A 144179-nucleotide genomic window follows, 5' to 3' on the forward strand; every position below is an offset into this window, starting at 1 on the left:
CTTCTGCCACAACTCAAGCGGGTGCCACCTGCAGAAGTTCTCTGATGACTCCTCCATCGTAAACTACATCACCGACGACGAAACCTCCCACCTCTTGCAGAGACAAGTCGCATTTCTTTCCTCTCTCCCTAGGCCTTCAAGGCCGTTCCTACCGCCGCCTCTACTGCTCCATGGAGCCCGACGCTGCTATGCTCTGCTTCGTGCCGGTGGCCGGACTATACTCAAATCAACTCTAAATGGATCTAATCAGTGGATTGCATATTTTCTTCAAGAAGCAGAATAAGGCTAACCCTCTCTGCCTATTGGGACATCATAATCGGGCTACCAACTTGAAGACGTGGTCATTTTTGGATTATCGAAGCTTTTGGACTGCAATAAGAAGATTTTGGATCTGTTTACCGCGCACAGGATCTACCAAAATGAACTGATAAGACACTTGGACACTTGGACTAATAATGCATTCAGTCATTTGGACGGAGTTGTTAAAACTCACTCCACTCGGGAGCTCCAGTAGCTCACCGCGTATCTCGGCGCTATTTCGGCGTCGGGGACAACCGTGCACGTCACGGATCTGGGGTACACGAGTTCGACTCCCGGACTCGCCGTATTTTCTCAGAGTGTCTTCCCCCGATCTATACCCCATTCAACCTGTTTCTGTCGGTCATGCTTGACCAGAAAAAGCGATAAACGCTAAAAGAACCAGCTGTCTGGTCAAAGTTTAAAAAAAAAAAAAAGAAAAAAAAATCAATCCACTCAAATCAATAGAGTTATATTTTACTCTATTCAAATCAAATTTAAAGTGACGTGGCTGGGATAAATTGTGCCAGTCAGCCAAAACAAATTCCTGGACCAAGGTCGAACCAGAGAGCTGTGGAGTCGAAGGCCCTCTGGGAGATAAGAGTGGCGAGCGGCTTCCCCTACCCCCAATCCCTACCTCCCCCACCCAGGACTTGGCTTGTGCACTCCCCCCCACCCCCCCCCCCCTCCAGTCCCCCCCCCCTTCCTCTGCATTGGCGCTGCACTGTCGGCTGCCTCGTGTGAGGGATCACTCCCCCCCCCCCCCTACAGCCCTGTAACAACCCCAACCCACTCCCCCCTCCTTCCGTACATGGCGCTGCCTATGACGGCTGCCAGTCTGTTTGCGGTGGTGAATATGCATATGTTTGTCTCAAGGCTCTGTACCATTATTACTATCTAAAATGTAATAATTGTGGAATATTACTGTAATGAGCTGTATGTGTATGATCCAAGCGTCCTATGATCCTCATAGGAGCATAACAGGAAAAAGCATTCCATGTGAAGGTATTCTGTATCTTTGCATGTCAACTAATAAAGAAACTTGAACTTGATGAGGAGGAGGAGGAGGAGGAGGAGGAGGAGTATAGAGCCCTGGTGGAGAGCTTTGTGGGGTAGAGCGACAGCAACCACCTCCAACTCAACACCAGTAAAACCAAGGAGCTGGTGGTGGAGTTCTGGAGGGGCAAGAAGAGGCCCCCCCTGATTCCCATCACCATCCGAGGGGATGAGGTGGAGTCATATAAGTTCCTTGGGGTACACCTGAACAATAAACTGGACTGGTCGGACAACACAGAGGCCCTCTACAGGAAGGGACAGAGCAGGCTGTTCTTCCTGAGACTCAGGTCCTTCAATGTTTGCAATAGACTGCTGCAGTCATTCTACCAGTCTGTAGTGGCCAGCGTCCTCTTCTATGCTGTGGCATGTTGGGGGGGCTACATCAACTCGAGGGACACCAACAAACTGAACAAGCTGGTCACTGGTGAGGAAGGCTAGCTCCGTGGTGGGAGTCGAGCTGGTCAGACTAGAGGTGGTGGCAGAGAGGCGTCTATACTTTCCGTAGCCGCATTTCTGGCAAGACGCTCTCTGATTGGCCGACGCCTGTTTCTACACTGGTTAAGCTTAGGCACTCTTTCGAAGTTGGTTAAGGTTAGAGTTTGTCTTAGAGAGTGACAGCAAGTTCTTTCGACGGTTAAGTTTAGGCACTCTTTCGAAGTTGGTTAAAGGGGAATTATCTTATAAATGGCCTTTTTGAGTGTTTAGCATTGTTTCCTAGCTATGTGAACTTATATTAATATGATCTATGTCTCAAAATTCTCATATTGGCGCATTCTTCCAATTCTCCTCTCACAATATTCACCCTCACTGAACTGAGTCGTTTGAAAATGTGCCTATATGTGATGTCATATAGTCACTGCTGCATGTTAATGTTCAGGCGAACACGACGGTGCACAGTGGTTTAGGTGGCACCTGGAGCCCAGGCTCAAAACGGCTCGAGATCTTGAGGTAGAAAAATGCTGTTTTTGAGGACTTGATTAGAAATACAAAACAATGAATAAAAAAAATATATATATTACAGAGGTGTTCCATAGACTCACAGGAATTGTGTAAAAGTGCCCAAATAGTGAAAGAAATAGTAAAATAGTTCCCCTTTAAGGTTAGAGTTTGTCTTAGAGCATGGCGATAGAACGCCAGGTAGTTTGCAGGCTGTTCGACGCGGAAATGGGCAAAGACACAGCTCGTCACGCGATTGGGCAACAGTGGCCAATCAGAGAGCGTCTGCCAGAAATGCGGCTACGGAAAGTATAGACGTGGCAGAGAGGGGGATGAGAAGGAAGCTGGCTGCTATCCTGGAGAATCCCTCCCATCCCCTCTACGATGAGCTAGTCAAGATGAGAAGTTCGTTCAGTCACAGACTCATACCCCCCCGACACTCAACTAACGGCCTCGGCCAGTCCTTCATATCAGCGGCCATCAGGCAACCTAAAAGGACAATATACTACCTTATGCATACCGCACCTTATGTGAATACTGTATACTTCATCAGATCATATATTTAGCATTTTTCTTTTTATATATTAGATTAGATTTAGATGAGTGGATTAGATTATATATTGTTTTTTTTTTTTTTTTTTTTTTTTTTCCATTTTCCTCCGATTTTCTCCCATCCCAATGTTAGTCGTATGCCAATTCCCAGTCCCTTCCTGGTCGCTGCGCTTTACCCCCCACAGTCAGATCATTTGGGAGAGTGGAGGCTACCACGTGCTTCCTCCGACACACGTCCAGCCAATCACCGCTTCTTTTCACCTGGCAGCGCGGATTCTCATTGAGAGGGCGTAGCGTGTGGGAGGACCACACTATCCCCCTCACGTCCAATCCGCGCTTAGCAGGCGCCCCGACCGAACTGTAGGAGTCGCTGTTTACAACGACCCGGACCCACCCCGCCAGCTTCTCCCACCCTCTGATACAGCCTATTGTATCAGTGCAGACGGCCAGCCAAGCTGGTGACAACCCCGGAGCTGTGAGCTGGATTCGAACAGGCGAACCAAGCTCACAGCTCCGGGGCTGGTGACGAACGCAATCTCCGCTCGACCACCTAACCGCCGTAGATTATATATTGTAACTATTATTGTAGGGCAAATATAAATGAGAGGGCATGCATACCCTCACCCCCACCTTCTTGAACATTATGCACATGTCCAGAGTTAATTATGTTATGCATATTGATTTGTTATATTGTTTACACTGCTTTTTACTACCTGTACCTCCCCTCCCCCATGCTGCTATGATGCCTGAATTTCCCCCAAGGGGATCAATAAAGGAATATCTTATCTTATAATCTTTGTGGGTTTCTTGCTTTCTTTTCTTCATCCATTTTTACTGTATACCATTATACCTTTGTGAGATGATACAGGTGAGGCTGATCACAAGCACAAGGAGCTGGGCGCACAGGAGCAGTCTCCATGGAAACTGTAGACTTCTTCCGCTGTAAAATCTCTTTCACTGCAGTAAATGCCTTAAAGTAACTAAGGACACCTTTTAAGGGATTCTGTGCAACACCCTTAAGTAAGAACCTCAGCTAAGGAGCAATTAAGCCTTAAGTGTGACACTTAGGCCCTGTCCACACGAGCGTTTGGATTTAATATGACCGAAGTTTGAAAAAATAAAACTCCGTCCACACGGTGAACACAGGTGAACAACCGTGTATAACTGCGTACTCACGGCAGAGCTGGGAACCCAGCAACCGATACATTTAGTACAATGCCAAAACAGTAGGCGACGATGTTGTTCAGACATGAAGGCCATTTCAACCAATCAGAAAAGGCTGAACGCTCACTAAACTTCCTGTTGGGTCGCGATCTGCCATTAATTCACTGAAGAAGAAGAAGTAAACTTCCTGTTTAGAAGCACAGCTGGACCCTATTGATCATTTTGCCAACGGAACATATATTTTCAGCAAAGAAAGAAACTGCAATAAACAAACGGATACATTCACTGTGTTCTGCCTCTCATTTTGTTGATGAAACAAAACCATCAGCAACACAATTTACCACCAAGAGCGGATAGTTTAGTCTCACAAAAGACCGCCGGTGTTGTTAGCTACATGCTAATGTGAATGGCTATATCCATGTATAGTATATAGCTTAAATGCTAACGTAATGTGGTAATGTTACCGATATGAAATGGATGTAAACGTTATTTAACACATTGCAGAATGGGTACAATACGGCTCAATACAAACAATTGTTAAGGGGATGCAGTCTGGACTGGGTTCCTTACAACAATAACTTGACAACACATGAGTTTAGTTTAGCTGCAGCTACATGTTTACTCTCAGCGTCAGGTCAGGAATGCGACAAGACATCAGTCGATCACAACACTCTTCAACACAGACGATATGTTTCGAACAAAAGTTTGTTACAATCATTTTCATATAACGCTACTTGGGACAGCTCTGCTGTAAACACTGGTGTAGTTGGCTCTGCTATAATCTCTCTACCCCGCGGTCTGCCGTGAACATGGGAAATAATTGCGACAGCTCTGCTGTAAACACTGGGAATAACCTCGGTTGCTATGCCCACACGCAACTGCAAAACCGCACAACTTCACCCTGGCCACCGGTTTCAAAGACCGCGGTTGCAGTGTAGCAAATCCCCGGTTGTGTGTGGCCGAACAGTGCAACTGCGCACATACAATCATGGTTATATTAAAACCAGCATTCGTGTGGACGGGGCCTTAAGGAGGAAACTTAATGTGTTTTGTGCAACCGGCCCTGGTTCTCAGCCTGGTTCCTCACACTCACCCTTTGTGTGGCCGGCCCTGCAGTGCATCTGGGCTCCTCGCCAGGCGTGTGACTCGTTGATTTTAATGAATCTGTCTGAGATAAGCTTTCGACCTGGGAAAGGGGGAGTTTACAGTATATGCTGATTCATTCATTCATTCAATCAATCTTTATTTAGTCTTGAAAGATCATCGAGTGAACTCTCATGCAGGGTGCGAACCATGGGGGAGCTAGGGGAGCTCCCCCAGATTAATCATGCATCAGTTGACACATTTTGTAGACTAGTTCAGAATGAAGTTATGCTTCTATGTGGGAAAAGTAATGAAACTAGATTATTCCCTAATCTGCTTGAGTCAGAGAGACTAGCACTTAAGGAATTGATGCAGTTAGATAATCTGGTGTACAGGAAGGCCGATAAAGGCTCTAGTCTTGAAAGATCATTGAGTGAACTCTCATGCAGGGTGCGAACCATGGGGGAGCTAGGGGAGCTCCCCCAGATTAATCATGCATCAGTTGACACATTTTGTAGACTAGTTGAGAATGAAGTTATGCTTCTATGTCGGAAAAGTAATGAAACTAGATTATTCCCTAATCTGCTTGAGTCAGAGAGACTAGCACTTAAGGAATTGATGCAGTTAGATAATCTGGTGTACAGGAAGGCAGATAAAGGCTTGGCCTTAGTGGTACAGAATAAGAGTTCCTAGTTGCTGAAATAAATAGACAATTAGCAGACACAGATGTGTATATTCCTTTAAGCACAGATCCAACTGTTCGGTTCTCTTTTGAGATCAAAGAGGTTCTAAAGCGCCTTAAGGAGGGTGAGATTTCTGAGAAGGAATTTAAGTTCATGGTGAATGATAACCCAGTAAGACCTATTATTTACACTTTGCCCAAAATTCACAAGGATCTTCATAACCCACCAGGTCGACCTATTGTGGCTGGTATCGGGTCACTTACAGAACCTCAAAATTTGTTGACTCACACCTTAAAGAATTGGCTGCAGCACAACCTGGTTATTTAAAGGACACTACCGACTTTCTAAGTAAGCTGTATGAGTGCAGTATAGAAGCTACTGATATTTTGTGTACTATGGATGTTTCTAGTTTATATCCTAGCATCCCACATATTGATGGTCTTTCTCTGGTCTGCATCCCCTTAACAATTGTATGTATTGAGCTGTACTGTACTGTACCCATTCTGCAATCTGTTAATAAAGTTTTCAATCAATCAATCAATCAATCAATGGGTTAAGTGCATGTAGATATTATTTGGATCAGAGAATAGAGCTACATCCCTCTGCTGAGGCATTAATATCATTGACTCAGGAAGTCCTTAATAAGAATTATTTTCGTTTTCAGGATCAATATTATTTACAGAAAAGAGGCCTAGCTATGGGCAGCCCGGTAGCGGTTAATATGGCCAACTGTTTTATGTCGAAGTTTGAGTCTGAATGTATTTTCAATAATAATCCATATGTTGGACACATTAAATCCTATTGGAGGTATATTGATGATTTATTTTTTGTATGGTCAGGCACTAAAGAGGCTCTGGAAGAGTTCCACTTGTTTCTCAACTCTCAGAGAGAGACTATTAAATTTACTATGAATTATGATTCACATTCCACAGCATTCCTCGATGTATTGGTGAAAAAGAGAGACAATATTGTCCATACCGAAGTTTTCAAAAAAGAGACTGATCGAAATTCGTTTCTCCATTATAGCAGTTATCACCCGCCAGAGCTCAAGAGGAGCCTTCCATTTAGTCAGATTTTGAGATATAAACGTATCTGTAATACAGATGACATTTTTGATACACAAGCCAAGGAGCTTTGTCAGAACTTTAGATCTAGAGGATATAGTGAGGCCCTTATTGAGAATTCTCTTAATAAAACTAAACAGATAAACAGACAATCCCTTTTACACATAAAGACAAAGTAAAAAGCAACTCAGTAGCATTGGTGTCCACCTTCAGCCCTATTTCTAGAGATATGCGTGATATTGTGAACAAATACTGGTACATTTTAAAGTCAGATCCTAATATCGGAGGTGTGTTCCAGGAACCACCCAAATACTTCTACAAACGGCAACCTAACTTAAGGGACCAGTTAGTTAAAACAGATTTTCCCAAAAAAATTACCCATTTTATGGCTAATATTCCAAATGGCAATTTTTCATGTTTGTCTTGTACCCAATGTCATGGCATGATTAAAGAGACATTTTATTTACAACCAAGTACAGGCATGGCCGCCTAGTTATAGTTGAAAGTGGGGGTGCAATTTTTTTTTTTTTTTTTTATTATTATTTTTTTTTTTTTTTTTTTTTTTTTTTTACATGCAAGGGGTGGTTTGGAGTGGGTCCGGCACGACCCCCTCCACGGCAGATATTTTTTTCATTTAATGAACCTGTACGTGCAATTTCCTGCAATATAGAGCCTTCAATCTTGACCAATAAAGCTGCTCTTTTCACTATAAAACTCAGTTTATATTGCAGTATGATAGCCAATTACTATAATAATAATAATAATATATTAATATATATATATTTATATACTGTATATATACTGTATATATTGTTTTGCTCTTTTATTTTTATTAAATCAATCTCCTTTCAAATAGGCCAAGTTTTTAATAAGAAAGAGAGAAAAAATACCAACAAGGAACAATAACAGGGTCTGCTGTAAATATAGCCTATTTTGTGTCTTAATTTGTTATGTTATCCTACACTTTAAGCTGTCTGATATTTCCATTACCTGTAACTCTTGGGTCTCTTTCTCTCCTTCTCTGCCTCCTCCCTGAGTCTGCACAGTCACCATATCATTCTACATTAAGGAGAGCAATACACTTATGAATACACTGAACCGGTTTGAATACACAATCTTTATGCTACTCTGTAAAGAAAGGGAGAGAGGGGGGATATATAATCCAAGTATTTGTGTCTTAATTTGTTATGTTATCCTACACTTTAAGCTGACTGTCTGATATTTCCACTACCTGTAACTCTTTGGTCTCTTTCTCTCCTTCCTGAGTCTGTACAGTCACCATATCATTCTACATTAAGGAGAGCAATACACTTATGAATACACTGAACATCATTATGAAACATTTCTATTGCACCCTTACTTACAATTCATTATGAATTGAAAATGGGGAACCCTGATGTAAACAAGACGAAAGTCTTTCTCTGGTCTGCATCCCCTTAACAATTGTGTGTATTGAGCCGTACTGTACTGTACCCATTCTGCAATCTGTTATTGATTGATTAAAAATGTTATTAACATATTGCAGAATGGGTACAATATAGTACGGCTCAATACACACAATTGTTAAGGGATTGCAGACCAGAGAAAGACTTTTGTTTTGTTTACATCAGGGTCCCCCATTTACAATTCACAATGAATTGTAAGTAAAGGTGCAATTAACACCGTGCAATCCATTATTTGTGGAGCCCGCCCTTTAAGTCTTTGAGCTATTAGGCTACTAGGGTTCTTACTTTGCGTTTTGGTGTACTGAAAAATGCTCCGATGTCTGTATTCTTTCTTTTTTCTGCCATGTTACCTGGTTGGCTGGACACACACACACATTTTCATTTCAGGTATTGTACCTTAAGATAATTTAACATCTTGATTTACCGTAAATCCTCAAATATAGGACGGGTCTTCTATTTACCTCAGCTGCAAAGAGCACCAGGCCTTTATTAGAGAGGCTTATATAAGAGGCAGGCCTTAATTTCTAAAAATGACACTCATGGACATAATCCCTTCATTTTCAGACTTTTATTGCATTATTATTATTATAAAAAAAAATAAAAAATTGGGGGGGGGGGGCCCTCGTCACTAAAGGCCCATGGGCCGCGGCCGTCGTTAATCCGGCCCTGCTCGCGAACGTTAAAATTTGCAAACGAAGTCAACGTTATCCAGCTGACGACACCACATATCTAGATATATGACAACGTTAGCTAGCGGCTAGCACTAAAGCTAATGCCAACCAGAGGGAAACTTTGTTATTATTATTATTATTATTATTGGTATGACCAGATGGCATTTCGGGATGTGAAACACTTTTATTGTATTGCGTGGTAGAACCTCTACCACTCAATAGTAAACGACATGTCTAACATAAATAATCTTAACAATCATAAACAACTTACTGGAAAATCCTGCCTGCCACCAAATGTCACACTTCTGTGGCCTTTGATATTTACACTCAGCCTACCTGCAGCACCAGCGCCGTGCGCCACCACTGTCTGCTCTGCTGGGGGTTGGACTTGGAGAGGCACTGGATCAAACCATATGGGGGAGCAGGGGGGGGGGGTCGCAATCTTTGGAAACTTAAAAACTTGCTATTAAGTGTCATTGCGTATTATTAATTTGATTGAAATTACGTAGTTATGGTTAGATTTATATATGGGAGGGGGAGGGGGTATATCATATTTTTCATATGATCAAAAAGTGGGGGAGCAAAATCAGACGTTTGCCCCCCCATGTTCAATAGTCGTAGAGCAGCTGCTTCCCGTGCTCTATTGCGCAGGCGTCTATGAGTACAGGTAGGAGTATCGCTGTTAGAGGCCGGATTACCTGTAATTCTGATTTTGTTGTTTACTTGCTTAAATGTCCTTGCAACCTTTACTATTTTGGAAAAACAAGAAGACGTTTTAAAAATCGAATTTCAGAGCACAAATGTTCTATAAGAAGAAATTACGAGAAGTCTTCAGTTGCAAGGCACTTTAATAAGGTAGGACATGATATTTCTGGCTTAAAATACATGGGTATAGAGCAGGTCTTGAGACCACCAAGAGGCGGCGACAGAGACAGGCTCTTGCTACAAAGGGAATGCTTTTATATTCATTTTCTGGATTGTCTAGAGCCTAGAGGCCTCAATGAGGAAAATGTTTTGACCCGTTTCATTTGATTATTTCATTTCATTCGATTTACTATTTTCATTTATCATTCTTTATATTTATAATTGAAAGATGGCTTATATGGGTCATGAGTGTTTTTGTTTTTGTTTAGAGTTTAAGATGTACTCTGTATAAAAAAGATATATATATATAACGTTAGGTTATGACTATAACCAAGTTCTGTTAGTTAGGGGCGATGCTTGGCATCACACTGCACTATCTCGCGTACGTGCACGCGTACTGAATAAACCACAAATGTACCTCTAATACCAGTATTAGTCTGACCACACCCCTCATCAGCTTACCTTCATAAGCAGGTGTGTGGTCACCTGCTCTCCTCCTTCCCAAGCTTTCACCACAAGGTGAGGTCAAGGGCTGCAGCGGCCGTCTGATGCCAAGCATCGCCCCTAACTAACAGAACTTGGTTATAGTCATAACCTAACGTTCTGTATCGTTAGTGGCTTAGCTTGGCATCACACTGCACAAGGGAGGCCAAGCGGAGCCACTGGCTGACAAATACACCCCGCTGACAGCCCCCCAAAACCATCAGAACAGGGAGGGCCGAGCCCCCCCGACCCCCCCTAATGGAGGGTATCCCCCCTATTAGAGGCTTCACGGGAAGGCGACGGACCCGACCGTGCGAAGAGGCACTCAAGCAACTTAACGCACAGGGTGAGCAGACCGTGGCTTGACCCCACGACTACACACACGCACAACCCGCATGCCACCCGGGAACGAACGGAGGAACAACCTCGTTACTGCCCCCAGAATCACGGGGTCAAGGGCAAACCCAACCCCGTGGCAAGGCCGTAGCAGCGGAGCGCGAAGGAAGACCCAGACCCACCAAAAGGACTGGACTCCCTGGAATGGGGGCCCGGAGAAGTCCATGATGCCAGCATCAAGACCCCACCAGGGGGGCACCTAGTGACCCCGCCCCTCACATCGCCAGCGTATTCGGACAAAGGCCCCTCAGCCGAGCGGGCCCTGTCCCCCCCAACAGCACACCGCCTGGAACACAAGCCCTGCAACAGGCAGACAGCATGGTCATAACATACAAGAGTTAACCAACGGAAACAGGCAGTGCACCGGGGAAGACCAGGCAACGCGGAAGGGGCGTATGCTGGCGTTGTCGCATAACCAAGCTTTCAACAGCACGTCAGAAGCGGGATCCGTAGACCACACGGCCCCTGACAGCTGCCCACAGAAAAGCCCATACGATCGGCAGACGTCATGAACGTGCAGGGGCACCCTCAACCGGAGAACCGGGAGTTGACACTGCAGCAACACACCAGAGAACCAACCACCCAGGCATTACCCCATGTAATGGTTGGTCCCATAACCCCTCAGGAAAAAACCCCGAAACGCACCTGCGGCACCGCCGCAGCCCGCGTTCCGGTTCCCAACAGGGCTATCCCGGGCCTACAGGTCAACGGGCATCACCCCGGACCGGGCCCGGCGATACGGGGAGCACAGGATCCCAAAGGAGGTTAACCCCACCCAACAGGCTCCTCAGCGCCAAAACGCAAGAGAAGAGCGTAATATGGAAGACCAGCCCCCAGCACCCCGCACTCGGTATTCCCAGGAGGTCACCCAACCAAGTACCAACCAAGACCAACCCGCACAGCAGCCGAGATCCGACGAGATCGGATGCGTACAGGTCGGCACGGCCATAAGCCACTATGACAGTGCAGAATACATCAAACAAGGGGTCCCATAACGCACAACCCTGTGACACCCGGATCGACCTAGCATTTTTCCCCCCGAAAAAACCCTAAGTCCCTCAGGGTACCAGAACAGCAGATCTGCATCCCCAGCGGACAACGGGTGCACTGATCTGGACCAGCGCGACCAGAACCAGTCCCGTGCCCTAATCACGCCGACCTGCCAACCCCAGGAGAAGGGGCAGATATGCGCGTCTGATCCCAACATAAAAAGAAGGCGCCACCCAGACGTGTCGGTATGAACCGCGTCCGGCGGCCCACCCCTAGGGCGTGAGACCCTTCCCATATGCCCAGACCCATTCCGTCATCATCCCCTGACATGAACGGGAACCCATCGACAACACACAGGATGTCGGAAGAGGAAAAACCCCCATCCCAATTGCTCCATAAAAACGCTGTTTTACCAAAGCAAACGAGGCGCGCCAGTCAGCAACGGCCAAAGCACATCCTGAGCTAGCACTATGTGTGCGTTTGGACATACCCACATCAACAATAGGCCGTTTAGACCACCATATTGAATCCCCAAGACGCCCAGGGAAACGACAAGAGGGGCGAGATGCAATCAACTCCATGAATGAATGAATGAAAAAATATACCCAACAGACTGCAGTACAGGAATACATACAAAAAGATAAGGGGAGGCAGACCTGAGAAGACGTTAGTCTTGTTCCATCAGGGACCCTCATTTCATATCCATCAAGACACATTCAACTCTTTATAAAATAAAGAAAAGGCATCACATGTATGACCTAACTGCACAGCTGGGAGTAAAAAACCCTGTTTTTCACATGATTTTAATCCAGTCACTCCTTTTAATCAGAGTGTAAGACCAGATTCCCCCAGAAACACCTTCCCACATGAGACCACGGTCAAGAAAAAGATATGTAAACTGTGAGACACGTGACCAACAGACTCAAGTTTGACACAAAAACGAGCGCAGCAGGTTAAGTCCTGCGCTCTAACCTCGACATCTTTACGACACCAGCTCATGGAAGGCGTCGCCATAGCAACAACGCTATAACGGGCGGGGAAAACCCACCGGATCCTGTCATAACAGGAGTCGGTAGAATACCCCTCCCCCCCCCCCCCTCCCCCGTCAAGCACTGGCTTGGCCCTGACTGGCTCAGCAGGAAGGTCAACAAACCCTCTAAACCAATCAAGTGGGAAAAAGGAGGGGTTTATCCGACACCCCCTCCCGAAAAACACACCTTCTATCCCTACACACAGAAAACAACCGTAGCCATTTTGAAAACCTCCGGTAGAACAAAATATATATAGCATAAGCTAATACAATGTTAGCTACCCACAAAGTGTAAAAGGGTTTACAACAAAACACAAGTCGCCTGTGCGTGAATCCCATACCCGCAGCCTATGCTACACATAGGAAGACGTTGAACGAGAGTAATGGCTAGGCCATGAAAAGTGTGTACGAGCATTACTGCAACTAACAACACAGCGTTGTGAACACATATACTTAGTTAAAGCAATGGAATACCACCAGTTCTAATTGCATGTGGAGCATCAAGCTAATAGAACCTATTACCGAGTGTAAGTTGCAGACCTTGCTTAAAAACTCGTAACACAACACAACTCATTCCCCCAACGTAACAGGGTAGATTCATAAAACACAACCCCACCACATGATTTGTATTGAAGAAACACACAGTTTGTTCGGCCAAACACAGTCCCCCTTATATCAGGGAACTTTTTATTAATAAATAAATATGTGTTCAAGGCACAAAATCATAGAGGGGCCGGGGAGGGTGTAGAGGAGGGGACACAGAGGGGGAAAAGTCACTCTCAACGGCGCCTGCCACCTCGCGCCGCTCGAGTCTTGCCACCCCGGGGAGCCCCGGAGGGACGGTAGGTTACAGTCTGCTGGACACGACGTTCCCTACCGTCTCCTCCGGTCTGGGATGGGCCGGCGGTGGCCGAAGCGTCGTTTCGTCCCCTGGCCCTCTTGGCAGGGCCAGCAGCGGCGGCGGAGGCAGTGGTAGCGGCGACGGAGACAGCTCGACGTCGCGGAAGCCTTCTGCCCCCACCGGCAAGGACGGGAGGCGGAAAATGGGGTTGGAGAATGGACCTCTCCTCTGCCATCTCTCTGCATGTTGAGGTCATCAATAGCAGGGCCTTCCCGAACAGGCCAGCGTCGGAGAGGGCGGCCGTCAGAAGAGGGGTTCTCTTCCGTTCCGGCACACGGGCCTGCTCCAGCCAAAGATGACGCTGGCCCAGGGTGGCCAGGGCGCGCACTTTACCCATGGCTATGGCTAGCACCTGGGAGAGGTGCAGCACAGCTCCCGCAGCCTGGGTGATTTGATCGCACCTCACCTCGTTCAGATCCGCGCCGCCCGTCATTATCCCCGATACAAATCTAGCCAGGTGGGCGATGTTAGAGGCCGCAGCCAGCGACTGTGTACCGGCGATAAATGACTGGTCACCCCAATAAGCCAATCGCCTAGCCGACCTCCCCTGGAGGACCGGCTTGCATAGGGGCTCCCACACCATATCCGGACAGAGGAGCGCGGCCATCGGATTGTCAAGCCGAGGTACGCCCTCCCCCATACCTTTGACCAACCCCGACACCCGCGTAACTGGTACGTAGGCGGGAGTTAGTCCCATGATGTTGGAGACCGCCTGACCCCGACGAACATAGGCCCCCATCGATGGGAAAAATGGGTAGACAACGTCCACCCCTCTCACCGGGGGACGCTGCCAGGGATGGCCTATGAGGTCATCAGGGACAGGTGCAGGCAATGGCTGCGGCAGCGGCACACCGTTTGCAGCGGCGGCTACCGCCATGAGCTCGGGAAACAAGGCCCGCAGTTCCCCCTGCGGACCCTCCTCCACCGACCCCGCATCCCTCGCATACAGCAGGCTGCGACTGGTCAAGGAGCCACAATCCGATGCGGCTGACAGTAGGGCATCCTGTTGATGAGGCCAAGGTGGTTCCCCGACATCCTCGAACAAGGCGCCCCGTGGAGCCATTTCTCCCCCCTCCGGGGTCTCCGGAGGAGGGATACTCCCCTCCACGGGACCATCATACAAGAACCCGTCCGCCTCCTCCATGAAGTCTTCAGTTTCCATCAGAAATCCAGAGTCGGACGCGGCCTCGCTGGTCTCCAGCAATTCCCCAAACCCAGGCCGTTCGCGTCTGCACGCCACCATGTTACGACGTGAGCGAGCAGACGCAAAAAGTTTTCGTCGCAAATCCTCTGGCTCTAAGACAATCCCCCGTTCATCAACGGGCGATTCCCCAGAAACAGAGGAACCAGAGTCGAGATCAGGCCATCGCCGGAGCGACGGCACCGAACCCTCGGCTCGTCGGTGAGAAAAACTATCCACCGGCAGTCTCCCGGGCTGGGTCGGCAACCACGAGAGTGGCAACAGCCCAGCACCGGAACGCACGACGGAGGCGGGAATGGAGAATCGGTGGTGAAGAGTAGGTCTAGCGGGTCTACTCTCCGCGGAATACATTATGACCCAAACCTTTTTCTTATATAAACAAGTGAGAGAAGAAAAAGGTTAGGCACAATGTAAACCTAGTCACAACTCTTTTCAACTATCAACGACACGTCAAGTGGGGTACTACCGAGGCACTTCCTTGTGGTGAAAGCGAGAAGGAGGAGAGCAGGTGACCACACACCTGCTTATGAAGGTAAGCTGATGAGGGGTGTGGTCAGACTAATACTGGTATTAGAGGTACATTTGTGGTTTATTCAGTACGCGTGCACGTACGCGAGATAGTGCAGTGTGATGCCAAGCTAAGCCACTAACGATACAGAACTATATATAGATATATCTCTTTGTGATTTACTGTTTCTTTTTGATTTACACGCTTCTTTTTGATTTACATAATTCTGAAAAGGTTGTGCTTGTAAGTGGTATTTTGTACTTTTTTGCAGATCTCTTGTGGGAATGTGTTGTCACTTCCTATGTTCACCTGTTTGACTTGTATATACTAGGGTCACTTACCCTTCATGCTTCATGCAAGCCATTCTGAAGAAGGTGTGTTCACACCGAAACGTCATGATTACAGGCTGCCAATAAATTTGGAAAAACCTGGAGTGCGTGCCTGGACATTGTTTCCCTATTTTAGTCAATTTTTAATTGACTGCTGGCGACGCTAACAACCTGCTGCGGGGACTACTTCTGTGACATGCAGATTTTGAGAATTGGGCAGATCTTCACCATCAGGTGGGTGGCGAGTAATTTTAATACTGTAAAAGCAGTCTGGAATAACTACCCTGCTTTAGCGCGCAACTTTAAAACAGCAAGTGAGGACGCATCTCGCAGGCAGCTGATCCCAGGCCTTTGTGGTCGCTTCTGTGTTAAGGTAAGACCTTCTTTTCCTAATTACAGTAACTATTATTATCATTATTGCTCATTTATAAAATGTCTATGGTATGATTATTGTGCGTTGGTGGTTACATGCGCAGCTGCGCTTGTCTCGTGTGTGGGTGTGTGCGGCTGTCTCACCCTGTCTTTTAGTACTGACCAGGGTGCTGACTGGTGTGATAATGTTGCATTTGCCTATAATAATGTTAGACTCGATGTGTTTGGTCGTTGACTTGTTGTTCGGTATTGGTTCATCCATGTGTTTATGTGTAAATAGGACTGTTGTGTGTGAATTTTAGTGTTGGATCAGAGGGGTTATTCTGAGCATGTGTATTTCAATCATAGCTGTCAACATTGGGATTTGAAAAAACTGGAGATTTCGCCCTGCCCCCTTCCCCCGCCCCCTCCCAATGTAGTCTCCTCCCCCTCGTATGTATATATTTTCTGTTAGGATGTTTGTTGACAGCTGCTCTCTGCTGAGCTGCCTCGTCGCTGCCATCTGCTGGTCAAAACCTGTATGTACCCAAGGACTGGGTGAACTACTAATTGCTACATTAAATTAATCAGATACCTGGTTGAAAGTGAAATGCTGTGTACGTCCCTGCATTAAATGAATGGAAGTGTCAGTGTTTCTGTAGAGGAGATGGAACGCCTGCTCTTGTCGGCACTGCGCAGCCGTGAAATCGCAAGGCCATAGATTTAGAATAGATAGAAAGGGCTAGTGATGCACGATATATCGGCCGCCGATATAATATCGGCCGATATGGCAGTTTTTTTACACATCGGTATCGGCCCGATATCAAGATAGGGCCGATATTAAAAAAAGAAAAAAAATTATATATTTTTTTTATTTTTACATGTTTTGGCCTTAAATAGTTTCAAAATACCAGTCATTTCTGAAAATAAGTTACAAAAGTAAAAAAATTATGCGTTTTGGAAAATAGCTCTTTATTTGATTATCATAAAAAAGTGTTTTCTATACAGAGATATCGACATCGGTAAATATCGGTATCGGCCAGAACAGCAATATTAATATCGGTTATCGGTATCGGCTAGGCCTGCCGCGATAAGCAATAAATCGATTAATTGCTGCGATAATTAAAATGAATGCAATGATTTTGACGGGCGCGATTAATTGCTATTTGCGCGTTTGTTTTAATGAGGCGGAACCAGTGCCGCTTGTCAGTCACTGTCCGTGTTGGGAGGCGGGTCGCTGACGTTACTAGAGTACAGCACGGGAGCCCCGTGGGGCAACGCCACAGCTTAACTACATTTCTCAATAGTGTGGCTCCTTTTAACCAAGTAGCATTATTTGTAGTGTAACGTTAGCTATTTTTAGACCCAAGTAGTTACTCGCTACTGCCCGGAGAAACTGGACTGCTAAATAAAGATGAAAGATAGAGCTTTGATTCTCATTCCATGCTAACAACATTAGCTAACAAACGAAATACAACGTATAGCATAGCTACAAGTACAACACAGAATAACGTTAATACAATTACATGCATCATTGTTTACAATGAACGGGTGGGGCTGGTCAAAGGACTGGACACGGGGACAAGTTAAACATGAATTAATTTATTATAACACTCCGGTAGTTTCGAGTCGTGCTGCAGTGCCTACGCACCACAGCTATTCTATTATATACTGCTTTGACGCTTCCTCCTCATCGTTGATTGCCTGTAGTAGCTGCATCTAACGTTAGTAGCTAACGTTAAAACTAACCTAAAGTTAGTTGTTCACCAACAATCTCAACATTTGTTATTAGCTCAAAAACAACCGGACGAGACATGTTGTCGGCTCATATGTTCTGCTTAGGATAATCGCAACAATACTTCCGGTCCGGTCGGTGGGCTTCAAAATAAAAGTCTAAAACCGGAAAAGACGGAGCGGTGGGCTTCAAAATAAAAGTTTTGGGAAATAAATTTCTCAAAAAAAATTCTCTAACCGGTCGCAATAATATCGCTTATCGCGATATTTTCGGGGGCAATTAATCGCCCAGCAAAATGTGTTATCGTGGCAGGCCTAGTATCGGCCACAATTTTCACATCGGTGCATCACTAGAAAGGGCACATTGTGGTGTTTATATTGTACATAGTCCTGTGTGTTGTATATTGTGTCCTATGTTACTTTTGTGTTTATTGTCTCTTTCTATATACACCATGGGAAGGGGGCCCCGTAAAGAACAGCAATGTTGATTCTATCAACTCCAAATCTGTGCTATGAGCTCAATTCTCCCGGTGCATGCAGAAGTAGAATTGCTGTCTTGTTTTGGATGAATGAGTAGAAATGAAAAACGGAAATCTTGTTTTATTAAAGTAGTTTTGACATGTGATATTTGATTTGATTTGATTTGATTAGAATTTTTTTTTTAAATACAAGATTCCAGAAAAACGTCAAGGATGTTAACGTTCTAATCTACACTGCTGCCACCTGTCGTCACGGAGGGAATTGCAGCCATTTTGTACAAGATTCCAGAAAAACGTCAAGGATGCTAACGTTCTAATCTACACTGCTGCCACCTGTCGTCACGGAGGGAATTGCAGCCATTTTGTATAAATAAAAAAAAAGGGCAAATTTCCAGGGAAATATTTTAACGGGAGGACGGCGGGAGAGAAGGTTGAAATACGGGAGAATCCCTGGAAAAACGGGAGGGTGGACAGGTATGAATGATGTTGTCTCACCCTACTTGCATGTTGAGGGACAGCACCATACATTATACACAGAGAAACCACGGCCGAGAGTGAGCTCAGGGAACAACCCCACTTTTCCCGACAGTTTTCTCGGCAACCGTCTTCCGGTCTGACTTCCTGTGCTAATGTTCTAATCTACACTCCTGCCACCTGTCGTCACGGAGGGGAATTGCAGTCATTTTGTATAAATAAAAAAAAACTGGAAAAATACGGGAAAATATTTTAACGGGAGGACGGCGGGAGAGAAGGTTGAAATACGGGAGAATCCCTGGAAAAACAGGAGGGTGGACAGGTATGATTTCAATATGTGCGTCTTCATCGTGCATGCATGTCCTGGGGCGACAGTGGCCCAGGAGGTAGAGCAGTCGTCTGGCAATCCGGAGGTTCCCGGTTCGATTCCCACTCCTCCCGGGCAGTGTGTCGATGTGTCCTTGAGCAAGACACTTAACCCCTAATTGCTCCCGATGAGCAGGTTGGCACCTTGCATGGTTGCCTCCGCCGTCGGTGTGTGAGTGAATGTGTGAGTGAATGGGTAAAAATGTGAGTAACAAATTGTAAAGCGCTTTGGATAAAAGCGCTATATAAAAAAGCAGCCATTTACCATTTACCATGCATGCAGACCTGTGTGGTGTGGACTATGTGTGGTTCTGTAACGTTACTCATACCTATAGCCTATGTCAGCATTGCAAGCGTCACAGTAAGGCAGTGTTTCTCAAAGTGGGGGGCGCGCCCCCCAGGGGGGGCGCAGAGGCATGACAGGGGGGGGCCTTGAGATTTATTTAAAAAAAAAAAAAAAAAAAAAATTGGATTACAGAAAATTATCACTAAAGTGCTATCTGTTGCAGCTGCACTGTTCTCCATGAAAATACCATTTCTCAAAATCTGAAAATCATTATTTAATAAAACACAGAAAAGGATCACCAAGTTACTCTGGATAAAAAAAACCTTTACAGACAACATTGAGACAAAGCTTCCTGACACATCTCCATCCAAACTCTTGGAAGAACTCTTTGAAATCTCATCTGATACCACCTGGAGAGCTAGTTTCAGAGTGTGGTGCTGAGTACCAAGTATCTCATAATGCAGCAGTTAAGGTGTTGATACCATTCAGCACCACATACAGTATCTGTGTGAAGCTGGCTTTTCATCCATGACAGCTCTGAAAACAAAATATAGGGCCAATTTGAAAGGTCACAATATTGGTGTTATTTCAATTAGGGCTGCAACTAATGACTAATTTGGTAGTCGACTAATCTGCCAAAAGGATTTTTTTTTTTTTTTTTTATTACTTATCTTTGTGAAAGTGGCTTCTCAGCTCTGGTCCAGCTGAAGACAGAGCAGAGGAACAGATTGGACATTGAGCATGACCTCAGAGTTGCTTGTCTACCATCACCCCAGACTTTGAGACTCTTGTCAGGACCAAACTACAACATCATAACATGATGATCCCATAGCAAATTAAAATAATGACTCATGAAACATTTGAATTTGGATCTTTAAGCCACTTTAAATGAAAATGTATTTGAAGAACAATACAGCAATCACTCATAACAAGATAAATAAATTAAATAATACAAATTAAAGTGGAAGTGTACTTTAAATAACTTTTGTTTGCTGTGTGTGAGAGGAGTCCGTGTGTGTGTGTATGTGTGTGTGTCTTACTCTGATCGCTGTGTGAGTGAGAGGAGTGTGTGTACTGTGTAATTTGTGTGCGTGTCTTACTCTGATCGCTGTGTGAGTGAGAGGAGTGTGTGTACTGTGTAATTTGTGTGTGTGTCTTACTCTGATCGCTGTGTGAGTGAGAGGTGTGTACTGTGTAATTTGTGTATGTGTGTGTGTCTTACTCTGATCGCTGTGTGTGAGTGAGAGGAGTGTGAATGTGTGTGTCTTACTCTGATCGCTGTGTGTGAGAGAGAGGAGTGTGAATGTGTGTGTGTCTTACTCTGATCGCTGTGTGTGAGTGAGAGGAGTGTGTATGTGTGTGTGTCTTACTCTGATCGCTGTGTGTGAGTGAGAGGAGTGTGTATGTGTGTGTCTTACTCTGATCGCTGTGTGTGAGTGAGAGGAGTGCGTGTGTAATGTATTGTGTGTCTAGTCTGATCATCATCTCCTACAGGGGAACAATGTTTTCAATGTCCAAAATTTGCTGAACGACCAGCTAAACTGAAAGCAATGTGGAGCGCTGGGCTCGAACAGGCAAGCCCAGCGTCTCCGCATTCGTGGCGAGCGCCTTGCCCACTATGCCACGTAGCCGCCCCAATCAATAAAATTGTTAACTGCAGACGGGTGAAATGGTTGGTCATTAAATATGTAAACTGTCCAATGGTATAAATGTTGCTGCTGGTATATCTAAATATATGTAGATATTTAGATTCTTTATTGTCCTTCAATTAAAGCAATAATGTGTCATTTGTGGCACCTGGTGGCCATAAACGGTACTGTGTACTGCATCTTTATTTTGTCGCATCTATGTGCTTTATTGTTTGCACGCAGACTTTCCGCAGAGCAAATTCTTTGTTTATTGGTTGTCATGGTGGCTGTGTAATTTTAGAAACTTTAAGCGACATCAATTAAACACATAGCCACAGGCAATAATACAGTCACACAAGAACACAAGTCCATTTTAGTGTTATTGCTACAGGTTGTTAAGGGTAGTGATGGCAGAGTGCACAAATCTCTTACTGTAGCATGCCTTTGTGCAGATCAGAGATGCATAATGCATAGCACATATGCCAATGACTCAGTGGCTCACACTTAAAGCACCTAGATTTTGTACTAAACTTGGGAGGTCTGCTTTTAGCTTCTGTGCTCGTGGAACATCATACAACAAACTCTAAGGCTCAATACTTTGGTCTCCTTTGGTCAGTTTAGATCATTGAACAGCAACCATTCCATAATCAGAAAGGTCTTTATTGCCAAGTAGTTTTCACATACAAGGAATTTGCTTTGGTAGTTTACAGTGCGACATTAGCAGACAGACAAATAAAATGAAATATGAACTAAGTTAAGCACAATAGAATATAATATAATTATGAAATAAAATATAGGCCAGGGCTGTACAACTGTAAATAAAGAGGTTGAATAGAATTATATGGGATATAAACTAAATTAAATATAGCACAATAGAATATAGTACAATTATAAGTAATAATAATAAAATAGGAATAGGCCAGGGCTGTAAAACTGGGCAAGATGTGGTAAAATATATACATTAATTAAATAATAATAACAATACAGTGGTATAAATTATAGTCCAGTAGGGGTGTGTTAATATAACACAGTGGGGGGGGTGTCAGTGATGGTCCTGAGCCTTGTTGATGAGGCTCACTGCAGAGGGAAAGAAACTGTTCTTCCACCATAATCTGTAATTGTTTTAACACTAGCACAGCCATGGAGAAAATGCCACTAATTCCCGCCAGGAACGGGTCAGATGACCCGACAGCTTATATGAGAAATATGAGAAAAATAAACAGTGTAAACTATATAATTACCTCTGAATATAAAAAGATGAGGTTTACCACAATGAAATGTAGGTTTGAGTGACATAACAATTATTATATATTTTTTTTTAATAGAAATATTATAATTATTATTTTTTTGGATGGAAGAGCCACCCCTGCGCTAGACGCTCGCAAAGTGCTGTGACTTTCGTCTGTTCCAACGGCCCATATGTGGAATAACGTTCTAATTACATTTTCCTGAAGTCATTTAGACATTTCCGTGAAACCGTGCCAGATAAAACGGGTACTTTTAGGAAAAGTCATTGAGTGACAGAGCTGGAGCTCGACCGAGTGACGAGGATACATTTATTGAAAATGCCTAGGGGTCATGTCATGTGACCCCTTGTCGGCTGTGCTAGTGTTAATTGATTGTAAATTTTTATTATGATTGCACTTATTATTATATAAAGACGGAAATGTATACATTTACATTTAGTCATTTAGCTGAACGCTTTTATCCAAAGCGACTTACAAGTTCTGTACGACAAGTCAGCAGCTGAGTTACAATGTTCATCAAAGTGTTAAAATGTGAGTGCTACAGTGTCGAGTTAGTATATGTTAGTATATTAGGAATAGTGCATGACAGTAAAGGACAGTAAGAAGGTTTGTTTATTAGTTGTATACTAGTATCCACGAAATAAATAGGCCGTATAAATTTAGAAAGTACCCCGTGAATGCCCCCCCCCCCTCCCCACCTAAGCCCTGCCCCCCAAATTGTCTGTGCACGACGCCCCTGACTCCCTCCCTGTAGAAGACTCTGCCAGGGCCCAGCGCTGCTAATGCACTCCATTTCTCTAGTGCCGGCCTGCATCTCCCTCCCTGTAGAAGAGGCTCAGTCTGCCAGGGCCCAGCGCCGCTAATGCACTCCATCTCTCTCTAGTGCCGGCCACCCACCAATGTCACATCTATTATGGGGCTAAACTCTGAAGCGCCGCGTGCATGTCCTCCGAGCTGCTGACGGAGGCCAGGTCAGTGAACTTCTCTCTGCAGGAGGTCTGGGCTTGAGACCATGTGTCACAAGACATTTACACAAAGTGGTGGTAAGTGAGAGGGAGGCTGGAGATGCAGCAGAGCCCTGTGAACAAAACCATTTCAGGCTCTGCTGAACATTAAAGGTGCTGTAAGTGGTGTTTCTTTGTTCAAATAAGTGTTGAATAGCTCTACATTCTGATAGCCATCGGCCCATTGCTGATATAGAGTGTTTGGTCAGTAACATGGGTCTCCCAGTCCCTCCATTCTGCAGTAAACAGAAATTCATTTTTCTGGTATCCCGTTCCCACTTTATCCAATCAGGAGAGAGAACCCTAGATATTTTTACTTATTTCAAGAAATGGAGTTCTCTCTCCTGATTGGATAAAGTGGGAACGGGATACCAGGAAATGTATTTTCTATTTAAAGGGAGACCCAGGGACTGAGAGACCCATGTTACTGACCAAACAATCAGCGATGGCTGTCAGAATGTAGAGCTATGATTTTTACATGTAGAAAGAATACCACTTACAGCACCTTTAACTACACACACACTAACCTACATTCGAATAATTTTTTAAATGCAGATCATTCTGTGAGGCCAGCTTTTCATTACAAGTTTTCACTGTGGGCGGCTAAGTGGCGCAGTGGGCAAGGCGCTCGCCAATAACGCAGGAGATGCTGGGTTCGAGCCCAGCTCTCGGCGTTGCTACCGGCTTGGCAGTGTTAGGGGTGGGAAAGCCGGTGTATGGGGATTCGACGTTGTGGACAGCGACTCCTACAGGTCGGTTGGTGCGCCTGTACGCATGTATGCCTTCTACAACATAACTGCGTTTCCGCGTTTGAGTTTTGCGCTCTGATTGGCCAGGTCATGTGACATGTGCGCCAATCGTGGGACAGCAAGTTCTGCGCCTATTTCCGGGTCTAACAGCCTGCAAACTACCTGGCGTTCTATCGCCATGCTCTAAGTCTAAGACAAACTCTAACCTTAACCAACTTCGAAAGAGTGCCTAAGCTTAACCGTCGGAATCAGGGCAGGCGTTCTATCGCCATGCTCTAAGACAAACTCTAACCTTAACCAACTTCGAAAGAGCGCCTAAGCTTAACCAGTGTAGAAACTTGCGGTCCCACGATTGGGCGTACATGTCACATGACCAGAAATGACCTGGCCAATCAGAGACGCGGAAACGCAGTTCTGTTGTAGAAGGCATTCAGGCCGCCTGTACAGCAGAGACAGGAAGTATCGGGGGCAGCGTGAGCCTCCCACGTGTTACTCCTCGCCACTGAGAGTCCGCGCTGTCTGGTGAAAAGATGCGGCAGGCTGCCTCCTCGTGTACCGGAGGGGACACGTGATGCAAGGCTTCTATCCTCACTACAGCCGACCAGTTGGAGGCATAGTCTAGCAACGTTCAAGACAGGGGAGGGGAGAATTGGCAATGCGAAAATTGGGATGGGAGAAAAATAGAAAAATAAGGAGAAAAAATGTATCAAAAAATAAATAAAGACAGACAGACAGACAGACACACACACACACGCACATATGTCCACGTAAATGTGCGTACCACACACTCATGCACGGCAGACATACAGGCTGACCAATACACAAGACACACGACATGCACGCAGGACAGAGACCACATACACACTGGACTATTGGGGCAGCTAATCAAAAACACCCTGACGGGGAAGGAGGGACTTCTCTGCCTTCTTCTCTGCTTTGACTGGCACTGGACACTGCTTCACTGACTGGATGGACTGACTGGACTCCACGGACGAAACGGCTGGACTGACGGGACACTGACTTGATACAAGACCGGCCGGTTGTACCAACTAGATTTCAATTGTACCTTGATCTAATAGAAGTAGAAGTCTTTATTTGTCATCAGATTAACACACACACACATGCGATTGGCGACCCACATGAACACACACACATGCACTGAGTCGCTATCTTTAGTGCTGCTTTCAAAACTGTTGACTATTCAATACTAGAAGACAGACTGGAAAACTGGGTTAAACTTTCCGGCATGGCCCTCCTTCATTGGTTATTAATGAAGAACAAATTGCACATTTATCTATTTATTCTTACAGATTTGTACCATCGCTCTACCTAATTTTCGCATTTAGTTTTTTGCATGTTGTACATTTTAGTTTTGTATGTTGTATATTTTATTTTGTATAGTGTTTTGCCTTTATTCTTTCACTTTTTTTTACTGTATGAAGCCCAATCTTAGGAGGGTCATACCAAGCATTTCACTATATGTGACAAATAAAACAAAACTTGAAACTTGAACTATCATAACTGTGGACGACACTCAACTATGGAAGAAAATATAATCTACGAATTCCAATCTGGCTTCAGAACATCCTACTCCAATGGGCGGCTAAGTGGTGCAGTGGGCGAGGCGCTCGCCACTAATGCAGGAGATGCTGGGTTCGAGCCCAGCTCTCGGCATTGCTACCAGCTTGGCTGGTCGTTCATACTAATACAATTGGCAGTATTAGGGGGTGGGAAGCTGGTGGGTGGGGATCGGACGTTGTGGACAGCGACTCCTACAGGTCGGTTGGTGTGCCTGTGGGAGGCATGGCCTAACAGCGTTCGAGACAGGGGAGGGTAGAATTGGACAAATACGAAATTGGGATGGGAGAAAAATAGAAAATGGGAGAAAAAGTAGATAAAAAAAAAGAACATCCCACTCCACTGACACATGCCTTCTCTATTTGAACGACCACATCAAACAAGAGGTGGACGCGGGCAAATACTGTGGCATGGTCATGCTGGACCTACAAAAGGCCTTTGACACTGTCAATCACACCATTCTGATTGACAAGCTAAAAGCAATTGGTTTTGATAGTCTATCAGTGAGCTGGATGCAATCCTACCTGGAGGGGAGAGAACAGATGGTACAGGTAAACGGTACCCTATCCCCCCCCCCCTCCCAGTGAGCTGTGGTGTTCCACAAGGAAGCATACTAGGACCGCTACTGTTCCTAATTTATGCAAATGACATGTCGTCAGCTTGTGACTGCAACTTGTTCCTGTTCGCGGACGACTCAACCCTGCTGGTCTCTGACAAGAACAAGTTACAGGTTGAAAAAAATACTCAGCTCTGAACTAGGCAGAATCTGCACCTGGCTCACTGATAACAAACTATCATTACACCTGGGTAAAACAGTCCATTCTCTTCGGTTCAAAAAACAAACTCAGCAAGACCGACGGCTTCTCAGTTACAGTGGGTGACAATATTGTCACAAGGAAAGATAAAATTACATACCTAGGTTCCATCCTAGAGGCAAATCTTTCCTGTGACAAAATGGCATCCAATGTAATCAAAAAAGTCAACCAACAAACTAGATTCTTGTACCGGATCTCCTCTCTGGTAAACAAGAATACCCTGAAGACTCTGGCAGGAGCACTCATTCAAGGGTACTACGACTATGCTTGCACCTCATGGTACCAAAGCACCTCAAAGGCGCTAAAAACAAAATTACAAACATCACAAACAAACTGGTCAGACTACTGCTTGACCTTACTCCTAGAACCCACCTCACCCCTGCCCACTTTGACAACCTAGGATGGCTTAGAGTAGACGACAGAGTACAGCAACTTGCAATGGGCCTGGTCTACAAGATACACTACACAACAATACTTCCCAAAGGTCAGTGAATACCACAACCACAACACCAGAGGGAGCTCCACAAATCATGTTAAACCCAGATTCGGCTCAAACAAGGGACTAAACACGTTTCGCAATTATGCCACATCAATGTGGAACGCCCTACCCAGTACCCACAGCTGTAAAGGAATGTGAATCACTACCCACTTTCAAAACCACTCTCAAAGAGCACCTACGGGAGACTGCAATTCGAAACTGGCCCCTGTAAATGTCCTAACCCAACCCCCTCCAATGTACAGTTACCCCCCCCCACCCCGCCTACCCAACCCCCCCACCTGCCCAACCTCCTCCAATGTAGTTTCTTTCCCCTCAAATGTATATACTCTCTTTTTTAGACTCTTTGTATCACAAACAGTACTGTATTTGTAGATCTGGTATGTGATAAATGTCTAGATGTAGCAGTACTGTCTATCTGTATGTCATAAAAATCTAATCTACGAATTCCAATCTGGCTTCAGGGTTCCTGTTTGCGGACGACTCAGCCCTGCTGGTCTCTGACAAGAACAAGTTACAGGTTGAAAAAACCCTCAGCTCGGAACTAGGCAAAATCTGCATATGGCTCGCCGACAACAAACTATCATTACACATGGGCAAAACAGAGTCCTCCATTCTCTTCGGTTCAAATAACAAACTCAGCAAAACAGACGGCTTCTCAGTTACAGTGGGTGACAATATTGTCACAAGGAAAGATGAAATTACCTACCTGGGTTCCATCCTAGATGCTAATCTTTCCTGTGACAAAATGGCATCCAATGTAATAAAAAAAGTCAATCAACGAACTCGATTCTTGTACCGGAGGTCCGGATCTCCTCCCTGGTAAACAAGAATACCCTGAAGACTCTGGCAGGAGCACTCATTCAAGGGTACTACGACTATGCTTGCACCTCATGGTACCAAAGCACCTCAAAGGCACTAAAAACCAAATTACAAACATCTCAAAACAAACTAGTCAGACTACTGCTTGACCTGACTCCTAGAACCCACCTCACCCCTGCACACTTTGCCAACCTAGGATGGCTTAGAGTAGACGACAGAGTACAGCAACTTGCAATGGGCCTGGTCTACAAGATACACTACACGACCAAGGTACCCATGTACATGTCAAAATACTTCCCAAAGGTCAGTGAATACCACGATCACAACACCAGAGGGAGCTCCACAAATCATGTAAAACCCAGATTCGGCTCAAACAAGGGACTAAACACGTTTCGCAATTATGCCACAACAATGTGGAACGCCCTACCCAAAGCTGTAAAGGAATGTAAATCACTACCCACCTTCAAAAACACTCTCAAAGAACACCTACGGGAGACTGCAATTCAAAACTGGCCCCTACAAATGTCCTAACCCAGTTGTACAATAAAGACCAAGCATGGCTATTCCAATGTACAGCCCCACCCAACCCCACCCCACCTACCCAACCTCCTCCAATGTACAGTTTCCATGTCAAATGTATGTCAGTATTCCAATGTACAGTGTCCCCCCCCCCCCCTACCCAACCCCCCCCCCCCCCCCCCCCCCCACCTCCAATGTACAGCCCCACCCCACCTACCCAACCTCCCCCAATGCACAGTTTCTATGTCAAATGTATATACTCTTCTTCTGGATTTTTTTAGTATCACAAACAGTACTGTATTTGAAAATCTGGTATGTCATAAATGTATAGATGTAGCAGTACTGTCTATCTGTATGTCATGTGTGTCATATGATGAATTGAAAATGGGGGACCCTGATGGAAACAAGACGAAAGTCTTTCTCAGGTCTGCATCCTCTTAACAATTGTATGTATTGAGCTGTACTGTACTGTACCCATTCTGCAATCTGTTAATAAACTTTTCAATCAATCAATCAATGTATGTCATATATGTTATGATGAATTGAAAATGGGGGACCCTGATGTAAACAAGACGAAAGTCTTTCTCTGGTCTGCATCCCCTTAACAATTGTGTGTATTGAGCTGTACTGTATTGTACCCATTCTGCAATCTGTTAATAAAATGTTCAATCAATCAATCAATCAATCAATCAATAACAGTAGTTCTCACTTGCTCAAGTGTCTCCCAACTAAACAAGACAAAACTGAGATAATTGTCTTTGGTGCTGAAGAGGAAAGGCTGAAAGTTGATGCTCATCTTGACTGACTCCCTTTGTTTAAAGTGTATATAAAATGTTGTGTATATATTCTACTACATCCTGCACAATTGTACAGCCCTGTCCTATATAATATCCTATTGAATTTCTATTCTAATTTAGTTTATATATTCCATTTTATTTTATTCTACTTTAATTGTCTGTTAATGTTGATGCACCAGCGGTCAGGTGGCGTAGCGGAGATTGTGCTTGTCACCAATGCAAGAGGCTGCGGTCTCGACTCCCGGAGAGTCAGCATTGCCTTGGCTCGGGCTGATCGCTATACTAACTCGTTTGGCTGAGTTAGGGGGAGGGTAGCCGTGGGTGGGTCCTGGGCGTTGTGGACAGCGACCCCTACAGTTCGGTTGGGGCGCCTGCTCAGCGAAGGTAGGATCTGTGGTGAGAGGTTAGTGCGGCCTCCCACACGTGACTCTCCAGTGGATCGCCAGGCTGGCTGCCGGCTGGCTGCACAGGCGTCGGAGGAAAGCATGTGACAGTCTCCGGCCTCTCGGACCAACAAGTAGGGGAAAGTACGCAACAACCAGGAAGGGGGTTGGGAATTGGAATAACGACTAACAGTGGATGGGTGGAGAAAAATCGGAAAAGAAGGAGGGGGAAAAAGATAATAGAATAAATAAAATAAAAAATGTTGATGCACCAAACGACCAAGACAAATTCAAGTGCAAACTTACTTGGCAATAAAGATCTTTCCTATTCTGATTGTATAGTATAGTTAGGATAGCATAGTGACATAGAGTATAACTGTATATTGTATAGTAGTGTACATAGGACTCATTACCCTTTGTATTTTATCTTAGTACTTTTATCATGTCTATTTTATTTCTATTCTATTTTATTCTATTATTATTTGTATTTTTTGCACAATCGAAGCGGGCATGGCCACCTTCATTTCACTGTCTTGTGTATGTATGTGATGAATAAACTCTTGAATCTTGATTCTGATTAAAGTTATTAAACAAATAATACGTTTAAAATCTTGGTGTTATTGTTAATTCAGATGTCAATTTTAATACCCACACCAAGCCAATAACAAAATATACTAAATTAAAAATATAGCAATAATTGGAGGATACAAAAACTAAAGTCAGCTTGTGACAGCAACTTGTTCCTGTTCGTGGACGACTCAGCCCTGCTGGTCTCGGACAGGAACAAGTTACAGGTTGAAAAAACCCTCAGCTCGAAACGCGGCAGAATCTGCACCTGGCTCGCTGATAACAAACTATCATTACATGGGTAACGAAGACGAGTCCATTCTCTTCGGTTCAAATAACAAACTCAGCAAGACCGACGGCTTCTCAGTTACAGTGGGTGACAATATTGTCACAAGGAAAGATGAAATTACATACCTGGGTTCCATCCTAGAGGCAAATCTTTCCTGTGACAGCTGTAAAGGAATGTGAATCACTACCCACCTTCAAAACCACTCTCAAAGAGCACCTACGGGACTGCAATTAGAAACTGGCCCCTGTAAATGTCCAAACCCAACCCCCTCCAATGTACAGTTTCCCCCCGCCTATACCCAACCCCCCCCCCCTCACCCCCAATGTACAGTTCCCCACCCCACCTACCCCCCCCCCCCCCCCCCCCCCACATACCCAACCTCCTCCAATGTACAGTTTCTTCCCCCTCACTCTCTTTTTAGACTATTTTTGTACTCATAAACAGTACTGTATATTTGTAGATCTGGTATGTCATAAATGTCTAGATGTAACAGTACTGTATCCGTCTACCTGTATGTCTATGATGTATGTCATTTATGTTATGATGAATTGAAAATGGGGGACCCTGATGTAAACAAGACGAATGTCTTTCTCTGGTCTGCATCCCATTAACAATTGTGTGTATTGATCTGTACTGTATTGTACCCAATCTGTTAATACAATTTTCAATCAATCAATTAATGCCTTCAATTCCAGTAGGTTAGACTACTTTATCAGTCTCTTTTCGGGTCTTCCCAAAAATCACTTAGCAGATGCTTTGCAGCTCAATCAGAATGCTGTTCTAACTAAGACTAAGAAATATTAACATAATATTATTACCATATTGTACCATATTGCCGTAGCTACCATAGATATATATTAATATATATCTAGCTACAACCAACGTCAAGGCTCTAGTCAACATTCTTTCCCCCGCTCTTCCATGAGCTCGAAATACCGGAAGTGTTGCGGTGGTCTGTGTCAGAGGCTCTGGTTCAACTGTAGTTCCTCTCACCTCCGCTAGGCGTAGCTCGCTAGCTAGTATGGCTAGCAGCGGAACAGAGCACCAGGATCGTCAACACCAGTTTATTCAACTCTGTAAAGGGGAGTGAACGGGGATGCGCTGCTCAAATGGCCTGTAACGATACATACCGTCATAACTAGCAAATATAATAAAACTGTCTGGCTATCTAGCGTTATATTGCGGATCAAAAGACAAGAGCAGCGGACATAACGAGTGGGACAACTCCTTGGATCCACTTTTAAATCGCCTGCAGGACGTGGTTCTCCGGCTATTTAGCTTTCAAGTTTGGTAACGTAACGTTAGCTAGCTAGCGTGGCGGCGTTAGCTTAGCAGGCTAACTTGGCTGTAGTAGATATTCTGACTAATGTTAACGTTCGCTGGCTACCTTGGGTGAGTTGAGTTTCTCGCTCTCATCAAACGTGTGTTTATCAGTTTTAAGTCTTAATCCGTCAAAGTTTGATACCAAGGTAAGCTGCGCTAACGTTAAAATGGGATGGATGGATTGTCGTCCCTCGACAATAGCTACGTAGTTAGCTTGCATGCTAGTTAGCTAGCTAACGTTAGCCACCCCGACCAGCAGCACCGGAGCCCCAGCGGGAGAGTCTGGACGTGTGAGCCGCGCCAACGTTAGTGCTTGAAAAACAATCACGGACGAGGCCACACTCCCGTTTGCAATCATGTTTGAAATGGAGACAAACATATCGTGTCTTTTCCCGGAGATCTTGGCCATTATTTTCAGCTATCTTGACGTTAAGGACAAAGGGAGAGTAGCCCAAGTGTGCGTGGCCTGGAGAGACTCGTCCTACCACAAGTCCGTGTGGAGGGGGGTGGAAGCCAAACTCCATCTCCGCAGGGCCAACCCGTCCCTGTTCCCTAGTCTCCAGACCAGGGGGATCAAGAAAGTGCAGATCCTCAGCCTGAGGAGAAGTCTGAGCTACGTGATACAGGGCATGCCACACATCGAAAGCCTTAACCTATGTGGATGCTTCAACCTCACAGACAACGGACTGGGGCATGCCTTCGTGCAGGACATCCCATCCTTACAGGTGCTGAACCTGAGCCTTTGCAAACAGATCACTGACTCGAGCCTGGGCAGGATCGCCCAGTACCTAAAGAACCTGGAGGTGCTTGAACTCGGAGGATGCAGCAATATCACCAACACGGGCCTGTTGCTCATCGCCTGGGGATTGCACAGACTTAAGAGCCTTAATTTGCGCAGCTGCAGGCATGTGTCTGATGTGGGCATCGGCCACTTGTCGGGGATGACCAGGAGTGCGGCGGAAGGCTGCTTATCCCTGGAGCAGTTGACCCTACAAGACTGCCAGAAACTGACTGACTTATCTCTCAAGCACGTCTCGAAGGGCCTGAACAAGCTCATGGTGCTCAACCTCAGCTTCTGCGGGGGGATTTCGGACGCAGGTATGATCCACCTCTCGCACATGACCCACCTGTGCAGTCTGAACCTGCGGTCGTGTGATAACATCAGTGACACGGGGATCATGCACCTGGCCATGGGGTCTCTCCAGCTCTCTGGACTAGACGTATCTTTCTGTGACAAGATCGGCGATCAGAGCCTGGCCTACATCGCCCAGGGGTTGTATCAGCTCAAGTCCCTCTCCCTCTGCTCTTGCCATATTAGCGACGACGGCATCAACAGGATGGTGCGCCAGATGCAGGAGCTGAAGACTCTCAACATAGGGCAGTGCGTGCGGATCACCGATAAGGGGCTGGAGCTGATCGCCGACCACCTGACGCAGTTGACGGGGATCGACCTCTACGGTTGTACGAAGATCACCAAGAGGGGCCTGGAGAGGATAACGCAGCTCCCGTGCCTTAAAGTGTTAAACCTGGGACTGTGGCAGATGACGGAGAGCGAGCGGGTTAGGTGAACCGAACGCCTCTCCCTGCGAGAGTGGTTTTCATCTGTCATAATAACCATTGTTTATATTCATATAGAGGGACTGCCTGGATCCAATACTGTGACTAAAAAAAATTGTTGAGGAAATCACCATTAATCACTGGAATGTTGTAGGTCTAAAGTTGTAAAGGCTTTACTGCAATATTCTACTTCTTAAATTTTGTGTTGTGCTTTCTCTTTGCTTTCTTTGTATAACTTAGGCCTATGTAAAGTTCTTAGCTTGCTACCTCACCCATCAAAGAAACAAGAGTGCCTGCCTTGGAAACTCAACGACATGACATTTTTCGGGGTAATTTTTGTCCCTCGTTTTAAACTTTCCTTTTTACCGTTCGCCAATCATGTTTTTTGATACTTTAGGAAATCTCATTGCAAAAATAATAGCTAATCATTTTAAGACTGCACAAAAAGGCTTGGAACGCCTTGGATTGAAGCTTTGATAGAAAATGATCTCTTCAACTGATGTATTTTTGCTTATGTAAAATATTTTTTGTAATGAATGGCTGTTGTCCACAACATTGTACTTCAAATTGAAGTGAGTTGTTTTGTTGTCATTTTTTCTCTCTTTAGTTGGCTGTCAGTATGTTATTCCTGAGGAAATGTCATTTATAAGATATTATAATATGCTACTCTTTCAATCGGTCAAAAGGCTACTGTAAACATGGCTATAGCCAGGCATAGTTACCAAGAACGGTTGTCCAGCCTGTATGCAATATCTTCTACAGTAAGCTAATATGTCATATTATGTTCTCCTGAGGAGCTTCCAAGGAAATAATATTGGAATATGTGTTGACAGGGGGGAAAAAGACGCAGTAATTTAAGATAGTTTTATATTCCTACAATAGTGATATTTATGAATAAAGATGACATATGTTTCAATATTTTGTGGTTTATTTACCATATTTATACATACAAAGTTCAACACAGCTGTTCCCTCAGCTGACCTATCAACTGTGATGTTATTCAACAGATCTCACACATCCGGGTACTATGAGCTGTCCTGTTCCACATTCACCTAGCTTTGAAAAACAGCTTGTCTCCTAACTTAGGAGAGTTATTTGGCATGATGTAGTTCTGGGTCCATATTCACAAAGCCTAAGTGGGAGTACTGATCTTGAGCCAGTTTGTCTATTAGTACGAGTATGATAATGGAAGAAAGTGTTCCTCGTCACTGACCCCAGATCAGCACTCCTAATCTGGGAGGCTTTATGAATATGGTCCTGATCTATAAACACTGAATCATGTTAAGAGGTTATTGATCTTCCATCTTCACATACTAGGTATATACACATATAGATGGTTTCACTGGAATTCTGTTGCTAGGGAACCGTGGACCCAATTGTATTTCCTGCCAGTTATTGCATTAGCAAACATTGCAACAGGAAATAAATGTGGGTCTTTTTTAGAATGTTATTGTCAGGTTGGGTTTTCCAAAACTACTACTCTTAGCCATAGGGCTGCTGTCTAAAGCCAGAACGCATGAAAGCTAGAGAAGAATACTGATGTATCTTCACATTTCTAGAGAGATTAGTTAATTCAGATCCTACAATTGAGGTCCTGGTAGCCAAACACCAATCAACAGTAGTTACACCTCACTTCGTGGCTGAAAACTAATACTATAATCAACTATAGACTAGAATATATGGTGAGAAAGGTTAGCTCCATGGTGGGAGTCAAGCTGGTCAAACTAGAGGTGATGGCAGAGAGAAGGACGAGAAGGAAGCTGGCCGCTATCCTGGAAAACCCCTCCCACCCCCTGTATGAGGAGCTAGCCAAGATGAGGAGCACGTTTAGCCACAGGCTCATACCGCCCAACACTACTAACGGCTGCAGAACTCGAGAACTATTGTCTGACCACTAAGTGCGTCTGACTCTTAACCACCAAAACCTGGACTACAACGTATGACGCTAGTTAGGGTACCTTGTGTATATGGTTTACTCTTACTCCTACTATACATTCAGATTCAAATTCTTTATTGCCTATATTTAATGTAACAAATAATATAACTGGGCATACAGACCCTCATCTGCACCTTTGTTTACACTGTTTATTTTTCAGAGGTAATTATATAATTTACACGGTTAATTTGTTATCAGATTTAGTGTGTCACATACTATTGTAATCTATATGATTTATTTGTCCTTTGCACTACATACACACAGGTATCAAAATGACTGGCTCGCTCCAACTAGAGTTGCTCATACTTTTTTGAAACTTTATATTTATCTCCTACTACCGTATATGGTATAAAGAAACTTGAACTACTGTTACCCTGCCCATACCTGTACCTCCCCTCCCACTATGATGACTACATTTAAGATATTGCTTTATTGATCCCTTTGGGGAAATTCAGGCATCATAGCAGCATGGGGGGGGGAGGGGGTACAGGTATGGGCAGGGTAATAGAAGACACAATACAGGCAATACAATTATAGTAGAGTAGAAAAGTAAAAATAGGCAGTGTAAACAATATAGTTAACTCTGAATATACACATATGAGCAAGTAGGCAGGTGCAGATGAGGGTCTGTATGCCCCATCAGTTATATTGTACATTACAATAAATATGGTTACTATAAACATATAATCTAAATATATACTATGCGTAAGTATACAGTATACACAGGTGCAGTATGCATAAGGTAAGGTACGTTATACTGTACATTGTAGTCTGCCGTTTAGGTGGGAGTCAGACACACTCAGTGATCACATTCCTAGTAGTTCACAAGTTCTGCTGCACTTAGTTCTCCGGCTGCTTTCCCCAAGGGGATCAATAAAGGAATATCTTAATATGTACATAATCATATTAACACTTTCATCTGTGTCGATCGAATGCCCATCCATCATTTAATGTCTCATCAAAGTACAACTCGGGAAGTGTGATAATTTCCCCTGCAGCTTAAAAGCTATTGAAGTTACTAACCTAACACCCGAAATGGCATCATGTAAATCTTGATTCCCATTAAAAGTTATAGCACTCAATCTTCAGGATGCAATGTCAATATAAGTATTTTCCTAACCTTATAACTTACTCAATGGTTGTAAAAGGTGTGATTGTCCTTAAATGAGTGTATACTCACTGTTTGAGCCTGGGTTACTAGTAGCAAAATTGGTGGCACACGAATCGCAAACAAAAATAATTAGACAATTCAAGACCGATAGGATATATTTATTTACATACATACAAAATGCAAATACTCACAAACATGTCTGTTTTGCTTTCTTTTTACAGTTTGTTTCTTATTAACACGAACAGACAGAAGGCAGTACATTTCTTTTACAAATGCAAAAGAAAGTAAACGAGAGAAATGATCACTGTGAACTTGATAGAAGCCCCTTTAAGTCAGCTCTGTGTTCCTGAATGAAGAGTTGAAGAGATGACCAGACATTAAGGCAAGGGCAGGGATACACAGGCCAAATGAAGGAAACCAAAACACTTTGAAAATGCATTCTTTCTCAGATCAGAGTAGTTAAAGATTAGTCTTCATCCCTCTTTCTCAGATGTGAGTAGTGAAAGATTAGTCTTCATCCCTCTTTCTCAGATCTGAGTAGTGAAAGATTTGTCTTCATCCCTCTTTCTCAGATCTGAGTAGTGAAAGATTAGTTTGCGTCCCTCTTTCTCAGATCTGAGTAGTGAAAGATTAGTGATTAAAAGACCAGAAGAGACATGAGCTCTACTCCAAACACAGTTGACAAAACAAGGGGCCAGACTTAAGTACTAAAAGACAGCATCCAACACAGGTCCTTCAGAGCCAGATATAGTTGTATATTCATAATGAAAAAAAAACACAAAACAAAGAAATGTTTTTATTCTGACCCATCCATATTATGCTAATCTTCATTTTTTATTACATTTAGCGAAGGTGTTTGTATATTTTCTTTGAGGTAATTCAATAATGAACACAGGTAGCCTACTTTACATCAAGGAATGGGTTTTTAAGTCCTCTCTCCTCAGCAGGAAATGTGTTCCACGTTAAAAGGATTCATCTGCTTTCAGAGAGATATATGGTTGTAATTTTCAGATGGAATGTTCTGTAAGATTTTACTTCCCGTCACGCTCAGGTTGGGATTCCTTTCCACCCGGGGGAGATGTGACATAAGAGCAAAATGGCCGCCGCGTGAATCTAACGGTTGGAGGCTTCTTATTCGTCGTTAGTCGAGAATCTGCATAAGAGAACAAAGAAACGTCCAGTGCCGCCGTCCCCACGAACACCCCAGACAAAAATAAACACACACTGGACTCTCAGGGTAATACAGTTACATCACCACGGGGTGAAAATATATAAAAATGACTCGGAAATAAATGCAAGGACTCTCCCGTCGCACAGTCACGGTTTGAAAACATCTGTAGTTCACATGTTATTTTTTGACACTTAGAAACGTTTTTTTGACACATTTTCTCCCTCAGGTTTTTCCCTCGTTCATTTGTTTTTTTTCTCTTTTTTTTCTTTCGCTGAGGACACCAACTTTGACGGCCATTTTGTTTGGAGCGACTTGCTCCTCAAGATTCTGTGCAAACATTCAATGCATATCCATATGGTAAACGTCATTTATATATATATATGTATAATATATATATCTATAGAACATGACTTTCCGCAAGTTTATGGCAGTACTGTCACACACATTTTGTCTCCAAGACAAAATTAGACGCACACAAAAGACAACTGCACTGCTTTTAACATTTTTTTTACAGAATACACAACATCTTCCACTAAATTACCTTTATTCAGTCACTGTACGCGTTTTATTATCGTTATTTACAAACTGATAGAAAAATTCTGAACCCGCTGAGAAGTGACTTTCGTTCTCTTTTTTAAATATGATGCACTATTATCATAATCAAAAGACATCGGCCCTGAAGATTTCGAGAAACACAAGAAAAGGGGCTTCACTTGCATTTTTCAGTGATTCCATAGAGGAAAAAAAACTTTTTAGTGTGGGCTTTAAAAACGGACCTATCTCGAAACCCTGCCCCTTTCGGTTGATCCTCCAATCGCGACGGTCACCTTCCGGGGGGAGGGGCGGGGGCTCGAGATGGGCCAATTACATCTATAGAAACTTTGGATGAGATATAATGGTCAGAGGACCAGATTTTGAAATTCCTACATCATACCTTAGCACCAATAGAACGGAGGGACAAACATCCCCCCGTGTTAGGTCCGGTACTGATCTCTGTGCATGCTCCCAAGGCCACAAGAACGCTCTCTGGAAAGAAACAACATTGCATACCTCATAAACAAGTGGACATAGTGTGCAAAAACCATCTAAAAAAAAACAAAAACAAAACAACACTTCCACCGAGAGTTAAGCTCTTCTCTCCGTGTCTCATCCTCTGTTTGAGAATGGTAGCTAGTGTGATAACTAAAAAGCGTCCCGTTTTAGATATTAAGATCCCAAACAGATGTATGTAAAAGTTCAGGTGGAGATCCCACGTTGGACCCCCTCCCCTCTTTTTTAATGCCTGTAGCCCGAGCCGCAGACTACGCAGTAAACTCACCTACAGCCGAACCCTGGCTAACGGGATAGATCCACCACTCGAAGAGCCGTGGAGGGAATTATTTGGAGAACATGCACCATTTTCCTTTTTGGTTTAAAGCAGTGGTTTACAAATGTCCAGCTACATCATAAGCTCGGTATTTTCTAGCCAGTCTCCAACTTCTTTAAAAGTCAAACCTGGTTATAAAAACAACAGCCACCAAGGGACCTGTCCCACTACTTGGGAGACACTGGAAAAAGTTAATAATACAAAACAAAATGACAAGCGTCTTCTCCGCGGTTCGCCCCCGCTGAGCGAGTCTCCTCAGGCTGCAGACGTTTCCCAGTTCCTCGGAGACGAGAATGTGCTTTCGTTACCCAAATACAAGATGAACTAACCCCCGCTCTGGCTCGAAACAAACCACTTATTGAGAGAAGAATCTAAAAAAGAACACTGACCCAGAGTGTAGATTCAAGTCTTTGTGCTCGACCTCAAGGCCAGTGAAGCTCAGAGAGAGAGAGGGCGTGTCTTCTAAGATTCACCCTGGGGAGAGGAGGAGGAGGTGATCAAGGGACGCTGGGTGACACCCCCCCCCCCCCTCTCTCTTCCTTCCGAGAGCCTGTTCGCGTGGAGGCTTGAAGGACATCTAGGCTCTGCTGAAGGCGATCTCAAGGATCCTGGGTTGGTTAGTTTTTTTTTTTTTGCTACAGGGTCAGAGGTCAGCAGGACTCCGGGGTCGGAGGTCAGCAGGACTCCTCCAGGGCATTGACCACCTGCTCCAGGATGTCAGGGCAGTAGTCAGCGATCTGCTGCAGGACCGAGTTGGCATACTCCTGCAGCTCCCCGCTCTCCCTCTCACACACCTCCAGCTCGTGCTCCAGCTAGAGGGGACAAGAGAAGAGGTCAGTCCCCACTGGGACGGAGGGATCGCACTGCGTCTGTACATCTACGAATGAACAGCTACATCCCTATAGCACTTTCAACTATTACTACAGTGGCTCAGGAGGTAGGGCGGTCGTCTGGTTCCCGGTTCGATTCCCGCTCCTCCCAGGCAGCGTGTCGAAGTGTCCTTGAGCAAGACACTTAACCTCCTAATTGCTCCCGATGAGCAGGTCGGCACCTTGCATGGTTGCCTCCACCGTCGGTGTGAGTGAATGGGTGAATGTGAGGAACACAAATTGTTTTTTTATCTACTTTTTTCTCCCATTTTCTATTTTTCTCCCATCCCAATTTCGTATCGTCCAATTCTGGATGAAGCCTTACATCACGTGTCCCCTCCGGTACTCGAGGAAGCAGCCGTCGCATCTTTTCACCTGCACAGTGCTATCTCAGCGGCGGGGGTCTGCGTGGGAGGGACACGCCGCCCCCGTCGCTTCCTGATTCTGCTGCGCAGGCGCACCAACCGACCTGTAGGAGTCGCTGTCCACAACGTCCGATCCCCACCCATCAGCTTTCCCACCCCTAACACTGCCAATTGTGTTAGTATGAACGACCAGCCAAGCTGATAGCAATGCGGAGAGCTGGGCTCGAACCCAGCGTCTCCTGCATTGGTGGCGAGCGCCTTGCCCACTACACCACCTAGCCACCCTGAGGAACACAAATTGTAAAGCGCTTTGGATAACAGCTGCTATATAAATGCACCATTTACCATTTACTAGGGATGGGCACAAGTAATGTCTTCCCAGATCGAGTACTCGCATGAATTGTGCTTGAGTAGTGCTCGAGTAATTGTTTAGGGAAATCTATTTCTGATCTATAGATCTCAGAACGCATCTTAAAAGATTGTTGCAGCAGCAATAACGAGTCTCACACTCACTTACACGCTACCGATTTTATTATGTCTCACTCTGTGGACATAACAATGCACAGCAATATACCCGATTCTTAACACTTTGAGTGCCAGCCACGACATAATTCGTTATTTCATGCCGATATGCAGTTTTTAATCGTTATTTTTTTTATTAACGATTTCCATTCATATTTCATCAATCTAGCCTCACGTTACCAGTGGGGATCTGTCTGAACTCGAATAGGGAAAATACCGCCCCCTATCGTCTCCCGGATGGTAATGCACGCATTGGAATGGACTCAATGAAAATGGATGAGAAAAGAAAAATCCGGAATCCACATTTTACTTCTCAGGCAAGTAACCCGAGCCGATCGGACTCATTGTGGACCATCAGAACAGCGTGGAATATATATTTCCAGTACGCAGCGTTGGATCAATAAACACGATCGATATTTGGAATGGCGATCAGGAATTGGAATAATCTTAGAGAACATCTGATCTTTACCAGTATTGGGATAATCAGAGCTATTTTCACCTATATATCAGCGTGTGCCATATGTGTGTATGTGTGTGTGTGTGTGTGTGTGTGTGTGTGTGTGTGTGTGTGTGATCAGGAAATAAGAGAATCGATTTTTCAGCCCGCTTCTATAGCGTTTATTTGAAAACTTCATAAATAGGCCAAAAAATGACAACGTGTTTTGTGTATTCCAGTAAAGGGCGATTATCACAGAATCTTCTGAAATCTTCTGGAAGTTTCAAGAAACAAGCATTTTTCAAAATGGTATAAAACGGAAATGAACCGATTAAAAAACAATCTGTTTCGACAATGTTGACTGCAAACAAGTCATTGATAAGCGACGGCCATATTAGATACATAGCCATCATTTAAGATATAGTTTATGCCGGGGGGCAGGTGGCGCACGGAGATTACGTTCGTCACCAACACCGGGAGACACTAGGATTCGCCTGTTCGAATCCAGCTCCCGGCGTTGCTATCAGCTTGGCTGGCCTCTCACACTGATACAATTGGCTGTATCAGGGGGTGGGAAAGCTGAAGGGTGGGTCCTGGGCGTTGTGGACAGCGACCCCCACAGTTCGGTCGGGGCGCCTGCTCAGCGAGGGTTGGAACTGAGGAGAGATAGTGTGGCCTCCCACACGCTACACTCTCCCCGGTGAGAACCTGCGCGGCCAGGTTGGCCTGCCCCAGGCTGCACATGCGTCGGAGGAAAGCATGTGACAGTCTCCGGTCTCCCGGACCAACAGTAGGGGAAAGTACGCAACAACCAGGAAGGGTGGGATGGGAGAAAAATCGGGAAAAAAGGAGGGGAAGAAAGATACAAAAAAAAAAATATATATATATAGTTTATGCGTTCGCAAATATGAGAGCTCTATCATTGAAGTGGGTGGTGGCATTCAACGGGGTAAATAGGAAACGGAGGCCGGCACTGAAAGTGTTAATGCATATTGTCAGTCAAAACAGTAAGTTACCATTTGTCATAATTACATTACATCCACTCTGTCTGCAGCAGGTCTCTCCGCTCATGGAACGACGTGTCCGTATCAATACTAGTCTATGAACGCTACGCAAAATGGGTGACATGTTGTTGGCACAATTTGGAAATGCACAAACAGGAGCCGCTGTTTTTATCTTTTAGATAACGCTAAGCTAGCTGTGCAACAAACTTTCCACGGTAACGATAGCAAAGAGGCTGGATATAGTATGTTAGCTCTCCGTGCTCCACAGCTTCCAGTTGTCTTCCTGCAACAACTCATCCTCACAGGATTTCAGAGCGAGATAAAAGAAAGAATAGGTGGTAACCAAAGAAAAAAAGAATAATCGAGCACCCCTAACCTCTTAACAGGCACCCAGAAAAGTGGAAATCTTTTAACTTGAACTTTAGGACTGCATACTTTTTTTGCAAGGCTTAGCTTTATACTTTATTCTTATAGCACATGCATGAGCCTGGTCTCTTTTGAAAGATAACATTCTGAAGTTACAAAAAAAAAGGAAAATCACTTTTAGTGCTAATGAAATAAGGTCTGAACTTGAGTTGAACTTGAACACTCACATTTTCTGCAAAAAATAAATAAATAAAAATAAAATAGGTATAAGCTGGAAGACAGATCCATAGCCTGAAGTCTTATGTAGTACAGGTCCAAATTTTATAAAGATCCGTTCAGAAATGAGTCTTTGAGAGAGATCCGGGTAAACCGTGCAAAAAAAAAGAAACTCCAAAATCCATTTCCTCATCCACGGCCGTTCATTCTGAAGTGTGATTCACTCCTGGTTTTCGCTCGTCAACTTTCACCTAGATCCCTTATTCGCACCCCCCCACGTGGGGTATCGTTGGAAAGCTACCCTCATTGGCTACAAAGCTGACCAATAATTTCGACCATCAGCGGATGATTGTCAGTTCTGGAGTGTCGGGAGTCCGGGATGGTCATCTGATGCACAGTGCGTAAAAAGACGCTCGCCTGACATATCGTCATGTAACTCGAGAACCGAGGCACGGATTTGGTCGAGTGAGGTGGCGTTTTAACGGCAACCAATAGATCTTTTGAACGGTTATTTATATATGCGGCGAAAAATGCAGCCCTGAGCCGTTAGACGCTCGCAAAGTGCCGTGACCTTTGTGCATTCCGTGCACGTCGGGACGTATACGTCCCGGTGCACGTTATGTGGTTAAAGTTGATCAGTTGAAACAGCGAGTACTTGAGTAATCAATTACCCATGCCCATCCCTAATTACTACTACTACACAAAGCACTTTACAATGGAACGACTGATACATCTTTCAGTAGCGGTGGCCCCAGAGGGAACCCAACCTCTAATCCTGTCAGTGTTAGTGCCATACTCAAGAGCACCAAGCACTCCACCCACTGAGCTACACAGGACCATTATGTATCCGTCTACGTGCAGACGGAGACGGGGAAGAGAGAGAGCGACCACATCCCGTTACCTGTTCGAGACCCATCTTCTGTAGCTCCTCCTCCCAGGCGGGAGGGTCGCTCTGGTGGTAGTGAGAGGGCGGAGTCAGCTGGCTGAGGATGCTGGGGTCGCGGTCGTGGCAGAGGTCAGTCAGGTGGGCGATGTAGAGCTTGAGCTTACTGCGGTTCTGAGACAGGGCTAGGAGAGGAGGGATCATCTGCAGGGAGAGAGAGAGACAGAGGATAGAGAGAGAGGGAGAGAGAGAGAAAGAGAGGATAGAGAGAGAAAGAGGAAGAGAGAGAAAGACAGAGCGAGAGACAGAAAGACAGAAAGAGCGAGAGACAGAGAGGGGGGAGAGGGAGAGAGAGACAGAGAGAGAGAGGATAGTGTGGAAGGAGAGATGAAAGGACGAGGCCAAGAGTGGAGGACGCATAAAAAAAATTAGAGAATCAGCTTCATAAACATTACATGATGTGCCTGTTGATCCGAGGAGGTGTTATGAATTATGAACCAGTGGCTGTATCCCCGGCCCAATGATTAAAAATGGAGGGGAAAGAGAGAGAAAGAAACATGCAGACAGAAAGAGGAACCAAGTGACGGGTGTCACTTAACATGAAACACAAACACAAAAACTCAACTTAAATGGTAAAAAAAAAAGTTTAATTAAAAACACAATGAGCATCTGCATGCATGGACAGCTTCTGTATTTATTGCGGCGTTTAACTGTATAAAACCCTTACATTAGATGGGACCTTCACGTTAGTGGGGTATATAGCTCAAATCAAGAAATCTGATTGGTTCATAGCCATGGTATAATGAGCGTATATGATCTCATGATTCTAATTCCCTTTCACAAGTCAGTATCACTCCGTGTCTGAGGGAAGAAAACGCTAGCCTTGTTAAATGAGTCTGGTCTACGGAAGAGACTGGCGCTGACGCACGCCCAGTTAAAAAGGAGGAATCCTCTTGGTGCCAAGATTGGGGAAGCCCTCGCGTCGGGCCGGACTACGCCCCTTAGCTGTGATACAATAACCATATACCATGGCCTGTCGTGAACTCTGCCCCTTAGCTGTGATACAATAACCATATACCATGGCCTGTCGTGAACTCTGCCCCTTAGCTGTGATATAATAACCATATACCATGGCCTGTCGTGAGCTATTGCTAAAGTGTACTACGCAACAGTGGCTCAAGAGGTAGAGTGGGTCGTCTGGTAATTGGAAGGTTCACGGTTAGATTCCGGCTCCTCCCGGGCAGCATGTTGAAGTGTCCTTGAGCAAGACAATTAACCCCTAACTGTTCCCGGTGAGCAGGTCGGCACGTTGCACGGTCGCCTCCGCGTGAATGGGTGAATGTGAGGCATAAGTTGTAAATGGATAAAAGCGCTATATGAATGCAGTCCATTATTACAGATCATCGGGTGTGAATGTATAGCTGAATGAGCACACAGGGTTCAGTAGCAGCCGCGCACCTCCTCGTGCTGGAGGACGACATGGCGCGGATGGGATGCAGCCCAGACGTTCTCACGGAGGAAGTTAACAGGGATTAGTTGTGATTTTTGGAACCCTTTGGAGCCCTATTCTCAGCACATTCCATGCTGTTCCTCATACTAGCTCCGGATTGGTTAGCCACAAACCAATGCAAAGTCAATGGGGTCAAGTTCCCGTCCGTACAAGCTGACTGAGGCTCACTGGTATCTAAAGATTTGCACTACATCTCTACCTCATTATGTTTACATTTTGTACTTTAGTTTTGTATATTTTATATATATACAATATATATATATATTAGTGTTTGGTCTTTATTACTTAACTTTTTACAGTATGAAGCACAATCTCAGGAGGCTCATACAGAACCAAGCATTTCACTGTAATGTACATGTACCTTGTGACAAATAAAACAAAACTTGAACGACGCTGTTTAGTGCTTCATTTTGTTTTCTTTCTTCAATGGCTGAGATTTCCTGATTCCATAAGGAAAGCGTGGCGGAATCCTTTAGTTTGTCCTAACAATACCTTGAATCTCACACCTAGAGAGACAATGCCCCCCCCCCCTAACCCACACCCTCTCTATCCACAAGAGACATGTACAGTACCTTGTTTGTATGTGTTTCACTATCAAACCTATATCAATTGTGAAGATCCGTCTACAAGCGTAAATGATGAGTCCGGTTCCACGACAAATGCTTCCAAATAACATGCACCAAACAACCAGGAACACTCATGAACAACAACAACAACAACAACAACAACAACAACAACAACAACAACAACAACAAAAACAAGGCCAAAGATGACGCAAGGAAAAGAGTACAATCAATGGAGAGAGAGGTGAGAAAACATGCCCGAGTCGTTCATACATGCTCACCCTTCTGAACAAAATGGCTGAGAGAGAGAGGAGAGGGAGAGGGCAAGAGGCTGGCTACGCCCAAATGCCCTCCTCGTCATCCTATTGGGCAACGGGTTAAGCCAATGGCAGCGTTGAGAAGGAACACTTGGTTAGTGGTTATAACAGAAATACGACAAAAAGACAGACGGCCTGTCAGTCTTCCAGAGAGAGAGAGAGAGAGAGTGAGAGACACTGCGGTTCACCTGAGACGACCCTTACTGTGTTATGTCGCCAGGCTTAAGATTACACAACCTCTTATTACCTTATTAACCAATGAACTACTGCAAGGAATTATGGGGGTCTTAGAGAAGCTGATTATGGGGAAAGGTCAGAATCTTAATTTCATTCATTCTTTTCATTTAAGCCTCAGAGACAAATTGAGGGCCAAAGATATAAAAGAGACAACAAAAAATAACATCTACCTCAATCAAAACATTTACAATCAAACATAGTTACGGTTTAAAATCTCTATGTTTAAATTGGCCCAGGGCGGCTAGCGCTGTATAGACGTCAGTCAGGACCAGTGGGGAGGTTACCTGGTCGGGAGAGGGTTTGTGATTGGTCTGGACCAGTGGGGAGGCTACCTGGTCGGGAGAGGGTTTGTGATTGGTCTGGTCTGGACCAGTGGGGAGGCTACCTGGTCGGGAGAGGGTTTGTGATTGGTCTGGTCAGGACCAGTGGGGAGGGTACCTGATCGGGAGAGGGCTTGTGATTGGTCTGGTCTGGACCAGTGGGGAGGCTACCTGATCGGGAGAGGGCTTGTGATTGGTCTGGTCTGGACCAGTGGGGAGGCTACCTGGTCGTGAGAGGGTTTGTGATTGGTCTGGTCTGGACCAGTGGGGAGGCTACCTGGTCGGGAGAGGGTTTGTGATTGGTCTGGTCTGGACCAGTGGGGAGGCTACCTGGTCGGGAGAGGGTTTGTGATTGGTCTGGTCTGGACCAGTGGGGAGGCTACCTGGTTGTGAGAGGGTTTGTGATTGGTCTGGTCTGGACCAGTGGGGAGGCTACCTGGTCGGGAGAGGGCTTGTGATTGGTCTGGTCTGGACCAGTGGGGAGGCTACCTGATCGGGAGAGGGCTTGTGATTGGTCTGGTCTGGGGTCGTCTTCAAGTGGTCGTCTTCATAGTTGTCAGCCATCAGCTTCATGCGGTTCTGAGTCTGTGGGTGAGAGAGAGGGAGAGAGAGAGAGGGAGAGAGAGAGAGTAGGGTGATAGAGAGAGTAGGGTGAGAGAGAGGGAGAGAGAGTAGGGTGAGAGAGAGAGAGAGTAGGGCGAGAGAGAGGGAGAGAGAGAGAGTAGGGTGATAGAGAGGGAGAGAGAGAGAGTAGGGTGAGAGAGAAGGAGAGAGAGTAGGGTGAGAGAGAGGGAGAGAGAGAGTAGGGTGAGAGAGGGAGGGAGAGAGAGTAGGGTGAGAGAGAGGGAGAGAGAGTAGGGCGAGAGAGAGGGAGAGAGAGAGTAGGGTGATAGAGAGGGAGAGAGAGATAGTAGGGTGAGAGAGAGGGAGAGAGAGAGTAGGGTGAGAGAGAGGGAGAGAGAGAGTAGGGTGATAGAGAGGGAGAGAGAGAGCGTAGGGTGAGAGAGAGGGAGAGAGAGAGAGTAGGGTGAGAGAGAGTAGGGTGAGAGAGATGGAAAGAGAGAGAGTTGTGAAACAAGAGAAGGTAGAAAGAGAAGAGAGAAGAAGGGTAACTAAGGTCGCTTTCACACACGGGGCTGTTTGGTCCGGATTATCGGACCAGAATTCGATAGTCCGGTTTTTCGGGTTTGTGTGAATGCGGTCGAACTCGGTCCGCCGGACCAAACAGGCGAACTCTGGTCCGCCTGAAAACGTAGGTCTCGGTTCGCTTCATCGGACCAAACACGAACCAAATATAGGAAGTGCTTATTACCACTGCTCGCAACATTCAATGCAAAACAAGCACACTGCATCTATCTCTCTATCTATCTATATATCTATATATCTAACTGTGCATCTTGGGAAGAAGGAAAAAAAAACGCGGTTTATTATATTGTTATTATTATATATATATAACAACGTGGTGTACAAGTTGTTTAGCGAGAGGATGGTGGTAATCGGCTTCAATAGAACAACTCGCCTCCGCTGATCTGGAGTCAGACAGAGCTCGCAGTCCACACACAGACACACGCGCGCGCGCGCGCGCGCACACACAGGCTCGCAGCCAAACACACATTTCCACTGTCCAATAGACGAGCGCCCTTTTCGACCGCGTGACATTGTTCAGATAGTTTGGTGCGCCTGACAGATTGCTATGTGAACGCAGGCGAACCAAATGAAGAATGCAACAATGTTGCAACTTCACCACCAGAACCGCACCGAGTCCACCAAAACTATATGTGAAAGCGACCTAAGTGAAGATGAAAAAGATCCCACATGAAATAACAATGGCAGCATCACCATGGCGCTCTATGCACCTTTACATGAATGTGGGCATCTGAAGGAGATACACGTACTGTATGCCAAGAAACACATTTCTGATTGCGGTGTCAGACTGGTTAAACTCCCGAATACATACCAGACCCAAGCTATGCTTTGAGAGAACCTCTACCTTCTGTCCCAGGCTATGCTTTGAGAGAACCTCTACCTTCTGTCCCAGGCTATGCTTTGAGAGAACCTCTACCTTCTGTCCCAGACTATGCTGTGAGGGAGCCTCTACCTTCTGTCCCAGACTATGCTTTGAGAGAACCTCTACCTTCTGTCCCAGACTATGCTTTGAGAGAACCTCTACCTTCTGTCCCAGACTATGCTGTGAGGGAGCCTCTACCTTCTGTCCCAGGCTATGCTTTGAGAGAACCTCTACCTTCTGTCCCAGACTATGCTTTGAGAGAACCTCTACCTTCTGTCCCAGACTATGCTGTGAGAGAACCTCTACCTTCTGTCCCAGACTATGCTGTGAGGGAGCCTCTACCTTCTGTCCCAGACTATGCTGTGAGGGAGCCTCTACCTTCTGTCCCAGACTATGCTGTGAGGGAGCCTCTACCTTCTGTCCCAGACTATGCTGTGAGGGAGCCTCTACCTGCTGTTTGAGCTGTTGCACAAGCCTGTCCTTCTCCCTCTTCAGCAGAGCCACCTCATCCTGGGTCTTCTTCTTCTTGGACGAGGAGAGCTCCAGTAAGGCGATGTTAGCATCCTTCTCACTGATGGCAGCCAACAGCGCCTCCTGCCTGTTAGGTGGAGACAAAACAAGATGGCATTAAAAAAAAACTGGCAAATAGCTTGGTTATTTATTATTGATAACGCACCATCATCCTGTCAACAGGGGAGGGTCAGTATTGGCTGACATTTTCTAACATGCAGAAAATCAATAATCTAGTGCGTGTGTGTGTGTGCGCGTGTGCGTGTGTGTGTGTGTGTGTGAATGCGTGCGAGTGTGTGTGTCAGGGTTTCCGTTAGAAAAAATTGTTGCCGGTCTCCGTGACCTGCAAGATTTCAATCTACCGGACAAATGAGATTAATTCCGGTCATAGTTTATTGAGCTTTAAAACAATTGATAAGCAGGCTATATAAAGAATGTCATCCTCAAGGCATGTCGATTTATAATATTATTACTTAAAACTAGGCGTATACAGTCATTAATTAATATATTCCAAATAAAATAAGTCCCTCGATACTCCGTGCTGCTGCTGACTTGAAATAAAATAGACCGCGTATGTGGGCAGTCGGTCCGACACTAAACAGCAGTCTGTTATAATCACATTTTTATGAGCTAACGAATTCCGTTATATTGGACATTTGTATTAATTATATCAAGCGAAGAACTGAGAAAGCAGAGAGACGGCAACATTATCGTGGTTTGCGTGACGACTCTCTCCACCTCGCAACGACTTATTTGCAAAGAGTATGGCGCTGCAGAGAAGCTGATTTAGCTGTTATTGGCTCTTTTCTGGGAACCGCACAGCAGCGCCCCCCACCCAACATTGGCTGAAAATGGCTGAATTGGAGTACTGCTGGAATACTGCATTGGGCTGCTGGTGCTATGGCTCTGCAGCTTCACAAAAGTTTGCACACCCAGCACTAAGCTCTCGCTCGCTGACAACGTCGTTGTCATTATTAGAAGCAACGAGGAAACAAATGTAATGATCGTTTCGTTCATCGCATAGGCTATTTAATTTTAGCCTATTTTAATACAATTCAAATAATCAAATTGTGCTTAGACTCAGGGAATTATTTTCACCGGACATTAAGACCGGAGAGATGAAATATGTCGGACTTCAACAGATTTTGCCGGTCAAATACCGGTAATTACCGGCTAACGGAAACGCTGGTGTGTGTATGTGAGTGAGTGAGTGAGTGAGTGAGTGAGTGAGTGAGTGAGTGAGTGAGTGAGTGAGTGAGTGAGTGAGTGTGTGTGTGACTGAGTGTGTTCATGTGGGTGTGGGTGTGTGTGTGTGTGTGTGCGTATGTATGTATGTATGTATGTATGTATGTGCGCACGTGGGTGTGTGCGTATGTATGTATGTGTGTGTGTGTATGTATGTACAGTATGTATGTATGTATGTATGTATGTATGTATGTATGTATGTATGTATGTATGTATGTATGTATGTATGTGTGTGTATGTATGTATGTATGTATGTGTGTGTGTACTGTGTATGTGTGTGTGTATATGTATGTATGTATGTATGTATGTATGTATGTATGTATGTATGTATGTATGTATGTATGTATGTATGTATGTATGTGTGTGTGTGTGTGTGTGTATGTATGTATGTATGGATGTAAGTATGTATGTATGTATGTATGTATGTATGTATGTATGTATGTATGTATGTATGTATGTATGTATGTGTATGTATGTATGTATGTATGTATGTATTAGGGGTGTAACGTAGGGGTGGACGGTATGGTCTAAAATTTATATCACGGTATAATTTGAAGCATAGACGGTAACGGTATATATCACGGTATCAGTGTTTCCGTTAGAATAATTATTTTTTGCCTGATAGGCAGGCTATATAAAGAATGACATCCTCAAGGCATGTAGATTTATAATATTTTAACTTAAAACTAGGCTACTTTTGCGTATAAAGTTATTATATTCCAAATAAAATAAGTCCAGAGTCGAGACTCCGTGCTGCTCCCATTGCAAATAGCGGGGCTGGATTTTGCTAGCATATGTAGCTGCAGAGCCGCAGAGCCAGTGGCTCTTTCAGGTCGTTCAGCCGTTTGGTGGGGGGGGGGCGCTGTTGAGCGGGCCTGTGACCAGACCTGAAAGAGCCACTGGCTCTGCGGCTCTGCAGCTGCATGCTATTTCGCAAATCCACTGCTGCAGCCGTCCTCCCGTCGTTATCATAACACTACACACATATCATAATGTTTACAGCAAACTGTAGTTGATCACCAGGTATGTTTTATTAACGTAGAATAATTCATATAAGAAAAACGATAGGTAAGATCTCTTACCTTTCTCCACTGGTTAAAAATGCCAGGAACTGAAATTGAAACTTGCTGTGCGCCGCGGTGATATGTGTTTATTATGAAATGACAATTGCGTGTTGACACGCCCAGTGCGCGAAGCCTCCTAAATAACTTTTTCCAGTTTGCACATATCTATTATCTATGACTAATTCGATCTATTTTTAGGGGCAAATGCGATTGAAATAGTCGCGCTGTGGTTACATGACGTCATTGCTATTTTAGAGCTGCCCTACCGGTTACACGGTATAGTCAAAATCCATACCGTAGAGCAAATTCATACCGTTTATACCGTATACCGTTTATACCGTCCACCCCTAGTGTAACGGTACACAAAAACCATGGTACGGTACGTACCTCGGTTTTGAAGTCAAGGTTCGGTACGGGTTTTCGGTACAGTGGGGGAAGGTTTGGGTTTCCATGTTCCACTCAGGGGTGATGTAGTGTGCAATAACTAATTGTACTTGTAGGGCTGTCAGTGTCAACAGATATTGTATATTGAAATTAATAATCGACTTGTAATAAAAAAAGAATAATAATTATTATTATATTAGATTGTGAATAAAACAGCCCCCGGTGGGCGGTCGTTAGTGGTTAACATACCGTTATATTCATTCGGTACACTACACAGCCGTTCGGTACGGTACGGTACACACTGAAACGGTTTGGTTCGGTACGGATACGTGTACCTTTACACCCCTAATATGTATGTATGTATGTATGTATGTATGTATGTATTAGGGATTAGGGATGCCCCGATCACGTTTTTTGCCACCAATACGATCACTGATCGTCTATGAGTCATATCGGCCGATACACTGCCGATACCGATCGTTTTTGGTTTTCTTATAGCAGCTGGCAGTATTATACTGTAGGTCTAACACAGGCATTCTCAAAGTCCTGTCTAAATTATCTAATCTAATCTTAGAAATTAAGTAAAGTGAATAGTACTGGGTGTTGAGCATAACAGTATCTAAGTTAATTTACTTCTGACCATTATAGTCAAAGTATTTTCATATGAACTGAAACTTATAAGATGTTCTCAGTGTTCAGTTAGAGCTATGAAGCACAATAGCTAATTAGCCAACAGCTGCAAAAACTAATGATGTTATAAGACATTGATATCAGGAGCTATCTGTAGCTACTGCTAGCCAGCTAGATAACGTTAGACAATGCCTCATGTATTAAACTAAAGTGAATAGTTGACTGGGTCATTTTGTTAGGTAGCTAACGTTAGCTCACGGAACAACGATAGCTAGTTAGCCAACACTAGCCAACGTTATCAGACATTGATATCAGGAGCTATCAGTAGCTAGCCAGCTAGATAACATTAGACAATGCCTCATGTATTAAACTAAAGTGAATAGTTCACTGTGTAGTTTTGTTTAAACAGTAACGTTAGCTAGTATCACTCGAGGTGCACTCGACTCTGCCAGAGCATTTGTTGACATGGGTCTGTGAGGGGGAGGGGCAAGGCGTGCAGCAGCAGCAGCTGTGAGCAAGAGAGACAGCGAGTGAGAACTCCGCTGAGAATTGGATCATGTTTTTCGCACGTGTCATCAATCGGTTTTCACGATCGGCGAAAATAAAGCTTTATCGGAATTCACAGACAAAACGTAAAAAAACATTTTATAAAAAAATTTGAATATTTTTTTCTTTTCTTATTTTTGTTCATTCATGTATATATGTTTAAGGAAACCAGCACACCGTTATAATCTTACACATACATGTGAAACAAATATGTAAAAAAAAACTAAAAAATACATTTAATATTTCTTTTTTCATAAAAATTATTAAAGGGGAACTATTTTACTATTTCTTTCACTATTTGGGCACTTTTACACAATCCCTGTGAGTCTATGGAACACCTCTGTACGTTTTTTTCCCAAAAAATTAATTGTTTTGTATTTCTAATCAAGTACTCAAAAACAGCATTTTTCTACCTCAAGATCTTAAGCCGTTTTGAGGCTGGGCTCCAACCACTGTGTGGCCTGGTGCCAACTGTCACATCAACTGCCACATTATTATGCAGCTGAGAAATCTCTGACATCACAGATATGCACATTTTCAGATGACTCAGTTCAGTGAGGGTGAATATTGAGAGGAGAATTGGAAGAATGCGCCAATATGAGAATTAGAGACATAGATCCTATTAATATAAGTCCACATAGCCAGGAAACAATGCTAAACACTGAATAAGGCCCCTTTAATAATTTCGATTTCTTTATTTTTTTTTATTTTTCTCATAGCTACGATTACTCACGCCCATCCCTAGTATGTATGTATGTATGTATGTATGTATGTATGTATGTATGTATGTATGTATGTATGTATGTATGTATGTATGTATGTATGTATGTATGTATGTATGTATGTATGTGTGTCTTACTTCATCTCCAGCACCTCCTCCAGGTGTTTCCTGCGCTCGGCCCTCAGGGTAGTGAGGTGTGCCTCCTTCTCACACAGAGACTGCTGGGTGGAGGACAGCTTGGCCCTCATGGAATCCAGCTCCTGCCTCACCTTCTCCATGGCCCCCAGGAGCTCCTCCATCTGGACACACAGTCAAATATATATCAGCTATCAGTACAGACAGTTCTGATGAGTTGCCAGTAGAGGCTGCTGTTGAGAGGCAGGAACAGGAGGAACAGGAGGAGCAGGAGGCTCCAGCAGAAGAGTAGCCCCTTTCGGGACTGTGATGCACGCCAACATTGTTGGACGAGTGAATACACAGTCCTTATACGACCATTGGAAAAATCTCACAATTAACTCTGAAGAACTGGTCGTCAGCAAAACGCTCCTCGTACAAGTATCGCAGAGAAATTTCAAAGGTACTCACAGTTGCACGAGGGTTTCGGACAGACAAACGCTAGGGTTTGAAAGCTCGGCGTTGCTAATAAACATTTTAAATAATTTTTATAACCGTGTAAACACGGCTCAAAATGGCTTTATTTCCGGCTCTGGCTGCCTGACCCCGAGAAAACTGTAATATTGTGGTCTTTGTAATTATGTATCTATGTATTTAACTGCATGTAGTATGTATTGTAAGTGATGTTATATGTTCTATGTTGGAACAATGCAATGTAATGCACTGAAAACAAATTCCACCAGCCTCGCTGGGTGGTCATTAAATAATCTAATCTAATCTGATACGCCTGCGCTGTGATCACAAGTTGAGCTGTGTTGACAAGTGTATAAAAATTATTTAAAATGTTTATTAGCAACGCCGAGCTTTCAAGTCTCTTCCACCCTTAGCCACCCTTGCATATAACCTCCACCCTCCCCGGCCAGGCCACTACCACAAATAACCTCCACCCTCTCTGGCCACCAACTACCACAAATAAGCTCCACCCTCTCTGGCCAGGCCTCTACCACAAATAAGCTCCACCCTCTCTGGCCAGGCCTCTACCACAAATAAGCTCCACCCTCTCTGGCCAGGCCTCTACCACAAATAAGCTCCACCCTCTCTGGCCAGGCCTCTACCACAAATAAGCTCCACCCTCTCTGGCCAGGCCTCTACCACAAATAAGCTCCACCCTTTCTGGCCAGGCCACTACCACAAATAAGCTCCACCCTCTCTGGCCAGGCCACTACCACAAATAACCTCCACCCTCTCTGGCCAGGCCACTACCACAAATAACCTCCAGCCTCCCCAGCCAGGCCACTACCACAAATAAGCTCCACCCTCCCCAGCCAGGCCACTACCACAAATAAGCTCCACCCTCCCCAGCCAGGCCACTACCACAAATAACCTCCAGCCTCCCTGGCCAGGCGCCTACCACAAATAACCTACGAGCCAGTGGCAAACACTGAACACCGTTTCTTATTACTAAAGGGGTCACACACACATACACAGATACACACACACACACTGATGGTATACAGTATATCCTCGACTCGTACCTTGGACCACTGTAAGTGGGCGTGGTTGAACTCATGCATTGGTTTGAGTGAGTGCTTCTGAGAGGCAGTGTGTAGCAGAGAGAAAACAGGAGAAAAAAACACGTGACAGATAAGACAAACTGAGAGAGAGAGAGAGAGAGAGAGAGAGAGAGAGAGAGAGAGAGAGAGAGAGAGAGAGAGAGAGAGAGAGAGAGAGAGAGCTAGGAGTAGGAAGGAGGAGGGACGTGAAGGAGAAACACAGGCAGCCAGGAGAGAAGAGAGGAGAATAAAACAGATACTGAGGTGTATGTTGATTGTCTTCTGGTTTTCAGGGATTAATACCCGCTGCAGGTCTATTTAGAAGTGTGTGTGTGTAGGCGGTTAGGTGGCCGAGCGGAGATTGCGTTCGTCACCAGCCCCGGAGCTGAGCTGGATTTGCCTGTTCGAATCCAGCTCACAGCTCCGGGGTTGTCACCAGCTTGGCTGGCCGTCTGCACTGATACAATTGGCTGTATCAGAGGGTGGGAGAAGCTGGCGGGGTGGGTCCGGGTCGTTGTAAACAGCGACTCCTACAGTTCGGTCGGGGCGCCTGCTAAGCGCGGATTGGACGTGAGGGGGATAGTGTGGTCCTCCCACACGCTACGCCCTCTCAATGAGAATCCGCGCTGCCAGGTGAAAAGAAGCGGTGATTGGCTGGACGTGTGTCGGAGGAAGCACGTGGTAGCCTCCACTCTCCCAGATGATCTGACTGTGGGGGGTAAGTGCGCAGCGACCAGGAAGGGACTGGGAATTGGCATACGACTAACATTGGGATGGGAGAAAATCGGAGGAAAATGGAGGGGGAAAAAGACCAATAATAAAAAAAAAAAAAAAGGAAGTGTGTGTGTGTGTGTGTGTGTGTGTGTGTGTGTGTGTGTGTGTGTGTGTGTGTGTGTGTGTGTGTGTGTGTGTGTGTGTGTGTGTGTGTGTGTGTGTGTGTGTGTGTGTGTGTGTGTGTGTGTGTGTGTGTGTGTGTGTGTGTGTGTGTGTGTGTGTGTGTGTGTGTGTGTGTGTGTGTGTGTGTGTGTGTGTGTGTGTGTGTGTGTGTGTGTGTGTGTGTGTGTGTGTGTGTGTGTGTGTGTGTGTGTGTGTGTGTGTGTGTGTGTGTGTGTGTGTGTGTGTGTGTGTGTGTGTGTGTGTGTGTGTGTGTGTGTGTGTGTGCGTGTGCACCTGTTTCTCCTGGTGTGACCTGGCAGACTCCTCCTGGGCCAGCACCATCTCCCTCTCGGCGGTGATCTGAACGCTCTCCCTCAGAGCCTCCTCCAGCTCCTCTATGCGCTCCGACTTCTGACGTAGCGTGTCCTGCGGACGGCACAGGTGGGACAGGTGGAACAGGCGAGGAAGAGGACAGGGGAGGAGGGGGACAGGGGAGGAGGGGGACAGGGGAGGAGGGGGACAGGGGAGGAGGACAGGGGAGGAGGACAGGGGAGGAGGAAGAAGAGGACAGGGAGGAGGAGGACAGGGGAGGAGGAAGAAGAGGACAGGGGAGGAGGACAGGGGAGGACAGGGGAGGAGGAAGAAGAGGACAGGGAGGAGGAGGACAGGGGAGGAGGAAGAAGAGGACAGGAGAGGAGGAGGGAGGAGGAGGAAGAGGACAGGGGAGGAGGAGGAAGAAGAGGACAGGGGAGGAAGAGGACAGGGGAGGAAGAGGACAGGGGAGGACAGGGGAGGAGGAAGAAGAGGACAGGGAGGAGGAGGACAGGGGAGGAGGAAGAAGAGGACAGGAGAGGAGGAGGAAGAGGACAGGGGAGGAGGACAGGGAGGAGGAGGAAGAGGACAGGGGAGGAGGAGGAAGAGGACAGGAGAGGAGGAGGAAGAGGACAGGGGAGGAGGACAGGGGAGGAGGAGGAAGAGGACAGGGGAGGAGGAGGAAGAGGATAGGGGAGGAGGAGGAAGAGGACAGGGGAGGAGGAAGAAGAGGACAGGGGAGGAGGAGGAAGAGGACAGGGGAGGAGGAGGAAGAGGACAGGGGAGGAGGAGGAAGAGGACAGGGGAGGAGGAGGAGGAAGAGGACAGGGGAGGAGGAGGAAGAGGACAGGGGACGAGGAGGAAGAGGACAGGGGAGGAGGAAGACAGGGGAAGAGGAGGAAGAGGACAGGGGAGGAGGAGGAAGAGGACAGGGGAGGAGGAGGAAGAAGAGGACAGGGGAGGAGGAAGAAGAGGACAGTGGAGGAGGAAGAGGACAGGGGAGGAGGAGGAAGAGGACAGGGGAGGAGGAGGAAGAGGACAGGGGAGGAGGAGGAAGAGGACAGGGGAAGAGGAGGAAGAGGACAGGGGAGGAGGAGGGAGAGGACATGGGAGGAGGAGGAGGAAGAGGACAGGGGAGGAGGAAGAAGAGGACAGTGGAGGAGGAAGAGGACAGGGGAGGAGGAGGAAGAGGACAGGGGAGGAGGAGGAAGAGGACAGGGGAGGAGGAGGAAGAGGACAGGGGAAGAGGAGGAAGAGGACAGGGGAGGAGGAGGGAGAGGACATGGGAGGAGGAGGAGGAAGAGGACAGGGGAGGAGGCGGAAGAGGACATGGGAGGAGGAGGAGGAAGAGGACAGGGGAGGAACAGAGAGAAGAATGTTTATAATGTTTAACCCTCTCGACTGCACTGTCTCACACGTGAGATGGAATTTTGAGAACTAAACATTCTAATGACGAATCCTCTGGGAGTTCTAGGAAGCTGTGGGAAACACAGGCCTCACCTTGACCTGCTGGGAGTTCTCTGAGTGGTTGTCCTCCCTCTTCTTGGCTTCGTCCATCAGGCGAGCATTCCTGCTCTTCTCCACCTGCTCCTTGTGCTTCAGAGACGCCACCTTCTTCGTCTGGTCCTTCATCTGCCTGCAGGGGGCGCCGCGGGACACGCCGGAGGGCGGGGTTAGAAATACACACGTACTGTAGACAGTTACGAGTTAAAACACCCAGAGAGACCCGCTAGCTGGGACTACTAAGTCCCACTTAAGAGGTTTGGCTGGGATGAGAGAGAGACAGAGAGAGAGAGACAGAGAGAGAGACAGAGAGAGAGAAAAAGAGAGCAGGCAGAGTGAGAGAGACATAGAAAGAGAGAGAGAGAGAGAGAGAGAGAGAGAGAGAGAGAGAGAGAGAGAGAGAGAGAGAGAGAGAGAGAGAGAGAGAGAGAGAGAGAGAGAGAGATGGCAGCGACTACAGCTATATGTCGACTGTGACTGATCGATCCATTCAGACCCCATCAAGGTCGTCTAAATAGTGAAGGTTGCTGCGAGCCTGCTGAGCTCTCTACGTGCAGCCGGACAAGAATGTAACTGTGCGTCAATATCGATGCAAGCTGACGTGGACAGCACAGGGCTGTGATTGGCCGCTGCCCCGGGCTTCCATATTTACCGTTCATTATCTCGGGAGCTCGGTCGGAGCATTGCGTGTGATGTAGGGCTGTCCCCGACTAAGGATTTGGATAGTCGACTTTGATTGGCCGAAATTAGCCGATAGTCGACTATTAGTCGACTATGAAAAAAAAGTATAATTTTTTTTTTTTATCATTCCATTTGGGCTGTGGGGGGTGCTTAATGTCTGAAGGAGTCAACTGAAGGCTTCTTGTCCTCTGTAAAATCATGCAATTGGTCCACTGATTGATACATCTTGATCAGGGGTCTCAAACTCGTGGCCTGCGGGCCAATTGCGGCCCGCTGGATGATATTTTGCGGCCCCCTACTTGACATCAAAGTTTAGTGTTAGTGCGGCCAGCGCAGCGTCGTTGTGCGAGTTGGATGTTTTATTTATTTTATCACTTGTAGGCTACCATAGCGCAGGCTCATGACAGCAACGTTACGTTAGTGACTTGGTTGAAACGTGATTCCGGAGTGATACCAAGAAGTGGAAGGGAAATATATCCAGTGCGTATGGCAGGCATTCTCGAAATTCTCCGCTGTCTCCTCTGCAAGCAGTGCTCTGCCTGTCTGTGTCTGTCTGTCTACTCTGGTCCAATCACATTCAGTGTCCCGTCAGCGTTTCTCCCCCCCACCCACAGTCTGCGAATCAGAGCAGAGTAGGGCGGGTCTTCACGGAATGAGTGTTGTCTCTTTCAGCGGGTCCGAGTCAGAGCGAGAGTTGACAGCGCATCTACTGGTAGTCTAATCTGCAGGTACTGTAGCTAGTAACCTCGTTCCCAGTTTTACAGTATCTCCGTGAGATAAATGTAGCTAGTAGCCTAGTTTCGCCAGCAGGCAGTTAGTAGAAAAATATGGCATGCTCATTGTAACTGAGGGGTACAATTCCCTGACTGTATTAATAAGTATGGTATCATTAAACCACTACTGTCTTATGTACATTACTACTGGCCATACAGTACACAGGTATATGATATGAACACCTCCACAATGACACGGTTCCACAACAAATCTTGGTTAGAATAATATTTATTAGCAGCAATAATAGTATATTACATTACTTTACTTAGAGTCACGCTTGTAAGGCGAAGAATGTGCGTGAATAAGTCAAGAGCGTAAGTCCATTAGAATAGTACGCAGGAGATAATAAATACCACCGGTATCAATAGGAATTATATCTATGGTACACTAGTAGGGCAGCGGGAGATACTAGTAGGGTCCCTCCGGTTGTAGGCCAGCAGGGGGAGGAAATGTTCGAATGCAAACTCTGGATCAACGGGGAATCAATAAGCAGTGGGTCTTGGACTTCCTGACTGGCAGACCCCAGGTGGTGAGAGCAGGCAACTGCACCTCCTCATCCATCACCCTCAACATAGGGGCCCCCCAGGGCTGTGTTCTGAGTCCCCTCCTCTACTCCCTGTACACACACGACTGTGTGGCTCAGCGGAGTAGCAATACAATCATCAAATTTGCTGACGACACAGTGGTGGTGGGCCTGATCTCTGCCAACGACGAGAGGGCCTACCTGGAAGAGGTCAAGGTCCTGGCGGGATGGTGCCAGGAAAACAGCCTCTCCCTGAACGTCAGCAAAACAAAGGAGATGATTGTGGACTTCAGGAGGTCGGGGGTCAAGGACTACAGCCCCCTCAGCATCGACGGGGCACCGGTTGAGAGAGTCAACAGTTTCAAGTACCTCGGAGTCCACATATCCGAGGACTTGACATGGACCACACACATTGACAGTGTTGTGAAGAAGGCACGACAACGCCTCTACTTCCTCAGGCGCCTAAGGAAGTTCCAAGTCAGCCAGAAGATCCTTAAGAACTTCTACTCATGTACAATAGAGAGCATCTTGACCGGCAACATCACCTCCTGGTTTGGGAATAGCACTGCACAAGACCGAAGCAGACTACAAAGAGTGACACGTTCAGCCGAACGCACAATTGGAGGGGGGCTCCCCACCCTCCAGAACATTTACTACAAGCGTTGCAAGGGCAAGGCAAAGAGAATCATTAAAGACTCCAGTCACCCGAACAACTGCCTCTTTGAACTGCTGCGGTCAGGCAAGCGATACCGGAGTCTCAAGGCGAGCACAGAAAGACTCAGAAGAAGCTTCTATCCCCAGGCCATCAGGCTGCTAAACGAACAATGAATGAACACTACACAACAACAACCACCAAACGCACATAGCACACACATCCACACGCACACACTCACTTTAAACAAACACACTGTAGCACCCACTCCACACACTTTATAGCACACACCCACTTTAAACAAACACACTGTAGCACCCACTCCCCACACTTTATATTTATGGATGAAGGATTGCACTACAACTCGTACACCTTACTGTAAATTGTACCTAAAATTGTACCTCATCCCATTTCTGCTTTGCACTAGATAGTACTGTACATTAGTACACTGCATAGTATTGTGTATTGTATATTATATGGTAACTCAGAACATTGTACATATGTCTATACCGAACACTGTGACCTCATTTTTCTTCTAAATTCATGCTATATTATGTTATTATGTTATTTGATACTATCTTGTCTAGCACAGTCTCTGGAGCGTAACAGTAAGAAGCATTTTGTATGAAAGTATTCTGTACTTCTGTATGACAACTATTAAAGAACTTGAACTTGAGCTCCAGCTACGGGAGTCGGTACATTACTCCCTTGATCGGCAGACGAAAGCAGCAGCTGTAATCCAAGTATGCGTGCAGCATAGGTGAAAGCCGGCCAGCCTCTCCTAGAGACGGGCTCGAGTGATGTTCCTCACGGGTAAATCCCACACAGTAGTGGGTGTAGACGATTCTCCTCCGCTCCCACAGCCACAGGACCAAAGCAATAATCCAGCTGGAAAGGGCTCTGCATTCACCGGTGTAGATTCTCCGGTGCGCGGTACTTCACATTAACTAGGCCGAACTTGACATTATTCCACTAAGCTCTGACACTTTACTATCCTATTCGCACGCGGTTATAAGTGCTCTATTTAGATGCACGGTTGCTCACTTCACTTGGTCGTTGACTCGTGATGAAGGCTTTATGTTTGAGGGTAACGCGTTTCTAGGTTAACTTGACTTTAGGCTAAGTGCTGCTGTATCCACCTGCGACGTATTTATACGTACGGTGAATAATCTAGTACCAGCCTTATTCCTGTCTCGTATTCTTGCGCAGAACCGGGCATGTCCAGGCAAGCCTTGGCGGTGACTTTGAACTAGACCTTGGGGGTATGGCCGTGGCGCCTAGTGGATCGCTATCCAATAGGAGAACGAAATATTATGGTCTGTACTAGGTAAAAGGGATATTCCGTGTATATGTACAAAGAATACACAAGGGATATCAGACGATATACAAATACTATGCAATATATATCAAGTAATAAATATATATATTCGGTTTAATCTGATCCTTCGTAACAGCCGCCTCCTAATTAGTCCGCACCTAATTAGATAAGCAGAGACAGATTAACCGCACTGTCCACTACTCAATGTCCGTTGTGAGGGTAGGGCAATTCACAAAGTCAGTGGGTCATGGTCGTCATTAGGAGAGTCGGGGAGCCTTGGCAACTCTATCAGCCTCGCCATGGGTCCGGTGTATGTCCGCCCCTGGACGAGCACTTCTGCCGCTCTGACCTTTCCGTCGGCACCAGTGATCACTTTGCTTACGCGGCCGGCCGGCCACGCAGCTCGGGGTAGTGACTGGTCTATGATCATGACGACTGGACGGGATGAAGGGGGGCTTAGGAGGAAGCGGGCCTGAGACTGCTTTGATCTGTGCTTGGCTGTGCCTCCTCCTCCTCCGTCTGTTTATCTTGTTTGCTCTGTACCCCGTCTGAGGAGGGGCCGGTTCCGGCCGCCCCGTCAAGGAGTCGCTTGGGGTGCTAGGTTCGAGGTCAGCTACGTCTGGAGCGCAGCTGAGGGGGGTGGAGTTCCGAACTCCCTCTTGTGCCCACGGTTCTCTCACAGGCCTCTCGCTTAATGTCAATAGCCTCTCAGCGGGCTGTACGAGGGAGTGGCCGGTGTCGCTCGCCTTTGTGTGTAGGCAGCGTGTAGACGTGGGTTGACTGTCAAGTCCGTAGAGGGGGCCCTGGAGCGTCCACCCCAGTCGGGTCTGAACCGCGACTGGGCATCCTTTGGGTCCGATGTGGGCCGCCTCAATTGGGAGAATGAGGTCCGCGTGGTCGGAGCCGATGAGCAGGGTCGGTGTGGCGCCGTCGATAAGCGGTATAGGTAGTTGACGTAGGTGCACATACTTCACCATCAGCTGTGGGATGGGGTAGGTGTACTGTGATAGGCCTATGTCGTGGCTGGTGAAGACGTTGGTTATACTATACTGCTTCTCGGGCTGGTCCACCGCTGCTATCTTGAAGGAGACCTTCTCACCTTTTATGGTCTTCTGGTCCCTTCTGATGGTGCGTATTGTCATGGTACCTTTGGCACCTCGCAGGCCCAACTGGGCTGCTGCGGAAGCGAGGAGGAGAGTCTTTTCAGACCCATCGTCCAGGACGGCGTAAGTGTCCAGGACCTTGTCCTCGTAGCTCAGGAGCACTCTGATCACTTTGATGAGCACTCGGGGGGTCCCGCTATGCTGGTCAATGTGGAGCACTCCTGTTGGTCGGTTGCTTTGGGTCTTCTGGAGGGCCCCGCACCGTGCTGCGCGGTAAGCGGCGCCCGCCTGGGCCGCCTCACGCCACTGTTCAACTTGGGCGGGGTTCAGTGTCTTATATTCGGCGCACTGTGCCATCCAGTGTCCGCCGTCGCAGTAGGTACAGTAGGGGGCGGTCTGGTGGCTCTTCGGTACTGGTGCCACCGCCTCGGCATGGTACATTACCGCGACGGGCCCACTCTGTTGTCCTGGCTGACGCCTGTTGATGTCATGCAGGACCTCCAAGTGGGCGCCGCCGCACCTGCCGCACTTCTTCTTCAAGCGGCACTCAGCTGCCATGTGGCTGCGCGTGCAGCGGAAGCAGCGGCGGTGGTCCTTGATCCAATGACTCACCTCATCCGTGGTCAGCTTCTTGAAATCGTCGCATTGATACAGCCGATGTTCCCCTTCACAGTACTGGCATTCAATCTTCCACTCCTCTTTCGTCGAGGGGGTGTCGTGGTTCTTGTGCTGCGGTACTGATTCGGCTTGGTGCATAACGGTCACTGACCGGCGGTTATCATTTAATCCCTGAGGTCCTGGTCTTGGGCTTGGTCCACTCCATACGAACGTGTCCAGTCGTAAGCTGCTGACCTCCCTGGCGAGGAACTCAGACAGGTCTAGGAGGGATGCCTCTGGGCCGTTGGGGTCACGGTGGTCTCTCTGCCGCCGAAAACGCTCTTGTCGGGCGGGAGGGAGCTTCTCTAATATTCTCTCTACATTAGAGTTAGCGTACAGTTTGTATATCCCTTTTTCCTTTTGGGACCCCAGCATCCCTACCAGGGACTGTACCTTGATAGAGAGGTCATCCAATGCTCTGTTGTCTCTGGCTGGGGGGAGACGGTCAATGTCTCTTATCTCCTGTATCACGTAGTCCCATATGCGTCCATAACGTTGGTCGAGGGCTACTAGAGCCGCGGTGTATGGGGTAGTAGAGTTGGAATATGCCAGCGCTATATTGTGCGCTCTGGGCACCTTCAGGTGCTTGAGTAGGATAGCATACTTGTACGTTTCATCCGGTACATCGGACATCATTGTCTCTAAGCACATTCGTAGCTCTGTGTACTGTGCTCTGTTCTCGTGTGTGAAGTCCGGGAACGTCGGTGTGCCAAGGTACGATGCCATGGATGGCTGGCACATCGGTGAGCGTTGGGGGAGAGGCCTCCTGGTCGAGTCTCCCCGTGCGTGTCGTCTTGGGCTGGTACTTGGTGGGTACCGAAGGTCGGGTACCCAGGTGCTGTTCCTCGGTGCTGACGGTGCGTCAAACTCACCCGTGAGTTGAGTCGGGGGTTTGTAGCGCAGTGCCTCATTTACATTTTTTACATTTAGTCATTTAGCTGACGCTTTTATCCAAAGCGACTTACAAGTTCTGTACGACAAGCCATCAGGAAGGGCACAACTCTATCAGCTGAGCAACAATGTTCATCAAAGTGTTGAGTGCTACAGTGTAGGTTAGTTTATTAGGACAAGTGCATGACAGTACGGTTAGTTAGGGTTAGATTTTTTTTTTTTTTTTTTTTGTTTTTTTTGTTTTTAATTCAGATAATGGTTGAAGAAGTGCGTCTTTAGTCGACGGCGAAAGATTGGACGTGATTCGGCTGTCCTAACTGGGGTGGGTAGTTCATTCCACCATTGTGGGGCAAGGACTGAGAATAGGCGACTTCTCTTTGATGACCCTCCCGGAGCTTGGATAGGAGTAGGTCTGAGGCGGCCAGAAGATGCAGAGCGTAGGGGTCTTGAGGGTGTGTAGTTAGAGACCATTGACCGGAGGTAGGCGGGAGCGGTTCCCTTTGCCGCACGGTATGCTAGGTCGAGGGCCTTGAAGCGGATTCGTGCAGCAATGGGGAGCCAGTGCAGGTCCCTAAGAAGTGGGGTGACATGGGCCGACTTCGGTAGGTTTGAGATCAGGCGGGCCGCTGCGTTCTGAATGAGTTGAAGAGGGGCTGACGTCTGAGCTGTACTGGGCCTCCTGGTCCAGAGTACGTTGCTGCTGGTCGGGGCTGTACTGGGCCTCCTGGTCCTGAGTACGTTGCTGCTGGTCGGCTTGACATTCCTCCTCTTCCTCTTCCTCTGCTAGGTCCTGGAGTCTTCTGTTCAGTCTCTCGGCGTGGTCCGGTTCTTCCCGGTTGCTGGGTCTCGTATGGACCGGCCGGGGAGGGGGTTCGGAGACGTGGACAGGATCCTCCTGTTGGCGGGGTCCCGGGTCGCTGGGTCGGGTAGGGGAATGCGTCCTAGACCCTTGTCGTGATGATCTCCGGGAGCTCCGTGTGGAGTGAGGGGGTGTCGCCATGGCAATCAATTTGTCCATCAGCTGCGCCTGCAGCCGGTCGGGCTCTGCCTCGCGCTGGGCATGGGCGGCTTCGCGCACTGCTTCGCGCTGGGCATTGGCGGCGTCGCGCTGCGCATTGGCGCTGGCATGGGCGGCGTCGCGCTGTGCATTGGCGGCGGCGCACTGTGCATCGGCGCGGCTTCTTTCAATGTTCTCTTCCGTCTGAAGGCGTCTGGTCTTCAGTCTTATGCGGTCGTCTTCACTCCTTTGTTGCGCCTGGAAGCGCTCTCGCTCGGTTGCAGAATGTTCGCGTTCACTGAGGGCATGCGCTTGGAGTTGCGCGTGAAGGCGCTCTCGTTGGTCTGCAGCTCGTTCGCGCTTGGTGGAGGCTGCCAGGGTGGCGATGAGTGCCTGCGCCAGCATCTTGTCCGCTTCGCTGGGGGAAGACACAGGCGGAGGTGATCGGCTTCTGGCAGTGCTCGTTGGAGATCCGTTCTCCTGTCGCGCTCCGAGGAGGTCCATCTCCTGGGTGTGCGTCTCTTCTGGTAGTGGGTCGGGTTCCGTCCCTGGAGGGCTTTCTTTATCCTGGAGCTCTCCGGGGACTACCTCGTTGGCGTCGGCGGGGGGTAAAGTCATGTCAGGTCCCTCCTGGTCCCCCCCGTGAGCTTGGTCAGTTACGTTAGAACCCACTAGGGTCTCTACTGGCGGGGTCGCCTGGTCGGTAGGGTTTGACATACTTTGACTATCCGCTTTATTTATTTTATCCGTATTTAACTTCTTTATAAAGCTAGGTATTAGACTGACAGCGTATGCCTCTAGATAGGGAGGTGGCTGACGTCTGCGCTCCGGGCGATCTAGCTTAGGAGAACCGTTTGTGGAGTGTTCATCATCGGCCATGTTAATATTAATATTATATTAATATTACGCTAATTACCCTCCGGCTCGAAGGACCAATTGTAACTGAGGGGTACAATTCCCTGACTGTATTAATAAGTATGGTATCATTAAACCACTACTGTCTTATGTACATTACTACTGGCCATACAGTACACAGGTATATGATATGAACACCTCCACAATGACACGGTTCCACAACAAATCTTGGTTAGAATAATATTTATTAGCAGCAATAATAGTATATTACATTACTTTACTTAGAGTCGCGCTTGTAAGGCGAAGAATGTGCGTGAATAAGTCAAGAGCGTAAGTCCATTAGAATAGTACGCAGGAGATAATAAATACCACCGGTATCAATAGGAATTATATCTATGGTACACTAGTAGGGCAGCGGGAGATACTAGTAGGGTCCCTCCGGTTGTAGGCCAGCAGGGGGAGGAAATGTTCGAATGCAAACTCTGGATCAACGGGGAATCAATAAGCTCCAGCTACGGGAGTCGGTACATTACTCCCTTGATCGGCAGACGAAAGCAGCAGCTGTAATCCAAGTATGCGTGCAGCATAGGTGAAAGCCGGCCAGCCTCTCCTAGAGACGGGCTCGAGTGATGTTCCTCACGGGTAAATCCCACACAGTAGTGGGTGTAGACGATTCTCCTCCGCTCCCACAGCCACAGGACCAAAGCAATAATCCAGCTGGAAAGGGCTCTGCATTCACCGGTGTAGATTCTCCGGTGCGCGGTACTTCACATTAACTAGGTCGAACTTGACATTATTCCACTAAGCTCTGACACTTTACTATCCTATTCGCACGCGGTTATAAGTGCTCTATTTAGATGCACGGTTGCTCACTTCACTTGGTCGTTGACTCGTGATGAAGGCTTTACGTTTGAGGGTAACGCGTTTCTAGGTTAACTTGACTTTAGGCTAAGTGCTGCTGTATCCACCTGCGACGTATTTATACGTACGGTGAATAATCTAGTACCAGCCTTATTCCTGTCTCGTATTCTTGCGCAGAACCGGGCATGTCCAGGCAAGCCTTGGCGGTGACTTTGAACTAGACCTTGGGGGTATGGCCGTGGCGCCTAGTGGATCGCTATCCAATAGGAGAACGAAATATTATGGTCTGTACTAGGTAAAAGGGATATTCCGTGTATATGTACAAAGAATACACAAGGGATATCAGACGATATACAAATACTATGCAATATATATCAAGTAATAAATATATATATTCGGTTTAATCTGATCCTTCGTAACACTCATGCTGAAAGGACTGAAAAATATGCGTGCATCCTCCCAGCACCAAACCAATGTGCCTAATATGCCAAGAAACGGTAGCTCTTGTGAAGAGTGGCAATTTGAAATGCCACTACGAAACAAAACACAGTTATTTTGATGCAGCCTTTCCTCAAATTTCAGTGCTAAGAACCACAAAAAGAAATGGAATGAAATCATCATATCAAGCTGCAAGCAGAATTATTGTTAAAGCTATGTCACAACGAGAAAAAGCAACCAAGTCCTCACTCAGTGGGCATGGGTGTTGGCTAAACACAAGAAGCCATTCTCTGATGCATACATAATAAAATAATGTATGACTGAAGTGATGGAGACCATGTTTGAAGGCAAACAAGAGCAAATCCTCCTCAGATAGCACAGCAACCAGAATAACTGAAATACTGGCTGATGATTTGATTAAACAGCTTTGTGATAGAATAAAAAAAAATGCACAGTGCATTTCCATAGCTGTGGATGAGTCCACTGACACCACTGAGAATGCTCAGTTGCTGGTGTTTGTGAGGTTTTAGTGAGTTTGTGAGAAGATTGGATCAGTTGTACTTTTTTTTGAATACTTTAAACCCTTTTTTTGTGGAATATTTGATGTGGCCCAGCCTCACCCAGACTCTACCTCCAGCGGCCCCCAGGTAAATTGAGTTTGAGACCCCTGATCTTGATATTTGTCTAGTGTGTTCATTAGATGGGTGAAATCCTCTTTCAGTGCCTCTGTGCCTGTTTTCTTAGGCAGTTAGCCTCTGGTATGCGTGCCATTAGCGTTAGCCACGCTTCTAGGTCTCTTTTCTTTTGGAAAGAATGATAAAAAAAAATGTAATAATAAAAAAAAAGAAAACAATTATAATAAAAAAAAAAGTGCATTCGACTAAGAGGTTGGCAGTCGACTACGGCTCCTTTCAATGGATTAGTCGACTATTTGACTAATAGGGGTCAGCCCTAGTGTGATGTCATACAGAGTGGGGTTTAATGAGTCCTATTCACAGGTGTGTGATGTCATACAGAGTGGGGTTTAATGAGTCCTATTCACAGGTGTGTGATGTCATACGGAGCTCAGTCAGTCCTGTTAACACATCCACCGCCAAAAACGGCTTACGACGGGTTTCAAGGTCATGCGAATTCCGCCATTCCACGGCGTACAACGTTATTGAGATCATATTAAATTTCTTCGCCATGGTATTCATAATTCCCTCACACAGCCTCGGCTGAGACAGTGGGACTCGGCACAACCGTGCAACGCTTCAATACCGCCGCCTGGTGGATGATCGGGCGAGTTACAACCGGAAATGGATCTCTGGTGATCTCCGTGCATCTGGGAAATGCGTTCGGCAGGCACATATTGTTGCGGGACTCTAGACACACATCCGTGTATATGGATCGCTGCCATAACTCAATAATCGATATGATTTGGGCGTTTATTTCGCCATACAAACCGGAAATGGATCTAGTCAATCGGCGTCAAATAAGTGGGATATTTTTTCTCCAGTCTCATCGGCGAACGGTAAGAGGACAGTAACGTTACGTTCAGCGTGATTGTTTATTATTATTAATGCAAACTGCTCTGATCAATATATCACCCATACTACATAAAGCATTTACTGACGATCATGGAATTATAAATGACCCCCCCCCCCCGTTCATCCGCGCATGATGAGTCATAACGTTTAGGATCATGTACAGTTGACATTTTTTTTATATAGCGTGTATCGGCAACAAACGGCAGTTGATAATCTATATATGCGTTTATGCCTATAACTCATGTTCTAGGAATTACTGCAGAAAACGATAAAAACATATTTATATTCTAGACGGTATTTTCGTATGAATCTATGAATGAAAAAGTATAACGTTCCTACATCCTGAACGATAGATAATCGATGTTGAATGGGCCATAGTAATTTCAATTTAGCAATACAATTAAAAAAGTTATAGCCCTGCAAAGAAGGTGAACATCTCCATAGGCTTAGAGTGGTGGCAGAGAGTGGTATGAGAGGGGCAAACTGTGTGGCAGTTAATGTGTTAACAGGTCACCAGGCTGCATGGAGACGTAGTGGGGTCAGGGAGGAGAGATGAGGCAACGACAAAAATGTGAGTCCCAGCAGAAGTTCAAAGGTCACAATGCAGTGAAGAGGGGGGTGGAGGGGGGGGTCGGTGAGGAGGAGAAGGAGGAGGAGTATACTCATGAAATAGATATGAATCCCATGGCCAGGGAGAGGGAGAGGGAGAGAGAGACACAAACACCGAAAGCAGGAAGTACTAACCTGGAGGCCTGACTGTTGAGGTGGTTAAGAGTTCCAGTGCAAAGATAAGAAGGCAGGAGAGAGAAGCACAGATTCAGAAGCAGGTAGACGAGGAAACAGGAAGAGGGAGAAGATGAAGAGGAGGAGGAAGGGCCTCATAGAAATCTACTGTTGCGGAAATCTCCCTACTCACAGTGCCATCCACAAACTGATAAGTCATCCAATCAGAGGTGGTGTATATTAGGTCTGCACCCTCTCATTCAATCAGAGATGGGATGTTAGGTCTGCACCCTCTCATCCAATCAGAGGTGCTGTATATTAGGTCTACACCCTCACATCCAATCAGATGTGCTGTATATTATATCTGTACCCTCTCATCCAATCAGAGATGCTGTATGTTAGGGTGGTCAAAATGAGTAAACATATTGCACAATTTAAAAAGCAGCTTAAAAAATACACATTCGAGAAATATAGAAATGAGTAATGCGGATAAACGAAGTTATGTTATATTGTGTTATGTAGTGTTGTATTGTATTTACTGCTGTCAAGCGACTCAAGTGTTTCCTTTTTGTACTATAAGTAAAAGTATATTATATAATGTATTATACTAATTTATGTTATATCAAGTAAAATTTATGGAAGAAAAAATTTAAATGTAAACTTAGCTTCCCTCTACTCCTTTTTTGAACATGACAACTAACTAACTAACTAACTAACTACATTGCTCTTGACTTTTTGTTTATCATTTCTTTTTTCATTATGATTGTTCTGTTTGAAGGAGCTTGATATTGTGATTTGTTTGGAGGAAGGTGGAGAATACATGTTCAAAAATAAATTTGTTCATTCATTAATTCATTCATTAGTTGTGAAAATCCTTTAACTTTAAGTCAAAACATTTATTTAGCCAGACAGCCTACTAGGCAGACACACACACATAGGTAAACAAACACACAAACACACACACACACACAGGTAAACAAACACACACAGAAAATGTATTTAGCAAGACAGCCTACTAGGCAGACACACACATACTGTAGGTAAACAAACACACAAAAACACACACAGGTAAGTAAACACACACACACACACACAGGTAAGTAAACACACACACACACACACACACACACACACACACACACACACACAGGTAAACAAACACTAACACAAACACACGCACCTCTCCAGCTCGTTGATCTTCTTGTCCTTGTCGTTCTTCTCGTTCTCCATCTCCCGCAGGATGTCCAGCAGCCGGTCCACCTCCACCTGGGCCTTCCCAGAGTCCTCCTTGTGGCGGCACACCTCCTGCTCCAGGGTCTGAATGCGCTCGGCCAGCTCCGTGTTGGCCTGAGCCTCCAGCGCACTGTTCTGAGCCTGAGAGGGGTGAGCACCAGGGTTAAGAGCTGCTTTCAGATCAGTGTCAACAAGCAGGGCTGACATTCATTTGCAGTAAAAGTTGCAGATCAAAATGCAGTGGTGGAAAGTAACTAAGTATTTTACTCAAGTACTGTACTTAAGTACAATTTCGAGCTACTTGTACTTTATGTGAGTATTTTCATTTTTTATTGTACTTGTAATTCTCCACTACATGTATCTGAACCGATCAGTTACTAGTAGTAGTGATGCACCGATGTGAAAATTGTGGCCGATACTGATAACAGATATTAATATTGCTGTTCTGGCCGATACCGATATTTACCGATGTCGATATCTCTGTATAGAAAACACTTTTTTATGATAATCAAATAAATAGCTATTTTCCAAAAAGCTTTTTTTTTTTTTTTTTTTTTTACTTTTGTAACTTATTGTCAGAAATGACTGTTATTTGAAACTATTTAAGGCCAAAACATGTCAAAAGAAATATATATATATATCGGCCCTATCTTGATATCGGACCGATACCGATGTGTAAAAAACCGACCATATCGGCCGATATTATATCGGCGGCCGATATATCGTGCATCACTAGTTACTTTGAAGAAAAGGATTTAGCATAGAAAACATACTATATACAAAATAGAAAATGTATGAAGATTATATACTTTCACATTTGAAGCCTGTCAACTACAAGAGGACGTAATCAGAGCAGCATAACTGGACCACATACCACTTTAACATCACCTATAGAGGTCAATGGATGCACAAACGTCATGTAGAATGTGTACTTTTACTTTAGATACTTAAGTACATTCAATAGAAAATTCTTCTTTTACTTAAGTAGAATTTGACTTTTACTTTGACCAGAGTACTCATTTATCTGAGTATTTCTACTTAGTAAAGGAACTGTGTACTTCTTCCACCACTGTCAAAATGTAATATCAGCATTTCCCACAAATTGAGAGTTATGGCAGCTCGCCGCAATATCAAATATATTTCCCAAACTGATACAATAACATGTAACGTGTATTAATGTACACAGTCCTTTCCACTCCTCAGTACCATCTAATGGCCACTCTGGCCCCATCAGAATTATTTTGCAAAACAAGGAAGTACACGACCACACGTCGCCATACAGCGAAGCTAAAGCACCTTTGTTCACACTGTTTATTTTCCTCATATTTTTATTTTCAGTTAATTATATTGTTCAGTTTATTTTCCTCATATTTTTATATTCAGAGTTAATTATATTGTTCACACTGTTTATTTTCCTCATATTTTTATATTCAGAGTTCATTATATTGTTCACACTGTTTATTTTCCTCATATTTTTATATTCAGAGTTAATTATATTGTTTACACTGTTTATTTTTCTCATATCTTTACATTCAGATCTAATTCTTATTATTATATTTATGTATTTCTCTTATTACGAAGCCCATACCTGTGCCTCCCCTCCCCCCTCCCCCATGCTGCCCAAATTTCCCCAAGGGGATCAATAAAGGAATATCTTATCTTATCTTAATTAACTTAAGTCTCTTGATGGCATTTCAGATCAAACATTTCTGAACCGTACTGCTGTCAACAAAAGCTGAACAGAAAGCACAATCCTGTAAACCAAAGCTAAAAACCGACAAATAAAATCAGCTGTGGTTTATGCGTAAGCTCACGGGATGAGATAGATGAGACCAAGACTCTAGAACACCAGTAGGTTGGGCGGCTGGGTGGCGCAGCGGACTAAGCGCTCGTCACCAACGCGAGAGATACTGGTATCGAATCCGGCTGTCAGCATTGCCTCCGGCTTGGCCGGCCGTCATACTGGCTCAATTGGCAGCGGGAGGGAAGCCGGTGGGTTGGTATTCTGGTCGTTGTAAACAGCGACTCCTACAGGTCGGTCAGGGCGCCTGCACAGCGAGGGAGGGAGATGGCGAGGGTAGTGTGACCTCCCACACATTACACCTCGCCAATGAGTGTCCGCGCTGGCAGGTGAAAAGATGCTGCTGGCTGTCTCCTATGTCTCGGAGGAAGCATCTGATAGACTTCAGGGCTCCCTAGACCGACCAGTGGGGGGCACATGCGAGCAACGACCAGGAAGGGGAGGGGGGAATTGACATAACGACTAAAATTGGGATGGGAGAAAAACACAGAAAAACAGGAGGAGAAAAAGTGGATACAAAAAAAAGAACACCGGTAGGTTCTTTCTAACGAAATGTCCCACGTCACCGAGCGCTGCCCCAGGAGGAGTGAGTGTAACGTGTGATTTAATGACGCGTCACCCTTTTCAGCTGGTTCTCCACTTTGAGACATTCTTCTCTCTTCTGCTCCAGGGCGATCTCCAGACTCTTCAGCTTAGAGTCCTTCTTCAGGCCAGAGGAAGCCAGGGACGAGGCGTGCTCCTTCAGGTCCAACAGGGACGTCTGGAGACACACACAGGGACTCATTCTAGGCTATCCAACGGCTATGTGATGACTTGTCGTACAGAACTTGTAAGTCGCTTTGGATAAAAGCGTCAGCTAAATGACTAAATGTAAATATGTTTGTCTCTTTTCTTGAGATCGAAACTATAAAAAGGAGCTGTAAGTGATATCTCTTTTGTTAAAATAAGTGGTCTACATGTTAAAGTATTAGCTCTACATTCGGACAGCCATCACGGATAGAGTGTTTGGTCAGTAACACGGGTCTCTCAGTCCCTCAGCTCTGCAGTAAACACAAAATACATGTTCTGGTATCCCTTCCAACTTTATCCAATCAGGAGAGAGAACTCCACACAATGGTCTGACAAAAAAAAACTAAATTCGTTTTAAGCAAATATGTGCTTGAAACAAGTAAAATAATCTGCCAGAGCACTACGAAAATCTGTCTTGGCAAGCTTTCATGAATTGATTGGATAAAGTGGGAGGAAATACAGGACATTTATTTTGTGTTTACTACAGAGCGGAGGGACTGGGAGACCCATGTTACTGACCAAACACTCTATATCAGTGATGGCTGTCAGAATGTAGAGCTATTTAACACATATTTTAACAAAATAAATACCACTTACAGCTCCTTTAATGTCTACAAATGGAATGTAATCTAATCCAAACTGGCAAGGTATCAGAGAAGGGACCAGGGAGTATATTAAGACTGACTCCATCACGGTATAAATAGGATCATGCAGGATGAGTAAGTGTCTTCGGTGCGATGTGTGTGGGGGCGCCTGTCTCCACATGTACTGTATATCTCACCTCTCTGTCTGACAGGTCTCCCTGCAGTGAGCTGAGTCTCTCTTTCAGCTCCTTCAGTTCTTTCTTGTTGGAGTCGATCTCCTCTGTCTTTTCCCGGTCGTCTCTGTCTCTCTGCTCCTTCAGACGCTCGATGATTCGCTCCTGGGACGAGGAGGAGGCAGAGAGGAGACAGTCACACAAATATATAGAGCTCCCACAGAAATATGACACTTCTCTCTCTCTTAAACTAACACATCACAACAGCAATAGGGCTGTTCTTGATAAAGACATTCAGTCGACAAATAGTCATAGGACAGTCATGATCCGTTTAATCAACAGATCTGTAACGGTTCCCCACATTGTTGTCCTTCTGCAAATTAAAGCTATCGTGCAGAGGGGCCTCTTTAAATCTAGTGCTTAAGAAGTTGTCGTTGTCAACTTAAATGTGGTATTTTATTGTTAAAATAAGTGGTCTAACGTCACTGTGACCAAATGCGTCCACATTTTTATAGGATTCTATCACATTTTCATAACAATAGCTAATATAACTTACCCTGCACCGTTTTCATTGAGGTTTCTTACAAATTAACAATGTTTTATTTGTCCTTTATATGTGGATAACATTATAATCTTAAATTGTACCATTATGTTCCCGTTTAGACAACAAACATAATGCTAATGATGCACTTTTGTTAAGATAATTGGGTGACCATTCTCGATCACTGTACTCAGGTCCCGTTAATAGTTTAACGCTGTTCAGATCGCGTCAAAGAAGTGACCTGTGACCTGTGCTAAAGGTCTTGGGAATTGTATTCATGTTGTAGTTTTCAACATTTTCACCTTTTAATTTTAAACCAATGCTGCCATCTACTGACAACAGAAAGTGTTGTGTATCGTCAACTTGAGAGGCTACCCCGGCACTTACGTAAACACCGTTGCCCAAAACACATTCTAGAGATTCCCACTTTTTGCTGGGAACGGGGCGTGACAAAAATGTTGTCCCAGACAATAAGAGTGACTGAGATTAGTCTACGTTCCGTTACATGTTAAAATAATAGCTCTACATTCTGACAGCCATCACCGATATAGATTGTGTGGTCAGTAACATGGGTCTCTCAGTCCCTCCGCTCTGCAGTAAACACAAAATAAGTTTTCTGGTATCCAGTTCCCACTTTATTCAACCAGGAGAGAGAACTCCACACTGCAAAAATTGTCTGACAAAAATAAGAAATAAAAAACTAGTTTTAAGCAAATGTGTACTTTTTGTGTATTCTTCCAGTGTAGTAAGCAAATTTGGCTTGGCAAGATTTCTTGAAATAAGTAAAAAAAAAAAATCTAGGGTTCTCTCTCCTGTTGGATAAAGTTGGAACAGGATACCAGAACATTTTGTGTTTACTGCAGAGTGGAGGGACTGGGAGACCCATGTTACTGACCAGACACTCTATATCAGTGATGGCTGTTGAAATGTAAAGCTATTATTTTAACAAAATTCCCCTTACAGAACCTTTAACTCATTGACTGCCACGCTGTTTTTCCATCTTTACTCCCTGGCGCCAGCGTTATTGACCATTTTCACGATGTTTGCGGACCCATCGTATATTCTATATTATAGCTATGGAGACAATAGTATGGCTCATTTGACAGGCACTATATATACTCCAACAGGGACAAAACTGTTTATTTCTGCTGGCCTGAAACCTACCGGTATATTATTGGGGGGGAGGTCGTTTTCCGACGCTGCGATCATTACAAAAGCATGTTTTATGATGGGGTTTGGTAAAATAGACGTAAAATAGACGTTACTCCACTCTCGCTCCAAGTGTCTTGAATCAGAACAGGATCAATACATATAACGTTAGGTGGCCCTCATCCGTTGTCTGCTTCTTCTTCTTTTTTTTTTCTTTTGTGTTTTATTTTTTTATTATTTTTTAAACAAACATATAAACAAACATGACAACACACGATAAGATATACAAGCATTATTAACAGTGAACATCCAATGAAATCACCATATAGTTAAATGTCTTATACAGGATATACCCCCAATACCTGCTATCTAATACCCTATACACATATGCTCTAGCTCGTACCCCCCCCTCCCGGACCCCCCATTGGATAATCCATCCATTATCCCTCGCTCCTAACCAGACACTACCATTATATGCTAGCTTTTATTTTCTCCACCACTTCTAACCACATTGTCATTTTGGATTCATTGAGACCCAAAATTCTAGCTGTAGATATTTCTTGATAAATCACATCGAGATATGTAATAATCCAGACCTTTCTGCAATTTTTTTCCGGTTGGAACCATTGTGATGCTATCAGCTTTTTAGCCACTGTGATACCCGATAAAACCAATCTCTTTAGCTGTGGATGTACTGCATACTCAAAAACATCATTCAGCAGTAGTAAAGAGGGGTGTACAGGTATATTCAGAGTTAAGAGATTTGATCATTTCTGGGTCACCTCTTTCCAGAATATTTTAACTGGTGGGCAGTCCCAGTACATGTGCATAAATGTCCCCTCGTCCCCATTTGTACATAAGGAGCATTTTGAGTCTTGTTTAAGACCCATTTTTTTCAGTCTTATAGGAGTCAAGTATGTCCTGTGAATATAGTTAAGATTTATTTGTTGATGGTCCGGGTTCCTTGATGTAAATCGAACATTTGCCCAGGCTTCTTGCCAATCAAAATCGCTTTCCAGGTCTGGTATATCCCTCCTCCAGACGGAGTCTAGGTGGAGGGTTTCATATGAGGACGTTAGTAATTGATGATAAAAATCTGAAACAAAACCTCTCGATGTCTCTCTTTCATAGAAGAATTTGTGGTATCTGTGGTGTACAATTGGTATCTTTAATGGAACACTGTGAGACTTCAAACATAACAATAACTGTGTGTAAAAACAATTTGTGGACTCTGTGAGATTAAATTTTTTGCGTATTTCTTCATAGCTACAGAAACCCTGTTTGTTAAAAACATCACCTAATGAGTGTATGCCTTGCTTTTCCCATATAGGGAATCTTATAGGTCGTTTTCCAATCAAGAGTGCATTGTTATTGAATAAGGGAGTATCATTATGCCATTTATGTGGATTAGAATGTTTTTTTGTGTCTGCTTCTTCTATAGTCTGCTCGGGCCAGACTATACCACAGAGCCGAATAGGTTTCCTCATCGGCCGGTTTGACTATAGTATTTTTATGATTTACCAGAAGTGCTGAGTCCAACATAGTCTGGTGGAAACGCACCTTATCATCCATAATCATCATCCATATAATCCATTTTCTCTTCTTCATAATATCCAATAGTTCGCTCTAGGCGATCGCCAATGTCTAACGTTAGATTGCTGTAGTTTGCTCAGTGCTGCCATGCCACTGCTGAGAGTGCCCTAGTGATCCCTATAGTGATTTGGTTGCTCTCAGCCCATGCAGTTCATAGGTAGGCGATACTGCCACCTGTCGGGATTCAATCATCATTGCCGGTTCCAGCCACACTCAAAGGCCCACACGAGTGTTTAGAATAAGAAAATAGAAAAAAAGGAACCAGAAACGAGAGATCTCATTTTTGGTGCTCAAGCGTTAGCTCTCAGAAACGAGATATCTTGTGTTTGGCGCTCAATTAGTTAAGACCCCGATGACCGATTACTTGACTAATGGACTAAAGCGTCATTAATTCTCGAAGTCAACTTCCTGTCTGTTGTTGCTAGGCAACTGCAGCGTGGGGGGAAACTGCCCCGCCTGGTACATTGTGTACGATTCATTTAGTGCAGAAACTGATCGTTAAAGCGGCAAATTAAAGACTATCAAGCGGAATTTTCTTCAGTCCTTCACCATGCCAAAGAGCTGCTGTGTTACGCGTTGTACTAATGACAAAAACAGAAATCCAAATCACAAGTTTTATACCATCACGGAGGAAAAAGTGGCTGGTGGCTAACGTTCGGCTAACTCACTCTGTGTTGTGGTCGTGGTAGCTACATGCTAAGCTAACGTTAATTACATAATATCGAACCGATAGGAGCTTATCTTATCTAATCTTACGTGGATGTTTGATCGGGTAGTGGCACACGTGGTACCACCACGTAAGATTAGATAAGATAAGCTCCTATCGGTTCGATATTATGTAATTAACGTTAGCTTAGCATGTAGCTACCATGACCACAACACAGAGCGAGTTAGCCGAACGTTAGCCACCAGCCACCTTTTCCTCCGTGATGCATCAGCTGGTATTATATAAAACTTGCGATTTGGATTTCTGTGTTTGTTATTAGTACAAAACGTAACACAGCAGCTTCAATTTGGGTATTCGAGAGATGGCCATGTCTGCAGGTGTTTTGTATGGACATTATGTCAAGTCAATCAGGGGGAGATCTTTGACTCATATCTCGCCTTAGAATCACCAGAAAGGCTTTCGAAATAGTGAAATGCTATGTTGGCCTCAATATTTTCAAAACAAATCGTATGAAAATGTTATGAAATGAACAAGAATGTGATAAAACATGTAATAAAAACGGACCTCAACGCATGCATTTGATGGTAGAAATCCGTATGGTCCCCCTATACCAAGATGGCGGCGGTCTCGTGACATCAGAGTGTCTTCGAGAATATCCGGACGTGAAAATGCAGTCGGCAGAGCTCACAAGCACCTCTCCCACAATGCACCACGAGCACCTCTCCCACAATGCACCACGAGCACCTGTCCCACAATGCCCCACGAGCACCTCTCCCAAAATGCACCACAAGCCCCTCTCCCACAATGCACCACGAGCACCTCTCCCACAATGCACCACGAGCACCTCTCTCACAATGCACCACGAGCACCTCTCCCACAATGCACCACGAGCACCTCTCCCACAATGCCCCACGAGCACCTCTCCCACAATGCCCCACAAGCACCTCTCCCAAAATGCGCCACGCGCCCCTCTTCCACAATGCACCACGCGCAGGGCAACGCAGCACCGTCGGTCCCCTTGCCTTGAGCCCGGTGCTCCCCTTGATGTGTGAGGGCGGCATTGTTCTCGCGCCAAGGAGAGATTAGCGAAAGAAGGTCACGCAGAACTACCAATGTTCATTTAGCCCCACAGCCACCGCAGATTAAGAAGCGGTGTGGAAATCCATTTCAGCCTTTAACCACGGGCAATTTAATCGCTCACGCGTGTTATTCCTGTGGTCTGAGACGGTCACAAAAACATTACCTGACATGAACCTCTCTCTCTCTCTGAAAAACTAAATCCAAAAACTTAAACTTGAGTTAAAACTCAAACTTGCAATGTCATCAGGTATAGAATCTGGAGCTGCTCCATAGAGAGAAGCTACAGATGACACTGAGAACGCCCAGAGGAACCCAGGGGAGTTCTTCTTCTTCTACCTCATTTTTGCATTTCGTTTTTTTGCATTTTGTACATTTTAGTTTTGTATAGTGTATATTTTGTATAGTGTGTTCTTTTAAATGGTAAATGGAGCATTTATATAGCGATTTTAATTAGGGATGCTCGATATTGGCTTTTTTACCGATACCGATATACCGATATTGTCCAACTCTTAATTTCCGATACCGATATCAACCGATATCAACCGATGCCGATATATGCAAACTGAATAATTTCAGGTAATTAACATTACATATCTCTTGTCGTGTAATTAACACAACATTATGCATACTTTGACAATAAATAAAATAATAATTTGTTCTTACTTGCTTGCCTGGGTAAATAAAGGTTATAGAAATGTAAAAAAAAATTAATATATATATATATATATATATATATATATTCTTTTGAAAACCGATACCGATATTTTCCGATATCACATTTTAATGCCAATATCGGCCGATAATATCGGTAGGCCGATAATATCGGACATCCCTAATTTTAATCCAAAGCGCTTTACAATTTGTTCCTCACATTCACCCATTCACTCACATTCACACACCGACAGCGGAAGGTGCCGACCTGCTCATCCGGAGCAATTAACTCATTCACTGCCAACAACGTTATACTCGTTATTGGCCGCCAATCGTTGAACGCCAACGACGAGTATACTCGTTATTTGATCATTATTTCTTTTATTCTATATTTTATTCATTACAGGCCCACTGACTCGGGGTTAACATGGGGAATCCGTGCAATACCGGCCGCATCACGCTAGACGGCGGTATCGAGCACCCTTTCTACCCTTGAATCTTTCTCTGTGGGACGGCCCCAGGTCTCAGGTTTAATTTTCCCTTGTTGGGCGAGGCGAACAGTTGTCCCGGTTCCATCGAAGCCTGTCAAATATCTCCGATCCATATGTTGTGGTGAATTATGCCGTAGAGCAAATGGACATTGGATATAGCAGATGGCGATCAAACTATTGGAATATTCTTTTTGGATTACTCCCGGCCACAGGTAAGGGCGATTTGACGTACATTTTTGCTTGATCCTGCAATGCTTTCACACCAATCGGGCTGATAACTGTTTTTAGTGTTCAATGCGAATGCCGTTACTGACAATCAAATAATCAGAAACCCCCCCCCCTTTCATGCATTCATGATGGAACATAATAGCTATGATCTAGATTTGATTTCGGAACAATAGCGGGTTCAGGCAAGAAACGGCGAAGTCTACATTGGAATCGACGTATACTGCCATAACTAAGCATTTCATGAATTACCCTAGACCGCTCTAAAACCATACTTATATTCACCACGGTATAACACGGGAACGCATGGATGGAACAATTATCTCTTTTTTGCATCTTGACCGGAAGAAACTCAATGTCAAATGACTATAGTATTGTATCCATGGCTATAATATAGAATATAGATTTAGCTCTACAAACAAGGTGACTAACTCCCATCGTTTACAGCAGGGCTATTCAAAGATTACATGATAATAAAAAAAAAAAAAAAAAAAAAATTTACTTTTTTCTTTTCATGTCAACGTTAACACGCACAATTGAGCCAAAAGTCACTCAATTAATGACAGATTTCATTGATAAATTGAGGGAAAACTTTGCAAGTCGATTTGATGAATTTGACATGTCCAGAGAATTGATGCATTTTGTGAGCAACCCATTTGCCAATGTAGCTGCTATTTCCACAAAAGGACAAGAGTTCCTTGCATCACTTCACATTGATGAAGGTCTCCTGCAACTTGAAATAATTGACATGCAAGCATCATCTGCTCTGAAGCAGGCACTTGAGAATGAATCCACCACAACATTTTGGATAAAGTGTATTCATGTCAAGACATTCCCCAAAATAAAAATGCTGGCAATATCTGTGCTAACAATGTTTGGCTCAACCTACACCTGTGAATCCAGTTTCTCTCACATGAATGCCATTAAAACAAGCAACCATGCCTCCTTGACAAATGAGCATTTGCATCACTGTTTGCGGGTAGCCCTCACTTCCTATGAACCCTCTTTCTCTGCCATTGCCCAGTCAAAGAAGTGCAATCGCTCTCATTAGATGTGTGTATGTAGGCTAGGCCTGTCTGCCCCCCACCCCCCTGATGTTTGAGAGTTAAGAGTCGACAATAAGTGCTAATAAGATGCTGTTATTTGCTGTTGTTGCACAGACATGAAGCACTTTTTCATAAGCTCAGCTGCACTATAAATGTGTTTTTTTGTTCAAGTGTTGATGTTAGAATGTTCAGATGCACATCATGCACTTGATTGTTTTTTATTTTATTTTTATATTGAAATGTTGAAGAGGAGATGTTGCAGTTGTTGCACAGTCATAAATGAAGCACTTTTTGCAGGAGATGTTGCAGATGTGGCACATAAATGAAGCACTTTTTTTGAAAAGTATACTACTTTTGCAATGTAGTTAAAGGGGAACTATCTTATAAATGGCCTTTTTCAGTGTTTAGCATTGTTTCCTAGCTATGTGGACTTATATTAATATGATCTATGTCTCTAATTCTCATATTGGCGCATTCTTCCAATTCTCCTCTCACAATATTCACCCTCACTGAACTGAGTCATCTGAAAATGTGCTGATTTGTGATGTCAGAGAGACACCGCTGCATGATAATCAGCTGAGTTTCCACACAGTTCCCACTGTGGTTGGAGCCCATGAGGCTCAAAACGGCTTAAGATCTTGAGGTAGAAAAATGCTGTTTTTGAGGACTTGATTAGAAATACAAAACAATGAATTAAAAAAAATAAAAAATTACAGAGGTGTTCCATAAACACACAGGAATTGTGTAAAAGTGCCCAAATAGTGAAAGAAATAGTAAAATAGTTCCCCTTTAAATAAAAGTTGTGAAAATGTGGTTGCGTGTTGTGTCAAGTGTACATATATTCATAGCACGGGGAGGCGCCGTGGCAGTCCGGCCCCTGGCCCCTTGGGTTTCTGACAATGTGGCCCCCTGAACAATTTAGTTGAATAGCCCTGGTTTACAGCGTGGCAGTAGCTACCACAGAATAAGGCTAATAGCTGGCAGCCAATGAGTTAAGGGTTAAGTGTCTTGCTCAAGGGCACTGCGACACGCTGCCTTGGAGGAGCGGGAATCGAACCGGGAACCTCCAGATTACCAGACCACTGCTCTACCTCCTGAGCCACTGTCGCCCCCTTTTACTTTTTACTGTATGAAGCACAATGTCAGGAGGCCCATACAGAACCAAGCATTTCAACTTCAAATCTCATCTCAACCAAGCATGCACCCCCCCCCCACACAAACACACACACTAGGGCTGTCCCCGACTAAGGATTTGGATGGTCGACTAGGATTGGCCAAAATTTGCCGTTAGTAGACTATTGGTTGACTAAAAAAAATATATATATATATATATATATAATATTTTTAAACTTTTTTTTATTATTTATTATTTTTATTTTGTATCATTCCATTTGGGCTGTGGGGGGTGCTTAATGTCTGAAGGAGTCGACTGAAGGCTTCTTGTGCTCTGAAAAAGCATGCAATTGGTCCACTGATGGATACATCTTGATATTTGTCTAGTACGTCTAGTGTGTTCATTAGATGGGTGAAATCCTCTTTCAGTGCCTCTGTGCCTGTTTTCTTAGGCAGTTAGCCTCTGGTATGCGTGCCATTAGCGTTAGCCACGCTTCTAGGCCTCTTTTCTTTTGGAAAGAAGGATAAAAAATTTAAAATTTAAAAATATATTAATATTTGTTTATATATATTTTTTATTATATTCGACTAAGAGGTTGGCCAGTCGACTACGGCCAGTCGACTAATCGATTAATAGGGGTCAGCCCTAACACACACACACACACCTTCTCCGCAAGAGATTCCTCCAGCGTGGTGAGAGCAGTGTCTGTGTTGGAGGTGTCTGCCTGCAGAGATTTGACCCTCTCCTTCAGGCTGCTCATCTGCTTCTCCTTGTCTCTCAGCTGCTCCTGCAGGTTCTCTATCTGGAGACATGAGACACAGACAGTGTCAGCCAGGAGGGAGGCCAAGCACAGCATGCTGCACGGCACGTCCATAGATCACTCACTGTGGACACGGCTACTACTTTGTAGGAGTCTAAAGTGTGCTAGTCTAAAGTGTGCTAGTCTAAAGCTTGCTAGTCTAAAGCATGCTAGTCTAAAGCGTGCTAGTCTAAAGCATGCTAGTCTAAAGCATCCTAGTCTAAAGCATGCTAGTCTAAAGTATCCTAGTCTAAAGCACGCTAGTCTAAAGTGTGCCAGTCTAAAGCACGCTAGTCTAAAGTGTGCCAGTCTAAAGCACACTAGTCTAAAGCATGCTAGTCTAAAGTGTGCTAGTCTAAAGTGTGATGGTCTAATGTGTGCTAGTCTAAAGTGTGCTAGTTTAAAGCATGCTAGTCTAAAGTGTGCTAGTCTAAAGCATCCTATATCTAAAGCATGCTAGTCTAAAGTATCCTAGTCTAAAGCATGCTAGTCTAAAGCATCCTAGTCTAAAGCATGCTAGTCTAAAGTATCCTAGTCTAAAGCATGCTAGTCTAAAGTATCCTAATCTAAAGCGTGCTAGTCTAAAATGTGCTAGTCTAAAGTGTGCTAGTCTAAAGTGTGCTAGTCTAAAGTATCCTAATCTAAAGCATGCTAGTCTAAAGATGCAAAGCATGCTGGTCTAAAGTATCCTAATCTAAAGCATGCTAGTCTAAAGTATCCTATTCTAAAGCATGCTATTCTAAAGTGCCCTAGACTAAAGCATACTAGTCTAAAGCATGCTAGTCTAAAGTATCCTTGTCTAAAGCATACTAGTCTAAAGCACTCTAGTCTAGTGTCCTAGTCTAAATCATGCTAGTCTAAAGCACTCTAGTCTAAATCATGCTAGTCTAAAGTGTCCTAGTCTAAAGCACTTGGATCTAAAGTGGCCTAGTCTAAAGCACTCTAGTCTAAAGTATAATGCTTGTCTCTTCTGTTGAGTCTACCTTCTTCTGGAGCACGTTGACCTTGCGCTCCTTGACCTCCAGCATGTCCTTGAGGTCGTGGATCTCCCCGTTGAGCGTGCCCTTCTCCTCAGACACCTCCTGGATCTGCTTGCTCTTCTTATTCAGCGTGGCCTCCTTCTCTTCCAGGCGCAGGCGCAGGGCGTCCACCTGAGCAGGACAGGACAGAGAGGAGCAGCTGAGATATATGTTTTGTTTATCAATGAATCTTTCTTCCAAGTTTACAAATCAATGCAGCTGGGTTTTCAAATGTATCGATGCCGTTTTAGACCCCAATCATTAAATATATTTTAAAAACACAAGATGCAAGATAGGGGGATGTTTATGATAAGACCGGTCTTCGCGCGTTTCAAGACCTAAGAGGTTTTGATTACCTCCCCAGTGTATCCTTTTACTTCGACTTACAGCCAGTGGTGACTGGTCATTAGGGGCAGGTGGGGCAGAGCCCCACCTACTAGTGTCACAAAAAAAAGAATAATTCATTCTTAAAAATGTGCCTATTATTTGCTCAAATGTATTATGTATGGATATAGCATCTTACTAAATTGCATATACATTTTATTAGTATTTTAGTTCATGTCATCTCTCTGCCTTGCTGTTTCATATTGCGTCATTCTCCCGATCGTTAGGTCTAAAATAGCATGAATGGGGCTAGCCCCTCTCTATCAATGCAGTGTGTACTGTATGTGGGAAAATCCAAGCGTGCATGTTCAGGGTGTTGTCTCATTCACAGTAGACCACATCAATTTGACGGCAAGTGGGGCTCAGAGCCCCTAGCCCCAAGTGTACGTCATTTCGTATTTCAAAGTTGATTGGCTGGCTTCGGATTTCAGTCGGCAAAGAAGCTTTTCATTGCTAACGGCAGCTGCTGTAAACTACCTAGCTAGTGAAAATGAACAAAGTGGATTATTTACTCGAGCACAGGTTTGAAACCCTACATTTGTAGGAGAAAATGTAAATCAAACATCTGGGTCCACACCAAGCCACTAGATATTGTTATAACTCAAACAGCTTGCAAAGGTAACCGTTAACATCCATCCATGAAAACAACCTAGAAGAGGCTTTTACTGAGACCGTCAGTCTGCTGAAAATCATCATAACAACTCCTATGATGACATCTGAGTCAGAGAGGAACTTTTCCACCTTAACTCATTGACCGCCGGGGATTAGACGGGTCCCATTCTAGCACTGCCACGCTTTAAAATATAGGAGTGCGTCACCTTGTTTGTAGAGCTATAACTATATTCTATATTATAGCTATGGATACAATACTATGGCCCATTTGACATCACCTATCTATCGTTCAATATGTGAAAAATAATAAAAAATTTCATCCATACGTTCCTGTGTTATACCGTGGTGAATATACCGTAAATCCTCTAATAGTGACCTGTATTCAATTAAAAACCGACTCTCTATTAATGACCGGGTGCGCTGTTGAATGCTCTGATCGGCACCAACGGCATACGTTGTGGAGTAATGTTACACACACATGTTGCGATCGAAGTGAAGACATGGTTGGATCAACGCAGGATTGATATCATATAGCCCTTACCTTCACTGTCTATCTTTAAAGCGTGGCCCAGTAAGAACGGGATAAGGGTAATGGCTGGCAGTGAATGAGTTAATGAATATAACTCATCAGTTTCTTCAACATAAATAATCCAATAAGGGCACGGTTGGTACGAAAATGATGGTGACGTCTTGATTAGATGGAGCGCCGAGTGCCAAGCGGATGCAGATAGGCTACATCATTAATTTATGATAAATGTTTTATTTAAAGGGGACATGTCTTGCTATTCCTTTCACTATTTGGGCAACTTTACACAATTCCTGTGAGGCTATGGAACACATCTGTAAAGTTTTTTTCAAAAAAAATTCATTGTTTTGTATTTCTAATCAAGTATTCAAAAGCAGCATTTTTCCACTTCAAGATTTCAAGCAGTTTTTGGCTTGGCTCCGCCCATAAGCGCTTTGAGTGACAGTCACCCACAGTCTGCGACTGGCAGACAGAGAGAGAGATAGAGAGATAGAGGGGGATAATAATTAATTTCGCCGCAGGGGGGCATAATCCCACGGGACAATGCATTGGTAACTTGTTTCAAATGACAATATATACCCCTGTGAATATTATTGCACGGATCGGAATACGGGCGCGCGTGGGAGTCAAAGATACTTTGACAGTGATATGCGAGTGCTCCGGGAGAAGACCCATACCAGCCCTGCACGGCGGTCGAGGTTGTGTGTGTGTAAATGCGTGTGTGTTTCCCCGCGCGCCAGTCGAGGTTGTGTGTGTGTAAATGCGTGTGTTTCCCTGCGTGCCGGTCGAGGTTGTATGTGTGTAAATGCGTGTGTGTTTCCCCGCGCGCCGGTCGAGGTTGTATGTGTGTAAATGCGTGTGTGTTTCCCTGCGCGCCGGTCGAGGTTGTGTGTGATAGACGCACGTGCACACACACACACTCAGAGACAGAACTGGTGTGTGTGCTTTGAATAGGGTTTAGACTCCCACAGAGACTTGTCAGACTGTCGCTACCCCCCTCCAGCTTGTAGCACTGGACAGATTCTAAACAACACATTGGCTTTCATAATATGTATGAATTATCTCTCGCAATAATATCCACAGGACTCGACTTTTTGCCAAGTCGTTGCGCGAGTTGGACGTTTTATTTATTTGATCACTGTAGGCTCATGAAAGCAACGTTAGTGACTTGGTTGAAATGTGATTCCGGAGTTATACCTAAATGCATTCCATTTCATTCAGAGAGAGAGAGAGGGGGGAGGCAGAGTGTGTCTGCGTGTGTGTGCGAGCAGCTCATGTGAGCCACTGTGTTTCTCGCCTCTCCTTTGGAAACTAGCGATAACAACAATAACACTTCCAGTCGGGGGGTTTCAAAATAAAAGAGCGAAGTCTAAAACAGGAAGGACGTTTATTTTGTACATTTGTGTTGTTCATGTAGAAAATGAACTTTGCCAGCTATCAATCATGTTGGAGAATTCTGTGTTAACGGCGAAGCGGACAGATACACAGAACACAGAACATATTATGTAACAAAGTATAGTGAAACGATAAGAGGTTAAAAAGTGAAGTGTCTAAGACTTAAGCAAGCTAACTGCATTCACAAAGAGACAATACAGTAGACAAAATAGTAAAAAGATGCAGGTTCAAAGTTTAAAGAAGTGAGATGTGGGATGCAACTTTGTTTTGCTTCCATAACATGTCTTCCTTCAGACTAGTGGAAAGGAAACGTTTATTATTATGTGTGTGTGTCACACTAGCTTTATCAACAACTCTCTCTGGGCCTCTTTGGGTCACAAGACAGTCATTGGAATAACAAAGGCCTCAGACTGGAAGCTGGGCCTTTGTTACCAGGTGTGAATTGGTGTGGAGTGACATTGATTACATTGAATTCTGGGAGTGTAGTCTTTCATCAAATGGCTGAATTGTCTTTCATTCTTTCAAAGCCCTGATCTAAGATTTTGTTAGAATGTTACCAGAATGTTTCATAGGACATTGATTGAAAAGTATCAGCTCGAATTTTACAATTGGTCCAGAGGGTTTATAATGAGTAACTTATTGATTTGTATTTTAATTTTTTTTTACATTATTCCAAATTAAGGGGATTATGTAGTGTTTTGAGTGATTAACCATCTTGATCAAAAGTGTGTGGGTCTATTCTTTTTCTCATTATACTATCCACTGAACTGGATTTTTAATGTATGGCCCCTGACAAAATTCGGCAGGATATCTTACGGAGAACTTTTAACCCAATGTCCATGATGGTATTGTCTATGGAAAAATGCATTCAGAATGTGGCCTGAATGGTCTTGACACTTTTGGATGTCACATGGAGATCTCCACTGCTCGGGTGATTGGAGTTGGGAAATCCAGCATTGAACTATGGGCCTCAATGGCAGAGAAGGTAAAGGCCATGATCTAGTGGCGAAGCGTGGTCAGGATGTTGATCCTGAGGGGTCCTGGGGTGAGGAAGTGGGAGTGTCTTTTGTGGTGTCTGTGATAATATAATTCGTTTTTTGTATTCTGCGTTTGTTGTTTTTGTTATTTCTAGTTGTCTTGTCGTTATTGTGGTTATTATTGTTGAAGTACTGTCCTGTGATGTCATGTGTATTGTTGTTGTTGCTGTATTGTGTTGTGTTTTGTAACATGTAAAAATGAAAAATGAAAACAATTTAATTTGATCACAAAATAAAATGCAAGATAGGTAGGTTCTAAACATTACTGCGTGTTTGCATTCTGGTAATCAACACCCAGAAAACAAGATACTGCTGTACGGCTCCTGCGTCGGGGGACGTGCAAGTAAAGACGGTACCTCCGTCTGTAAGATAGCAGCTCGCTGCTCCTTGGCGGTGAGCGACTCCTTGAGGACCTCGATGTGCTGCTTGCTGTCTGAGAACTGGTTGTTGAGCGTCTCCAGCTTGGTCTGCAAACCCAGCATCTCCGTGTCCTTCCTGGACAAGTCCTGCTTCACCTGTTCCATCTGAGAAGAAGGAGTAAGATGTAGACCAAATTGAGGAAAGAGAAGGCATTATCTTTTCTTTTTAAGTTTCAGCTGCTCTTTGATTGAAGGCGACGGAGCTCATCCTATGAGAACTCAAGGGTTCATCTCCCTCTGAAGTGAAGTTAATTAATTGACGATTAAGCTCCACTTTTATTCTTTTTTTTTTTATCCACTTTTTCTCCCATTTTCTATATTTTCTCCCATCCCAATTTCGTATCATCCAATTCAACCCTCCCCTGTCACGGACGCTGTTTCTTGCCTCCCACAAGCCGGCTGCAATGTGGACTAAGTCATACATAGCACAAGTCCCCTCCGGTACTTGAGGTAACAGCAGTCGCATCTTTTCACCTGCGCAGCTCGATCTCTCAGTGGCGAGGAGTAACGCGTGGGAGGCTCACGCTGCCCCCGACACTTCCTGATTCTACTGCGCAGGCGCACCAACCGACTTGTAGGAGTCGCTGTCCACAACGCCCGATCCCCACCCATCAGTTTCCCACCCCCTAATACGGCCAATGTGTATTAGTATGAACGACCAGCTAAACTGAAAGCAAATGTGGAGCGCTGGGCTCGAACTGACGAGCCCACCGTCTCCAGCATTTCGTGGCGAGCGCCTTGCCCACTACGCCACGTAGCCGCCCACTCCACTTTTATTCTTGTATTTTTTTTTATAAACCTACAGCAAATTCCTTTCACACAAAGGGTATTTGCAGGTTTTTTTAAGAAATTTTTAATACCACTTAGAGCTAAATGTAATACCAATTTCACAACCATACTACCAAAAGAAAACAATTTTAATTCTCGCATGCTCCATACAAGCTCTCGCCAGATGCACCAAGCTAGCCGGTAGCCCCGGTAAAAACATTTCATATACCTGTGCAAATTAAATGTAAGACTTTTTAATACCTTTTAAGGCCTTAAATTGATAATTAATACTTTTAAAAACTTTTTAATACCCCGCAGATAGATACCCTGTTATTGACTCAAGTCGGTCTGTGTCTGCGGGCCATTTACACTGTTATGGGAATGTTATCTATACATCTGTGTTAAAATACATATTCTATGTCTTACAGCCTGACTAGTTTAATATAGGCCAACTAGTATAACAGCCCAGACACTAGGCTACAGTCTGTGTGTCTCTTTAAGAACTTCAGTGTGGGAGCTGTAGAGCCGTGCCAAGGCTATTTCTCTCCCCATAACAAAGACTATTGAGTCAGTCTTGTTATTTATTCCCTATTTGGGGCACATTTTGTTGATCCTTTCTGTCATATCTGGACGTCATTTCAATTGTGTATTAATGTACGTTCTGACCAGAGATCTTTGTCACTTTCTGGTCAGACGCTTGTGTGTAAACATGCATGTCTTTCTGTAAACTGATCACTTTCACTGTGGCCACAGATGAATAAACTATGTTATTTTTTTAATAACTCAACTCGGCTCATCCTTTGTTCTAAGTAATTTCCACGACAACACCAAGCCACAAACGCAGGTAGATCCCAGGTGAATTGGTGATAATGAGGCTGGTGTTCATAAATGTATTCCCTTAGAGAAAACATGGAGGGGACCCTTCCCTGTGGGCTCTGGGAAAACCTGGAACAGATTTTGGATTGGATTGTTTCTTTTGGACCGTTTGCTCTGCTGGAACGGTGTTACTTGTTGGAAAACATACTACTGTGCATTTAAAGGGATTGTGTGATTTGTTTCGAGTGTAGAACTGGTTTATACCGAGACACGGTGCCATATGTTTAGAGGGTTCATGAGACTTATACAAAGTATTTTGTAGTGGTTAACACTGTCGCCTCACAGCTAGAAGGTCCTGTGTTCGATTCCCGCTTGGGGACCAGGTTGACGTGTTGCCAGTTACCCAGGTGGGGTATCTCCCGGACCTTTCTCTGTGGAGTTTGCTTGTTCTCCCCGTGCTCGCAAGGGTTTCCCCTCCCGATAAGATAAACCCAATGTAAAAACATGCAGATCGCTAAGATGACAGGAGCACTTGGATTGGTCACCGGGCACAGCACACGCTGCAGCCCTCGTCTGCTCCCGGCTGCCCTTGGGGGGGAAGGACGACGGAATGGGAGGTGCAGAGAACATTTTGTCAGCGACTCAGTGCATGTGTGTGTGTGTGTGTGTGTGTGTGTGTTCCTGTGGGTCACCCATCGCATGTGTGTGTGTGTGTGTTCCTGTGGGTCACCCATCGCATGTGTGTGTGTGTTAATCTGATGACAAATAAAGACTTCTACTTCTACTTCTACTTCTTTGTACGGTTTGACAAAACACTGACTACAAAGATCGCCAGGCCCCGACCTGACTGGCACCCCGGTATTTTAAGTCAAACCGTTACGAGATGACATGGGGGGGGGGGGGCGACAGTGGCTCGGGAGGTAGAGCAGTCGTCTGGTAATCCGGAGGTTCCTGGTTCGATTCCTGCTCCTCTCGTGCAGCGTGTCGAAGTGTCCTTGAGAAAGACACTCCCAATGAGCAGGTTGGCACCTTGCATGGTTGCCTCTGCCGTTGGTGTGTGAGGAACAAATTGTAAAGCGCTTTGGATAAAAGCACTTTATAAATACATGACGCCCAGTTCATGCATTCGGTCGCCAAAAATGAAAAGGCTTGCGCGACTATTTACAGTGTGCGACTTCATTCCAACCCTGTCGTTATGTCACAATAGCCAAAGCCAGAGAGAGCGGGGCCTTTCAAAGCAGTAAACCATAACATAAACCAGTTTATACAAAGCTGATCCAGGATGGATCTGTGTCACAACAACAGGGACCTGCTCTCGACCTCAGGGGAGGGGGGTCGTCGTGGTTACGGGTCAATCAACACAAAACCATTTACACCGACAGCTGACACAGGTTATCCCCGGGGGGCTGTGTTGTTGTAAAAAGGGGGGGGGGGGGAAAGGCAGTTTTTTTCCGTTCAAACAACATTCCGTTCCTGGCGGCTCTCGGACCTTGTTCTTCATGAACTTGGTGTGGCTGCGGTAGACCTCCATCTGCTTCATCTCCTCCTGCCGCTCCTCGCAGCTCAGCAGCCCGTTGGACTTCAGCATCAGGAGCTCCTCCTCCATGTCCCTCAGACCACGCTCCATCGAGATGATTTTAGCATCCTGATTACAGAAGATTAGATTACATTCAAGTACAGTACAAGGAAAAGAGGTTTGACATCCAACCAAAGTGCAAATGTAACAGTAAAGTGCAATAGTAATATACAATGTGCAGGTGCTTAAACTGGGTATAAAATATGTAAGTTAGTACTACTGAGTATAGTGCTAATCAGATGTATGTACAGAGTTGTAGTATTAACAATGTACAGTGATACAGGTATAGAGACAGTATACATCTGATTAAAGCTACACCCAGTATGCAATATATAACCATCAGGGATGGGTACCGAACCGAACCGAATTAAGGGTACCGACCCAATCACATCGGTACTACAGAGGTACTGACATCTTTTTAAACCTATGAAGTGTGCCGCACGTTCACGTCAACGTTCACACGCACAATACACGCTTACCTAGGATTTTACTTGATTCAACAACTAAGCAGTCGGGGCAATGGCAAGCCGAAAACAGTCGCAAGTGTTGTTACACTTTACAAAGCTAGATGCAGAAAACACTCGCTGCAATATTATATACAGTATATATTAACACTTTGAGTGCCACGGGCGCGTTTTGTCGTTAGTTCATGCCGACTGTTGGAATTGGAATAATCTTTTTGGAGAACATCTGATCTGAGGTAAGCAATTTATTTTACCAGTCTTGGGGTAATCGGATCTATTTTCACAGAGATATCAGCGTGTGCCCCGTGTGTGTGTGTGTGTGTGTGTGTGTGTGTGTGTGTGTGTGTGTGTGTGTGTGTGTGTGTGTGTGTGTGTGTGTGTGTGTGTGTGTGTGATCAGGAAATGAGAGAATATATTTTTCAGATCGCTTCTCTAGAGTGCATAAGTACACATATACTATCGATAATCTAGCGTTTATTTGAAAACGATTCATAAATAGGCCGAAAAATGACAATGTTTTTTGTGTATTCCAGAATATTCCAGTAAATGCCGTTTATCACGGAATCTATATATTTTCCTGAAAAACGAGGGCTTTTCAAAATGCTATAAAACGGAAATGAACCGATTAAAAAACAATCCGTTTCGACAATGTTGACTGCAAACAAGTCATTGATAAGCGACGGGCAGATTAGACACATAGCCATAATTTAAGACAGAGATTAGGCGTTCACAACGCTATCATTGAAGTGGGTGGTGGCATTCAACCATGTTTTACCATGTTAACAAGTGGCAACCAAAGTGTTAACAAATTGTTCTAAATAAATAATAATGATAATGATAATAAATTATTTGAAGTTTTGATTTTTTTTCTTCTTTTTTTACAACTGAGGTAGGTAGATTACATTAAAGTACAGAAAAAAAGGTACCGTTGGGTACCGGTATCGATTCACAGGTACCAGTTCAAATGTGAAAGGTACCCAACCCTAATAACCATTCAATGTCATTTTCTCCCAACTTCAAGTGCAATATTCTACCCTTCAAATGCAATATTCACAAGTGCAATTATCTACCCACTACTGTGATTGTTGTATATTGTATATTTTATTACTTGTGTATAGTATCTTATTGTATGGTATTGTGATAATAATATGTTTCTTTTTTATTACTTGTGTGATTTTATGCTTATTTTCTCTTACCAGCACCTTAAGTTCGAGTCCCTAATCTCATTGTAAGCAAGAATAATGACAATAAAGTCTATTCTATTCTAGTACTAATTTATATAGTTTACACCCAGTTTAATCACCACATTGTATATGACTACATTTTAATCTAATCTAATCTAATCCATTTACCTTCATGTCGATGATGGTCTGTAGAGCCTTGGTCTTGTGGGACTCCGGAGTGCCCTCGTACCGACGGTGAAGCTCCTGTAGGGGGAGATCAGGAGGAGCAGAGCAGACATGAAAGACTCCCAGGTGGAGACGATGAAAGAGGAATTCATAACAAGTCAAGTCAAGACTTCAAAAGCAAAACTCCCGGGAAATGTGCACTCGTATTTTATTTTCTCTGGCTCTCACCTCTCTTAGCGCTCCGATCTCTCTGTCTCTCTGCTCCAGGAGACTCTCGAGGTGGTGCCAGTGCATCTCTGCGTCAGCCAGCCTCCTGGTCCGCTCCTGGTCCTCCTCTGAGGCCTTGGCAGAAGGCCCTAGCATAAATCCATTACAAATGTTTGAGTTACCATAACTATTGTGTCCCTGTATGTATATGATGATCATAAATAATTTGTTACCATAACTATTGTGTTCCTGTATGTATATGATGATCATAAATAATTAGTAACTATAACTATTGTGTTCCTGTATGTGTGTGATGATCATAAATAATTAGTAACCATAACTATTGTGTCCCTGTATGATAATCGAAAATAATTAGTTACTGTATTTATTGTGTCCCTGTTTGTTTGTGATGATCATAAATAATTAGTTACCATACCTACTGTGTTCCTGTTTGTGTGTGATCATAAATAATTAGTTACCATAACTATTATGTTCCTGTATGTGTGTGATGATCATAAATAATTTGTTACCATACCTACTGTGTTCCTGTTTGTGTGAAATGATCATAAATAATTAGTTACCATAACTATTATGTTCCTGGATGTGTGTGATGATCATAAATAATGATCACACAGTTTATCTGTTTCCATATGGAATCAGCCCAAATATTCAATATCTGCCAATAAAATGGTCCCTACTAGTCTCGCACTGCCCAGACCTTTCCTCGCTCTACATTTAGCACTGTATTATTTAGTGCAGGAAGGAAGGTCTGGCAGAACCTGTTAGCATTTAGGAATAGAGGAGGGGGGGGGGGGTATTTGTATTTCTTCAATCAATCACAAGCATCTAGGGCAGTGCTAAACTGCAGGAGACGGTGCCGAGGAGCATTCCAACTGTGAGTCATACCAAACCAGACGTACTTATTACCGTTGTTCTGTAAAGTAATTCAGTAATTCAGAACTGTAATTGTTCTATAATGTACCTTAGAATGGGGGAAAGGCAGAGTATATAAGGAAGACCTATGGCTCTATGACAGTACTAAACATCTAAAATACTGCTGTGCTGAAGCACTTTGTCTTTTACCCCTTTTCCTCAACCGTATTGTGTAAACATCTAGAATACTGGGTTGACATGTCCATTTTATGTGTCTATGCCAATTTCTTGACTTTGTCTATTTTATGCTCATTTTATGCTTATTTTATGCCTACCTTTATGTCTGCACTGGTGCTATACAAATACAGTTTATTATTATTATTATATCATTATAACCACCTTTGCTCTGCAGCATCTCGAGCAGCTTCTTGATGGACTCGTCCCTGGCGCCCAGGGTCTGCTTCTGCGTGTCGATCCGGAGCTCCATCTCCTCCAAGGTCTTCCTCAGGAGGAAGAGCTCCTTGGCCTGCCGCTCGTGTTCCCCCTGCAGCCGCCGAAAGTTCTCCTCCGTGGGCTCAGAGGTCAGGGCCAGGTCGCGGCCGTGGCTGGCGGGGTCCTGCTGGAGCAGCTGGTTCAGGTCCCTCTGGATCCTCAGCTCGTCCTGCAGGGCCTGCATCGTCATCTGGAGGTGCTACAGAGAGGGACAGGGCTCTTCATTTCACTGTACAATTCATCCATTCCTCATTTGTCCATTTCTCAACTCAACTCAAGTGCTTTCAGCTACTACGCCCCAAAACATTGGAACACTCTCCCGCAGGTCATTAGGACAGCAGACTTGGTTGGCACATTATTTTATTGTCTTATTTTTCTTTATTTCTATTATTTTTACTTCATTATTTTTACCATTTTATTTGTTATTTATTTATGTCTTATTTTACTGTTGTTTTATTTTCTTCTTATAGTTTACTGTCTAATTTAGCTATTATACTTTTTTTTATTATTATCCTGTGGTGACCCATGTAAGAGACATTCACTAAGGTGGGCTTGTGCCTTTAAGAGCGGGGGTTTACTGTTTAGGGGAAAGGGTAAATACCACTTCCGGTTCCGGGTTGAGGGTTGGTTGTTATTGTAAATGCTATGTGTAGAGATAAGTAAAATACCTCGACTCGAACTACGTCTCTGGCTCGCTATTTTCTTATCGCCACAATCCTTTTGTTTAGTTTTTTGTGTAAAGCACTATGAGCTGCAATCTGTATATTGCAAACTGGTATATAAATAAAGTTATTATTATTATTATTTATAAAGCACATTTAAAACAACCACAGTGACCAAAGTGCTGTACAGGTCAATAAAAGGCTAACACAGGCAATGCAATGTGGCACAAAAACACACCATGGTATACAGCACGATATAACAATATTAGGGCTGATCCCTATTAGTCGAATAGTCTACTAATCGATCGAAAGGAGCCGTAGTCGACTGCCAACCTCTTAGTTGAATGCAAAAACATTTTTTTATCATTCTTTCCAAAAGAAAAGAGGCCTAGAAGCATGGCTAACGCTAATGGCACGCATACCAGAGGCTAACTGCCTAAGAAAACAGGCACAGAGGCACTGAAAGAGGATTTCACCCAACTAATGAACACACTAGACTAGACAAATATCAAGATGTATCCATCAGTGGACCAATTGCATGCTTTCGCAGAGGACAAGCCTTCCGTCGACTCCTTCAGACACCCCCCGCAGCCCAAATGGAATGATTAAAAAATATATATATATAATAGTCGACTGTCGACTAATTTTGGCGACTACAGTATACAAATCCTTAGTCGGGGACAGCCCTAAACAATATACAACAATACAAGAAATACAGTAGAGATACACGTTTCAAATCGGGTGCCCAGCTCAACCGGAGTTGAAAGCCAGGGAGAAGAAGTGGGTTTTCAGAAAAGACTTAAAAATCTCTAGGGTCTGAGCAGATCCAATGTGCCGGGCAGACTATTCCAGAACCTAGGGGCAGCCTCTCCAAAGACTCGGTCGCCTCTGGTCTTCAGCCTAGTCCTAGGGACAACCAGCAGCAGCTGATTGGCTGATCTCAGTGCTCGGGGCAGGAGCATGAAAGTGCAGGAGTTCTTTATTCCTGCAGCGTATCAAAAGGTTGTTGGGGGAGTTGGGGGTCATTTAAACAGATTATTGCCTCGGATGTCAAAATCATCTGCAATTTGTTGCCTTGTTAACTAGCTAACGTTTTATATATTGGTTGATGTATATTTCCACAGATAGCTGGTATATTTCGAATTGTAATACAGGCTTCAATAGAACTGACACCAATGTCTAGCACCAAGCAGAGCATAGAACGCTGGTATTCTCATGTGAGATGACCCTTCCTTCTTTTATAGTTTCCCTGATAGTTGACAGGAAATACATGTGGCTCCAAACCGTTCCCTAGCAACATAATTCCAGTGAAACGGTCTATATATCTAAAGCCACAAAGAGGATGGAAGAACATGTCAGGTTAGAGAGAGAGAGAGAATGTTGCATTACAACTGCTGAAAATCACCCTCCTATCACGACTGAGCATTAATTCATGACCCGAGAGGTGCGAGCGCCAGCGGGCCGTGCCTTCTGGACGGTCTTACGTTTCGTGCCTGGAGACGCACAAGTGGTGTCTGGTGAAACACAATCAGCCCAGTATGTGTAGAGTTGCATCGTTTGTGGGATTCGATGCCACTGGCTCTTGGCGAAGCTGCTGTGAGACACGGGACACAACGCTGCTTTACATTCTCTGGTTTGAACCGGCGACCAGGCTTTTGGAACAACTGAACAAAGAGAGAAGTCAGTGACAGTGTCCACTGCTGCCTCCTCCTCCTCCTCCTCCTCCTCCTCCTCCTCCTCCTCCTCCCTTCTCTCCTCCCATCTCCAGTCTCACAACCTATCCACCTACCGGGTTGTCTCTATTTCTTAATCTCACCTTTCCTCTCTCACTAGCTCTGCTTTCCTAACCCTCTTTCGCCTTGTGACTCACTTCTCACTCTCTCTCTCTCTCCCTCTCTCTCTCTCTCTCTCTCCCTCTCCCTCTCTCTCTCTGAGCACGGAGAGCATGAAGCGAGATGTGAAGCACTAGCTATCCAAACAGATAAGCATGCAGTGAGTCAGTCACATCGTATGACACACTGCACACACAGCAGCAGACAGAGAGCTGCGCTACACACATCCATCATCCGACCACAGAGGGACGCCCCCCTGTACACACTGTGGCTCAAACTAATGAAAGACACGCAGAGATACTGAAGAGCGTCGCTCGCCTCCTTCTCTCGCTCGCCGTATCCCCTACGCCGATGATAAACGAGATATCGTAGCAGAAAAGGCGTGTAACGTTCAGGGTGTAACGAGCGATGCTAATTAGCCCGTGTATCCTTCCCGTTTCAGTGGGTGAAACGGCGAAGAGACTCGGACTTAGGTAATAGCAGTCACTTATTATCACCGTGGATGAGGGGGGGGGATCAGTGTCTTGGTGATTTGGAGGAAGTGGCGTGGCCAGCTTTGTGTGTATAGCAGTGTTGTGGGTGTGTGTGGCAACGCAGAATGACGCAGACACACCAACACACACGTGCAAACGGCCTGACCCCGCAGGAGCATGTGTAGAAAAAAAACTAAAGCGCACACACACCAACGGTCACGCTCACGTGTGCGTGGAAGGAGACAGCCGGTGTATAAAAGCAGATGTCTTTAAATTAGAGCACCCACTTATTAGCCTCAGACTAGTGGGGTATTACAGAGAATTAGTCCTCAGTGTGATTCTCTGAGTCAGCATGCTGTAATGGGCTGGAGAAAAAACAGACAATTATCCACATCTGCCCGTCCCTCTCCTCTCCTCTCCTCTCCTCTCCTCTCCTCTCCTCTCCTCTCCTCTCCTCTCCTCTCCTCTCCTCTCCTCTCCTCTCATCTCCTCTCCTCTCCTCTCCAGTCATTAATGGATCAGAGGCAGGAGGCGCAAGGAGGAAAACACCACAGAACATTCGCTACGTAATTTCATTTTTCTGTATGTCTTGCACATTATGGGAAATGACAATAAAGCTGACTTTGACTTTGACTAGGGAACTGTTTTCTTCATTCAATCAAGCGAACCTCAGGCCGTTTCCTCTGCGGCTTCAGAATATAACTGATCCTGGAGTGTAATCCGGTTAGTCAGCTTTAAATGTTACGTTTAAAAAAGACATGGACGATGCACGTGCATAGTGTACACACACACACACACCCACACACACACACACACACGTGCAACGTGTCTACAGATATACAAGCACACACACACACATGCACACACAAGGGATGGGCAATTAATCAAATTGTATTTTCAATTACAAATATGAAAGATAATCGACTTTTAGTCAGGTCATGTTCATAAACCAGGTCATGTTTTTGTTTTCAGTTGAATCATATTTAAGATCTAAGGACATCAACTGTTTTTTTTTGTTCAATAAATGCATGATGAGTCAATGAGTAATCGTGTTAAATAATCGTTATCTCAATATCGACCAAAGTAATCATGGTTATGAGCAGCCCTAACACACACACACACACACACACACACACACACACACACACACACACTTAAAGATGTAGGCATGCACAGGCATGTGTGCACATGCATGCAAAGACACACAAGCACACACACACACACACAATATGCTGAGCAGAGCATTAGCCTAAACGCAGCGCCAGCGTCTCTTCACTCTGGAGGCGAGAGAGAGAATCAGGGAATGGAGGGGAAATGGAAATGAGCGAGAGAAGAGGATGAGATGAGAGAGAAAGATGGAGTGAGAGAGAAACAGAGGAGATAAATGGAGTGAGAGAGGGAGAGAGAGGAGATAGATGGAGTGAGAGAGAGAGAGAGAGAGAGAGAGAGAGAGAGAGAGAGAGAGAGAGAGAGAGAGAGAGACAGAGGAGATCAAAGGAGTGAGAGAGAAACAGAGGGGACAGATGGAGTGAGAGAGTGTGAGAGACAGGGGACAGATTGAGTGAGAGACAGAGGGGACAGATGGAGTGAGAGAGTGTGAGAGACAGGGGACAGATGGAGCGAGAGACAGAGGGGATAGATGGAGTGAGAGAGGGTGAGAGACAGAGGGGGCAGATGGAGTGAGAGACAGCGGGACATATGGAGTGAGAGGGTGAGAGACAGAAGGGATAGATGGAGTGAGAGGGTGAGAGACAGAAGGGATAGATGGAGTGAGAGAGGGTGAGAGACAGAGGGGACAGATGGAGTGAGAGGGTGAGAGACAGAGGGGACAGATGGAGTGAGAGACAGCGGGACAGATGGAGTGAGAGAGGGTGAGAGACAGAAGGGACAGATGGGGGGAGAGGCACAGGGGACAGATGGGGCGAGAGACAGAGGGGACAGATGGGGGAGAGGCACAGGGGACAGATGGGGCGAGAGACACAGGGGACAGATGGGGCGAGAGACACAGGGGACAGATGGGGTGAGGGACAGCGGGACAGATGGAGTGAGAGAGGGTGAGAGACAGAGGCACAGGGGACAGATGGGGCGAGAGACACAGGGGACAGATGGGGCGAGAGACACAGGGGACAGATGGGGTGAGGGACAGCGGGACAGATGGAGTGAGAGAGACAGGGGACATATGGGGGAGAGGCACAGGGGACAGATGGGGCGAGAGACACAGGGGACAGATGGGGTAAGGGAGTGGGAGAGAGAAGCTGGAATAGTCAAGGAGAGCGACATGAATATGAAAGAAATAAGATCATTTTCATCCTCATTTAAACCAGATGGTATAAAAGGGTTCGAAGTTGGTTAGGTTAGAGTTTGGTTTAGAGCAGGGCGATAGACCACCAGCCCTGATTCCAAACTCTAACCTTAACCAACTTCGAAAGAGTCGCCAAGCTTAACCAGTGATAGAACTAGGCGTTAGCTAGCTAGCAGGCTGTTAGAGGCAGAAATAGGCGTAACGCGATTGGCGCAGAGAGAAACGTCAGTGGCCAATCAGATCGCGGAACCCGAACGCGGAACTGCAAGTGCGTTGGTAAAAGACTACACACATCCTCTCCAGTAAAATTATATCGCTCAGATAGGGATGGGCGGGGGGGGGGTCACGGTATTCAGGACTTTTGCCGATACCGATATATCCTTAGGTATGAGAAATAATATGTTAATAATGATAATCCTATTCATGTTCATCACTATATTGGCCATTTACAACTGACATTCTCAAATATTTCAGAAATCCTTTTGTGAGAAGTAATAATACAAATAATTGAATATTTGCTTTTCATCGTTCTAAATCGTTTATCGTGGGTTCATGATGAAACCTCTTGGGGGCAATTCCATGTGATCTCGGGCTACACAAATAAATTAGATTTTGATTTGATTAAAGAAAATGACCGATTTGATCACACACACACCGACAGACAGACAGACAGACGATAATGAATCAATACTAACACTTTGCTGAGGCCTACTGTCCTTCTCAAGACTCAGTCACACTCTCCTCTCCATCCAAACCTAGAGGCTGTTCTCTTTGGCATGATGCGAGGAGTGCTAACCAACCCAAGAGAAAAACCTGGATTTCAACTATAGCCTCAATTCCCTTTAAAGGGAAATTTCTGACACGAACACACACACAGACACACATCTGATTAGCCAGAACCCTTCAATATGTGAACCAACGCTGTGAACCTAGGCTAAGCATTCACGCCTTTTAAATACAAACTGCTGTGCCCAGCAGCCTGCCAACTTCACTTACTGTGAGATTTGATCCTGTGAGTCTATTCTGGTGTTAGCGGTGTTATTCTTTGCAGCAGGTAAACCCAGCACACATACACACACACACACACACTCTCAGCGTATTGACCCGCAGACCAGCCTCCAAATTTTTTTATCCCATTCACTTCATTCAGACATCGCTAAAACATACAGAGATGCTAATGCAGCCATTAAGCTAACACCCTCTTTGATCTATTAAGTATGAGCATATAGCTGCATATAAGAGGATTAACTAGAGGTTTCTATAAAGCTGCATCTAACCTATGAAAAGAGAGAGGGAGGGAGAAAGAGAGAGAGAGAGAGAGAGAGAGAGAGAGAGAGAGAGAGAGAGAGAGAGAGAGAGAGAGAGAGAGAGAGAGAGAGAGAGAGAGAGGGGTACAGTAGTAGGGTGAGCAAGATACATTATAAATACAGAAATATCATTTTATTTTTAAGGTTTAATACGTTGAATTTGGGCTAATAAATTATATATATAATTACAAACAGTAGCCTGGTAAAATTGTCGTAAACAGGTGGGAAACTGAAGTATTTTGAGGAATTGCTAAAAACACTTTACATTTAGTCACGTCAGATCTTCACTCTGTCCATGATACGCAAAACGCGGCCTACTACAAAATTGTCGATTTGGCGAGGCCGAGATTAGATACAAGACGACGATCACAAACCTGCGTTTCATCCTGTACGATGCGGTACTGCTCCTTCCACACGGTGATCTTGGAGACCTCGTCTTTGCGAAGTGCCCTCTCCTTCTTCAGCTCGGGGCTCCAGAAGGTCTTGATGGAGTTCATGGAGGAGCTCAGCTTGCTCTCCTTCACCTCCACCTCCCGCCGTAGCAGCTCGTTCTCACGCAGAACCTGGGCGAGTAAGACAAGTAGCGCACACACACACACGCACAAACACGCACGTTGTGACCTCCGCAAATGTGACCCTCCCACACATCCTTGGAAAGTAGTGTAGTAGTGTAATCCTTCTATATACCTACTATACACCTGCACATCACACATATAACTCTGTATGATAGCATGTACAATAATATGAGCTGTATATACCGTATATATCAATCCAAATCTGTCTGTACATACCTGCATATAATCCTTTTTACATACCTGTAGATACTATATCTATATTATCTATACATATCTCTTACTAGTTACGCTGCCGGCCAGTATGACTACAACCATAGTGTCTTTATACTGTATCACGGACTACAACTCTGTACACATACATCTGATTAGCACTACACTCCGTAGTACTCATTTATATATCTTATACCCAGTTTAATCACATGTACATTGCACTTTACTGTTACATTTGCACTCTTGGTTGGGTGTCAAACTCATTTCCATTGTACTGTACTGTACTGTGCTGTATAATGACAATACATTTTAATGTAATCTAATCTAATTTAGTAAACAATAGTTAAACCTGAGCAGGGTACCTCTTTGAGCTGGGACTGCAGGTCCAGAATAGTATTGTCCCTGGCCTGTCTCAAAGAGTGGGGCACGGTGGAGGCCATGTGATGGTCCCCAAAAGCCAGGGCGTCTCCTGCCATCATACCCCCAGGCAGCATGGCGTTGCCGGGTATCGAAGTGGCGATGTTGGGGGTGCTGGCAGCCACGACGCCTCCGCCGCTGACCCTCGACCCGTACGTCACCCTCTGTCTCCCCATGGTGGTCATCATCCCGCCGCTCTTGAGGATGTGATCGGTGCCCAGGCCAACCTCGTTGTCGCTCAGGTACATCGGCCCGGCGGTGGCGTAGGCCGCGTTGAGGGACTGGATGTTCTCCATGGAGAGGGTCTTGCCCCCTGCTCCCCCGGGACCCCCTCCGCTGCCCCCTGTGCTGTTGGTGCGGCGGTGTCCCATCCGCGGGGAGCGGGGGAGGCGAGGGGAGCGGCCAGACCCCTGGTTACTGCCACCGCCTCCTCCTCCGTCTCTCTCTCCACTGTGATTGCCATCTCCTCTGCCCACGGAGCGGGCGCTGCCGTACATCTTCTGCTAAGTAGGAGAACGGAGCTGACAGCGGGTATAGGTTAAGGTCTCAAGGGTGCAAATGTATTCTTGCTGATTGTCTGCTTGCAAGTCTTTCTAGCAGCGATTGGGTTGAAAATGGGATGGTGATCCTGCTTCAATTAGAATCAGCAAGTACACAGTTCATGATAAACTGGAGTTATCTCTCTCTCTCTCCTCACAGTCAGTGACAGATAAGTCTGTCAGGTGCTCCTCTTCAAGCTAAGGAGCTGCCATCCAAGGCTCCAAACAGAGGACTCTGATCTGAAAAGAAAACACAGACGGACAAGTCCAGCAAAAATACAGTTGTCATATCAGTTGAGATAGAGAGCATAGTAGCATCAATCAGGTCAATCACGTGCACCATGCACTTACCTGGACTTGATAATCACTGATTACCACCCATCATGCACTTTATTATTTAAAATATTCTGTTATGTACAGTGTTATATGTGTTATGTGTTTATGTATGTATATATTGTACTACGGTCTGTGGGAGCTCCCCTGAAATGTCGTTGTATACTGTGCAATGACAATTAAAAGTCTATTCTATTCTAATCAGGTGAGTGGCTGAGGAAACAATGAGCATCCAAGTCTTTAAGAAAACGTCAACAAGATATTTCAGATCCTTTTCTGGTCTGTTAATTTACGCAAATGAAATAAAAAGGGGGGGGGGTTAGACATACTGGAGCTCTTGCTTGTGTCTTGTTGGAATGGAACCCGTTAATACATAGTGACTGGCTGGTCCTTAAGGTCCCCAGAGTTTACTCGGAACAGAGTAAATCTGCATTTTGCTATGATGCCCCTCTAGCTCATGGAATGAACTCCAACAGTCCGTAAAGCTTGAGATGATCCCCTCTGTTGCAGAGTTTAAAACCTTGATCTCTTAAAACATGTCAATGAAGTTGTACCTGTTTTAATGGATTGTTATCCTTACTTGTCTAATTGTTATGATTGTATATGTCTTTTCTTTTTTTGCTTAACTGTGTTTTGCTTAACTCTGTATGTACACTCGACGTGACTGTAAATGAGGGGAACCTCAGTTGCCATTCGAGTCTAAATAAAGGTTTGAAATCAAATGAAATGACATTTCTGCTACAAAATTCCACCACAGGCTTCTCACGGCCGGGTAGCGGGTATGTATACTAGCCGTCTGTCTGCGTGGCCTAGCTAGCAGAAAGCTATAAGCTAACACACAGAATGTCCACTTTCTCATCGTTACGTGACATGATGTTACAAGTTGGACACTGTCCGTTATTTCCAATCCGTGTTCCTCAGATCGCTGACTATTGTTGACTAAACACAGAGGGAGGAACAGGGGGCTTGTGACGCTTGTCAACGGTTGTCAGTCACTGCAAGGGAAAAAACACGATCCTCCTCTCAGTTTACGAACAATGTATATAGAAAGTATTTTACTGCTCCTATGTTTTTTACTTTTAACCTTTATTTTCCCTTTTGCTGTGAAGCTCATTGAGATCTCGTTTGAGTTTAAAGTGTGCTATATAAATTAAATGTATTATTATTATTATTACTATTATTATTATTATTATTATTATTATTATTACTACTATTATTATTATTACACAATATTATACAAAATATTGTGTTTAGATAAGACAAGGTTTTGTATACATCTCTGCATGAGTTATAACGAAAATTCGTCCTTTTCCTTTGGAGACACCCAAACCTTCATAAGCATTTTCCTCCTCCTCCTCCATTAAAGGGCTGAGCCTTTAAACTACGCGTTTATCCATTCAAACAGCTCGTCTTCCAGTTCCAGCGGATCTCGTTATTTATATCATGGAAAGCTGAACATCTAAGCTCTATATCAAACGGATTAAATACAGCAATGTTGTAGCCAGCTAGCAGTAACATAGGAGGCTATTCCTTCTTTAAATTTGTGGTCAAGCAGAATCTAAACGTCCCCCCCTCGCTAACACAATAGCCTGGGATGAAAATATCTTTAAACAAACTACCTTCTCGCCTGTCCGGTGGAGGTCAAATCAGAGTTTGTTGTTGAATCCTGCGTCAAATGGAAATCGGCTACAAAAATGTGCATTTTCTTTTTAATTCCTTGATATATCTCTATCTGATTTTCCCATCTTTTTTGCCAGAACAACCAGCGGCTCCGGAGAGCCAGGGCGCTTCAGTGACGTCAGGCCTGCGATGCGCGTGCACGGCAGTCATCGCCACGCTTGAATTTCAAACGCGCGGTCACGAACGTATGGGGGGGAAATGCAGTCAGCGACAACCAATCCTTGCAACATAAGGATCATTTTTTTAATTATATAAAATACATATCATCAACACAATTGAAAAAGTAAGACTTGTGATCAAATAGGTCATTTCAAGAATACATAGAATAGGTCTATGTAATAGTAGATCCAGGCTCCAGCCTATTTTATCTCTGATATTCACCCAGTGTTTGCAAGGAATACATATTCTGTGGAATATTTACTTTGTGGTAGAACAAAAAAATTCCTGCTGCTGATCCAATGATAATAAATGAAAAAATAATAATAGTTATGGCATGTTCATGTCAAACAATACCAAAAGAGGGCAGTACTTGCTTGGAAGAAAATTTGCATTGTTACGGGTTGGTTATGGGATGTATGGGGAATGGGATAGTTTTACATAGAATCAAAAAATCTGGCCATTTTATTTTCTTTGAGTGGAAAGAAAGGGGGGGGGGGTCCTGTTCGAAAGGATACATGGGGATGATATTGATGGACTCTCTTACTGTATTATGGATTGTAACATTGTATCAGGTTCTGCGAGGAGAGCATTGTACCCACCAAAAATAATACGCTGCTTTCCCGACAACGAACCCTGGATTAATGAGGACATAACTCATTGGACGCCACTGACTTGAGCATTGTTTGTTCCTACGACGCCAACGCTCTAAAAGATAGGAATAAGTGGTGGTGTTTGCAGGGCTTTGATTGATTGATTGAAAATTGTATTAACAGATTGCAGAATGGGTACAATACAGTACAGCTCAATACACACAATTGTTAAGGGGATGCAGACCAGAGAAAGACTTTCATCTTGTTTACATCAGGGTCCCCCATTTTCAATTCATCATAACATATATGACATACATGACATACAGGTAGACAGTACGGTTACATCTAGACATTTATGACATACCAGATCTACAAATGTACAGTACTGTTTATGAGTACAAAAAGAGTCTGAAAATATTCTATATTATAGCTATGGATACAATACTATGGCCCATTTGACATCAACTATCTATCGTTCAATATGTGAATAAGAATAAATTCGTCAATACGTTACATCAATACGTTCGCGTGTTATACCGTGGTGAATATAAGTATAGTTTTAGAGTGATCCTGTCTAATCCCAGAAAACGACGATATGCAGCAAAACGTGAATTTCACTAAAAGCGTTGCCGTTTCTCGCCTGGACACGCTACTATTTCCAAATCAAATGTATATAATAGGTATTATGTTTCATCATGAATGCATGAAAGGGGGGGTGTCGTTTTTTGATGCTTTGATCGTCACCAACGGCATACGTTGTGGAGTAACGTTACACACACACACTGCGATCAAGGTGAAATAATGGTTGGATCAAAGCAGGATTGATATAATTTAGTCCTTACCTTCACTAGGAGGTACCCCAAAAAGAATATTCCAATTGTCTGATCGCGAGTCCAAATATTGGTGTCCATCGTGTCGTCAACATAATCCACCACAACAGATGCATCTGGAGCATTTGACACTTCTCAATGCGATCGGGATACCCGCTCGACTCGCTTGACAAAGAAAAGTGCGCCTGGAGACATTTGAACATTGCACAGGCCAAGATATAAAGGTTTCAAAGGGTGCTCGATACTGCCACCTGGGAGGATGCGGCCGGTATTGCACTTTGGCATTCTCAGGATGATTCCCCATGTTAACCCAGAGTCCGTGTGCCTGTAATGAATAGAAATATCGAATAAAAGAAATAACGATGAAAACCCGACTATACTCGGTTCTGGCGCTGAACGGGTCGCAAGATAACCCGACTATCCTCGGGTCTGGCGCTGATTGAGTTAAGGACCTATTGAACAGGAAAAAGAGGGCTTTTATGGCGTTGAACACAGAGGGGGGCGATGCTGTTCAGAAGGAGTTCAAAAAAGAACTTAGAGCAGCCAAAGACAGCTGGAGGCTACAGGCCAACAGCCCCAGAGAGGTGTGTGTGTGTGGGGGGGGGGGGGGGGGTGGGTCAGGAAAATAACAGACTTCAAGCAGCAAGGCGTGGTACTGGAGGCCCCCCCGGAGCGTGCAAATGAATTGATCTTTTTCAACAGGTTTGACCTGAAGAGGGTGCCCCAGCTCTGGAAGGCCAAGCGTCTGCAGGCCCGTCGCTCTGATGTCACACATCATAGAGACCCTCGAGACGTTGGTCCTGCAACACGTCGAGCCCCGGGTGAGTGGCCCCCCTGGACCCCCAGCATACCAGGCAAACATTGGAGTGGAGGTCGCCATTATCTACATGCTCCACAGAGTCTACACACACCAGGAGAGGCCATCAGCTACACGCTCCACAGAGTCTACACCAGGGGTGTCCAACCTTTTTTGAACCAAGATCTACTTTTTTATTTACCACCTAGCCCGAGAGCTACCAGCCAAAATTGTATATTGTAAGCCGTCATTTGAGGCTTTATAAAAGCAGCATAATGAACACAAATCTGTCAGTGCCGAGTCTGACCTCATCTTAAATAACAAACAGCATTGCTTGTTGTAGTTAACAAGGAGAGGAAGAGTTGATTTAGCAAAAAAAAATAATAATAATAATAATTATAATCGAATTTTATTAATCAAGATGTTTACATCTATGTCGGCACACTGGGTTCCTAGCAATCACAATGGTTCCCTGGTTGCCCTCATAAACAACAGTCTCCATATATACATAGGTGTTCACCATTTTTAAATGATGTTAACAAAACGCCCCTCATCTTCAAAAACACAATATTCGGTATAGAGGATACATTCCAACTACCTACTACATAATAGGCAATATATTCATAATGTTATCTCCATCACTTCGAGCAGTTGTTCTAGATAAACACATTTCTGCATTGTCATAGCTAGAAACATATACTCGGCTTCACAGGCTGATAGTATCACTGTGGGCTTTAAGCTCTAAACCTTTGCTGCCCTTTCTGAAACACAGCTGTTCGTCTGCTGCACCTCTGGGGTAACGAAAAACATGTTTTTGACGTAGTTCAATGCTTCTCTGTGGGGTCAGCAAAATACTGTGACAATTTTTACTCACTACAAAACATAGGTCAGGGCGAGTACAGGTTGTCTAACAAATGAGGCTACCCACAGCTTTTCTATACATCTCTTACATCAGTCAAAACATCTCAGGATCTTTTCCACATAATTAAATCATTTAGAACATGGTACGTCATCCACCTTTGTATTTAAACATGGGATCCATTTCTGTATTTAAACATGGAATTAAACATAGGATCCATTTCAGTATTTAAACATGGACTCTACTCAGGTATTTAAACCCGGATTCTACTCCTCCCGTATTTAAACCTGGAGTATCCTCCTCCTGCATTTAAGCAGTGTAGCCACCCCCCTTCAGTATTTAAACAGGGAGTACCCTCCTTCAGCATTTAAGCAATTAGCTACGAACCATACTTTGTATTTGTTGTGGCCTTCAATACCCTCCTGGATTGAATACACCCATTTCCCTCCCACTGTCTGTCTGCCCTCTGGTAACTTGGTTGAATACACCCATTTCCCTCCCACTGTCTGTCTGCCCTCTGGTAACTTGGCTGGAGCAAAGGTGTGGTTGTCCTCTTGGGACCTCATCTCCTCATCCCTTGCTCTCTCCCATTTACTTGATTCGGGGGACACTGTGGCCTCTTTAAAGGTCGGGGGTACCCCACTGACTACCCTGTAGCAGTAATCAACAGTGGTAAGTGTATTGTCATCCTCGTCACTCCCTTTCCGGGCATAGTCTGTCAGATACTTTGGGGGTTTGTGTTCCCTTGAGGGACACCTCCCACTGCTTGGGGCACTTGACGTCACCCTCGGGTGCTCCTTGTCATCGCCCTCTGGGGATGGCTGACTGTCTGCCTGCACGACCGTGCTAAGTACACTGGGCTGATGTGTCTCTGTTTTTACACACCTTACTCTGGAGTCCAGCTCTGGCTCTTCTGTCTGTGTCTCGCTCTCACATGTTGTCTTTGTGACAAACTTGACTAGCATGTGTTTCTGCACTCTCTCTTTACCGGTATGATAAACTAGGAAAGCGGGGCTTCCCTTGTCGTGCCCTACAAAGAGTCCTTTTACACATCTGGACTCTGGCTTTCCCCTGTCCTGCAGGTACGCATAACACACTGATCCAAATCGGTGCATTCTAGCTAGATTACACTTCTTTCCTGTCAGTGCTGTATACGGGGTGGTGCCCGTGTGCTTATTAAAGCACCTGTTTCTGGTGTAAGCGGCTTCTTGCACCGCATAATGCCATAGGCTCTTAGGTAAGTTACTGTCTACTAGCTTACACCTAGCCATTTCGAAAAGGGTGCGCCATTTCCTCTCTGCCACTCCGTTCTGGTGTGGGGGATATGGACATGACGTCTCGTGTCTTATCTTGTACCTTCTCAACAGTGATTGGAACTCTCTGTTTGTGAACTCGGTTTCGTTGTCGGACCTCAAGCATCCTACGTTACCATAAGGGGCTACGTCTGCCAGGAATTTCTCTGTGGCCTGGAGTGTGTCACTCTTTGCTTTGAGAAAGTAAACAAACACTGCTCCTGTGCACACATCTGAAAAAGACTGTACATATCTAAAGCCTCCTATGGACTCGTTGCTTACTGGACCGGCTAGATCCGTGTTAACTAGTGCAAGTGGTACCTTTACTTTTTCTGTGGTATTTCTGTTTCTCGATTGAGTAAACTTCCCCGTTTTGCACACTACACATTTTTTGTCAGGTCTACGCTTTTCACCTTCAATGTGCATGCCTTCTGTCACTGCTTGCAGTTTCAGTAAATCCTCGTAATTACAATGACCCATAATCTCGTGCCATGTCTGAATATCGTGACTGGCCGTCACGCTACACATATCATTATTATCATTACACTTGTCGTTGTCATTACACTCTGTTTGCAGATAATACATTCTCTGGTACATCTTTATGTCAAACCGTGTACCGTCAGGCTCTACAAGAACATTTTTACCTTTATCGAAGAATACCTTGGCACCGCTTGCAGTAGCAGCTATTACAGAGAATAGTCCTTGTGGGAACGATGGTACGTAGAGAGCGTACTTTAACGTCACTGTACGCCGGCGCCCCCCACTGTGCGTCTCCTCTCTCTTGCGCCAAACCGAAGGTGCGCTTCCTGTCTGCCAGCTCCATGCTGTGCCTCTCCGGGTGGAAAGTGTTGTCAAAGTTCTTGAACCGACTCCTGTCGTTGATGACATGGGACGACGCACCTGTGTCCACGATCAGTCCCTTCCTCTGGGCCCGCTGCAGCTGTGCCGGCCTGGCGATCCACGCTGTCCGCGCCCCGAAAGCGAAGTCTTCTTGTCCCGTTATTCTTCGGGCATCGTCTCGATCCGTCTCACATCGACCGTCGCTGCCATCGTGTCCACATCTTGTCTGTAGCCGCCGTCTCGTCCATGGCCGCCGTCTTGTCCATGCGTGTATCGCGCGCTCTGGTCGTGTTTCTTCATGCACGCTCTGTCTGTGTGCCCCGTGGATTTGCAGAAGCTACACCAGACAGTCTTTGTGCAGTCGCCTCTCCGATTGCCTTTCTCTCCGCATCGCCAACACGCCAGTTCTGGTCCTCTCCCTTGGCGTCGTTCCCTTAGCACCCTCTCTCCCGCCTCCGCGGCGGCTGGGTGGGTATCTTCTGAGGCCTCGAAGTTTCTTAACTTGGCCTTGAACTGTCCCAGCGTCATGTCCGCTGAACCGTGTGTTACCAGGAGTGTGAACGGTTTGTACAGCTCCGGTAGTCCCCTCATCACCATCGCCATCATTATCGCTTGGTGCTTCTCCTGCACTCTTCAATGCCGTCATGGACTGCTCAGCTCTGATGACGTATTCGGTCACCGTCTCGGTGTGCCCCTTCCTCAGTCCCGTTAGTGTTATGTAGAGGGCCGCGACTCGGGGTCTTCCTCGCCCGATGTAATGGTCTCTCAACACCTCCAGGCTTTCTCGACCTTTGTCTTTAGTGTCGGGGAATATCAGCCCCAAGCTGATGTCGTCGAGCAGTGGCGCTAACTCACAGTACGCGTCTGCGTTACGCTGGTCATGCAGGGCTTGCTCTTCCGCCGTCAGGTCTCCCGTGGGAGCTGTCAAGATCATCGCCTTCAGTCCCGCACCGTGCATGCAGCATAACATGCGCTCTTCCCAGAGCTCGTAGTCCTCTGCTTTTCCATTGAATGAGGGCCATTTGCTCCTTCCCTTGGTCGCCATCCTCTTGGTTGATGGTAGGCGTAGCTTTAGCTCTTGTTGGCCTAGCGTCTAGCCACGCGGTGCTCCCGGTGCTAACCTAGCCTATACTTTAGCTAAGCTTGTTACCCTTATTATTTCGCCCCAGCGTGATCTGGGCCCATAACCTGTTGACAGAATCCGGCTATAGGGCGACAATAATGTGGTCAAGAGGCATGGTTTCTATCTCACATGGTATGAGCAGCAGCACATGAGTTCTCCTCTCACTGAGAGGCTGGTGGAGAAAGAGGTAGAGGGGGAGGAGACATCTCTATTTATACTCGCCACCTGGTGGTATCTTGAGTGGCTCCGCCTAGAGCGCCCTCTAGTGGAAACAGTTATATATGCAGTTAGACAGTTACTAACAATCCTACATAGAACCTCTAACTTCAACAGCTCTTTTAATATAAATGGTAAGTGGTGCATTTATATAGCAGCTTTTATCCAAAGCGCTTTACAATTTTGTTCCTCTTATTCTCACACTCACACATTCACACGCCGAAGACGGAGGCAACCATGCAAGATGCCAACCTGCTCATCGGGAACAATTAGGGGTTAAGTGTCTTGCTCAAGGACATTTCGACACGCTGAACAGGAGGAGTGGGAATTTAACCAGGAACCTTCCGATTACCAGGCGACGGCTCTAGCTCCTGAGCCACTGTTGCCCCCATCGGGGGCACCAATATCATCCAGCCTCTGTGGCTAGCAGAGAAGCTCACAGCGATGTGACTGGACCATGGCCTGATGACCTGGATCACTGACTACCTCACCAACAGACCACAGTACATCAGACTGCAGGGCAGCCAGTCAGATGCGCTGGTGAGTTAGTCTGAATCACAAATGGTGAATGGTAAATGGACTGCATTTATATAGTGCTTTTATCCAAAAGCGCTTTACAACTTATGCCTTACCCACTCACTCACATTCACACACCGACAGCAGAGGTGCCATACAAGGTGCCAACCTGCTCATCAGGAGCAGTTATGGGTTAAGTGTCTCGCTCAAGGACACTTTGACACGCTGCCTGGGAACTGGGAACCTTCCAACGACCAGACGAGCATACCATTTACCATTTACCTCCTGAGCCACTGTGGCTATAAGCATGCCATTGGCCAACTATTTCAGTTGGAATTCTCCCCCCCCCCTTCTGCTATCTGCGACGCTATGATGTGATTGGTTTAAACAAATACAAACAAGCCAGAGCGGGTTTTCCCTTATAGTGGATAGTGGAATGATAATAGGTTCAGTCAGACCTCTCTTTGGCACTGATACAGTGCTAACCATCTAACCCTATAACCTTACTGTCATGCACTAATAAACCTAATAAACTAACCTACACTGTAGCACTCAGTGTAGGTGTAGTGTGGAGAGAGAATGAAATAGAATAGAATAGAATAGACTTTATTTTTATACTTTACATTATACTTGCGTATACGAGATTGCGTATACGAGAAAATAAGCATAAAATCACACAAGTAATAAAGAATAAATAAATAAACACAATATCACAATAGTGTACCGTATGATACTATACACACAGGTAATAAAAAAAGAAACAATGTCACAATACTATACAATATACAGAATATACAACAATCACAGTGTCAGACAGTAGTGGGTAAATAATTGCACTTGTGAATATTGCACTTGAAGGGTAGAATATTGCAGTATAGCTACGCGAGACTAGCTGGTGAGCAACACAGGCAGTCACCGAAAAACTGTGCCATGCCCTGTTTACCCTCTACAACTACGACTTCTGCTACAACTCAAGTACGTGCCACCTACAGACGTTTCATGTGGCGACAGCAACCAAGAAGAGGCTCCCCTCCCTACTCCCATCACTATCTAAGAGGAGGAGGTGGAGGTGGTGGGGCGGAGCTTCCTACAGGCGATATAGGCGGTTTTTTTTGTTGTTGTTGCTCGGCGCAGTTTTGGCGCCCCCCTCTATATCTGCAACCATTATTTTTACATAAAAAAAATTCTAACATAAGGGAAAATGAGCCAAAAATCTAAAACGGTCGGTCGGTCTTAGCCTCAACTTTAGGTGTTCACAGTCAGAACATGCTAGAGCGCTGTGCATTGATGGGTATCGGTCAAGTGTTTATAGAATTGAGCGTTGAGGAAAGAAAGACTAACGTTAGAGAACTATGAAGAGGCAAAAGCCATCCGGCCATCCAGTATAAAAAGAGAAGAAAAGAAGAAGACGAGAAACATGCCAAGGTGAAAGGTATGCAATTTTGTACAACTTCCAAGACCTGCCACACCAAGAGCTGATGAAGCAAGCAGAGGCACTTGTACACACCTTAAACCATGGAGGGCAATCTGATTTGGATGGGAAGGAGCTAGCTCAGGAGTTGGAAAATTTGATGTGATTGATGACTTTGCAGCGAGGAAGGCCAGAAGGATTGCACTGTAAATGGAAACCAGTAGGAGCTACAGGCTAACTTTGAAGTGTGATGATAGGGAGTGGAATGTAAATAGTTCTTTAGACAAAGTGAATTTGTAATTTTTATTTATTTGTTTGTTTTTTTAGCATATTATATTTTGATTATATATGTGTAACATATTTTACAATACATAATGTTCTTTTAAAGCAAATGTGCACGTTATTTTATTGTTTGTTATTGTTATTATTATTATTGATTGTTAGCTAAGTTGTTTGTTTTAATTCTTTAGTGTGCACTTTACATTTCTTCTTAATTTTCTTTGAAAGCAAATTTGCACATTCTTTTATTGTTTGTTATTGTTATTATTATTATTGTGTGTTAGCTAAGTTGTTTATTTGTTTTAATTCTTTAGTGTGCACTTTACATTTATTCTTAGCTCTTGTTGTTGCTTGTAAAAAATAAAGGTGCAGTACTTTATGGTATAACTGTTAACCCTTTCACTGCCACACGACGGGTTGGACAACACAGAGGCCCTCTCAGAGCAGACTGTTATATAGTCGTACTGGCGAATCGCGTCCTGCTCTTCGCCATCGAGATATACCTCATCTCCAGTACCTAGTGTACTCCATCAACGAATAAAAACAAATACACCCAGCACCTGCCAGGCCCCGCCCTAGTGACGTACTATATAGCACTAGGCGTGGTCACCACTCGCCCTTCCTCTATTTTCGTTTCCATCATGGCGGATGCTTGCACCCTGTGAAACTAGTTGTAATGAAAAGTTTAGATGAGTGCTTACCGGAGATTTGCCTACCCCTGGAATCTTCACGGCATGTTCTGACGGCGCTCGTATGGGTTCTGCGACTCTGCAGCGGGATGCATTTCGATGTATCTCAGCGTCGAGTCTGTAGTCTCCTCGTCTTATTGACAGCAGACAGAGGGACGGCGTGTGAGGTGTAGCTATCGAGCTACCTCACACAAGGTAGGATCTGCGCCACTAGGCATTAACGCTGGTGTTAGTACTGCTGCTTGTTGTTTTGTTAGACAACCGAGTTGTATATCGGCGCCAGGGGCAGGATGTTTGGGTAAACGTCCCTCTGAGGTGGACGTTTCCCAGGCTGTCCTGGAGCGCGCTGCTAATACTAAATGCTATAATGCTGGGTCACTGTTCTACTGTTCCCCGCTGTGGGATGTCACTAGGCATGACAATGCTGGCGTTTGTGATGTGCTCGAGTTGTCCCGGGAGACAACCGAGTTGTGTATTGGCGCAAGCGGCGGGATATCTGGGTAAACGTTGTTGTTTTCCCCGTTATCCTGGAGCGCGCGGCTAACGATATGCTATGTTGGGCTACTGTTTCTGTTTTGTCTCCCTGCTGCGGGAATGTCTGTCTACACTACAGTCTTCCCTCCTCTTAACCATTCATGCTGACGGTCAATCAATGTCTACTGGGGGAGTATTGCGGGGGGGCTTTGTTTACCTTTTCATGGGTAAAAGGGCTGGTGTGCTGTTTGTGAATATTATGAATGAATGCGGGACTGGTTCTCTGGTCCGCATCCCTTTAACGTTGTGTGCATGGGCTAGCCCATTCTACAGTATATTGGTGGTGTTAGGTCATTTATTCATTAATAGGCCGGGAGCCAGGTCCACCCCTCAGGATGTTTTTTGCTACCTTTTTTTCATTATTATTTCCAGTTATCCCATACCTTGGGCCATCACGAGTTGATAATGACCACCCCCAAATCAGCCCTGTCTGGCCTCAGGGGCCAAAAAACCCTATTTTTGGGAAAAGCTTCTGGCGAAATTATGTAATTGCAAATATGAGGGTACTGCGACTGCATAAATGGTCAAATAAGTCTGAAACTTTGCATGGTGTATCCTGACACATAGGGGAAAAGTATCAGAATAATACTCTGGGCCTTACTACCTTTCTATTGTCAAATATCACCCTCAGAATACCCCAAAAGACAAAAAGATTTCTGTCCGCCTGACAAATTGTCATCAAAAGTGATAATCTTCAAGTATTGTATTATACATGTTGCTGCCTCACATGGATATAAAAACTGCCCACATTTATAAGCTTCAATTTAAGTCCAAGATGACCTTTCTATCTAGAATAGTACACCTGCTATGTTCAAAGTTCTCCATTGTACCTCAAATCGAGAAAATAGAACATTCAACCCTTATTTCTTCTCTTTTTTTTCTCCCTTATTTTTTATATCTAAAAAATATATTAAACAAGAGTTGAGACTTAAGTAATGTAATGCTATACTATCTGAAGTTAATTACATGAAAAGTGAACAATGTTACGCCCCCTGGTGGACCGGGGTATCACAGTGCAACATAAAGCAGTGCTGACCGGGTTACACACACCAACCAACCAAAACCCTAACCCTGTTTCATGTCACATCCCACCTGAAGTTATTCAGCAAAGACAATTTTGGGTAAGTTGATCTATTATTCTGGCTGTGGGAAGAGATTGAGTGTCCAATATCTTTTTTACATGAAAGGTGGCAACTCTACTTCTAGAGTGATAACATTAAGTTAGCTTTTAGATTGTTAGCTAATATAGCCAGCCCAATGTAGCTAGCTAGTGAGAGTAGAAGTGGGAGAGAAATTATGAAATTGTAATTATTGAGAAAATAAATTATAATTATTAGCAACTCTACTTCTACAGTGATAACATTAGCTAGTTAGCTTGTAGATTGTTAGCTGCCAGCCCAATGTAGCTAGCTAGTGGGAGACTAGTGAGAGCAGAAGTGGGATATAAATTATGGTGTGTGTGTGTGTGTGTGTGTGTGTGTGTGTGTGTGTGTGTGTGTGTGTGTGTGTGTGTGTGTGTGTGTGTGTGTGTGTGTGTGTACAATATTTTGCTGTTGTAATGAATATACTGACTTTCTGATGGTTGCAATGCTACTGTATAGTCAAGGTGTCAAAGAGACGACAAGATGCCTGGATAACTTGGCAGAGTGCTTCAAAGAAGAATCAGCCACCGCCCCCAGTCTGGGATATTAGTCCATGTCTGAGGTTAGATGTCAATGAAATGTGAAACATTGGATCTAAATTAATGTATATTGGCACATAAGCCTGTTCAAGCTGCTGCAGTCAGGCAACCGCCTCTGCATACATGCAGCAAGAACAGAGAGACTCAGACTCAGCTTCTTCCCCCAGGCCATCAGAACACTGAACACTGATCTCTCCACACACAAGCACATAATAACTGGGACAGAGTGGCGGCTACGTGGCGTAGTGGGCAAGGCGCTCGCCACGAAATGCTGGAGACGCTGGGCTCGTCAGTTCGAGCCCAGCGCTCCACATTTGCTTTCAGTTTAGCTGGTCGTTCATACTAATACACATTGGCCGTATTAGGGGGTGGGAAACTGATGGGTGGGGATCGGGCGTTGTGGACAGCGACTCCTACAGGTCGGTTGGTGCGCCTGCGCAGTAGAATCAGGAAGTGTCGGGGGCAGCGTGAGCCTCCCACGCGTTACTCCTCGCCACTGAGAGATCGAGCTGCGCAGGTGAAAAGATGCGACTGCTGTTACCTCAAGTACCGGAGGGGACTTGTGCTATGTATGACTTAGTCCACATTGCAGCCGGCTTGTGGGAGGCAAGAAACAGCGTCCGTGACAGGGGAGGGTTGAATTGGATGATACGAAATTGGGATGAGAGAAAAATATAGAAAATGGGAGAAAAAGTGGATACAAACAAAAAAAACTGGGACAGAGCAATGAACACACACAAATCCATGCTGGAAGCTCTAGAGAGACTCCTCTATGACAAGTATCTGGAAACTCATGAACCACTCTCTGCAGAATGGACTGCATTTTTGGAAAATCTCACTCTGAATCAATCTACTCTTGCTGAAGTGCTCTCATCAGAAGATGTATCTCACCACATGGCAGAATATCATGCATTCAGAGAAGCCGTGAGAAATGGGAAGCTGGGAGAAACTAGACAGTTTTGGATGGAATACATGGACTGTACCTGGCTCGTCCTGTCAATAAATAAGGCAATCAAAATGAATGACTATGAAGGATACAAAGCCACCCTAAACAACATGCCATACCTTTTCTTCTGCTCAGACCAGCAGAACTATGCTAGATTCCTCACATACTTGGGATACTATCTTGAACACATTGAGGAAACACATCCAGGATCTGAGAAACGTTTGCGTGCTGGAGCAATCAATGTATCCAGATCACATATCCCAGCCAACCGCTGCCACACTGACAAAACAATAGAAGAGACTGCTATGAAATGGCTCAAGTCAAACTCAGGGTCTGGAACATATTCTGCAGGGATCTGTGGAATCACCAGTAACTATGAAGCCAGCCAACGTCATATCCTGACTGCCCATGCCAAAGGAGAGTATGTAGAAGAGATGTGGAAAATGACAAGCGACCGAGGTGAACATACAGAGAAGCAGCAACGAGATCTAAGAACACGTGAAATCACTCTGTCTGAGAAGCAAGTCCAGCAAACAGAGTTTTATCAACCCATTTCAGCTTGATACTTCTCAGCCCTTGACAAGTTTGACTTCAGGAGCAGCTATGCCAGAAGAGGTGCGCAATGATGTGCTGAATGCCCTGAAAAATGGCAAAACTCAAAAAGAGAAGTTCATCTGTGATCGACTTCAGACAAAAAAAGTCCTTTTCTTTGAACCTACCAAGAGGAACAGATTCAAGACAATGTCATCTATCACACCTAAAAGGAAGCTTGTGGCATCAAACCAGAAAGTGATCCAGTACAAGGCCACAAGTGGGTTCATCTTTCAGATCTTTGTCAAATCACAACAACTCAAGTCACAAATAAGCATCTCTGACCTAATGACCTATCCCTTGACTCTGACGCCATACTCCATCTCAACAATCGATAGTTTTTTTTCCGCAAAAACCAACAAAGCAAACTAAATTAACTACATGATAAAAGATGCTGAGAATGCCCAACTTCCTTCCCCAAGCCAATGTGCTCTCATTCAAGATGGAAACTCCTCATTCTACATGCGTGATGTGCCACGAACAATGACGAATATATCAGAGCGCACCTTCAAAAGTCTACCGGCTGCAGCTGAAACTATCAGCAGACACTGACCTTGACCGTCTTCATTCACCAAAATCAGCTGAGAGGGATTGCAGAGGTTGTGGTGAACGTTTTATGGTGAAGGGGCTAAATGTTCATCGGCCCACTGATTGGAATGGTTCTCACAAATGATGAAAACAAGAAGGCCCTCATTCATTTACTTCTGGATCACTGGAGCTCTGAAGATATAATGAAAGACATCCTCCGAAGGCCTGTTATTTTTGTAGAGGCTGGTCAATGCTGGAGTGATGTCTAAAGAGCTTCTACCTGTTCAAAACATTAAGAAACGGATGTGAGGGTAATCATTTACATGCAGTATATCCAAACCAAAAGGCCTCACATCACAACAGTCAGAGTCAGAGCAAAATACTCTGACATTTTCTTCATCCTCCTGTATTATGCCAAGTCATCAACTGTCAACATCCTCTTTGACATGGGAGATAGACTGATCAACATCAACCAGCTGGCTGAAGATTACTCAGAGGAACACATTTCAGCTCTCCTGGCCTTGCACGTATTCATTGGTGCTGACTGCACATCAGCATTCAAAGGCAAAGGGAAGGTGCGACCGATGAAGATTATTATTTTTTTTTTTACTTTATTTTTTAGCGTCTATCGCTTTTCTGGTCAAGCATGACCGACAGATACAGGGTGAAACGGGATATAGAGCAGGGGAAGACATTCTCGCAAATGACGGCGGGTCCGGGAATCGAACTTGGAGTCCACCAGATCCGTGACGCAGCACGGTTTTCCCCGACGCAGAAATGGCGCTGAGATATGCGGTGAGCTACTGGAGCCCCCCCGATGAAGATTCTTAATCAGAAAAGTTTATCCAGATCTTTGCTGAAGTGGGGAACTCTTGGGAGCTTGATGAGTGGATTCTCAGTGGTGTTGAAGAGTTCACCTGTCGCCTCTATGGTTTCAGTCGTCGAATCAAGAAGGTTGATGAGGCAAGAGAGATTAAAGTCAAGATGTGTGGCTCAAGCCTTGAGCTTCGACAGGGTATCTCCGTTGACCTCTCCACCTTCCCACCTTGCAAGAGGGTCCTCTTACAGCACATGAGAAGAGTCAACTTCCAGGCATGTGTCTGGAAGAGGGCTCATGAGGACTACCCGGAGATCCCATCCCCTCTCGACCATGGATTTCACATTAACACAGAGACTGGCAAGCTAGAACCACTGTGGTTTGTTGGCAGAAGAAGAAACGGATGAAGATGACTTAGCAGATGAAATCCATACAAATATGGATAATGATGATGAGGAGGAGGAGGAAGAGGAGGAAGAAAATGATGATTAAAATTATAATAAAAATTATCATAGTTTTATAGTCAGCTAATGGATCACAGCAAATAGAGTAAGCAGCAAAAGGGGTCTAAGAACCAAAGAAATGTATTCTATTTTTAGTTTGAGCTGTATTTTATTTTCTCCATTTGGCTGTATAGAATATCTATCTACAGTTTAGTAATGTTGATTCTATTTACTTCTTGATAACAGACTGCACACTAGAGTCATTTTGTTCATTGTGTTGCCTGGACTTTGTTCTTCAATACATTTCATATTTGGTTACCGGGTTTTCTGTGACTGAACCCTCCTTTGCTCAATCTGTTTTATGTTGCACTGTGATACCCCGGTCCACCAGGGGGCGTAACATTGTTCACTTTTCATGTAATTAACTACAGATAGTATAGCATTACATTACTTAAGTCTCAGCTCTTGTTTAATATAATTTTTAGATATAAAAAATAAGGGAGAAAAAAAAGAGAAGAAATATGTTCTATTTTCTTGATTTGAGGTACAATGGAGAACGTTGGTCATAGCAGGTGTAATATTTCTAGATAGAAAGGTCATCTTGGACTTAAATTGAAGCTTATAAATGTGGGATGTTTTTATATCCATGTGAAGCAGCAACATGTATAATAAAATACTTGAAAAGTATCACTTTTGATGACAATTTGTCAGGCGGACAGAATTTGTTTTGTCTTTTGGGGTATTCTGAGGGTGATATTTGACAATAGAAAGGTAGTAAGCTCCAGAGTATTATCCTGATACTTTTCCCCTATGTGTCAGGATACACAATGCAAAGTTTCAGACTTATCTGACCATTTATGCAGTCGCAGTACCGTCATATTTGCAATTACATAATTTCACCAGAAGCTTTTCCCAAAAAGAGGGGTTTTTGGCCCCTGAGGCCAGACAGGGCTGATTTGGGGGTGGTCATTATCAACTTGTGATGGCCCAAGGTATGGGATAACAGGAAATAATAATGAAAAAAAGATAGCAAAAAACATCCTGAGGGGTGGACCTGGCTCCCGGCCTATAACCCCTTCATGGTGCACACCACAGTGGAGGTTGCTGGTTGCAACCACCACTGGTGCTCCGTGTTAGCATCAGTCCTTTGCTTTTGACATGTTGAAACAGTGCCCCGCCCGGCCGACGCCATGAGGTGGGTCGACCCGGCGAGTGGCTGGTGGGCTGCTAAAGCCTGTACCGCCACGGTATGGAATTGGCAGCGATTAGTAACTGTGTTCGAATTGCTGTTTTTTCTGTCAAAAATGGTGTCTGGTGGCGGGGCCTTGAGGGCCAGCCGACGTCGACACATCGCGCGAGGTTGTTGACGTTATTAGCTTTGACCTAGCCGCAAGCTATAACCGCTCAGGGCTCCCCTCTCCGCAGAGGATCTTGGTCTTCCGCTGGAGCGCGGGCGGTATTTGTCCTAGGCCCCACACCGCCTCACACCGCGCAGCCAGAGGTGAGAGCACGGCCTCGTCAGCGGCTATGGCGAGGCCCTCGACAGGCGGCCATGTTTTCCCCCACCAGAGGTATCCTGGGCGTTGAGTCGACAGGTGTCCACAAGGCCGACAGCCTTGGCAGCCGAGGGATCAGCCATGTTGGATGAGCTCGGCTTGGAATATACAAGCCGTCGCCGTCCTGCCGCGAGCAGCCCGCTCTCCCCCAACATCAGCGGAAAATGGGCTCTGATTTGTTTCCTTTGGCTGCGGGCCGCGAGCCTTCGTTGAAGCGCATGCGGCCCCACGTTTCGCTTCTCATGGGGACAGGGGCTGACACCCAGTTGATGGCTGAGCCTGGGTCTGTCCGTGAGAATGTTGTGCTGTCAAGCGGCTCCCACACCATAAGCTGTGTTTGGTTGAGCCTGGTGTTACGTCTGTCAACTACAAGTGTTGTCAGCAGGGGGGCTCGAAACCTTTTTGAGGCACACAGTGCAGGCTTCCCCGACCTCGCCTTCGCCAGGCCAGGTATCATGTTGGTGCCTCCCACTCCTGAAAGATTGGCAGTGGTCTCGCAGGCGCGCGTGATTTGGGTGGTAGTAATATCACTGCAGGGCTACGGTGTGTAGGAACCCATGGGGGCTTCACACCTTGCATGTCCGGCTGCAGAACAACTCCTCAGCATGTTCTGGAGGGGTGTTCAGTGGGGGAGCTTTTGTCACCTAGACTGATGTCAGCTTCCCCCGTATCAAACCGGCCCTTTCTGACGGGGTCCCCCCTTGGGTGCGATTGCCTCGTGGGTAGTGTCAGGGTCAGATGTCCCGACACGGAACGCTCTGCTCGCACGGGTCCAGGGTTGGCTACGCACAGCGGGTGGGACCGGGCCGCCTAGCTACAGTTCCTAGCGGACCTGCGCCACATGGCGGCGGGTGCGTTGGGAGTGTCATCACATATGGCTACGGCAGTACCATATGTCGAGGTGGATGGAGAGAACGCTGAGGCTTGGACTTGTATTTACACAACCCCATACGTTTTCGGGTTTGGTACAGACCCTATTGTCAGGGTCACCAGCAGTGACAGCTCTGGTCAACGAGATCCAATCTCTGTGGACGAAGCAAGCCATCGTCGTGGTGTTTTCCTCCCGGTGTTCTCTGGTGCCTGAGAAATCGGGAGGGGGGGGTGTCAGACCCATACTGGACCTGTCCCATGGGAAGGTTCAGCATTTTTTGGATCGTCTCCTACCTGTTGAACACTGTCAGGTGGGGGCCTGGTTCTCCTCCATAGACCTGTAGGATGCGTATTCGCATCCCCAATCTTCTATCCTAGGGCTTACCTACGCTTACTTTGCAGGGTTAGCGTATGAGTACCAGAGGCTGCCGTTCAGCTTTTCTCTGGCTCCCCGCATCTTCACCAAGCACTGGGGCCTCTGCGTCGTCAGGGGTTACGAAGTGTATTCTGCCCTGACGACGTTCTGGTCCTTGGCGGTCAAGGTGGATCGTCAGGTCTCATACCAGGCAGGTTTCCTACCAGCCTGGGGTTGCTGTAGACTGGAAGTAGAGTACTCCTCTTCCCAGTCAACGGGTGGAGTGCTATGGGCATCCCTCTCAGAGCGTGTTGTCGACACGCTCGGGAGGTTTCGTCCTAGGACGGTTACGGCACTGTCTGTGATACGCCTGCTCGGTATGATGGCATCTGCTCATTCCATGGTCCCTCTTGGCCTCCTCTTCACCCCAGGAGGAGGTTACGGAGGTGGTTCTTTTCCAGTATGGAAATAGACCCGGTGAGAGGCAAGTGGAAGCGGCTAAGGTTCCCGTGTCAGTACTGGGGGACCTCGCCCCCTGGGGAGGGCCTGGGGTCCTCACCAGGGTGGTCCCCATGGGCAGTAGGCTGTCACACGTCCTCGCTGGAGACGCGTCGGGCCAACGCAGTAGGGGGCAGCTGGCAAGCCATGCTGCCCGGTCTGCGCTATGTTCAATGTGTTGGTATTGAAAGCGGTCCTTCTGGTCCTCAAACGGTGTTTGATCAGGACGGACAATACGACGTCAGCGTCGTATATCGACAGACAGGGAGGAGTACGCTCCCCCCGTCTGCACCGGGCGGCGGGCGGCTGGCTATGGGCGTTCTCCATCTGCGCGGCCTGAGGACTCTCCACATCCCCGGCAGGGTGAATGTGGGTACAGGTGTGATGTCGCGGGGCGGTCCTCACCCTGACGGGTGGGGATTACATCTGTTAGGTCAGTTGTTGGGGCGGGTACGTTGAGGAGCGCAGGTCCTTGATCCTGATTGCGCCGGACCGGGGCGCAGCTGTGTGGTTCCCGGTCCTGATCCAGCTATTGGTATCCCCGTCATGGCCTGTTCCTTGGTCATCGCGGGCCCTCTCTCAAGCGCACGGGTCTCTGTGTTAGTTCCCTGTGCTGGGCCAGCCGCTGATGGTTTGGCTGGTGAGAGGGTGAGTTTGGAGAGGATGGATCCTTCTGCCACTATCGCGGGTTACGCGGGTAGGTGGCGTATTTTCCAAGAGTGGTGTAAGGCCACCCTCTTGTGAAGCGTTTACTGCTTGGCGCTCGGCGCCTTAAGCCGGTGAAACGTTCTCTGGCTCCGAGTTGAGATCTTCAATTGGTACTCGGTCGGTTGTCCGAGGCCCCGTTTGAGCCTCTTGAGCAAAGCCTTGGGACTGCGTTCCTGCTGGCCGTCACCTCCGCTAAGCGCGTGGGTGAGCTCTGTGCTCTCTCGGTGCGGCCTGAGTGTCTGTCTATTCGTTTCGATAGCGGTGCCACTCTGAGGCCTAATCCAGTCTTCGTGCCAAAGAATATCCGGAGTTCTTTCCGCTCCAGGGATATTATCAGTGGTGCAGTGGCAAATTGACAGTAGGTCAAACGCTCCACACGCGTGCGCGCGTGCGCGCGCATGCACAGTTTTTTTTGGCTGCTCTCGTCCTGCAGCTGGATACTATTGCCTCACAGCGCGGCCGTCAGCGCGCGGCCCAGAGAGCGCCGCTGGCTCTGCGGCTCTGCAGCTGCATGCTTCTCCGGGAGTCCGGTTGGATAATGCCATGTAAAAAGCGATTGCGCGTACTTCAGCCTCAGTGACCGAGGTATAACGCCGTTATACCGAGTTATACCAGCACTGCACCACTGGATATTATGGTTCAGGCGTTCATCCGCCTCCTCACGCTAGTGAGTTGGAGGCGAGCCTTCACCTGTCATGTCCGGTCCGGGCTTGGGGATTTACCTCAGCCGTACTCAGGGCCTCAGGGCTACCGATTGATTGATTGATTGAAAACTTTATTAACAGATTGCAGAATGGGTACAGTACAGTACAGCTCAATACATACAATTGTTAAGGGGATGCAGACCAGAGAAAGACTTTCGTCTTGTTTACATCAGGGTCCCCCATTTTCAATTCATCGTAACATATATGACATACATGACATACAGATAGACAGAACTGCTACATCTATACATTTATGACATATCAGATTTGCAATTACAGTACTGTTTGTGATACAAAAAGAGTCCAGAAAAAAAAAGTATATACATTTGACGTAGAAACTGTACATTGGATTGGGTAGGTGGGGGTGGGGGGGGACTGTACATTGGAGGTGGTTGGGTGGGTGGGGGGGGGGGGGGGGTTGGGTAGGAGTGGGGGGGGGGGGTTGGGTAGGAGGGGTGGGTGGGCGACACTGTACAACTGTACAAACAAAACTGTACATTGGATTATTGACAAGACCATACTTGGTAATTTACTGTACATTGGAGGGGGTTGTGTTCGGACATTTACAGGGGCCAGTTTCGAGTTGCAGTCTCCCTTAGGTGTTTTTTGAGAGTGTTTTTGAAAGTGGGTAGTGATTCACATTCCTTTACAGCTTTGGGTAGGGCGTTCCACATTGATGTGGCATAATTGCGAAACGTGTTTAGTCCCTTGTTTGAGCCGAATCTGGGTTTAACATGATTTGTGGAGCTCCCTCTGGTGTTGTGATCGTGGTATTCACTGACCTTTGGGAAGTATTTTGACATGTACATGGGTACCTTGGTCGTGTAGTGTATCTTGTAGACCAGGCCCATTGCAAGTTGCTGTACTCTGTCATCTACTCTAAGCCATCCTAGGTTGTCAAAGTGGGCAGGGGTGAGGTGGCTTCTAGGAGTAAGGTCAAGCAGTAGTCTGACCAGTTTGTTTTGAGATGTTTGTAATTTTGTTTTTAGCGCCTTTGAGGTGCTTTGGTACCATGAGGTGCAAGCATAGTCGTAGTACCCTTGAATGAGTGCTCCTGCTAGAGTCTTCAGGGTATTCTTGTTTACCAGTGAGGAGATCCGGTACAAGAATCGAGTTCGTTGGTTGACTTTTTTTATTACATTGGATGCCATTTTGTCACAGGAAAGATTTGCCTCTAGGATGGAACCCAGGTAGGTAATATCTTCTTTCCTTGTGACAATATTGTCACCCACTGTAACTGAGAAGCCGTCGGTCTTGCTGAGTTTGTTATTTGAACCGAAGAGAATGGACTCTGTTTTGCCCATGTGTAATGATAGTTTGTTATCAGCGAGCCATATGCAGATTTTGCCTAGTTCTGAGCTGAGGGTTTTTTCAACCTGTAACTTGTTCTTGTCAGAGACCAGCAGGGCTGAGTCGTCCGCAAACAGGAACAAGTTGCAGTCACAAGCTGACGACATGTCATTTGCATAAATTAGGAACAGTAGCGGACCTAGTATGCTTCCTTGTGGAACACCACAGCTTACTGTGAGGGGGGGGGATAGGGTACCGTTTACCTCCACCATCTGCTCTCTCCCCTCCAGGTAGGATTGCATCCAGCTCACTGATAGACTATCAAAACCAATTGCTTTTAGCTTGTCAATCAGAATGGTGTGATTGACAGTGTCAAAGGCCTTTTGTAGGTCCAGCATGACCATGCCGCAGTATTTGCCCGCGTCCACCTCTTGTTTGATGTGGTCGTTTAAATAGAGAAGGCATGTGTCAGTGGAGTGGGATGTTCTGAAGCCAGATTGGAATTCGTAGATTAGATTTTTTTCCGCAAGGTATTTTTCGACCTGTTCGTATACAATTTTTTCCATGACTTTCGAGATGGAGGTAAGGATAGAAACAGGGCGGTAGTTGCCTGGGTCTAATTTACTGCCTTTTTTGTGCAGAGGGGTCACTCTCGCAATTTTGAAGTCCTTGGGGACGTGTCCCTGTTTTATGGAGAGGTTTATTATGTGTGTGATGACTGGGGTGATGGCGGCTGCTGAGTATCTGAGGAATTTGGAGGGGATGTTGTCATGGCCAGTGGCCTTGTTAGGTTGGAGGGCGCTCAGTTTTTTGAGTACCTCATCTGTTGTTACCATTTCCAGTTTGAAGTCGTCTTTGTGGACCCCTAGGTTCTTGTAGTATGCTACTATGTGTTCTACCCCATAATGCCCTGAGTGGGAGGAGCGATCAGCTCTTTGTCTGTTACGGTGGCTCTCGTGCTGGTAAGGCACTGTCGAAACAGCGCCTGTCCCAATTGTTACATGTTGGCCGGGCTGGCTCCCCCTGGAGGCGTCAGGGCGCACTCCACTCGTGGGGTGGCGGCCTCTGCCGCCCTGCTGGGTGGGGCCTCGGTGGAGGACATCTGTGCTGCGGCTTCATGGTCCTCACCGGGTCCCTTTGTAAGGTTTTACCTCATGGACATGACCGGGGATTCTGTCTCCCAGGCGGTTCTGAGGTCTGGAACCTCTCCTGCTTCCCGTCCTTCGGTGGGGTAGCAGGGGTGTGTGGGTGTGGGCCACAATGTGTTGTGTCACACGTGGTCCCGCCTGTGCTGTGCGTTTAAGAGGTTCTAGTTCCCTCTTTTTCGCACTTGCGTCTGTGTCTGTAATAGGCTGCTGCAATAATTTAACCAGTATGTAGTAGTCGGTGTCCTCTTCTTTGCCATGGTATGCTGGGGGGGGGGGGTAACATCTGGCTCGCTGATAACAAACTATCATTACACCTGGGTAAAACGGAATCCATTCTCTTTGGATCAAATAGCAAACTCAGCAAGGCCAACGGCTTCTCAGTTACAGTGGGTGACAATATTGTCACAAGGAAAGATGAAATGACCTACCTGGGTTCCATCCTAGAGGCAAATTTTTCCTGTGACAAAGTGGCATCCAATGTAATCAAAAAAGTCAACCAATTAACAAGATTTTTGTACAGGATCTCCTCTCTGGTAAACAAGAATACCCTAAGACTCTAACAGGAGGTGGGCAAGGCTAGGTGGTGCAGTGGGCAAGGCGCTCACCACCAATGCAGGAGACACTGGGTTCGAGCCCAGCTCTCCGCATTGCTATCAGCTTGGCTGGTCGTTCATACTAATACAATTGGCAGTATTAGGGGGTGGGAAGCTGATGGGTGGGGATCGGACGTTGTGGACAGCGACTCCTACAGGTCGGTTGGTGCGCCTGCGCAGCAGAATCAGGAAGCGACGGGGGCGGCATGCCCTCCAAACGCAGACCCCCGACGCTGAGAGATCGCGCTGTGCAGGTGAAAAGATGCGACTGCTGCTTCCTCGAGTACCGGAGGGGACACATGATGTAAGGCTTAGTCCACATTGCAGCCGGCTTGTGGGAGGCATGGCCTAACAGCGTTCGAGACAGGGGAGGGTAGAATTGAACGATACGAAATTGGGATGGGAGAAAAATAGAAAAATGGGTGAAAAAGTAGATAAAAAAAAAATACTCATTCAAGGGTTCTATGACTATGCTTGCACCTCATGGGACCAACGCACCTCAAATGCCCTAAAACAAGGCTAAAAACATCACAAAACAAACTGGTCAGACTACTGCTTGGCCTTACTCCTAAAACCCATCTTACCCCTGCCCATGTTGACAATCTAGGATGGCTTAGTAGACGACAGAGTACTGCAACTTGCAATGGTCTACAAGATACACTACACCACTAAGATACCCATGTACCTGTCGAAATACTTCCTAAAGGTCAGTGAAGTCCACGACCACAACACCAGAGGGAGTTCCACAAATCATGTTCAACCCAGATTCGGCTCAAACAAGGGACTAAACACGTTTAGCAATTATGCCACAATAATGTGGAACGCCCTACCCACAGCCGTAAAGGAATGTGAATCCCTACCCTCCTTCAAAACCGCTCTCAAAGAGCACCTACGGGTGGCTGCGATTAGAAACTGGCCCCGGTAAATATTTAAATCCCCTCCCACCCACCCAACCCCCTCTAACTCATGGAATGTCCTTCAACTCACGTTGAAATTGGAGGTTCTCCCTTCCCTTGGAATGTTTAAACGTATGATTTCAGACCATTGTGTGACTACCTGTAACTGTTTTAGTTGATCTTTTTTAATTATTTTGAAACGTTTTTAATTTTTTACTCTGGTGTTTAAATTTCTGTGAATATTGTTTTTATTATGTACTGTACAATCGTCGTTTCTGTCAATGAGGGAAACCTCAGATGCTTACGATTTTAAATAAAGGTTGCATTTTTTTTTTAAATGTATAATTTCTTCCCCTTCAGATGTATATAATTTTTTATGATCTCTTTTTCTTACACAGTATTGTATATTTGTATGTCTTGTATGTCATAAATGTCTTGATGAATTGAAAATGGAGGACCCTTATGTAAACAAGACGAAAGTCTTTTTCTGGTCTTCATCCTCTTAGCAGTTGTTAGTATTGAGCTGTACAATCTGTTAATAAAGTTTTTCAATCAATCAATCAATCAATCAACATCAAATGGTAAATGGTAAATGGTGCATTTATATAGCGCTTTACAATTAGTTGTTCATATTTTTTTTATAAAAAATTTTTGGGGGGCTTTCTGTATTTTTCACCCATCCCAATTTAGTCGTTAGGCCAATTCCCTTCCTGGTCATTGCGCACATTGCCCCACTGTCGGCCTGGGGAGGGTGTAGAACTATACCACATGCCTCCTCCGATACATGTGGAGTCACCAGCCGCTTCTTTTCACCTGACAGCGAGGAGTTTCACTAGGGGAACGTAACGGGTGTGGAGGTTCACATTATTTCCCTCAGATCCCCTCCCTGCTGAACAGGCGCCCCGACTGACCAGTAGGAGTCGCAGTTTCCAACGACCAGGATACATACCCCACCGGCTTCCCACCCACTAACACTGCCAATTGTGTTAGTAGGGACGACTGACCAAGCCGGATGTTCTTTAACCCATTCACTCAGACACCGACAGCGGAGGCAACCATGCACGGTACCAACCTGCTCATTGGGAGCCGTTAGGGGTTAAGTGTCTTGCTCAAGTACCATGTAGGACCCTGTAGTACCATGTAGTACCATGTAGTACCATGTAGTACCATGTAGTGCCATGTAGTACCATGTAGTACCCTGTAGTACCATGTAGTACCCTGTAGTGTCATGTATACCATGTAGTACCCTGTAGTACCATGTAGGACCCTGTAGTACCATGTAGTACCATGTAGTGCCATGTAGTACCATGTAGTACCCTGTAGTGCCATGTATACCATGTAGTACCCTGTAGTACCCTGTAGGACCCTGTAGTACCATGTAGTACCATGTAGTACCCTGTAGTGCCATGTATACCATGTAGTACCCTGTAGTACCATGTAGTACCATGTAGTACCCTGTAGTACCCTGTAGTACCATGTAGTACCCTGTAGTGCCATGTATACCATGTAGTACCCTGTAGTACCATGTAGGACCCTGTAGTACCATGTAGTGCCATGTAGTACCATGTAGTACCCTGTAGTACCCTGTAGTACCATGTAGTACCCTGTAGTGCCATGTATACCATGTAGTACCCTGTAGTACCATGTAGTACCCTGTAGTGCCATGTAGTACCCTGTAGTACCATGTAGTGCCCTGTAGTATCCTGTAGTGCCATGTAGTGCCATGTAGTACCATGTAGTACCATGTAGTACCATGTAGTGCCATGTATACCATGTAGTACCATGTAGTGCCATGTATACCATGTAGTACCCTGTAGTACCATGTAGGACCCTGTAGTACCATGTAGTACCCTGTAGTGCCATGTATACCACGTAGTACCCTGTAGTACCATGTAGGATCATGTAGTACCATGTAGTACCCTGTAGTACCATGTAGGACTCTGTAGTACCATGTAGTACCATGTAGTGCCATGTAGTACCATGTAGTACCCTGTAGTACCCTGTAGTACCATGTAGTGCCATGTAGGACCCTGTAGTACCATGTAGTGCCATGTAGTACCCTGTAGTACCCTGTAGTACCATGTAGTACCCTGTAGTGCCATGTATACCATGTAGTACCCTGTAGTACCATGTAGGACCCTGTAGTACCATATAGTACCATGTAGTACCATGTAGTGCCCTGTAGTATCCTGTAGTGCCATGTAGTGCCATGTAGTACCATGTAGTGCCATGTAGTACCCTGTAGTACCATGTAGTACCATGTAGTACCATGTGGGTACAGTACAGTACAGCTCAATACACACAATTGTTAAGGGGATGCAGACCAGAGAAAGACTTCCGTCTTGTTTACATCAGGGTCCCCCATTTTCAATTCATCATAAATGTACAGTTCCCTCCCCCTTGTATATATTTACTGTATGTCACAAATGTAACAGTACTGCATTGAGGTCTTTCTCTGGTCTGCATCCCCTTAACAATTGTGTGTATTGAGCTGTACTGTACTGTACCCATTCTGCAATCTGTTAATAAAGTTTTCAATCAATCAATCAATCAATCCCGCACAGTGCAATACTCCAATTCAGCCATTGGCAATTCAGCCATTGGGTGGGTGGCGCTGCTGAGCGGGCCTGTGACGGTCTTGTGACCCAAATCAGCCATTGGGAGAGAGGGGCCTGAAAGCGTGGGGTCTGAGAGCATAGATATCTATATAGAATCTGAGAGTGTGGGGTCTGAGAGTGTGGCAGTGGGAGGAGCCCAGTATCATACAGTAGTATGGTCTGCCGGGCTGTAGCTGGATGCTCCTCCCTTCAGTTCAGTTCAGTTCAGAGTTTTTATTTGCCACATGGAATCATACAATCAGAGTTTCTTCATTACACAATCATAAATATCATTCCATGGACAAAAGGAGCAGGAAGAAGAATAAATCTTATAGTTACCTGCCCCTTATTCCTAAACTAAAGTATTTACTTAATGGTTGGCGTACAACCCTAAACAACAATTTTTTTTTTATATTATCTTTTTTTCCCCCTCCTTCTTTTTTTTGATTTTTCTCCCATCCCACTGTTAGTTGTTATGCCAATTCCCAACCCCCTTCCTGGTTGTTGCGCACTTTCCCCTACTGTTGGTCCGAGAGGCCGGAGACTGTCACATGCTTTCCTCCGACGCATGTGCAGCCAGCCGGCAGCCAGCCTGGCCGCGCAGATTATCACTGGGAGAGTGTAACGTGTGGGAGGCCGCACTACCTCTCACCAGATCCTACCTTCGCTGAGCAGGCACCCCGACCGAACTGTAGGGGTCGCTGTCCACAACGCCCAGGACCCACCCATGGCTCCCCTCCCCCTAACTCAGCCAAACGAGTGAAGTCACAAAGGGTCTATATTCTGTTCTGATGGATCAGAACAAACCTACTCTGCGTTGTGAATTGTGTCCCTTAAAAGCCCTATGTACTTTCAAAAGACCATAACTCTGGTCTTGTTTCACGGCGGCTATGCAGGAGAAAAAGAGGAGAAATTGTACCAGCATCTGTTTTAATTCAAAGTTAAAAGTGTAATCACAATGGTTCTGGTTCAATTAAAATAACGAATGCTATAGTCGGATCACTAGACACTATGCCGTCTGCGATCCAAACTAGACTAAAAAAGTAGATTAAAGAATGGTAATTGTTGAGTTGTCTTTGTTCTCTGTTGATAACAAAGAGGATTCTGTTCTCGTTCCAAAAGCTTGTTCTCCTTGTTCTCCTCTGCTCGCGCCGTCCTCTGTGTGAAAAGGTGGGAGGTGTGTTCCTGTGTTGGTTCCGTTTTCAGTGTGTCTCCACAGTCACAACACCCCCCTTTTTATTAATGAGCCGGGAGTGTCTGCGTGATGTCACAGGAGTGACGTCAAGCAGATGTTCTCCTCCAATCACGGCCTCTCTAAGTTTGAATTTGAAATAGAAGGTTGTCCTCAGTAAGCCAACCCTCTCTACTTTGTTTCAAATCAGAGAAATAGATACTGTCTAAACTAACTTAATACTTTTGTTATTAAACCCAAGATATATATATTCGAATTGAGATTGATTTCATAAACACAGAGATATCATTTTTGAATAGTTTCTCTTGATGCTAAATGAGAATCACAGTAGTTTTATCATTAAGCCCACTTCTATAGTTTTCTAATCATCTTCTTTTAACTTAAATCCATATCTATTTTATACAGTTATTATTCAGCACTTTTAGTATTTTCCAATGTAGTTTCAGAAGTGGCTTAATTTCAAACTCTGTGATTCTTATTCATAAACATGGCATATTTCATATCATTAGATTCAGGATTATTACCACAATGTAACAGGATCATTTGCAGTTCATTTTAAGCTAATTTAGGTATAGAAACAGACATTTGAAAGTGTACTTGAGTTACTGAGATACTGAATCCTAGTCCCTCCTACGGCAGCTGTCCCCACATGTCGTGCCACAGGGCCAGTTTAACAGATAACACAGGATATGTGACTCTTGACCTATTGTCTGCAGCTGTTGCCAACACTTTGTATGCAAATTCACCTCTTGTTGTGAGCACAAGGTCTCTGTAAACACACACACTCTATGAGCTAAGTCACCCTAGTCAAATCAGGTTTAAACTATATTTGATTGCCAATTGTTCCATTTTGACTGTTTCTATAAGACTAGAACACATGATTTTGATTAGTTACTGAATTCCTTAACCCAAGGTAACAGACATCCTTTTCTCTTATCTATCTGAACACCAGTTTCAGGCAGAATGCAGATCTATGGTTACCAAATGATACTACAGTCCACACTTGGATAGAGATTAACTATCCTTAATTAGCTAGTATAATATGCTAACCATAGATCCTAACTTCTACTTATTGCTTTCCACTACCTGGATATAAATAAAACATTTTAAATCATACTTGGATATAATACATACGGCATCCCACACTTGGATCCTAAAAAATCAAAACAACATTCTTTTTCTACATCTCTTTCCTATGTATAATTATCGTCACCCAAACATCTTTATTTTCAGTCCATTTTCATTCACTGTGTGCAGTGTGCAGTCTTTGACACTCTTTTTCGTACCAGGATCAATTTCCACTGGTTTCCATTGGGGGTGTCAAATTCTGACTTGGAACCAGGGGAGGGGGGTCAATGTTTTCTGGATTGACCTGGCCACCCCCTCCTCATTTCTCAGAGACGGTGCAGATCAAGACTGCTGATCTCACTCTTAATGCTACCACCAACTCTTGGCTTCAAAACAGGGAGGTAGAATCAGAAAGCCAGTTGACTTCCGATCCCTCCCCTTCTTCTGTCGAAGCCTCGTGCCTCGTGCTGTCACTCAAATAGGGGCATGACCCCCTGCTGTATGGCCTGTTCAGTTGAACCAGGAGCTCTTCCCTCGGATGTCAGTTGCGTCGATCTCAGGTGGGGTGATGAGACCTCCCCTCTGGCGCTGTCACGGCTGTTGAGGAGGTTGTGTTGTCTCCTACAGTCGTCGCTGGCTCAACCCCCGTCGCTCGATGACACCCGGTCAGTTGCTAAGGCCTTGTAGCCTGTCTGTTGACAGCCGGAGCAGTTGATGAGGCCTTGCAGCCTGTCTCCTCGTAGATTGCCTGTCGTTTGGCCTCTCTCGTTCCCCTCCGAAGCCTCAAGACTCGGTCACTGCGTTGGCCGGAACTCTCAACGCTTGAGAGTTAGGCTTCTCCTGGCTCTCTTGGTACCCGCAGTGTTGTGGTTCCCCATGGAACCGCTGGGTAGACACTAGCCAGTGTTCTGGATCAACAGTACCGATGGAGTCCTTGGTCTTCCTCGTACCACACTCTGATGACTGCTGACTCCCCAATCTCCCATTCGTATCCTGCAGTGAGTATATATCGCTTTGGTGGACAACGCAGGTTACTTCTATCACAACCATTCTAAACATCATACCTCTGTTTCTGGACAGCTGCCTCGGGGCCCGGACAGCCAGTACTGACGAGACCTCTCCCCCAGTAGTCCTACACGCACGGCAACAAATCACAGTCCGCTTTAAACACACATCTTTCACACGCTCTGCCAGCCTCTAACAAGCCGTCAGAGTCCCCCACAAGCCAATCATCAATTGCACATGTCCACACCCTACACAAAGTCTATTTGGCCAATGGCGACCAAAACCTATTGAGCTTATCAATGTACAGAGAATCATGTTTTCCAACACTCCACCAATCGCGACACAACCCCCAGATCCTAGATCTGGATTCTTAATGAGCGGAGAACAACACCATGAACCCGCTCTAGTCCATTCACATTGTTCTCAGTCCACTGTATAGACATATATTACCAGTCCCGTTGTCTCGTCACCATCCTCCGTTCCTAAGAAAAAATAATAAAGAAAAGAAACAAAACAAAGAAAAACCCACCCAAAACAATAATTGAAAACAATAAACCAAATTTTTGAGCATTGCTTTTTCAACTCACTCTTAGAAACAAAATTAACCTATCATCTAGGGGCGTAACCACCCCCGTATATACTAAGAAACAAAATGAAAAAATAAAAAGGATAAACAAAATGAAAGCTTCCGGCCTAAGGCAGGAATTGCTTGTAAAACACTAGGAAAGAAGAATAAAAAGAAATATACTTCTAAATCCTATAATCATGATTGTTAATGCGCTTCTATCAATATCATAAACCCTAGGAAAGACTATAGGTCTTCTTAATTTCATAATCATGCAGTCCACACTTTGACCAAACTGATTATTGATCAAGCATGGATAATTAGTACTGACCACTAGCAGACGCAGTGTCACATCATTTCACTGTCTAATATTTCCTGTCTAATATTATTTGATGTTCTTGTTAGTCCGATTAGTTCATGCATCCGTCAGTTACTTCATCCCTCCACGTTAATCACACATCCATTTTAGTAAATTCCACTCATAACCTAATCACCTAACCCCTCTATATATTTTTTATTCTATTTTTATTCTAATCAGTTGTATATATTTTTTATTCAATTCATTCTATTTTTATTCGCTTTCTATATTCTTTATTCTACCGGCGGCCTCTGCAGACATGACCTTTGAAAATGACCTATCAGTCCACAGATCCAGCAAACCTGTCTTTGTTCCCTCGGTTGTGGGACCCTGTGGGCCCCCCGCCTGTAATCGGATGGCCCTGGGTTCATCGGGCCCAGAGTCTGTCCTTGCTCTCTGCCATTATTTCCATGGCTCTCACCTCTGACAGTCCATTCCTGGTTTCGCCCCCCTTGAGCCTGATCTGGGGAGAAAACCACGTACCTATTTTGTTCAGCCACCGTCCTTTGAGCCTGCTGTTGGGAGGGGTCTGGAAATTCGCCCCGCCCGAGGCTCTCAGCACCCTGTCGAGGCCCCGCTCCCTGTCCGGGCAACGGGGCACAGGGCATTGCTTGATCACGGCGGCCTAATTCCGACGCCCGAAGCATGACCTCAATCACTGTACCATCTAGCAGTACATTCTTTCTCGCCAGTTCTTGCTCCAGTCTCTGCGTCTCGTGTGCGGCTTGACCAATCTCCAGCTGTGTCTTCATCAGGTCTCGATGAACTGCCTCATGTCGTTCGAACGCTGCTATAAACGCTCTCTGTTGTCTATAGGTCGACGCCTCTTCCCCCATCCCAGCGCTGGCGGTCTGACTTCCCATCTCCGGGCCCCGCCTCTCATCTTGACTCTGGTGCTGAGGGGGGCCTGGACAGGGGGAGCTTGCGGGCTGTGGGCACTGTTCTTGATACCGACCTTGGTTTTGCCCATGTCCGCCCCTTCGTCTGTTATTCCATCGCGGACCTCCTCCTCTGGGTTGAGGACGATACTCTCCTCCTTGGGGTCGATATCCTTGGTCACAGTCCCTAGATGTATGTCCGAGATTTTCGCACGACCAGCACACCACCCTGGCCCTTGCTGACTGGCTCCTCGTCCCCTGGCCACGCCTTTCAGTTTGGTGCTGATGTTGGGGGTGGGGGCAACCTGGGCAAGGGACACTGGTGGTCTGTAAATTGTAGTCACCTGCAATGGATACTCCAGCGTGGATCGGCTCGGGTAATACAGTTGTCTCTGGTTCTCTCTCCCCAAAGACCCCCTGTGTTGGAGTTAAAGACATTATTTCCAGTCCCTCCGTCACGCTCGTCTCATGAGGGAAATCAGTCATATTCAAATCAATCAGGTTAACGTCACTGCTCAATTCGGTCAATGAAATGTCTGCAGAAGTTATCGGCATTTCCCCACTACCGGCATTATTTCTTTTCATCGCCTTTCGTAATCTCTTTTTCTGTTTTTTGATTTGGGTACGCATTCTATACCGGCCTCCTTTCCTATACTTAAATACAAGGTTTTGTAAAGGCCTGAATATCTTTGGCCATTGTTTCTTCACTTTTATTGTGACATTTCCAGTCATTGAAATAGACAGATTGTCTACCCTTGCTATGGTTATTGCATCTAAACCTTCAGTTGCTCCTATCTGTGTATTTGCCATTCTCACTATTTTCAAACACTCGTAATATCACCGTTTGGAAAAACCCGTTTCTCTGTACTTAAACTATTTTTACAAACTTGAGTTAATATCACTCACACTGGCAGAGTTATTTGGTGCAGACCGGAATTGACAAAACGCTTAGTGATACTACACCCAGACTTTTAACCGTCAATTGTTCCCTCGTTGGAGTTTGGAATCGTCAGCACTGCCTCTGTCCGCCCTCGAGCAGCTGTGAAGAAAGAAAGAGAATAAACACACTTAATTAGCAGTGGCATTTCCCTTTCACAATCCATCATTATCTTTAAGCATGGAATGTCGGGCATCTTCTATACTAATATCACTTTAGAGAGTGTTAGTGCAATTTTCTTTCGAATTTTAACGACACAGCCTTAGTTGTGTTCTGTCTGTTGTCTTCATCGGAAAACTGGATCTTCCAATCCTTTTGTCCTGTATCCGCATCACATGACTCTGGGGAACACTATTTCGCATCAGCCTCTTCCGTCTGTTGATCAATCAGAAATGTGTTATTCACAGCCTATCATTTCTAAACACTTGTGCTGGATATGGTAATTTAGTTGCTTAAAATCGCTTCTTCCACTTAATGAATTTGTAATTCCTTTGTGATAAAATATTCTAAATCTTATTGCTCTTCAAATGACTATGTGCATATGTAATTAAACATTTCCTTCTATGTGTAGCTGTATTTATTACTTTATCTGAGAAAGTCCAAATTGTATTCCTCATCCATCGCTTTTTACCCTATGTGTAGCTGTATTTATTACTTTATCTGAGAAAGTCTAAAATGTATTTCTCTCATCATTTCTTTTTACATCACAGTATTCACATAATCTACTCATAATTAATACACATTCCCCCCGTTTTAACACCTTAACCTTAGGTGCTAAACACCACGCTTTCAACTCACGAGGAATTAAATAAATTTTCCGTGATTTACATCACAGAATCCCTGTGGCTTGGAACAGCGTCCCACAACCTGTTTAATAAACTACAGGTGCAGACACCACCCCCATTTTGAAATCCCTGCAGACCAATGATATCCCACTGGTCCGCCGACTCGCAGCCCAAGGCATCCCCCCCCCCCAGTTTGCAACCTGGAAAGCGAAACCTCGGGCTCCCCACACAAGGATATTCAAAATCCACACATAATATGACTTAATGCGCGTAGTGTGGCAGCAAGCTACGACGCTGCGCACACACGACGCACCCACATTAATGCGCGCAGTTAGACAGCGAGCTTCAACGCAGCTGTCTACCACCGCCTGCCACGACGCCCGCGGTCCTCAGTAGGGGAGTTGGGAGCTGGTACCCCCGTCGAAATGAAAAGAAAAATTACACCTTCTTCGCCGAAATCTAAACACAACCGTGGCCGGCAGGAATCCTACCACTGAACCCCCAATGCATAACAAACCCTGGCACGTCCCCTCCATCATACGCCTTGTTCTTCTACCAACATCGCCATCGCAGGTGCAGCCGAGCAGAGCGACCCCTCATACGCAGGCCCATCTGCGTAGAGAGTCCCAAACCTAACCTCAACGCACGCTCCGACTTACGGCCCACCATCATGAACGCAACACACAAGACCCTGACACGGAGTCTCCATCACACCAGCCAGAGTTCGTCCAAACGCAAAGAAAGAAGCACGAGCGCCATGTCAACCAAAGCGTAGCGCCACTGATTCAACACGACCGGCCGCCACCCAGAGCAGCCTCGTCAACCTGAACCCGCGTTGCCCCGGTCAGCAGCGCCCCCCTTCTCCGTTAAATCAAGGGACCGGAAGGTGGCCGGAGACCTGGAGAGAGCCAGAGAGTACGGCCCCACCGCTCGCTGCTACAACATCATCGCCCTGACGCTGGCCAATACCACTGTCATTGCATTTGCCTTACCCGCCATTACCACCATTGGGTGTCAACTAAACCAGCACCAGAGCAATCCTGCCGTCCAACCCAGCGATGTGGCCTCTAAGTGCTGTTGAGCCCCCATCACAACCGTGATGCACACTTCTACCGGTGGAGCTCACAGTGGGAAGAGAGAGGGAGAGAGGGATAGAGAGCGAGAGAGGGGGAGGAGGGGAGAGAGAGGGAGAGGGGGAGGAGGGGAGGGAGGGAGAGAGAGAGAGAGGGAGAGAGAGAGGACTTAAAGAGAGATTTTACGTCCATATATCACCTCATTGGCCGAAACTACACTAAACACAATATAGCTTATGCAGCATAAACGGCCAACCCTCTCATCAAATGATCCCACTCTTAAAGGATGACATCCTAAACCAGGACGGGAGCCCCTGACACGGCTCTCTCGCCCCCTAGCGGACCATAACCCACACACCAACCCCACCGACCTCAGCTCTCACACACCTTACACTAACAACCTAGTGCGCACGCCCGTGTCCCGTGAGCTACGACGCAACGGACACCATTCACTACCGCCAGCCATGATGCCGCGGTTTACCACCGCAGCCACGACTCCGCGGTCCTCAGCATTGAACTGCCCCATAGAGAGAGAGAGAGAGGGAGGGGGAGGAAACCTGGGCCCCACATCTCACTACTAGATTAAACTATTTCACCAAGTGAAGGAGGGAGGGAGAGAGAGAGAGGGGGGGGTAGGTGGCGAGAGAGAGAGGGGTAGTGAGTGAAGAAGGGAGGGAGAGAGAGAGAGGGGGAGGGGGGTAGGTGGTGAGAGGGGGGGGGGGTAGGTGGTGAGTGAAGGAGGGAGGGAGAGAAAGAGAGAGGGGGGGGGTCCGGAGGTGAGGAGAGAGAGAGAGGGGGGGGGGGGTAGGCGGTGAGTGAAGGAGGGAGGGAGAGAGAGATAGGGGGAGGGGGGGTAGGTGGTGAGTGAAGGAGAGAGGGGGGGGGTTAGGTGGCGGGTGAAGGAGGGAGGGAGAGAGAGAGAGGGGGAGGGGGGGAGGTGGTGAGAGGGGGAGGGAGGGAGAGAAAGAGAGAGGGGGGGGGTCCGGAGGTGAGGAGAGAGAGAGAGGGGGGGGGGTAGGCGGTGAGTGAAGGAGGGAGGGAGAGAGAGAGAGGGGGAGGGGGGGTAGGTGGTGAGTGAAGGAGAGAGGGGGGGGTGAGGAAGGGAGGGAAAGTAAGAGAGGGAGGGAGAGAGAGAGAGAGGGGGGTTCGGTGTAGGAGGGAGGGAGAGAGGGAGAGAGAGAGGGGGGGGGGTAGGTGGTGAGAGAGAGGGGGGGTAGGTGTAGGAGGGAGGGAAAGAGAGAGAGAGAGAGGGGGGGGGGTCCTAAAAGAGGGACATATATCAACACGTCCGTGGCTTCCAAAACGTCACCACTGCCCATTAATCTAACCATACCGCCAACATAATAAAGCCACGAACGACATAAACGAACTGCACCAGCTAAACACCTCCTGTATCTACCCCAGGACGGGAGTCCAAATCATGCCTCCACCGCCCCCTAGCGCAGTTCCAACCACATCGCTTTGAAAAAATGAACCCCTTACAATGGTTACCCCTTGCCCCATCTAAAATGGCGACCATGGCGCTCCACCTAAGATGGCCGCGCACCGCGAGACTTCCCGAGAATCCCCTCATGCCACGTCGGCAGCAGGACGGGAGCCCCAGGCATGAATCTGGCGCCACCTAGTGTACTTTTAACCACATACCACCCATTCTGCTTGCTCGCTTCACACACCACACATATCGTCCTTTCAAACCAGTGCGCATGCGCGAATCTCTCATACAGCCTATCAATTCAGTTTAACCATAAGTACATTATTAACTTTCATACCGCGGCCCACACCACGCACTCAACATCAATACTAACATTAGTCAATACTGCAATTCACACGACGCATTCAACATCAATGATAACTCAGTTATACTGTAATACCATTCCATTCACAACATACAGTATTGAATAACCCTAGCAACATATTAGCACGCAGCCAGCCAGTCGCTAGCCACGACTAGCGGGCCATATAGCATGTAGCTAGTTAGCCGCTTAGCTACGACTAGCGGCCTACTATACTCCTAATAGCCTACGAGCCACGACGAGCGGTCTATAATGTCGAAGCAACTTTAATCCCAATATAAGCGCTAGTGTACAGATTTAATCAACAAAAATAAAAACATTACAACATGCATTGGTCGGCTCAAACACTAGCTTGACCCCACCGCCATTGTTTTTAGCAGTGCACCGGACGACTTCTGGGTCAAACTCTCCACGCCAATCGATCCCTTATTTTATTAATCAATGAACAAAACAACAATAATTCCTTATGTTATGTCAGTCATTCCTAACCTCTAACAAACATCCAAACATACATACTATTGCAACACATAACCTCAGATAAATTTCAAACATCCATTCAGATTTTGATCTCATGCCATTGTTATCAGAGCTCCCGCGCGGCCATCTTTAAAGATTTACATTTTATGTTACATTTTTCAATAGTTTCCGCGCGTCTATTAAAAACGAGATTAAGAGCAATAGTTCATTTTAAATGTACTGAATGTTTAGATTACAAACAGTACATTGAAACGAATCGTTATCAAGTACTTTTTATTCACCGATGCCGCGACGAAACATGTACCGAAATATGGCCCAGAGTCTACACGTTCTAAAACGGATTTCCGCCGACTATCGTTTTCTGTAATCCACAAATCTCCATTTGTAGACAAACCTAGCCTCTCCCTAATCCATTTGACCGACCCCCAACATGGATCGATCTCCATTTAGTTCGGCTGATATCGTCCAGAGAGCTCACCCCCGTTGATTTGAAACGGTGAGCGGCTGCCTCGGCACAATACTTTCAAAAACCTCCGCGATAGCTCCGGTGAGGCCTACCTTTGCATATTACGTCCACGTTAATCATCTCGCGACCCGTAACTCCCATTATCATATCGACGCCCTTCATACTCACATCTTCTAATTACGTGACCTGAACAATGTTGGATTTAGAGTATTAACGACACCATGTCCCGCCGATGGTTCAGATCCCCGCTTGTCGCCGTTTGAGAGACGGCGCCAAGCTGAGATCTGCTTCATCCCGCAAGCGTAGACCCACAACCCACCCATTTGTTCAGACACGAAAAAATTACCACACCTCATCTGTGCACGTTCCCGGAAAAAACGACTTAGGTCTGTCCATTAACCGGGATACACCCCATCGGGCCTTCTTGACACCAGACTACCGAGACCACGATTCAATGGTCATTTCATTCTGATGCAGCCCGACACTTCAATTCGCGAGAAGCGTACTAAAAACACCCCCGCTGGCCGATTGAACTAATCAATATGATAACAGTGTTACGCACCCCAACGCCTCATTTATAACCCTCCCTGAGAGACATAATTGAGGTAAACTCTTCTGTCAACCCCAGTTCGAACAGAGCGTCCGTCGTGTTTCGCCATCACAACTTGTGGCCACTCACCTATTTTCAGGTTTCTGATGTGTCGAATTTCTCCGGCAGCTGATCGATCCCGATGTCCAGTGTGGCCGTAAAAAAAATCAAAATCAAGGACGCTTCACGTTCAGGGGTAACGGCACCACTTTGAAGTCACAAAGGGTCTATATTCTGTTCTGATGGATCAGAACAAACCTACTCTGCGTTGTGAATTGTGTCCCTTAAAAGCCCTATGTACTTTCAAAAGACCATAACTCTGGTCTTGTTTCACGGCGGCTATGCAGGAGAAAAAGAGGAGAAATTGTACCAGCATCTGTTTTAATTCAAAGTTAAAAGTGTAATCACAATGGTTCTGGTTCAATTAAAATAACGAATGCTATAGTCGGATCACTAGACACTATGCCGTCTGCGATCCAAACTAGACTAAAAAAGTAGATTAAAGAATGGTAATTGTTGAGTTGTCTTTGTTCTCTGTTGATAACAAAGAGGATTCTGTTCTCGTTCCAAAAGCTTGTTCTCCTTGTTCTCCTCTGCTCGCGCCGTCCTCTGTGTGAAAAGGTGGGAGGTGTGTTCCTGTGTTGGTTCCGTTTTCAGT

General features: G+C 45.4%; 2 protein-coding genes across 2 annotated transcripts; one reads left to right on the plus strand and one right to left on the minus strand.

The window, feature by feature from the left end:
* Nucleotides 1-31285: 31285 nt before the first annotated feature.
* Nucleotides 31286-34027, plus strand: LOC311245690 (F-box/LRR-repeat protein 14-like). Its single transcript, XM_084335632.1, has one exon. It carries the CDS (start codon nt 31917-31919, stop codon nt 33126-33128), a length of 1212 nt encoding a protein of 403 aa, XP_084191758.1. The 5' UTR covers nt 31286-31916; the 3' UTR covers nt 33129-34027.
* A 2279-nt stretch (nt 34028-36306) lies between these two features.
* On the minus strand, nt 36307-106068 carry LOC311245576 (ELKS/Rab6-interacting/CAST family member 1-like). Its single transcript, XM_084335469.1, has 20 exons — nt 105920-106068; nt 103374-104207; nt 102601-102789; nt 95558-95849; nt 94307-94434; nt 94082-94156; nt 92179-92334; nt 89043-89210; nt 84697-84864; nt 83579-83716; nt 74382-74522; nt 73431-73571; nt 70958-71151; nt 57773-57908; nt 56255-56386; nt 53556-53716; nt 48768-48915; nt 46799-46894; nt 43381-43566; nt 36307-39513 (listed from the first exon to the last, which is right to left on the minus strand). The coding sequence occupies exons 2-20, from the start codon at nt 103923-103925 to the stop codon at nt 39376-39378; spliced, it is 3339 nt and encodes a 1112-aa protein (XP_084191595.1). The 5' UTR covers nt 103926-104207; nt 105920-106068; the 3' UTR covers nt 36307-39375.
* Nucleotides 106069-144179: the final 38111 nt, after the last annotated feature.

This window comes from Notolepis coatsorum (assembly GCF_963971535.1).
Source record: "Notolepis coatsorum genome assembly, chromosome: 18".
NCBI lineage: Eukaryota > Metazoa > Chordata > Actinopteri > Aulopiformes > Paralepididae > Notolepis > Notolepis coatsorum.

Bases quoted from the DNA above. Each gene is read 5' to 3' on its own strand.
- LOC311245690 (XM_084335632.1), top strand. From the start codon at position 31,917: ATGTTTGAAATGGAGACAAACATATCGTGTCTTTTCCCGGAGATCTTG.
- LOC311245576 (XM_084335469.1), bottom strand. From the start codon at position 103,925: ATGTACGGCAGCGCCCGCTCCGTGGGCAGAGGAGATGGCAATCACAGT. The intron at 94,435-95,557 runs GTGGTTATAATG...GATTTATGCTAG, and splicing joins CGAGATGCTGCAGAGCAAAG to GGCCTTCTGCCAAGGCCTCA. The intron at 84,865-89,042 runs GTACCGTCTTTA...TGTCCTGCTCAG, and splicing joins CTGCTATCTTACAGACGGAG to GTGGACGCCCTGCGCCTGCG.